The sequence below is a fragment of the Pavona decussata genome, unplaced genomic scaffold (assembly GCF_977016875.1).
Source record: "Pavona decussata unplaced genomic scaffold, jaPavDecu1.1 SCAFFOLD_361, whole genome shotgun sequence".
NCBI lineage: Eukaryota > Metazoa > Cnidaria > Anthozoa > Scleractinia > Agariciidae > Pavona > Pavona decussata.
This window is the reverse complement of record NW_028145740.1, coordinates 67,439-189,334: the sequence shown is the minus strand read 5'-3', so window position 1 is coordinate 189,334 and position 121,896 is coordinate 67,439. Positions and strand designations below refer to the sequence as shown.

The 121,896-nt window shown below is 38.4% G+C and overlaps 9 protein-coding genes, 1 long non-coding RNA gene and 1 pseudogene across 28 annotated transcripts in view; 7 read left to right on the top strand and 4 right to left on the bottom strand.

Annotated features, from left to right (window-relative positions):
* Window positions 1-268: 268 nt before the first annotated feature.
* Window positions 269-10,887, bottom strand: LOC146452947 (IST1 homolog). Of its 4 annotated transcripts, XM_085097190.1 has the most exons (11): window positions 10,809-10,887; window positions 10,624-10,698; window positions 10,329-10,405; window positions 9,373-9,476; window positions 8,840-8,927; window positions 6,587-6,670; window positions 6,211-6,324; window positions 5,559-5,594; window positions 3,921-4,115; window positions 2,402-2,516; window positions 269-1,690 (listed from the first exon to the last, which is right to left on the bottom strand). In XM_085097190.1, the coding sequence occupies exons 1-11, from the start codon at window positions 10,810-10,812 to the stop codon at window positions 1,491-1,493; spliced, it is 1,092 nt and encodes a 363-aa protein (XP_084953316.1). In that variant the 5' UTR covers window positions 10,813-10,887; the 3' UTR covers window positions 269-1,490. The 4 variants fall into 4 exon arrangements, with proteins under 4 accessions (XP_084953316.1, XP_084953318.1, XP_084953315.1 ...); XM_085097192.1 differs by lacking the exon at window positions 5,559-5,594; XM_085097189.1 differs by lacking the exon at window positions 10,809-10,887 and having other exon boundaries at window positions 10,624-10,711.
* Window positions 6,678-8,833, top strand: LOC146452948 (uncharacterized). Of its 8 annotated transcripts, none has more exons than XR_014859619.1 (4): window positions 6,678-7,617; window positions 7,684-8,112; window positions 8,148-8,161; window positions 8,299-8,833. It is a non-coding gene; the product is annotated as an uncharacterized LOC146452948 (long non-coding RNA). The 8 variants fall into 8 exon arrangements; XR_014859622.1 differs by having other exon boundaries at window positions 7,684-8,161; window positions 8,299-8,387; window positions 8,424-8,833; XR_014859625.1 differs by having other exon boundaries at window positions 7,684-8,161; window positions 8,299-8,540; window positions 8,618-8,833.
* Window positions 10,888-11,299: 412 nt separating the features above from the next.
* On the top strand, window positions 11,300-23,050 carry LOC146452946 (basal body-orientation factor 1-like). The gene is made up of 16 exons (XM_085097214.1): window positions 11,300-11,426; window positions 12,475-12,597; window positions 12,733-12,856; window positions 13,361-13,426; window positions 13,942-14,004; window positions 14,166-14,246; window positions 14,711-14,791; window positions 15,631-15,701; window positions 16,438-16,534; window positions 17,437-17,484; window positions 18,954-19,022; window positions 19,334-19,446; window positions 19,883-19,973; window positions 20,817-20,884; window positions 22,049-22,309; window positions 22,750-23,050. Exons 1-16 carry the CDS (start codon window positions 11,374-11,376, stop codon window positions 22,943-22,945), a joined length of 1,605 nt encoding a protein of 534 aa, XP_084953340.1. The 5' UTR covers window positions 11,300-11,373; the 3' UTR covers window positions 22,946-23,050.
* A 2,703-nt stretch (window positions 23,051-25,753) lies between these two features.
* LOC146452945 (dual specificity calcium/calmodulin-dependent 3',5'-cyclic nucleotide phosphodiesterase 1A-like) lies at window positions 25,754-49,321 on the top strand. 3 transcript variants are annotated; one of them, XM_085097211.1, is made up of 15 exons: window positions 25,754-25,980; window positions 29,446-29,608; window positions 37,074-37,202; window positions 38,261-38,461; window positions 39,789-39,855; window positions 41,349-41,465; window positions 42,105-42,245; window positions 42,735-42,835; window positions 43,107-43,188; window positions 43,889-43,932; window positions 44,275-44,376; window positions 45,055-45,178; window positions 46,102-46,183; window positions 46,649-46,843; window positions 48,634-49,321. In XM_085097211.1, exons 1-15 carry the CDS (start codon window positions 25,899-25,901, stop codon window positions 48,774-48,776), a joined length of 1,773 nt encoding a protein of 590 aa, XP_084953337.1. In that variant the 5' UTR covers window positions 25,754-25,898; the 3' UTR covers window positions 48,777-49,321. The 3 variants fall into 3 exon arrangements, with proteins under 3 accessions (XP_084953337.1, XP_084953338.1, XP_084953339.1); XM_085097212.1 differs by lacking the exon at window positions 25,754-25,980 and adding an exon at window positions 26,928-27,073 and having other exon boundaries at window positions 48,634-48,920; XM_085097213.1 differs by lacking the exons at window positions 25,754-25,980; window positions 29,446-29,608 and adding an exon at window positions 36,772-36,998.
* Window positions 49,322-51,259: 1,938 nt separating this feature from the next.
* On the bottom strand, window positions 51,260-65,025 carry LOC146452944 (cyclin-dependent kinase-like 4). Of its 6 annotated transcripts, XM_085097224.1 has the most exons (13): window positions 64,841-65,025; window positions 64,404-64,690; window positions 62,801-62,922; window positions 61,135-61,207; window positions 60,177-60,267; window positions 59,120-59,314; window positions 58,220-58,302; window positions 56,083-56,136; window positions 55,471-55,587; window positions 54,815-54,902; window positions 53,205-53,530; window positions 53,036-53,096; window positions 51,260-52,435 (listed from the first exon to the last, which is right to left on the bottom strand). In XM_085097224.1, exons 2-11 carry the CDS (start codon window positions 64,569-64,571, stop codon window positions 53,475-53,477), a joined length of 1,047 nt encoding a protein of 348 aa, XP_084953350.1. In that variant the 5' UTR covers window positions 64,572-64,690; window positions 64,841-65,025; the 3' UTR covers window positions 51,260-52,435; window positions 53,036-53,096; window positions 53,205-53,474. The 6 variants fall into 6 exon arrangements, with proteins under 6 accessions (XP_084953350.1, XP_084953346.1, XP_084953349.1 ...); XM_085097220.1 differs by having other exon boundaries at window positions 52,930-53,530; XM_085097223.1 differs by having other exon boundaries at window positions 53,036-53,530.
* A 2,741-nt stretch (window positions 65,026-67,766) lies between these two features.
* On the top strand, window positions 67,767-72,616 carry LOC146452942 (E3 ubiquitin-protein ligase NRDP1-like). The gene is made up of 2 exons (XM_085097194.1): window positions 67,767-68,495; window positions 71,751-72,616. The coding sequence occupies exons 1-2, from the start codon at window positions 67,767-67,769 to the stop codon at window positions 71,904-71,906; spliced, it is 885 nt and encodes a 294-aa protein (XP_084953320.1). The 3' UTR covers window positions 71,907-72,616.
* On the top strand, window positions 68,837-71,613 carry LOC146452943 (uncharacterized). The gene is made up of 2 exons (XM_085097193.1): window positions 68,837-69,255; window positions 69,385-71,613. The coding sequence occupies exons 1-2, from the start codon at window positions 69,072-69,074 to the stop codon at window positions 71,097-71,099; spliced, it is 1,899 nt and encodes a 632-aa protein (XP_084953319.1). The 5' UTR covers window positions 68,837-69,071; the 3' UTR covers window positions 71,100-71,613.
* A 2,892-nt stretch (window positions 72,617-75,508) lies between the features above and the next one.
* Window positions 75,509-94,958, top strand: LOC146452941 (alpha-1,6-mannosylglycoprotein 6-beta-N-acetylglucosaminyltransferase A-like). 2 transcript variants are annotated; one of them, XM_085097201.1, is made up of 18 exons: window positions 75,509-75,631; window positions 76,074-76,187; window positions 76,716-76,801; window positions 77,789-77,881; window positions 77,963-78,037; window positions 78,260-78,418; window positions 78,870-79,033; window positions 80,011-80,142; window positions 87,775-87,911; window positions 88,454-88,569; window positions 89,496-89,567; window positions 90,883-90,975; window positions 91,061-91,144; window positions 91,847-91,909; window positions 92,329-92,445; window positions 93,006-93,080; window positions 93,434-93,588; window positions 94,425-94,958. In XM_085097201.1, exons 3-18 carry the CDS (start codon window positions 76,742-76,744, stop codon window positions 94,618-94,620), a joined length of 1,791 nt encoding a protein of 596 aa, XP_084953327.1. In that variant the 5' UTR covers window positions 75,509-75,631; window positions 76,074-76,187; window positions 76,716-76,741; the 3' UTR covers window positions 94,621-94,958. The 2 variants fall into 2 exon arrangements, with proteins under 2 accessions (XP_084953327.1, XP_084953328.1); XM_085097202.1 differs by lacking the exon at window positions 75,509-75,631 and having other exon boundaries at window positions 76,007-76,187.
* An 8,449-nt stretch (window positions 94,959-103,407) lies between these two features.
* LOC146452940 (forkhead box protein G1-like) lies at window positions 103,408-107,195 on the bottom strand. Its single transcript, XM_085097210.1, has 2 exons — window positions 107,079-107,195; window positions 103,408-104,589 (listed from the first exon to the last, which is right to left on the bottom strand). The coding sequence occupies exon 2, from the start codon at window positions 104,517-104,519 to the stop codon at window positions 103,551-103,553; it is 969 nt and encodes a 322-aa protein (XP_084953336.1). The 5' UTR covers window positions 104,520-104,589; window positions 107,079-107,195; the 3' UTR covers window positions 103,408-103,550.
* An 8,227-nt stretch (window positions 107,196-115,422) lies between these two features.
* Window positions 115,423-121,896, top strand: part of LOC146452936 (alpha-1,6-mannosylglycoprotein 6-beta-N-acetylglucosaminyltransferase A-like) — a 26,437-nt gene continuing 19,963 nt past the window's right edge. The window contains exons 1-3 of the mRNA XM_085097230.1: window positions 115,423-115,588; window positions 117,508-117,603; window positions 119,133-119,212. Of these exons, the coding sequence (XP_084953356.1) occupies window positions 115,423-115,588; window positions 117,508-117,603; window positions 119,133-119,212 (342 nt within the window). The remainder of the gene's footprint in view (window positions 115,589-117,507; window positions 117,604-119,132; window positions 119,213-121,896) is intronic.
* Window positions 121,683-121,896, bottom strand: part of LOC146452939 (melanocortin receptor 5-like) — a 3,464-nt pseudogene continuing 3,250 nt past the window's right edge.

Below are 121,896 nucleotides of genomic sequence, written 5' to 3'. Positions count from 1 at the left end.
AGTGGTCGCCTACGGGAGGTTAAAAACAATTGAAAATTTTAAATAATCATCTCTAAAAGTGGTCGCTTACGAGAGGTGGTCGCTTACGGGAGGTGGTCGCCTAAGAGAGGTTCCATCTATAGTGATTTGACTTGAAAACTTTTGGTATTTTGGAAAAGTGGTCGCTAACGAGAGGTGGTTCGACTGTATTTTGAAATAGGAAGAAAGAAAGTACTTCTTAAGAGAGACCTTGTAGCCAGTATAATATTTCTTGACGCTCCAACGGTGCTAAAGTAAAAAGCAACTTTTATTTGCTACTTTGGCTGTACAGTGTGGTTTCGCCATGATACAAGTGTGATTGTGAAAAATTCCGCAAATCAACGAAATATGGATAGCCTACAGGTCGACTTCACCAACAAAAACTGATGGACTAAACCAGTTAATACAGGAATAAACCAGCTTATACACGGCCGAATAAGTTTATACAATGGGCTAAACGAGTTCATTGGTCTTTACACGTGGCTCAGCTAGTTCACTGAAACTCGGCTTGTTATAGGTTTGCTGATGTTAACTATATAGTCAGTACCAGCCTCGTTCCCAAGGCGTCTGGAAACGAGGTTGTGTCAGTGCCTGTTTTATTTTGCAATATAGGTAAACGAAAAGTGAGAAAACAGAAAAGGAAAAACAACTTAAAAATTTAACAGTTCAGTATTTCAAAAACTAACTAAAGGTTTTATTTACTCTGATCTTGTTTCCATTGAGAGCGATTAACCAAGTGTAAATCAACATGAAAGACGACAAATATTGTTTTTGTTGAGCATCAGTCGACGCATTTCGCGTATTTCAATTTTCCATGTTCTCATACCAAAACAAACTGAGGGTATTAGTGCAATGCCTCTACAAAAAGGGGCATTGCTATGGAGATTTTGCCGTATGCTGGTCAAAAGTCCTCTTTTTGACTAAGAACCTTTTCTCTAACAAGAAATTACTCTTAGAGCACCAAGAAGAAGATATGAAACAATTTCTCCGAGGAAAAATACACTATAATCGCTTTCTAGTCATTTTTCCAAGGTACATACTAGCGGGAACTTGACAAAAATTGCCAATTTTTTCAAGTTGCAATCCATTTCAATCCTAGCCATCTGCAGATAAAGATGAATGATACTACTTTCTGTGCACAAGTAGGGTTATTGTTAATAAAATGGAACCATTATTTTGACGTTTACATCCATACAAATATGTTTTTTGGCTATTCAAAGTGACACAAAAATGGGTGGCACTGCTCCTTTAACTCTCTTGGCCACTGAGTGTCAAAATACATTATCTAAATACTGGGGTATTGACTCAGTTGCTGATCAGTCTTGAGCCGGGCTTCTAATGGATTCCGGTAAAAAGAACGGCTGTAGGGTGACTTAACAAACAGAGAAAACTACAGCGCAAAAGCTGACTATATTAAAAGGCTATAATTTTACAAGGACAGTCGCAGATATATCAAGAAAATTGTGCTAAGACTACTTTTTCTTTTTGAGGTCCTCGAATCTTCTAGTAAGATCATCGAAGTCCACATCTTCACCGCCAGCACTATCTGCTCCAGGTACACTATCAGGTATATTTGGTAGATCTGTAGGTACCGCAGGGAGGTCCGGAAAACTGGGCCCTGTTGATGGGCGTGGTGCTGGTGCACTTGGGGCAGGGGGCCTTTGTTGGGGTCCTGAGAACAAAACACTTTATTTCAATAAACAGCACCACAACAAGAATTTACACACAAAAGGAAAAAAGAAATCGCTTAAGATTTTTTCAAAAATTAATGAGGTAAGGGTCACGTTTGCAATCAATAGACCCTTCTCTAAAATGACAGCCGAAAATTCAAATAAGCTACAATTAAAAACGTAAATCAGCACTATAAATGGTAACCCTGCAAAGTTTCAGCATATCAGGTGTAATATCAGCTTGAAAAATGAAAGATTCACAGACGTTTGTATGACTGGGGGTATGACGCTTACCCCCAGTCACACAAACTTCTGCAAATTTGTCAAATTTCATCTTACATTTCCTATGCTGATATAACACTTAATATGCTGAGACTTGCAAGGTTACTAAAGTAAAAGTGCTCTTTTCAGTGCTGGTATCAGTTTTTCATTTTGATTAATTTTAACTCATTCAAATCTGTTGCCGCCATTTTGAAGAAGGGTCTATTAAACTTCTAGTTTGGCCCAGTTCGGACTTGGTACCCTGCATGGAAACTACTACAATTAAAACAAATTCGGCCAGATCTCTGGTCATTATTGTCTTGGTGATAAATTAAGGTAGGGGCCTCCTCCCTAACTGAGATGAAAACCTCTGTTAGTTTATAATAGTTATTGTAGATTAGAGTTGATTGGCTAGATATAAAGGTAATAATACAATTTATACAAAAATTTACCTGGTGGTGGGGGTCCAGCATTGTGGCTGTTGAGAGGCCCTCCAGGGTAGGGAGGTAAAACCTTCTCTGGGTAGGATGGGGGCGCACCTGGGTTACCGTAGATTGGATTGCTTGCCTGGAGGCAGAGAAAAATAGTTACAATAGATGGTTTCATGTGCACACTTTCGAAAAATAAGTAATATTACAGTCAATCCAAGTCACGCATGACCGGTCTTTTTGAAATTTGAATGGAGTTTTGAAATTTACTTGTCAGTTTTGAACATCGCCAAAAAGATTTCAGAGTTCCCATAGAAATTTCCCTAGTTTATTGACGGTACATATAAAAGCTATGAATTTTTCTTTACATTACAACATTAAGTATTTCAAGAATAAAAAATTGTCTCCCAAGTATTTTGAATCTTTTTTTTTTTTTCAGTTAATGCGTCTTTTTCGAAAAGATTTCTAGATAAACGTTCTCCTTATTCCATTCCAGGTATGATCATATCACACCATCATTGATCAACCTGCACTGGCTTCCGGTTACCCACAGAATAGAATTCAAGATAGCAATGTTAGTTCACAAATGTATCTATGGCGTCGCACCACAGTATCTTTTAGACTTGATAAAAATCAATGACAGCTCGCGGTATCAGTTGAGATCACACTGGGGCATACTTCTAATGGATAATACCTATAGAACAAAAAAGACACGTGGGGATAGGGCGTTTGAAAATGTAGTGCCCAAAGTATGGAACCGACTCCCTTTGGAAATCAGACAATGCCAATCATTGAATACTTTTAAAGTTTTACTAAAGACACATCTTTCTAAGTTAGCTTTTTATTAGTTCTCTTATTAGTAAGTTTATTGTTTTTCCAGAGATTGTAAATTATTATTGTTGTTATTATTTAGATTAGCCATTCATTACTTTATATTAAGATTTTGTAATGCGCATTCGATCATATCTTTATAGCATGTTAGACTGCACAATATAAGAAATAAACATTATTATTATTATTATTAAAATATTTTTCTCTGAGTTTAGGAACACTTTTCACGTTAATTACTTTACCAGAGCAGAAAAGTAACATTTTCGGTAATGTCCTAAAATGTTGTTTCACTGTGTTTGTGGGAAAATTGAATGACTTTGTGTGGTTAGACCAAAATAGCAAAATTGCCATGATGGTGCCCCTTTAAGATGAGTTTTTTCCAATGAATATGCAGGGATTCTTAAATAAAATATTTTGCATCAATTGAAATATAATAATGTGTGTGTGGCCCTCACACCAGAAAGATAAGGCGTAAAATAAGGATGAATGTGCAGTTTCAGAAAATATCTATACTCCCCCCCCCCCCCCCCTATGGAAGGTTTTTCGTTTTACAACCCCTGTCCCCCCCTTCACACATTGCTTCTAAAATTGTGACTTTTAAGACCCCCCTCCTGTTAGGAATTTCCAATGACCTTTCATGGGGTGGGTAGGGATTATTTCTGGAACTGAACAATTAAACAGCAATCACTCTTGGCTATTGACCATGACTTACATGTGATGATGAAAAACTTAAATCTGTATATCGCTCGGTATCTTGGGACATTGGAGGCATACTCTTTGGACTGTAGCCTGGTGCATTAAACCCCTCAAAACCAATGTGACCACCACCACCACCCCCACCCTTGCCAGAACTGTTTCCTCCAGGTGGTGCAAAATTGACTTCATCATAAATTGGTAATTCACTTTCCTAAACAGAACAAACAATTATAATAATCAATAATTACTAATAATAATAATAATAATAATAATAATAATAATAATAATAATAATAATAATAATAATAACAACAATAATAATAATAATATTTGATTAGCAGGGATTTGCTGAAGCAAAGGCATATAAAAAAAAACACGGAACGTGCAAACGGATTCCATCCGCGCCAAGGTGTTTGTTTAGGCTGTTTATTGAATTTATGCTTATCTTGTACCTTTCCTTATTTGCATGCTATTTAATAACTAGTCTCTTGACAATGGAGTCACGATGACCCCGAAACGTCGAGCAGTTTGAACTTTTATTATTAATTATATCTACTTCCTCTTCTTTTATGTAAGGTTATAAAGTTACTTCTTTTTTTAGAATTTGTGATTGAATAGTATTTCAATGAATTAATTGGATTTTTTGTAACAGCAGGTTGATTGTAAATAGGATTTTAATTGAGGTTTTGTAATAAAGAATTTATTATTATCATTAATCTTTCCTGGTTTTTTAATAATAATAATAATAATAATAATAATAATAATAATAATAATAATAATAATAATTTTAACACCTGCATTGAGCAAATTTGCATGTACATATGATCAATTTAAAATGTATGTAACAAACTATTTAAAATAAATGTATCAAAGAAATATACGTGGCCTATTTTATATGGTATATTATATATAAAAATACTAAAAAAGTTCTGGTATAAACCATAAGCATTCTGAAACAAAAAAGTTTCAACTATAAGAGTCTTATAATTACACGTTAATCTTACAATGTAAGAATTCGTATCTTAAAGTATCTGATCTGTGACCTATAAGAAACCAAAAAGGTTCAATCTATGATTTGCATTGTCTTACAGTCTGACTAAAATCGTCCAGAAAGTGCCTGTTAGTTCATTTCTAATTTTCTAATTATGGATTCTACTTAACAATTAGACGGCAAGCTCGAGGTTTCATCTGCTGATAGTTGGCGAGGGGCGAAGCCCCGAGCCAACTATCAAAGGCGATAGAAACCGAGAGCGAGCCGTCTAATTGTTTTAGCATACCTCAGTGATCGATCTATGCAAAAAAATCTTTTTATTTCATAAATGTTGATATATTTGAGCAATGATGGATGCTAAATCACGCGCGCTCTGACAAACTGCCGTCTATTGATCGATAGACGGCACCTGTGTAGCCAATCAGATTGCCCCTTACGCGATAGTCGGTCACTGAGGTTTGCTAGTTCATGTTAGTTAGTCTTTTCTGTCATCAAAATATGGTGGCGTAAGGACTGGAAAAGTGTCAAAACTTCATATTAAATAGTTTGATGAAGTTTCAAAATCCTCCATTCGGTTCAAAAGAACAGTCACAAAGAGACAAGATCTTATGGATTACAAGACAGGATTATAAGAAGTATTATTTCATCAGTAAACCTTTCTGACCTCCAATTTATTTCGCAGATGATCTGCGTCTAGTTCCTGTGCAAAAATATAATATGTATGTCATCAGAATCTGTGTGACCTTCAACCTAAAAAGTAACGCTTCACTATCACAAGCGTAAATCATTCTACATGATTGTAAAAGGTTGTGATCTGTGGATTTTTGACTCATCTTTTTTTATTTTTTTACGATTTTTCAAAGTTGGTTGTAATTAAGTTTTGTATATTTTTTGTTTTAGTATTAATTTTTGTTTAAATTATTGCATTGTGATTTAAGAAAATGCACATATGTTCACCCGTATGAAGTAGCCTGCATGCATACTGTTAAAAGTGCACTGAGGCACTTGACTGTGTGACTGATGGAGGTGTGCATTAATTAGGACCAGTGTATTTCAATTCCTTAGCTAATGATATTAAAGATTCAATTTTTGTCTAATACCTTATTTAAGTAGCCAATGTTAAATCCACAAAAGTACCAGTGCTGTGATAATTATTATTTTATGTTCAGTGCTTTGAGTTCTAGATCTGGATGCCAGACAGGCACCACAGTTTTGTACATATTAAATTAAATGGAGCCTATCTAGAACCGACAAAGATGATAATGATGATGATGCTAATGACAAAAATAATAACAATAATGATAAATGCTACCTACCCCAATGACGGCCGGATCAGGTGTAAAGGCTACATTATGGCTTCGCGCTATCTCTACCAAGTAATTCTCCACTAATGTCTTTGGTGGTGGCTTTGGACTTAGTTTGAGAATAAGCTACAAAAAAAAAAAAAAAAAAATTAAAAAACCAAATTTGGTGCTGGACTGTCCTTACACATTAAATCTTTTTTTTTTCGATTTATCTTATCCTGGTCATGACAAGTAAAAGTTCACAAACTTACTCTAACTTTCATTTACAGTTGAATTGGAATTCACGGTAGCTTCAAATTTGGTACTGGACTGTCCTTACACATTAAATCTTTTTTTTTTTTCCATTTATCTTATCCTGGTCATGACAACTAAAAGTTCACAAACTTACTCTTTCATTTACAGTTGAATTGGAATTCACGGTAGCTTCATGACCAAACTTTTTGCCATACTTCAAGCCTAGCTGTTCAGCAACCTGTTACAAACAACAAACATTAGCAGTGGAAAACAATAATTTAATTCATTTTAATTTAAATTTAATTTAATTGTTAATTTATTAGCTTTGTCCAATATGGACAGGGATACCGCAACAGCTAAGGCCAATTAATGCGGACACGGGATATACGGAATATACCACAAAGACCAGACCACAACACCGGGAACTACGTCCCCTACTCTTTGTGAACAGTGAGTGGGTTTTTTAACGTCCCACAGAGTTATTTACAAACAAGGTTTGTGAGACGGGGCCTACAGTTTATCGTCCTTATCCGAGAAGACTAGAAAGTCTAACCATTTGCAGATGTCAGCACTTTTTCCTCAGTTATTTAAAGACCCAGAGTGGTGGTCCGGCCGGGGTTTCAACCCGCGACCTCCCGCACAGTGGTCCGGCACTCTACTAACTGAGCTAACCGGTCAGCGGTTATTTGACATATAGCATATGACATATAGCGGTTACTTAACATATAGCACGGTTTGCATTTTGGCTGAATCCGATTATTACACCACTGTAGGAAGATCCTGAACAATCTCACATGCATACAATAACCAGCGGAAGTTCCGGAGCTTGCTGAAATGTGCCCAGGCCCATGGGCACTTGTTCAGAGAATTAGTTCAAACACCAAGACATTTTATCTAAAGCGATCATTGTTTCCTTTCTTCACATGACTTGAATGTTTGATCAAGCAGTGATATTGTGAGGAGAAAGAAGATGTTGGTTGCTATTGGAATTAAAGGGTTAAAATATTATCATGACACTCTGGGTCTTATTTTTGAAAAACCAGAGAGAGGTACAGTCCCTTAATAGACACCGCAGGAGAGAGGTACAGTCCCTTAGAAGATGTGCCCCATGAGAGAGGTGCAGTCCCCTAATAGACACCGCAGGAGAGAGGTACAGTCCCTTAAAAGATGTGCCCCAGGAGAGAGGTACAGTCCCTAAATAGGCACCACAGGAGAGAGGTACAGTCCCTTAAAAGGCGTGCCCCATGAGAGGTGCAGTCCCCTAATAGACACTGCAGGAGAGAGGTACAGTCCCTTAAAAGACGTGCCCTAGGAGAGAGGTTCAGTCTCCTAATAGACACCGCAAGAGAGAGGTACAGTCCCTTAAAAGACGTGCCCTAGGAGAGAGGTACAGTCTCCTAATAGACACCGCAAGAGAGAGGTGCAGTCCCTTAAAAGACGTGCCCTAGGAGAGAGGTTCAGTCCCGTAATAGACGTGCCCCAGGAGAGAGGTGCAGTCCCCTAATAGACAGTCCGCAGGAGAGAGGTACAGTCCCTTAAAAGACGTGTCCCAGGAGAGAGGTGCAGTCCCCTAATAGATGTGTACTAGGAGAGAGGTGCAGTCCCTTAATAGAAACTGCAGGAGAGAGGTACAGTCCAGTAATAGACGTGCCCCAGGAGAGAGGTTCAGTCCTCTAATAGGTGTGCCCCAGGAGAGGGGTGCAGTCCCCTAATAGACACCGCAGGAGAGGTACAGTCGCTTAAAAGACGTGCCCCAGGAGAGAGGTGCAGTTCCCTAATAGATGTGCCCCAGGAGAGAAGTACAGTCCCTTAAAAGACATGCCCCAGGAGAGAGGTACAGTCCCTTAATGAGAGACCACAGAAAAGAGGTACAGTCCCTTAATAGATGTGCCCCAGGAGAGAGATGCAGTCCCCTAATAGACACTGCAGTAGAGAGGTACAGTCCCTTAATAGATGTGCCCCTGAGGAGAGAGGTACAGTCCCTTAATGAGACACCACAGGAGAGAGGTGCAGTCCCTTAATAGACGTGCTCCAGGAGAGAGGTACAGTCCCCTAATAGACACCGCAGGAGAGAGGTACAGTCCCTTAATAGACACCGCAGGAGAGAGGTACAGTCCCTTGATAGACGTGCCCCAGGAGAGGTAGAGTCCCTCTAGTTAATAGACAGTCCCCATCCCAAGGAGAGAGATGCAGTCTCCCGGTGGACCCCTCCCTTAGTTCTACCAATGATGGCTGAAAAGGAAAGAGGTGAATGACGTTCCTAACCAGCAATCTAGTGGGGGTACAATTGACCTGGTTCGACTGTAACTTGCATCCAAATAATTAAAAGCCTTTCAAGAAAGCGATAAATTTACAAGTTGTGATGTTTATTAGAGGACAGTTTGCATTCGTTCTGAGATTTCCTTACCACCCTTAATTCCTGGACGTCTGATTGAAGACGGGGTGCTGACCAGATTAACGATGTTACTGCCTCAATCATTCCTTCATCACAGTATCTACATTTCAACAGAAAATGATCCATGAATTGCTTACAAAATTCTTTATCTTTAACACGCTGCTTATTAATGGTCAACTATGACATTCATTAAAAATACATTCACATGCAAGTAATTAAATTTTAAATTAGCGCCACCATGAAACAACCCACAACCTTGGACATTAAGCTAAATATTGAGAAAAATTACTTGCGAAGTATGCACATAGATTTCAATCTCCCTTAAGGAAAACACAGTCCGAGGAGAATTAAATCTTCACTTCCCATCCCCTTCGCTCAATGTTGCTTTGAAGATTGGATCATTTCCCAGCCATTTTTTCAGCAGCAAACCAACACTGATAAGGGGGGAAGGGTTGAGCTGTTGATGTTACACTGTAGTTCCATTATTAGCAGGAATGTTTGAACTTTATTAATAAACTAAGATGGTTATAATGTTTAATACTCACTGCTGTGTTTCAATTAAACCAAATCTGGCCAACAGCAGATCACAGTAAAGTTCTAACATTTCCATAGCTTCCACAAGGTAGTCTTCGCGGATAATGTGTTCGACCTGATCACAAAATGATGAAGCAAACAAGAGAACATAATAAAATATTAAATAAATAATTGTAGATTAGTTTAAATTTCAATAATGTGATGGGATTTGGTTAACACTGCAAACAAGTTCATTATCACTTCTCTTGATATCTAGATCAATGATTCCTTCCTGGATAAGCAGGAACCAAGATCAACAAACAATCAGGTCTGAGGATTGCAGGTTACTTAATTAATGTTACTTATTGTAAGTATAATATATTGAATTTTGCTAGTGCAGTTGCTTTCCTTTACCATGCTTAAATTATCCAGGGAATATATTTATAGTCACCTCTGGAAATATGCCTTTTCTAAGGCTTTCATTTAATAATAATAATAATAATAATAATTTATTACTTATTATTATTTATTTATAGCGCACGAATCATAAACAGATGCTCTCGCGCACTTTACAATATAGATAGCCTAAATAAATATAATTTAAAATTACCATGGAATTACAAGGTCAATGGCTAAAATACAATGATCAACTTCATTCATTAGGAAATAACCTATGAATATTATTTTTTTGTTTAGGCTTTGGAGATGCCTGATGGAACACCAAATGCAGTTAAACCTATATAATTTTACTTATATATATGAGCATATAGAAGCAGTCACCATCACTTGATTTTCTGTGTTTTTTTTAATATTGCAATACTCAGCAAACAGTTGAGCATGGCGGCTTACCGAGAAGCAAACGTTCCCAAGGGAATTGAACTTTTCTTGGAATGATGTTACTTCATTGAAAATTCATGATCATTCGGTTTGCGATTTAATCAGTGCATGCTTTTGTAAAAGTAAATTCTACTTTAGTTAAATCACTCACTCTAATTCTCGCCCTATCTTCTTTCCCATTACTGATGTAGTCTGCTATTTCTCGTCTTGCCTTCTGCGCTAGTTCAGCTGTGTACAAAGACAGTGTAATATAAAGGTTTGCGACACCACATTTATTGTGCAAGTTTAGTTTAAACTCAAGCCAAATTTTCTCTCACAACAGCGACATTACGTTAGGCTCAATGGCATTAGATACACTTGACAAAAATTGTTTTAAGGATTAGAAAGGCGCAGAGACAGACAGAGTAATAAACTGCGAAATTACAAGAAATAAATAATGAACTTACTCTTTTTTTTCTCCAACAACTTTAGTCGGTTGATAGCCAACTTCAAATTCACCTTTAGTTTTTGTTTGTTAAACCCTGAACCAAGCATGTTGGGAGTAGAATATAAAAAGAACCTTTAGCTCACTTCCAAACGAAAAGAAACTGCGTAGTAAGGGCTCAGATCAGAGCTAAATTTATATACCAACCCATTTTGCACGATGTTCAATCCGCCATGTTCAATACGTAATGTTTCTGTTTATAGAAATTTTACCACAGGACTCTGGTGAAAAGACGCCAACTTTACCCTCCCAAGAGAGAACAAAATTTTAGTTCACGGGTGGGGTAGTTTTTCTTGGCTTTGACATTTCCTCCCATACCAGCCACAAACGATCTTGTTTAGAGCACGGAAATAAAACACATTTTGTCTAAAAATGAGGTAATACCTCAAAATAAGAGAAGACAAGAAGCAAAAGCCAACGGCATTTTGAAGCAGAAATTTACTGCCCCATCCAGAGAAGAAAAAGATTTTGTCACTTTATTTCGAGGCAAGATCTTCCCACTTCGAGGCCAAATATTTTGTATTGGGGGAGGGATGGTCAAGGTTCTGTAGCTTTTATTCAATAATCCTCACTGCCCCTGAAAGTACGATTGTCAAGTGAGGTCAAAGACATAAACAAACGTTGCTTGGAAACGAGACCACAGAGTCAATGTCAGCCATTTTGTAGAAGTTTTGTGTGTGTGTTTATTTCAAGCGAGAGTTTCTTGAGGAAAATGCCTAAAAAAGGGAAGAAAGGAAAAGGAGGAGGAAAAGGAAAGAAAGGAGGGTATGTTTAGATGGAATCGACCCACTTAGTTTGTGAAAAATGGAGCCTATTACGTTTGAAGTTTTAAATATTTTCCGACGATTTAAAAAAAATGCTCGGAAATGTACATGCATGGTATCTCATGTCTTACCGCTTCTCACCTTTTTAACAACGGTGTCTGTCTTGGACTGCTTGAAAACGCATTTCAACTTTGCACTGATATTTTCGCCGATGATCCGACTGTAAGCGAGGTAAAATCTTAGTCAAATGGTCCACGGCAGCATGCTTAATTTTAGCCGATATGATGATCGATTAAGTCAATCAGAGTCAATTTAGCAGAAAAACTAACGCGGAGAGATTTCGACGTTTCGATGACATCCTGTCATCATTATCAAGAAAATGTCGTAAATAAATTTTATGATATGTCAATCTCTTGATTTACTAACAAAGGTGAGTTCTGATCTTCAGAGCAGTTGAACTGTATGCGTAAAAAAAAAAATTCTGTAAGTGTTTTGAATTGTCCACAGGCAGTTACGTGGATGTGATATGTGATCGAGTTTTTAGTTGACTAATGACTGTATTCTGCAGTTTCAAGAGGGTTGAATAGGCCTTATCACGGTTTTCGACGCCATTTTGACGGTCAGGCAAACAGGCTTGAAATAACAGTGTTTGTATGGAAATCCGATGTCAAATAATTTTCATAAAACATCACTTCTGAAAAATTCATGAATTGGAAACTTTTGGCTCTAGGAAAAGGATTAATTAAGAAAAAAATTGGAGGGATGTAGCTGTGACAGAAAGCGTGCAGTCGTGTTTTGAACTTTCCATACATTTCCCGGTATTTTTTCCCGCGAACTATTTTTAGTAGCAGTTCACGGCTAGTTCGCTATACAGTTCGTGCCGGTTTTGAGACCTTCAACCCTCGCCCATGAAAAAAGCCTGATTAAGGGTTTGGGATCAGTCAGACCCATACAGCCTATGGCCAAATTTGATCAGGGATGAGTTCAATTATGCTACCTGAGTTATCCTACCCAATTTTAAAAAAATGATTTTGTTATATATTATGCAGGAAGAAGGGTAAAAAGGAAGGGAAAAAGGCCAAGAAGGAATCTGTTCTGAAAGATGCCATTGCTAATGCAAAGCTGTGGGAAACTAAATTGGATGCCTTGGAGAAATCTCGTCAGGAATACAGGTATCATTTATCTTGTTTGCAAAGTAGGCAATTATACATATGTAAGTGACTCCTAGGTTGACATGTTAGCCTGTATGTACTGTATTAAGTGGAAGGTTATTTACAGTGTATTTTGCCTCCTTGTTATTTTAACAGAGACAATGCTAAGCGTTTGGTTTATGAGAATGACATGCTGCAAATGCAAATGTCAAACACTGAAAAAGACACTCTTGATGTTATATCTTACTTGAAGCAAGAGGATGCCAAAAAGGATGATCAGGTATGCTTGTTTTTGAGAATTTTTTATTATGCAGGAAATTATTAGGTGGAATGAGCTGCGTTTAAATTAACCTTCTGCGAATTAGCGCCCAAATTTTTGTTCTAGACCCCTAACGAAGGAAACCTGCAAGTTCCCTAAGTCACTAAATACCAGTAGCTCTGAGTCACAAAGTGTATTGTTGTAGGTTAAAATGAATCCCAGGTTAAAACGATTTCTACCCACAGTAGGTTGATTTGTATTTTATCTTTGTTTCAGAATGATGTAAATTAATATTACCCAACCTAAACAAAGGAAAATACAAATCAACCTAGGTTAATCATTTTAGCCTGGATTCATTTTAACCTACAACATATTCAGATCCTGGTATGCCGTTGGGGCCATCTAGCACAAGGATTTGGGTGCTAATCTGCAGACCATATAACTGGCGGTTTATTCCGTCTGCAGGCTGCACAGATTAGAAATTATATGACATTATGTTTTATATTACCATTAATATATTACTAGGTGTCCAGGCTTCAGCAAGCTCTCAAAGAAGTGAAGAGAGAAGCTAGGAAGGAACGACAAGCACTTGTGAGTGTTCACCAGCCGTTTGTGATATATGACACTGCGTTAAATTTAACGTTTTACTTACATGGCAGCACATGAAATAAATAATGTTTGTGTTTGCTGTTTAATTTAATTGCATTTGATGTAGAAAGAACACCTCCTAATTCAGATTGGAGTTGAGATTGTATGGGAAAGTCGAGCGATCAACAAATGGATCTGGGGACACTCCACAGATTTTGCAGGGGTGGATGACATCATCACCAACTGGGCAAAGAGCCTGGGATCAAGATCAGCAAACGCACTCCCTAATCTTTGATTATTTCTAGTATAAGGACTAAATAAAAAAAAGTTATGTTGATCAGGTGGTTTTATGTTGGAAGATGGCATTCCATTTAAAATTATTCTGCAAAGAAAAAGTACCATTTACAGTGTATTTATATTGTATTTATTTAGTGCTGTTAGTACTGCATGTACAGGTATTAAACAAACAAAAATTAATTTATCTTTAGTTATTGAGTTGCTGTTATTTTTGTGTCAAGGTGGATGAATACTCACTGCAAATTCACCAACTTCAGGAATCCCTGGCTGAGAAAACCAATGAGGTGATTAATTATACATAAAATTCAAAATAAGTTATGCACATGCAAAGGCCTCCTCCCCTACCCCTCCCTAACTCTCAGACATTAAAATGGCCTGTCATTTATCATTTACATCGCATTTCTTCACAGCGTACCAAAGTGTTTTCAATGTGATATTCTTTCAGGTCAAACTGATGCAATCTGAGCTTAAGCTTGTCAAGGAATTCAGAAGAAAGAGAGCTCAAATGCAACGAGAGCTGGATGAGGTAATTATTTTTATCAACTGTAGAGCAGGCCGGGGGTTGGGAAACCCTGAAGAAACCAAGCTTCATCCCCTCACCAAAAATTCCAACTGAAGGAAAACCTCTTTTACCCATGGTGTAAAATTGTTTGTGTGGCACATTTTGTGTACTGCAATACCCAGCAGAGGTAAATTAAAACAGTTGAAACACTGTTTCAAGTAATCAATTTTGCCCTACATTTAAACAACAGGGAAATGATCACCATTTGAAGAGGTTTATGTTTATCAACACCCAGTTGTTCAAACCTTTCTCAGTGCTCAGTGCTAATGAGTTAGAACTTTATTTTAAGGTGATGAATTTTTAATGTCATTCTTAGATAATTGTGCACCAAATACTTATCAAATTAGCGACAAATTTTTCAAGGGCTGTGCAACATTCATTGCAAATTATAAATTTTCATTTTGCATTCTGTTTTCCTCTCATGACAGATAAAGGAAAACATGTTTTCCACTGAAAAACACCATAAAGATACCCTGCAGCAAATGGAACACAAGTTTTTTGAAGAAAAGGTATTTACAATGTTTTTTGTACTCTTAGTTGAATGTAAAGTGCAACTGATAATTAATTTATACCGTCTGAACATGCAGAAAGTATCAAACATGAAATTAAATGTAATTGCAGTAAAGTGCTTGAAATATTTTAATAGAATAGACAGGAAAAATACTCCAAGACCATCTTTTCAAACTTATAATTGGGTTTTAGTTTAAAACCATTTTCACCTTTACAGTGCGTAATCCAGAACATCTTAGAGACACTAACTACATGATTGTACATCTTTAGGAAAATACGGTCTTTCAAAAGCTTTTAGAGTTAACAATCAACATTTCGTTCTATATTACATACTACATTTTAATGTTACAGTAAAGAACTTGTTCCAAGTTTCAAGTTTCTTTACTTTCACACATACTAAATAAATTTAACTTGTTTTATTTACGATCAATTTATGAAAGTTGTTCACTGTTTATTCTATCATCTGTTATGAACTTTTAAAGCTTGCAATAATACTGATACATTGTACTTCTGTTTCGTTATCCAACCAACCCAAGCACTCGCTCTGACAAAGGGCTAACGCTCGAGACGTCAGCACTCGAATCTCTTTACGGTGGTCATTAATTTCCTTATAGTTATCAACTGTTGTTAAAACCAAACATTCGTTTCTAGAAAACAGAAGATTGTTGGTTATACATGTAAAGTGTTTTCATCCATCGTTTACCTTGAAAACAATTTATTTTTGTTAAGCAAGGGCTTATATACAACTTTTTTTTAACTAAGTATGAAACGTATTTTTTCGCTAGATAACAGCATGGAAAACTCCGCACTGTATTAATTTGTTTGGTACTTTTTTTAGGTTCGGCTACAGCAAGAAGCAAGTAAAAAGATTGCAGAGCTTGCAGAAAGAGCGCACTCCGAGGCAATTAGGTAAGATCTTTGGGAACAACGGAAGTACTGTCTATAAAATAAAGCGAGAAGACAATACAATAAGAATGTGTGTTGTTTCTTGATTGCCGTGCAAAGGGTTTTTTTCCCTCAGCGCTTGTGATTTCCTTATCACGATAAATTATCTTAAGCAACGACGACAGCGATGGCAACGAGGTTTCCGTGTTGTTCACTGTTAATTCTTGTACAAGTTGAATGAGTACAAATAATCCCGAAGTAGCACAAATAAAATGAAACTAATATTTTCAAGTGACGTTTTCGTTTCCGTCACCGTTATCGTTGCTAAAGTTCACATTTGCATAATCCCGTGAGCAGCTATTAGGCAAACGCGGTATCTGATTGTCGAACAAACAAACCAGCTTAACCATCTTTAAACCGAGGTCCTTGGGTTATGCTGAAACAATTACACCTCTCCCTCGGTTTGTATCAACTTTGATAGTTGGCTGATAGAAACCTTAAGCGTGTGGTCTATTAAATTGTAAATTGTTAGCCCACTTCTGTATAAGTTGTAAAGTTTGAGTTGTACGTTGTAGGCGCATGTCCATCAACTTGCCTTGAGGCTTGGCGGAAGTTTAGCCGTCTTAACTGATTCACAAGCAATTATTAAACACCAAAAACAATATTACGAAATTGGTCAACTTTGGTGGACAAAAATTTTTCCAGTACCTTTTTTGTTTTTAAACATTGTCTTATTTAATTCTTAACCTTACCTACGTAGCAACTTGGATGAGACAACAAGATCTGTTTACAAAGAGAACGTGAGATTAAATGCTGCGCTGGATTTCCACTTGAAAGAAGGACAGGAATTGAAAAAGGTTTGTTGAGTGACCGAACTAATTTGTTACAAATTTGTTACAAACGATGAAACGGCCATTTTAACAATCACCGTTTTGCAGTCAGAATCTATTTAGAAATAGCTTAAATTCGTTTTAGGGTTAGGGTTACAGTACAGTTAAAAAGACGTTTATTTCTTAGTTTCTGAGCTTGCCTTCATTTTAATGAAACGGCCAAACTAAGTCTAAAACTAAGTCTTAGTTTTCTGTGCGTCTGTTCATTCTGTGGATCTACCAGCTCATTTTGTCCTCCTTTATAGACAAAGTAAAAAAATTTATCGTATAGAACTGGCAGTGAACTTGTCATTGTAAGGAAGTAACAGTACTGTGAGGTGAAAATCAAAAAGCCGTCAAACACCCGCGGGTATCAGTAATGCCCGGCCACCGGGACCCAATTTCAGGGGGTGGGTGGTCACTGTTAGAATTGACTGATGTATTATCTGCGATCAAGCAAGCCATTTAACTACTGTACACTGAAAACTACCGCTAGCTGGTGGAAATAGGACTTGAAAATACTTCTCAAGCCCGAAAACTGTTTGGGAGCTTTGACAAACGCACCCTAGATTGCAGGTTGGCACGTTGTAATCAGTTGATTTACCTTTTCCCTCTGTTAGTACAAACGTGAACGTAGCCACTTGAAGCTCAATTACCCTTGTAGTTGTTGGCCCTTATAACATTAATTGAGAAAGTTACAAAAGGGAAAACAAAAGTTTTTGTTTTCTGTTCGTCTAAAACGCCGGGCCGATGGTATAACCATATCACGTAAAAATAAATCGTAAACCGCACATTTCATTGCATAAACTTCTTTTATGATTGAAGTGTTTGAATTTGTTTTAATTGCTATTATTAAAGTAGCATAACTATTTTGTTATTGCTCCTCAAAGGAAAGAGGAATATTGGATAAAAAGACGAATAGCCTATTGTCTGAAAAGGTAAGAGTTAACATTATTGTCATGATTACTAAATTGTCGTAGAGCCAGCAGGCAGGAAATATTTTTTATGAAGATTACGACATTTTTTAAAGTAAGTATGTTTCGGGTGAAACTTAGTCCATCTTCAGAACCTGGTAATGGGTGTGATATGTAAATGCAAGAAACATACAATATAGCTAATTACGGCGTGACGATAAATATAGAGCATATAGCTAATTGCGCAGTGACAAGAAAAGCAAAAACAAAGCTAATTACGGCGTGACGATAATAAAGGAACCTTTAATATCATCACGCCTTAATTAGCTATATTGTATACTTCTTTTATTTATATCACACCCACTAGCAGGTTCTGTAGGTTCACTGTAGGTTTTTTCATTGTTTTGCGTGGGTGTCCCATAGCATAAGCTCAAGCCAGCGACTCACCTGGCGATATCTGGCGATATCGCCAATATCTGGCATGTCAGAAATCCGCGATTTAATTCGCCGGCATTCGCCAAGTGTACCCATTCCCGCGATTTTCTACGCTCATCGCTGCGAATCGCCTGTAAAGACAGCCAATCAGGTTGGGTGATTTTATCACATGACTTTTCAAAACGCCCCTCGATAGAGCCCGGGAACAAGGTTGAAGTGCCACATCGCCGCGATCGGCGAAAAAAAAAAATCGCCAGGTGTACCCGCATCAATCGGTGACGAAAATCGCTTGCGATCAAATACGCTGCGATCGGCGTTTAAAATCGCCAGGTGTCGTGTGTCGCCGGCTTTAGGCTGACGCCTATTTGGGGTCTGTAACGGATCGGTCACCATAGCATGTTGCGTAATAATTTATGAACAACGCTCACTTACGCTCTTAACTTCAGCATTTAATACGCCAACAATACTTCCGTAAACAGTAAAATAACGGCTGTCGTTTTCTAGCCTAATATGAACAATCTATCAATTTTCTCAGCGCGCGAAACACACGAGCGCACACGAACATCGCCCCTTGCGCGTCGTGTCTCCGCGCGGGGGGAGATTTCTTCGCGCGCTCGAACTGCTGTTACTATTTCTGAGAAAAATAAGTGGCTACTCATAGCCTCGGCTACTCGTTTCCAGAAATAGCTTTGCAGACGTGCGTGTGGAGAGCAGGGGCGTATATACACTTTGCGGCGTCCTTTAAATCGCTGTTGCACCTGAAAGGGAATAGTATTAAAGGGGATTAAACATTGCAGTAACCTACAGGCCCCAGTTGTTCAAAGAGCGGATAACTCAATCCAGTGGATAAATCGCTATCCAGCGGATAAAATGTACCCCAACCAATACATTTTATCTGCTGGATAGCGACTTGTCCGCTGAATAGAGTTATCCGCTCTTTGAACAACTGAGGCCAGCAGTCTAAATTATCAGCTCAATCTGACAAACAGCTGATATCACCATTATTGAAGAGATGAACAACTAATTCCATCGCTGTTTGTTTCATTTCTCAACCACAGGAGCTAAACGGCATGATCGTACAGGAAAAGATCGTTGAGACTAAACATCAGAAAAAGAAAATCGCAGAGGTATGTTGTGTTTACTTTTAACGCAGAGGAAAAACAAGTAATATTAAGGGACTTCAGATCAGAATACGTGTACGAGATTGAGTACGAGTGCGACTTTCAAATTTCAAATTAAGCACATCCCAGAACTCTCGCCCCTTCCCGTTGTTTACCAGCAGATAAGGAGACCCTGGAAACAAGACTGGTGTGACAGTTGTAAGTTGTACTCGTACTCAATCACGTACTCGTTGTCAAATCTGGAGGTCGGTATTTTTTTACCGTTGAGAGCCGCTTCCTTTGTTCTTAACGTCGCACTGCTCTGCTTTGTTCCACAGCTTGAAGAAAAGGTCAAGACTTTAGAGAAATCTCTGAGTCACGTGGTGCGTGAATTCGAGACTGAACGAGCGGCCCTGGTACAGAAAGCTGACGATGAGACTTGGAGCAGCAGGTTAGAAAGCTTGTCGGTAATACTTTAGTTGACAAGTGAATAAAACGTAAACGGGAGTTTTTTTTTTTTTTTTTTTTTTTTAGAAGTTGTATGGTTAAACCTCTTAATTGCGGGAGAGGTTTCCAAATAAGCGTCATAAAACCAAAACCAAAGAAATTACTCTGGCCAATCACAACAGATGTAAGCAGATATGAACCAATCAGAGCTCCAGGGAAATACATGTAACCGGCGCCAAGCGCGGGAAAACGCGTGCGAGCAAGTCACGATTGATTTTGGTTTTCATTGGCTGAAAAAGTGGCGCGAGTGTTTCTAACCAATCACAGAGCGTAGTAAACAAATCAAAGAAAACACGAAATTACTTTCGACACTCAATTGAAAACCGCTCTATTATTGAATTGTTCTAATTCAAGCGCTTTGTTGTTTGAATTTGTTGCAGAGCTGAGATTGCGCGACTACAGAGAATAGTGGAACTGAAAACAAAGGAGATGAACCGTGTGAAAAGACTCGCAAAGACTATATTAGACCAGGTAACTACAGAGACAAATCAGCCTGGAATCGTCAGTGGATGTGAACTGCCTGTTACGCATCACACTGCGGCCAGTAGAGAGCTTTAGCAACAATGACGGTGACGGCAGGGTAAACGTCATTATTAAAATGAATTCGGGTTTTACCAAACGTCTTCGCGATTATTCCAACTCGCCTTAATTTTCAAATGTAGGTGAAATTCTCTGGAGTTGAGTTCTTGGAGACCGTACCCAAGTTTAGAAAGAGAAAGAAAAATTCGTCGTAGTGTCAGAGGGTTACGTCCTCCATAAAACGTCCCATTAGGAAGTTTCACGTCCTGGTCGTGCAGTGACGGCAAAGAAATGTACCAAAAAGTATAATGCACGTGCAGATTTGTTGTTTTGGTTATTAAGCCCATTGCTTTTTTGACGTTCTTGATGTCATCGCCGTCGTCGTTGCTAAAGCTCCCTAATGATAAATACGACTTCAACGAGCAATGGCCTCTTAACAGGGTTATGTGGGTGACCATATGGTACCTTACCATGAATTACTTGCCCTTTTTCCATACAGCTATTTCAATTAACGTTGTCGGATCAAAGTATAAAGCTGTAAGACATGACCTCAAGATTCTGTGGATTTTTTTATGAATAAGTTCATCAAAATCAGCTGTGCCTCGTCCGTCCAGTGAAGATATACGATTGTGAGCCATTTGGATGAAAGAAATGTTAGGATATCAGGTGGATGAGGTGGCAGACTCTTTGAAGACGTCTTTAAGCCTTTATCCGACAACATGTATTGAAATATAGCTGTATGTCTTGGTTGTGATTCATGTATGTTAACATTTGCGTTTCTATAAACGTTTTCAGAGAACAGAAGTGGAGCAGTTTTTCTTGGACTCACTGGAGTATGTCAAAAATGAGATTGTCAGAAATAGGTACTTTTGTTGTTTTGTTTGTACATTTGTTATGCTGTTTTCGTTTCTGTGAAGTTTTGAAAGAAGGGAATTATTTTTTTGTGTCAGATAACTTTTATTTGGGAAATCAGAAAATTAACTCTGCAGTGCAAAGTTAAGAATTGGAAGGAAACTTCTTCATTTCCTACTGAGTATTACCCTGGTAAAGGCGCTGTTACATTGGGCCATTTTTCTCGCAACTTGTCTCGCAATTTTGTTGTTCTACTTCGTGCAATGAGGATTGTAACAAAAACGTTGGGAGACAAGTTCATTTTAGGGCATGTTACACCAGGCAACGATTCGTGCAAATTCTGTCGCAACGGCGTAATGAAATTGCGAGAGAAGTTCCAAGACAAATTGCCTAGTATAACAGCGCCTTAACGAACTGTGGTGCACACGAGGTCAAGAAAAGATCCGTTACCTCAGTGGGATTTGAACCCAAGACTCCCGAATTTTGATTACTGCTGCTTTGTCGACTGAGTACTGGGAGCAAGTCGCGGGTACTTTTAGATTGTAATTCGCGGCATTGAAGATGTGAAGGGTACATGAAATGTGCCACGCAGCACTATAAATTGAGAAATCAGATAGTTAAAGGGGAAGTATCACGCGAATTTGATGTCATTTCAAAACCCAAAAATCTTTGTCAACAGAAACCAAAAAAAAAACCGTCTTTCTACTTTTGTTATAAATTATCGCCCCAGTGTAATAAAACTGCCGATTAGTGCCTCTGGTCAGAGACAGAGTAGGTCGGAATGGATTGAAACTTGAAAAATGTTAGGCTAATGTTTTTCAAGTTCTTGCATTTTTGTTTCCAAAATGCGCTAGAACAGATCACGAGTTGTTCCTTTCAAGTTGTGAGTTGATTTCTTTCCTCTCTTTGTTCTAGAATTATTTTGTAGCTAAGTGAAGGTCTTATTTCACCATTTGTACCAAAAGAGGTAAAAGAAAAAAAAAACCCCATGATACTTCCCCTTGAACACTCCAGTGTCAATTTAAGCCTGGAAGGAAACTCCTTAATGTTTTAAATCCGATGTTAACCAAGACAAAACTTTTTTTTTTTACATTAAACCACCTAACATTGCATTGATGAGTTATAAATCAAATACGTCTTTCGTTCCACTGAACGCTGGTACCTTTTTTCTATAGAATCCAGTATCGAAAAGACGCCCAACACGCTTACCAACAACGCATGCTCGAGGCGCACGGTGGCCATGGAGATTTCCCGCGCGTGCGAACCTTCCGCCAATTAGACAGCAGCACGAACAACGTGTTTGACGACCTGAAGGAGGCCGAGCGGTGGACTGGGATCCAAGGAAAAGTCGACATGGCTGAACTTACTTGGGAACAACGCGAGCGTATCCTAAGAATGATGTTCGCGAAAATGAACGGATTTAAAGAAAAGAGAAGGTATGGTAGAGTTGATAGTGTTAATAGTGCACTGCACCGGTATCGCAGAGGTCATTGGGTTCCGCTACGCCCATTCAAGCCTGAAAATTGTCATGCTTTCTTTGAATTCACAAATTTTCAAGTTGTGAACAAAACTGCGGTAGTCTTTCATGTATTTAAATCTTTCATTAGCGGTTCAAATATATGGTTTCATATACAATATATCACACTCATATCATCGTCATCCACACGTTTAGTACGAACTCACAAAATGGCCAGCTCCCGGTTGGCTTGATACCTCAGTTGGGACAGCACTGCTCTGGCCACGTTAATATAATCTTTATCTACCCTCGATCAATGTTAAAAACTCAAGGTACTGGTGGGGCCGACATTTAATTTCACAAACAGACGTATTTCAGCATCACTTCACGAATTTTTCACACTAAATGTTTTTCTTTCAGACCCAAACTGCAGGCTTTGGAACCCGTGCCTCCAGATTCGCAATCGAAAGTTCTGCCAAGTACAGACGATCAAACACCGGCGACCCTGGGAGACAATACCTTCCTTACACAACAAGATGTCAACGCACCCTCCCTCCCTACGGCACTTCCTCCTGTTACTAGCACCCAGGCCTCCACGGCTGGTGCGGTCAGTTGATTCGCTTTGTTGAAAAGTGAAAAAAGTCTTTAACTGAGACGCGATTTATCTGTACATAGTTAGATTCGTTTGTATATGGTGTGAATAAAAACATTTTTAAGTACAGTAGCAGCCTTTCTAATCTCTTTCGCTACGCTCCGCCGAATATAAAACATTTCTATTAAAAGTTATACGCAAGCAACACAATAGTATGTGGATGGAGCCGCCAGCGATCGAGTTTATTACAACAGTTACAGTTCAGCGATATATGCGTTTGATTACAGTGATATATGCGTATACTTTATTACAACAATTAAAGTTCAGAGATATATGCGAAAGCTAAATATGTGACAACGTAAATAGAGGCAGCGAAAAACGAAGCAAACAAAAGCATGTAGAAATTTCAACCACACCAAGCCAAAGTAAATGTGCTATCTCAGCAAATAAACAAGGAAAAATAGCCTCGAGTAAACTGGTCGGCGTCAAGTGGTGTGATATTCACAAGGAGTGGTTTATAAAGAGGCTGAATAACCCAGTGGGAATACATAACAATACAGGCTAATAAACAACTAAAAGAAATACATTTTAAATTTATTTTGCTGCACTTGCCCTGCCCCGTACCAGTTAGGGTCATTTTAAACAAGCGGAGGAGAAGTTGCATCTTTTAAGTGCTCATTTAGAGCTGTTTTCATTTGAGTGTCGAAAACCAAAACTAAAGTAATTACTTTGACCAATCACAACAGACGCAAACAGCGCAATGAACCAATCAAAATTCAAAGCAAATACATGTAACCGGCTGCAAGCGCGGGAAAACGCGTTAGTAGGCAAGATTTACGGATTTCCATCCTCGGGGACCCAGGGGCAGTGAGTCGGGAAGAAGTGATTTTTATGGGCGAAAGTTTTTAACAACAACGGGTAAACTTTCGCCCATAAAAAATCCCTTCTTCCCGACTAGCTGCCCCTGAGTCTCTGGGTGTGAAGGATTTCGTGTTGTTGCTAACTATAGTTGTGACTCCCGCAAATTGTGAAATTTTTGCAACCTGGTTGTTTAGGTAAACGCGTGCCTTCACAGGTTGGTTCTAGGCGGAGTTTTTACGTTAGCAATTCTACAGCAAGAATGAACAAGAAAGGACTCAGACGCACAGCCTTGCCTCACTCCTTTTGATACTTCAGAATAGTTGTTCATATATCCACCACTTATGACAGCTTTGAATACCGTTGTAAAGAATAGAGAGCCATTTTGTAAAGTCGGGGCGTGTTGTGGGAGCATGCATGCTGCGTGCGGGAGGACAATGTTTTACCACAGTAATGCCCTATGGTACATCCGGAACAAGAGCCTTAATTATGGTTTGACTGCGCAAGTCCCATAGGGAAGAGCTCTGGGGCCGGGAACGCTTTCGGTAGAAAAATTTGAAGGAAAGTTGCTTAAATCCTTCCTGTTTGATTTGAATACTCTGCATCAAGGCCCGCTGAATTAAAAAGTCGATGCAAAATATAATTAGGTGGGTGGAATAGATATAAAACATTCTAGATAGGCGAGATAAGTGATGCTTTGGTAATGAGGTACTTCTAAAGAGAAATTTTAAAGCTAAAAAGGTTGGATGACAGTCAAATTTTTCTCAGAGTCTCTCATCTCTCAATTGCTAAGTAAAGTCAATCGCTTGTTGTTCCCGATGGCTACTGAGTTGATCTTTTACCGCGATCTTTCCAAATTTTTCTGAGGCATGTTCAAAATATAAGCGTCAGACTTCTGAATGCCACAGTAAAATTGAAAAAAAAAAAAAAAAAAAAAAAAAAAAAAACAGTTGCTCTCCGGCATGTTAATGCAGAACTAGCCTCGGGTAAAATAAATAAAATTAAACAGGTTTAAAAATAGCACATTTTTTTTAGTAACACTACAAAATAAAATCAATACGACACATTTTACCAGCCTCCTTAACTTCCAATCCCATTTATTTCCGATTCCTTAAACGACATTATTTCATTTTAATGATGGCAGGTACTAAGAAGTCATTGTCACAAGTCATTGTAAAAACTCTAGGAAGCAATTAAAATTTGCATTCAATCAAAATCTTGTAATATCTAGAGGCGTTTTAAAATAATGATTGTCCTACAAAACAAATATAAAAACCCGCAGAAAATCCTACATGCACCGGCAAAATCGCATATGCTATTTTCTGTTTGCTAAAAAACCTCAGTGAAATATTTAGTTTATAATTACTAAAGTTTATTTAGCTGTACTTTGAAAACAAAAGAACCTGTACAAATTGCAAATTTTGTTCTATTCCTAGTGTTTTATGATGCTTAAAAAAACAATTTACCACACTTTTTGTGGTACCACCAATCTTCAAGTTATAATCTAGACCTTTTAGCTGCACATTATCGCGAAACGTTAATATGCACTTCATAGCGCGTCAATGTTATTTGGAAGTCCCCATAAATCAGTTACAAGCAAGTTTAACTTCAGTCGCTCGTTGCCTCAAGGCAAAAATAAAAAAGCATAACAAAAAACGTGTCATTTTATACGACAAAGAGCAATATCCAGCCTACCATTGAAATGTCGTTATAACAACTTAATTAACAATTCACCCTACGATCGTTATCCTTTGCGGGCAAAGCGCGCTGGTAGTGGGCAAAATATCACGTCGTGAATCTTATAGGACCCAAGTGGAAACCGGCTTACGCCAAAGCAAGAATGATAATCACTTCAAACCCGTTGCCTGGATTCCTAATTTAAAAAAAAAAACGTCGTAAATGAAAACTGCTGACCCATCCGTTTGGCAAAGAAATTTTGAAATCTTTTCGTTGCTCAGGTCAAGGAAGGGAACAATATTTCATTTGGGTAAACCACGCGCGTTTTTATCGTGTGGGCAGATGGTTGTGGAGTAAGATCTGCTAGGCGCTGAGTGGCTTGGAAGCATGTCAGCATTTCACTTGCGTGGTTGATCTCACGGTTCATTCACTGCTCTCCCCAATGGGATCTGCTTGTATAAAAACCCTGGATACGGAACACAACCACAAGTATAGTGTCGAGAAAGAGATCGATGATGCTTTGGGTAAGCGTATCTTTTAAATTTTCTTTCTCATTTTACAACGAACGATTGCGGGAAAGCTTGGCAGTCGACGTCTTTAAAATTCATGAACAATGTATTGTGTTTTAAACGAACGCATCAGTTTACAACTTCTCGCAGTCCCTTCCCTTTGAAGCAGCACCCAAGATGAAATTTTCTAAATAGCCTTTGAAATAAGGGTTCGAAAATTTTTAATAAGCCCCAAAAGTCGCACTTAAAATACTTAATATTCGATTCACATAAAATATTTTATTCAGCGAACTTTTCTTTTATTCATTAGTTTAGAATTTCACTCGTATTGTTTCACACTCCTGTCTGTTATCTATCTACAAGAGAACTAGGTATTATAAGCACTTTGAAATGAGATTTGTGCATGATCGAACTTGCGAGACTGTGAGCCCATGACAATTTCTATTTAACACTCGAATACACCTGTTCCTTCCGATTTCCTTTCGTCTGCCAAAATTGTCAAGTCGTACAAGCCCTCTTTATTGTGTTGTGACAGAAAAGCAATACAAAAAGGTCTGACATAGAATAAGAAAAGTGAATCAGATTGAAAGCCCGGCTAGCTTTTTTGTGACTTTAAAGTCGGATTGGCGTTTTTATCAACACAAGGAGTCCGTGATTTCACAAACGCGCGCCACGAAACCACGCTTAACTGGCGCGAAGAAGACGAAGCTAATTAGATCTGGATCGAGCAAATACTGTGCTAATTATTAGGACATAGTCATCACAGTTTCGACTGTTTTGGGCTATTTGATAGCAAGAATGATTATTTCCCTATAAGCGTATGTTGCCAAATCGTGCCGCGCCGGCATTGGCAGATAGGTTTGCTAGATGCGGGAACTGAGTCAGTAAAATAATTGGGAGAAAAATCAACTCTTCGGCGACCTGTGAGTGAACAGTGGACAAAATCGTTTTCCCGTATCGATAAATAGTCGACTGCGCTTGTGAGGATTTGTAACCGAAACAGCTAATGTTTATTTCCCGAGAGAAATGAGAGCTTCCATTGGTACAAGACGGCGGTATAGTCGTATGTTTGTGCGGCCAGCTGCCCCTAGCAGAAACATTAAGCATGGTAAGGAAAAGACAAATGACTGACGCATGAAGTAGCCGCTTGGCGATCAACTTTACCCCTGATAGATTAAATTGAAAACCAGTAAAATGTCGGTTAACCACGAGCGAAAATGGATTTCATGCGCTGATCAGGAAAGAAAGAATTTCCGTTTTTAAAAAGTAGAAAATATGATCGACATGTGTTGGCTTTAATTACTTACAGGTGTAGAGGAAGTCGTATTCCCGGGCTATCTATTCATGCAATTCAGTTTTTATTTTTTCAAAACGTGTTGGTTGTTTTCTTTATTGTTTAGACTTCTGCGTTGAAAGAAGACACGTAAATATATATAGCGGCTTTTACTCAGTTTTAACTTCCATCAAACGGCTTCATGTTTTTGCTTATTTAATGATCTGGAATGTCACCGACACAACAAAAGCAAAAAAGTTAAATATGTAATTTTCTTTTCAAACCTGAAGCAATTATTATTTTTTGTCATCTTCTTGAAGGAGGCTTATAATTTATGCTTTTTATGAACACTGTGGATCGTATTTTATTCTTTCTTAGATCTTGGCCGTTTGTTAATAAATGTAACGAGTTGCATTCAATTCTCGCGGCCAAGTAGTCACAAAAGGTTTAGCTATAAGCGTTTTAGACAAGTATGTATGACAATTACCGAAATTCTGGCTACCGGCTTTCATTTAATTATTGCGGTACTTTGGCTTTTCTCCAGGTTCTTCCTCATTATAACCTTAATTTGCATTAAGATATGTTTACTAGATTGCATTGCGAAATTTTTGGCTTTTGTAAAATTAGACGGTATAAATCAATAAAGGCTTTCCAGTGCAAGAGTTAACCGCCAAAGAAATCCATCAAAAGATAAAAAATACATTTTTAACTGTTTCACCCTTTCTGTACTAACTTCCAATGCACGATAACACGCATAAATTTATTATGGTAATATTCTCGTCAAAAATTACAAACAAGAGAAAAAAATACTGACAAATTAACGGGAATGAATACAAAATTTGGTCGTCTGTAAGAAATTCAGCGAAACTATCAGATGTTAGGCCATAACCAGCTTCTTTCCTTAAATTTTTTTGTCATCGAATCAAAATAGCAATTCTCCTAACTGATTGCAATGCATTTACCTAAAAGTCCGTTGGGAAGAATATACTGAAAAATCAGGGCTTCCCTTTTGGGCAAAACAATCTCTCTTTTTTGGTGACAAACAGTCTTTATATTAGTGCATTTCTTATAATTAACTCTGATAATGAATCAGAGTGTTCTGGAAATTACACACAAATTGATAGATAATTCACGTTGCCACCATAATTCCGCTCATTGAAAATCTCGTGTCAGATCTCGTATATTCAATCTGCGGCGGGCTCAGCATTGGTCAGTTCACGGTTGCTAGGAGACCAAATCCTCTGAGGTTTGCACGTATACGTACGACACAAGTAACAAAATTCCCAGTTTCTTGGCCAAATATCCCGTGATGAGCAGAACGCATGCGCGCAAACTTAAGGAGGCCCGACGACGGCGACGGCAACGAAACCGCCGCAAAACAATAGGTTTAATGAGCAAAAATAATCGCTCTGCACGTGCGTTTTACATTTTGGTTCATTTCTTTACCGTCCTTTGCTGGCAACAACGTGAAATGACCACATTTAAGGTTTTGTGGAGAACGTCAACGGACGACGGTGAATGTTTCATTTTCTTTCTTAAGTAACTTGTACGCCATTCCAACCAATTTGGTTCCTGGATAGTTCGCCATTTTTGTAAAAGTTGAGCGTGTTGAACTAATCGCGAAGTAGCACAAATGAAATAAAGATATATTTTCAGGTGACGTTTCCGTTGCCGTTGCGGTTGCCGTTGCCGTCGTCGTTGCTTAAGCTCTCTAATTTCTGGCCTGTTACGTTTAAGCTAAAAAAAAAACACGTACCTATATAACAAAGATTTGTTTCTTAATTTTCGCTTAATTACATCGAGGCTCCACTGTATATTTCTCCTTTTCAAATGACAGTGAAACTTGCACGTGACCTCTGAACTGTAACTTAAGTGTTTCGTTGGCTGGTTGCCGTCTGTGTGCTGACGGATCTGTCGATTGAATGATCACTTCACCAGTTGCTGATGATAACTGACTGAATGATCAATTTTAAAATTGATTGTCTGATTGATTGATCGATTGATGGATTGATTGATTGATTGATTGATTGATTGATTGATTGATTGACAAGACTCTCTGACTAACTGACTGATAAATTGGTTAGATTGACTAATTGTTCGATCGAACCAGGATCGAACTTTTGGCAATGACTTAATTGTCCATTAACTGCTTGCAATCTTGATTGATTGATTGATTGATTGATTGATTGATTGACCCTTTTTAACAGAGACATCAATTCAGCCCCATATTCACGTGACTAAAGTGCCTGTGGAATGCGCATGCGAATCCAATAAAAATGACAGCAAAGTGTGTAATATCTGTGATGATTACACGACGTACAATACCGCCAGTGGCTCTTCAGATAAGGCATCGGCTATGGCGGCATCAAGGTAAAATATCCTCAATTTATCTGTAAGATAATTTTATTTAGAAACTGAAAACCATACATAGCATTAAAATGTAAATTCCGTGTGAAGATCCAAAGAAGCAAAACACTTTCTAAATCTATAAACTTCCCTGGGGAGTTCTGGTGCAGGCGTGTACTCAATGGGACGGAGCCACTGCAAGATAAATTATGTTTTAGGCATTGCGTCTCCGTTCTTGGTTTTTGCATCGGAATGCCTTTATATCGTGCACAATTATATCCTATATAACTGTGATTTGATTTTTCTTTCTCCACTGAAGAGTAGGCATGTATTACAAAAAACGTATTCTAGTTTTATGCTGTTTCTTCTCTGCCTCAGTGTACGCTGTCATTATCCATGTTTGACACTTGGAATATCGGCCGAAGATTGGTGACTGTTTTCCCAAACCAGTTTCAGAATATTTCGAAACTGATTCGGACGGACTTATTTAGGTTAAAATGGCAAAAGCAAAAGCCTATCGACAAATGACGACTTGAGGTGGAAAGTTTAATCTTGTCGTTTGCGACTGCATCGATCGCAGGTATTTCGTGTCCTGTAATGACAACCTCGTTCCTTAGGGCATTTCCCTCGTAAATTGGAAGGGGAGGGGAACGGAGATTGCTGTAATAACCTTCAGGGTCCATATGATTGAGTAAAATGACTGATACGCAAATGTGAAACTAAAAAAAAAAAAAAGAAATAGGATGGTTTTGCAAATATTTTTAACGATTTCCCTATAAAATGAAGAAGAAGCCAATCCATAAAATCCGGATTTGGATTTGTTTATTGAAATTTATCCCGGGGGAAGAATTTCGGTGTGTCAAAATCTTTCTTTAGATTTAGCGTTTTACTGCCAATGCCAAAGAATTCATCTCTGATTTCGTAATGTACTGATTCAACCGATGACAAAATAATTGAAAAAATTACCACCAGCGATAGTCATGCGGTGCAATATGTCTGCAAACTTGGTCAAAATTAAAAAAAAATTCAGGCAATATAGATATGTTTGTAGAGAATTTATGCTCTTCAATTCCGTTGGGTTATAAATCATACTAATTTATCTTTCGGGCTGTAATTGTTGAATTGGGAAGAGAATGCAATTTCTATTGCTGGAACGTTGAAAATCAGCCCCGCTATAACGTACTGCGTCAAAACACCTAACTATATATATAAGGGCACAAAGTCGAGTCTTACTTGTTAGTTTTTACTTGCGGTCTGTCAACAATGAAAGTTAATCACCAATTCAATGAAGAGGAATTTCACTGAAAGGGCGAAAAAAGGTTAAATAAAAAATAAAATATAGTCGTAAAATTTGTGCTCAAAGCAAGACTATTCTGACTGAGCAACAACGAGAGAAAGAGAGCTTCGCGTACAACTGGTACATGTTCGTGATTCCAGACCGGGAAAATCTTACAGATTTTTTGTCAGGTAATGAAGCTGTTATTCCAATGTTAGAGATGAAAATAACTTACAGGATAGTTATGGAATGACTAAGCAAATATCAGGTTCGCTTTTAATTTAACCTCGCCATCGGCATTCTACGTCTCCGGTTATAACGTGCCGGCCTAAACGTGGCGCTAGAATATACTGAGGTAACGAGTTGACTTAGTGAAGAAGAGAGCGTTGGGGTTGGGAAACGGGACTATTTCAAAACAGCATAAATATGCATCTGGCGAACTTGAAACTATTCGGGTAGGTATCAAAAAATACGCAGTCTGGATGGACCCCTCTCCTCCGTCTTCCCCTATGGAAAAGTGGGAAATCCAATAGACCAAATGGCATTCAATGCTTTCAAACCTTTCGGTCCGGAACACTGAGCTAACATCATTGACATAATCAAATAGGCCTTATCACCGTTTTCGACGCCATTTTGACGAGTAGGCAAGCACATCTGAAATAACAGTATTTGTATGGAAATCCGATGTCAAATAATCTTTATAAAACATCGCTTCTGAAAAATTCATGAATTGGAAACTTTTGGCACTAGGAAAAGGATTTTAAGAAAAAAATTGGAGGGACGTAGCTGTGCCAGAAAGCGTCCAGTCGTGTTTTGAACTTTCCATACATTTCCCCGTATTTTTTCCCGCGAACTATTTTTAGTAGCAGTGTTCGGCTGGTTCGCTATACAGATAAATATATGGAAAGTTCGAAACACGACTGGACGCTTTCTGGCACAGCTACATCCCTCCAATTTTTTTTCTTAAAATCCTTTTCCTAGTGCCAAAAGATTCCAATTCATGAATTTTTCAGAAGCGATGTTTTGTGAAAATTTTTTGACATGGGATTTCCATACAAACACTGTTATTTCAAGACTGTTTGCCTACTTGTCAAAATGGCGTCTAAAACCGTGATAAGGCCTATTGCTGATTGAAATGCTCTATTTTGGTCTGTCGGGTTGTTTACTTTTGATAAGCCGAAAGACTTAACGACACTGACTGGGTTATCATCTGTTTATTAATGGCAAGATGGCTAGCATAAGAAACGGAGAAGAATTTTTCAGGCTACTCCAAAAAGACACATCAAAACAATGCAAAATTCACCACGTTTTACTGTTTCTCCATACTCCGGGGAGGTACTACATGTATGAGTTAACCAGAGTGTCCCTCCCGAAAAGCCTGGTACTCAGTTTAACAACAGCTTGCGTAGCTGGCGTAATTAGGGAGGGGAGGGGGAGCAAGAAGAATTGAGAAAAAAAAAAAAGAGGACTGAGGAGAGGAGAGTCCCCTCTCCCCTCTCCCCAGTTCTCCCTTTTCTCGCTCATCCTTGGCCTCCTCGATTACCCATGCACCATGCATGCTCAGCTAGAGGCAGGAGCTTATGGGTCATAAGCTCCCGTCAGAGGTTAGGTTAACAATGCGTCGGTTTGGATATTCCGTCTGTTTTTCATATTTTGCGACCATCACAACACTCACCTTTGTATATGACAAAATTACCAGCAAATTTAATTCCTGCGTTGTGTGGACCTCTGCATTCAAAAGTTTACTATCTATTTCAGACAAGTCGAGACAAGATTCGGTTTAAAAATAGGGCAAACCCCATAACTTGCTTGTTATTTTTGCAATCATTACTTACCTGCCAGCGTATTCACGAATCATACGTACATTATAGTTTTAACCGGGAACCAACAACACATGTAGAACGAAACGTGTCTAAAATGAGCTGTTTCATGATGCATGATTTGAAAAAAAAGTACCTGAACCAATTTTAAATATGATCAGTTTGAACACTGACAGTCTTGCTAAACTAAAAAGTGTTCAATGAATTTACCTGATGTGGTTCATATCATCGACTTTGATGATTTTGATTGCCCTACAGCAATTCTTATGTCAAGGGGCCCATTCAAGCTGGTGAGATAGCGTAAACGTACCATTCATAGACATAATCTGTGAAGTGCACAATATAACTTGTTTATTCCACGACCGAACACTGAGGCCCTCTAGAAAAGTTTTCGTTATAGGGGCGCAGTAACATGGAACAGTCTGTCAGCGGAGGCTAAGCAGGCCGCTACTTTGAATAGTTTCTATTCCGCTATTGTATTTTAGAATTTCTCTAACTTAGTTTTAGCACCTATTATAGGATTTTTCAATTTTGTTTGTTAATTTTAATGCCTTAGCTTTTTAGCACTAGGTTTAATGTTGACGGCTCTTTAGAAGACCACTTTTTAGTGATAAGGTTTCCGTGGATAAATAAAGTTGTTATTATATTATTATATAGGCAATCCGAAAATTGTTGACAACTAAGGGAACTCAAGTTTCAGTTACAAGAGGAGCCACCTCGTCTGGGTTGGGGGGGGGGGGGGGGTAGGGTATCGAAGACACCAGTCTCATAAAAATCGCCGACAACGTTTTATTCGCTTCAAAATTTGAGTTAACAAAGAAATATTAATATAGAAAGAGCCAGCATCGCAAGATAAACAAGAAAAGCAAGGTTTGAATCTGGGTGGCTATGCAATAAAGACACCATCTCTTGAGGTTGAGGAAGGAGGTGCAGGCAGAAAACACCATCTATTTTGTGGTCACGTGGTAGCCGATTTCGGCTGGGCCCAAATTCAGACATCCGTCCACGTCATAGCGCGTGACTTTGGTAGACCACCTGCATTTGGTAGATCACTCGACTCGCGTTGGTGTTCTACTTTTTTGCTGTGCTACACCGTGTTGACGAGAGCCAACCAGCTCGAAACAGCTGTCAACGGTTGCCGCATTCTGTTGATTCTCGGTTTGGTCTCTATCATGTCGCTGTCGTGTTAAGTTTTCTACGCAGTCCGATCAGCCTTGCAGAAAATTGAGTCATTAATATTTTTGGCTGATTAGGTCTTTTACAGATTTTCGTAGTGCGGTTCCCTGCTTATTGTTTACCAACCTAGTTCCCAGGGTCTCTCTTCTTCCCGCCCCTTGGAGAAGAAGAGAGACCCTGGGAACTAGGTTGATTGTTTACAACTAAGGAAGAAGGGGGTGGGGGTGCAGAAGGCGTATACGCTGACAATTAATGTTATACATTTCTAAATATATAAAATCTCCACCAAATTTCGCGATTTTTCCTAAGGATTTATCCAAGAACATTTTGGTATGACATGTCACTGTTCCAGTGACTTGATGCCAGTTCCTATGGCAACAAAACTTTGAAGAGCTGTTTTGCGAAATGTTTTTGTCTTTCTGATTAACAACTATAAGTTTATCGTTGTAACATTTTCACATTTTATCGTATTTTAGCGTTTTCTTTATTGCATTTTGTTTTTATTAAATTTGTTACTTCTGAATGGTTTTGGTTTGAAAATAAGAAATCCAAGATGGCGGATCCAAATCAGTTAAAGCGTAACTTCTATACTTTGCACGGACATCATAGACCAGTTTAAAGGAATCAAAGGATCAGTTTTCGACGTACTATAAACTGTTTGAGGTTTATTGTTATAGCTTATAATTAAAAGCCGCTTGAAGTCAGTTGTGGAGGGCCCCGGGGGGGTACTCGGGTATAAAAGTGACGGGGACGTGCGAAGACCTTTTTTGGGTTTGAAATTCTCGGCTTGGACTTTTTTTGGGTTTGAAATTTTCTGGTGGACTTTTTTTGCCCTTAAGATTTTGGCGAGGACTTTTTTTGGGGTTGATGAAAATCGTGCCTGCCTAAAGTTTTGTGACAGATGCACGAGGAATGAATAAAGTCGGACGCATGAAATATCTCGCATTCTCTTGGTGTTTTGTACTTTTATTGTTTTTGATGCTTAAAAAATTTGAACTTTTTTGGGTTACGTTTTTGGCTGCTGGACTTTTTGGGGGGTTTTCCTTAGCGTGACGGGACTTTTTTTGGATTTCAAAATTCGGCCTCATTCGCACCTCCCCGTAACTAATATTACCCGAGTACCCCCCCCCCCACCCCCTGGGGTGGAGGGTGGGAAGAGTAGATTCTCATCCCCTCCCCCTTCTTTCTTCGTGACTTTCATATAGTTTCCTTAAAAATCAAGACAGCTGCACAGTAATATCCGACTGACACGTTCTATCTATCAAATTCTCGGCTGTACGAGTGTCCTAGAGCTCAGCCGGTAGAGCATCCGAACGAGTGGTATAAATCGGAAGGCGGGATTAGCATGCGAAGCAAGCGTTTTCGTGGAGTTTTCTCAGTGCACTAACAAGCCAGTTTGGTTTTTTGGATGCGCGCGTGATGGGGCGAGAGCGCGCGGTCAAAAAGCGAAAAACGCACAAATGGAAACCCTTGCTGCGCAAGCTAGGTGGAAAGGTTCGACTCAGACTGTTGGGCGAATTCGGAGTTTTTTTTTGTTTTTTTTTCGTGTACGGATTGTACGTATGATTGCATTGTGTCATTGACTGAAAAAAATACATCTATCAAATTCCTCCACTGTTACAAAGGTCTTTGAGATTAAGACTAGACAAGGCGGAATATTAAAAATATCGTTAGAAAGAAGTTTATTCGCTGACAAAAGAGAAGGCGAACAACCCCTCAACGTCAACGTAAGGAATTCACTAGCTCTTTATTTCTAGATCTTTTTTCTTTGCAACTTTTAGTTTTTATCAAAAGGGATTTGCTGAAGCAAAGACATGCAAAAATTACAGAGAGATTTAGGGCTCGACGTTTAAATCGACTTGAAGACATCAAGCGTTAAGTAAATCCGCTATATGTTTATACATTTAAGAATTGGTTCATGCTTAGCGTGCGTATATCGAGTTATGGATGCACGCAGGAAGTTTGGAGAGCACGAGAAAAGCGTAAGAGTTGCTCGAGGCGTAGCCGAGAGCAACTCTAGCTTCTTGAGTGCTCTCCAAACTTCCCAAGTGCATGCATAACTCGATATACGCACAGCTAAAAGCATGAACCAATTCTTTTATAACATAGTGAAAATAAAGTTAATGATTCTTGGAAAACAGGTTGTGTTCCCGATTAATTGCACAATTCTCTGTACAAAAAAAAAAGGCGAAAATGGTTTCTCATATCGGTTTAATCTTAACGTTTCATCAAGCTTCAAGCTCTTATAAATATACATTTTTTATGCTGTTGTCTCTCTGTAAAAGTTTTTTAATAACACAGCGCGCGCATCCTTCGCCCATCTGACTTGCACACGTCATCGGATGGACGCACGGCCGTGCGTATGTTGAGAAATGTACCATGATGAAGCCAATAGGAATTAGACTAGGATGCACGCGCGCTATGTTATAATGTGAAATCTATCTTAATTGACCCGACCAGCTCTGTTGCGATAAACAACGATACAACATTAATTGATGTTGGCAACACAAATTATGTCATGACGTGATCACTGCGTCACGGACAGATATAATGGCAAAGCGCCATTTGTAGCACCTAAAAATAGTGACAGGCAATCAAGGCGCGTATCACTAACAGAATGCTGTGTGCTGCTTATGCGTTGAGCAATCAGAGTTTTTTTAAAAATACATGTAGATGGATTTCACGTGCGTGTGAAATTTTAAAACGTATAAAAAACAAAGACAAACAACAAAACAAAAAGACGAGATTGAATTCAATTCCCATAAGATTAATTTGAAAAAAATACGTGCTAATATTCTTTTAAAAAAAGTAGAGCAGTCAAACATGTGAGATTAAAATCAATTCCCTGAAGAGTGCATGTTAAAATGTACTGTTAATTGACCGTTTAGCTCTCCGCTTATTTGCATTCCAGAACACAGGCAGTCTTCTACTGGTTCAGAGAACGATTGGTTGTTTTTCAGCCATTAACCCGGGACATCAAAAATATCTTTTACGGCGAGGAGATATGAACCAGATGTCATTATTCGAGAACGATCAAGGGATGTAACTGGATCGGAATGGGATCTTCGTCTTCCCGTCTGACAACAGCACTTTCTGGTCCAATGGACCAAAGTCCTTCCGTGCAGTCTAACGAGAGAATAAGGTCTCAGAGAGCTTTAAGACATCAATCAGTCTAAAAAAGACAGGATGTTTATCAGGTATATTATTTTCATTCTAGATTGCGTCAAATTATGGACCAGCTGGACTCGGAAAACTCTTTGTCGCTAACAGACATGAAGCAAGAGCTAGGAAGGGCAGTCGCCATGTTGGACAAAGTGAACACGTCGTCTCCAGCAAGAGATTTTAGGTACGTAGCGTGAAATTTCTCATCATATTGGATGATTCAAGCAAAAAGAGGAAATTGGTTTACGGACGGAAAATCTTTGATTGCTTCATGTATTTGCGTGATTTATTTTGACCAGAAGCGTATCACTTATCATGGGTGATATCTGACAATCACTCGAGACCGACCTGAAGCGAGAGACTGGGGAGAGAACTAAGACTCGGCGTGCGTGACGGAGCGCTGTTTTCGAGCTTTCAGACTTCCTTGGGAAGCTTTAAAGAGGAACTGTCACGGCGATTTCTCGGTATTTTCGTCAACACTACTCAAATGCTTGAAATTATAGAACATTTTCTCTAATATAAAATTTCCCTTACAACACTGAGAGGAAATTATTAAGTGATTTCTCCGAGGAAGAACAAACTAAATTACACTAAGAATACGTGACACTGCGCCTTTAAGAGGAATAAACAAGTGTTTTGTGGTCTACTGAAAACTGAGTCGCTAAAACAAAACTCCTGATGGTAATGCTATCATGTTTAAAACTACTTACAATTTAAATACAGGGTGTCTAACCTGACTTCACAATCCATTGGTACTATAGAAAAACCCGGCAGAAAAACTTAAGCGGAGGAAATCAATCAAAATAAGAACGTTTAAATGATAGTTACTTGAGGGACTGGTTATGAAACCTTGCCATGAAAACAATGGTGCTGCAGTTTATGTCGGAAGGGCCGCAACCCTGCACAATCCTTTGTTTTAACGTTCACACTAAAGTTGAATATCGTAACAAAAACATTTCGATTGGTCATTTGCTCCAACACATTCCCAATTCTACTGTTGTTTGTGCAGGGTCAAGGCCAAAAAGGGAAACAAAAACATATATCAAAGAAGTTTGTCAGGTTTCACAACCATTGCCTTAAATTAACTATGTTTAAATGGCCTTTAGCGTAGGAAAACCTTAGAAATGCACATCCACCCGAGGTTGAGTCAAACTAGGGTGGCCAAGGGAATCCAAAACTTGAGTAGTAAAGCTAGGATTGCAAACACCGCCTCCTCACCTATAAAACTGTTTTTATTTCTAGAGGATCCACAGGAGCATTGAGTGATCTAGACGAGGAGCTAGAAAGTAGTCTGTACTCTGATGAAGTCAACGAAGAAGTCCGAGAGTGGATCGCTACTACATTTGCGCGGACTACCCCAGGCATGCGCAGAAAGAGCCTGGCTCGGAGGCACACGTTTCGAAGTGTAGTACAAGCTGTGAAAGCTAGTCTATACGTAAAAAGGTTAGTTAGAGCGGTTTTCAATTGAGTGTCGTAAGTAATTTCGCGTTTGCTTTGGTTTTGCATTACTACGCTCTGTGATTGGTTAACAAAACTCGTGCCACATTCTCAACCAATGGGAATCCAAACCAAAATCATTCGTGTTTTTGCCGCACGCGTTTTCCCGCGCTTGGCGCCAGTTATATGTATTTGCTTCCAATTATGATTGGCTCGTTGTGTTGTTTACATCTGTTGCAATCGGTCAGAGTAATTATTTTGGTTTTGGTTTTACGACACTCAACTGGAAAACGCTCTATCAGGTAGATTGATAACAGACTGCGTATGAAGTGATCACAGTCGGCTTTTACGTGTAAAGAATCAGTCGAATGAAATTGGCCAATGTTTCATAGAATTATACTGAAGATTTTAAAATTTAGAATATTTATTCAAAGCTAACAAAAATTGACTATTCTGTTAAGAAACATTTATCACCAAAGTCACTTATCGGGCCCGGTAATTGTATAAGTTACCGGGACTTTCGATAAACGTGTCCCAGCTTCCAATAAGTGGAATGACTGGCCCTTCAATCGAAAGGTCGTCACTACACTTAACCTTTTTCTCTTTAGGAAGCTGCCAATGCTGTTGACAACCAGGGGATATAACGCTCGGTCGACTATCCCAGCTCTTGAAGTTCTCATGTTTACTAAGTAACCTGTTCCCGGCATCAGCGATATCTTGTGTCATAAGCTTAGTATCACTGTACTCCTCATTTCTTCAAAGAGTCATCACTAAACTTAATGCTCCTTTCTTGTAGCCTAAACTGGTGCTGAATAAGATCGAAAAATGTACAGTTTAATTACGTCAAAAATGTTTCAGTCCTTAATGACTTACATTCCTCGTGTGTGGGAAGGAGGTTTGGGCAGTTTTCAATTGAGTGCATGTCAAAAATAATTTTGTGTTTGCTTTACTGCACTCAGTAATCGGTTGACAAAGCTCGCTCCACTCGTTTCTTAACATGCCAATGAGAAGCAAAACACAAACCAATCGTGACTTGCTCGCCCGTGTTTTCCCGCGCTTGGTGCCGGTTACATGCATTTACTTCGAGTTCTGATTGGTTTATCGCGGTGTTTACGTTCGCTGTGATTGGCCAGAGGAATCACTTTCATTGGTTTTGATTTTACCCGCACTCAATTGAAAACCGCTCTACAGCTCATCGATTAATTTTTGCGCTCTCTCATTGGACGGCGCCTGAAGGGGTTCATCTCCTCGAACGTTAACAAGAAAACAGTGCGATTACTTTCCAAATGCAAATGTATTTACTTATTTATACCATTTGTACTTTGTTTTCAAGAATTTATCAAAATATGGCCGAGAAATCCAGATTTCAAGTTCCCGAGGAAGTTCAAGTTTATTTAAAGGTACTGGTAACTTAAAAAAGCGATAACGTAGTATGTCAGTATACCGCAGAATACCTGGTTTATCACAATGAGATAACTCAACACTGTTAACTATGCTGTAGATCATTTGCTCTTATTACTAAGGGCCTCTTCATATGAGCCCGGTAGGCGGGACGAATTTTGTCTTAGAACTGTTCATATGGGAAATTTAATCCCGGTTACCAAAAGGGCCCCAAAATACCCGTGGAACCGCGTTCCGACTTGTCATTGACCTTGCAAGCCATGCGCAGTTGAAAATGTTTCGTCACGGAGAGTCCAGGTATCCGGGCTGGAGTGTTTATATGGGAAAAATTTCCAGGTCGGTTACCGAGATCTCTATCGCAAAAATCGAGATCTCGGTAACCCGGCCAGGCCGCCTTCTCATATGAACGTATCGAAATTTTTAGAAAGAAAAGAGCGGTGAGGAGAGATCTCGGAAACCGAGCCAGCCCGGTCGACGGACCGGGCTCATATGAAGAAGCCCTAAGACTAATAATTATATTGGCTCGTTTGACTTCCACTCCTTTCCACTGTTACGCTGAGTTGCATGCAAAATTTGGCCCATTTTGCGACGTTAGGCAGTTTATTTTAAGAATGTTTTAATTTTAGTCGTCGTAAGTGCTGCCTGAGCTGAGTTATCAGCCTCGGATCAAGGCTTGAGATTTTATCCGTCTAGTCGAGGGATTTAGGTGACGATGAGCTCTCACAGACACCAAAGAGTCGGGGCACGATTAAAGCAATCAGAATTGAAGACTAAAGGAGCTTTTAAATACTGAATAATCATCTTTAAAGCGGTTTTCAATTGAGTGTCGAAAGTAATTTCGTGTTTGCTTTGGTTTTGCCTTACTAGACTCTATGATTGATTGGAAAAATTCGCGCCATTTTCTCAACCAATAGGAAGCCAAACCAAAACCAATCGTGCTAGCTTGGTCGCACATGTTTTCCCGCGCTTGGCACCAGTTACATGTATTTGCTTTGAGTTCTGATTGGCTAGTTGTGTTGTTTACATCTGTTGTGATTGGCCAGAGAAATTACTTTGTTTGCTTTGGATTTGCATTACTACGTTCTGTGATTGGTTAACAAAACTCGCGCCAGTTTCTCAACCAATGGGAATCCAAACCAAAACCAATAGTGTTTTGGCCGCACGCGTTTCAGTCCCGCGCTTGACGCCGGTTACATGTAATTGCTTCGGATTCTGATTGGCTCGTTGTGTTGTTTACATTTGTTGCGATTGGCCAGAGTAATTACTTTGGTTTTGGTTTTACAACACTCAATTGAAAACCACTCTAGTAACCGACAACAAACAAATAACTAGTTTAACTATTTAAACCTAATTTGTATTGGCACCTGATGTTTTTCCAGTTGTTTTCTTGTTTTCCGCGTTTGTTTTTTTAGTTGTTGTTGTTGTTGTTGTCGTTTTTATTGTGTAACAGCGCCTTTTAAAGATATTTTCTCTTTTCATATTCTTTACTTAGAACTTGGACAACTGGACGTTCAACCCGTTCAAGTTTAACGACCTGACAGCTGGGCATCCCCTTCGGTACATTGGCCACGAACTCTTCACGCGCTATGATCTACTAGCAAAATTTAAGGTAATTTAGTGCATACTAGGCAATAGAGCGTTTTTCAGTCGAGTTTTCTAAAACCAAAAAGGAAAGGAATTACTCTAGCCAATCAGAACAAAATAGCGCAATGAAGCAATGAGAATTCTAAGCAAACACAAGTAAACGGCGTCAAGCGCGGGAAAACGCTACAATTGTGTTTTGGCTTTAATTCTCATTGGTTGAGAATGTGGCGCGAGTTTTGCTAACCAATCACAGAGCACAGAGATTACTCTAGCCAATCACAACAGACTAAATAGCGCAATGAACCAATGAGAATTAGAAGCAAGTACAAGCAACCGGCGTCAAGCGCGGGAAAACGCTACGATTGTTTTTAGGTTTTAATTTTCATTGGTCAAGAAAGTGGCACGAGTTTTGCTAACCAATCACAGAGCGTAGTAAAGAAAACCGACGCAAACGCGATTTATTTTCGACACTCATTTGAAAGCCGCTCTAAAACGGTGATTCATATACACCGTGAAGAGCGTAGGCCCGCCATCTTAGACTGCTCAACAATTAGAAATATGAGGCAACGTCGATTTTACCAGATTTAGTACTTCTTATCATTGACCTATTCCAACAAATTCGAGACGTCACCCCATATTGACGATTTTTTGTTTCCTCAAACAGATCACCACTGCAACATTGGACCGATTCTTAATAGCTGTTGAGGAGGGCTACAAGCAACCCCAGAATCCTTATCACAACGAGTTTCACGCAACCGATGTAACGCATTCTGTGCATTATTTTCTGTCACGCGTCGGTTTGATGGTAAGTGAAATCACGCATCCTCCATACTGCTTGTTCCTGCTTCCCTTTTCTCGAAAGCTCCGACAACCTGTCCTGTAATTTTTTATCGACTGGCGTAAATTTGTAGCATAAACTGACCAATGTGTGGTTTTCAAAATCAATAAAGTATGAATGTCGATTCAGGAACTTAAGACTTGAGTACAAGTTGAGCTCATTGCGAGACAAGTTCATTTCAGGGCATGTTACATTAGGCAACGACTTGCGCGACTTGTGCCGCAACGACGCAACGAAATTGCGGGACAAGGTGCAAGAAAAATTGCCTAGTGTAACAGCACCTTCACTCTAAAGTTTAAGTTCGGGGGACGGAAGTATGGACTCATAATGAGGTTACATTTTCATAAAAAGGAGGGAAAAAGATAAAATATTATGTACATACTGGAAGTCATCAATTCAACTTTATGCTGGTAGCTTATACTTGAAAGAAATAATACTTGTTGTTCTGTTTTACAGCATTCTATAAGTGACCTGGAAATTTTCGCTATTCTTCTATCCGCCATTATACACGATGTTAATCACACTGGAACTACAAATAACTTTCACGTCAATTCGAGGTAATCTGCAATTTTATCTTGTAAGGCTAAAGAACAATAATCACACCCAAAGAACAAAAGTCTCCTCAATTTAATTTCATTCCGTTAGAGGATCGTTGCCCGTGCCATACTTGTGTGACTGACATTGGAGTCTTCGTCAAACAGACAATCGTTGATTTCCAAAGAAAGGGAAGGGAAAAGGGCAAAGTAAACCATACTTAAGAAATTTAAAACAAGATGAACAGTATCCATGAGAAATATATTTAATCCAATTGCTTCTTTTTATTTTCAGATCAGATCTAGCTCTGTTGTATAATGATCGTTGCGTGCTGGAAAACCATCATTTATGCTCTGCATTTACGCTTTTGAAAAAGGTAAGTGTAACGTTGAACTTTACTGCAAGTCTCAACCGCAGATCTTTCTCACCTCCACAGTGATTATTTTTTTTGTAAGGTCATGCGCTTGAAACTTGAAAATTACTTCAGCTTATACCTTTAAAGTTACCTAATTCCTATCTAGACCGGGACGTTTATTCGTCTTCTGGCTATGACAATGATAATGATCATGAAACTTGGAGGATTAATAGCACGTCCAAAGATGCTTCCTTTGTGGTCCCCAACGAGATATGACGTCATATGACGTGATAATTGCGTCACGATTGCCAAATGACGGCCATCTTGGATTTCTGGATTTCCCCGAAACTTCAGGAAAGCGCCAAAATTGAACGAAAAGTAATCAAAACTAATAAAGGAACACCAATACAAACTAAAAATATAAATGTTACAGTAAGAAAAGAGACTATTCTTCATTTTTCAAAGCGATTTGCCATTTTCTAAAAAAAAAAACGTCTGTTAAAAATTGGTTGCCAAGGTTACAGCCAAGTCGAGGAACACCAACCGACCACATCAAATTCTTTCCAGACACATTTCTGGAAAAGTCATAAAGTTTTATGGCTGTTGCTCAAATGTTAAAAATGTTATTCAGGTTCAAAGTCACAGCGACTAGAATCCGCTTCCCACCCCCTCGGTCAATGAACATAGTGCAAAGACCAACATTTTCTATTTTATTTTACAGCGAGACCAAGACATACTTGCAAGCTTAACTCCCGAGCAATACAGGTTTGTATTCAAATTTTCACCATTTACTGAATCTTGGACAGTAATATTCAATTACCCGGCGGCGGAAGTAGACGCGATAACATATGATAAACTTTTCTTTTAACTTGATTAATTTTCGTTTTCTATTCTATTAGTCTTTCCTTCCAACAACACTAGAAACATTCTACTTGGTTTTGATTCGACAAAAAATATTTTAACCTGGAGCATATATAGTCATAGTTTACCGCTAAATTCTCAAAATATAGATCAATCCCAATCTACATTTTTTTCTGGTAATTTCAAAGATTTCCACAAAGGTGCTTAATAGAAAACTTATCTGTTATCTTTAATATTTTTCCGCAGTGATATACGTACGCTTGTGGTCGACATGGTCCTGGCAACAGATATGTCTTCACACTTTGAACAACTTCGAGCAATGAAGGCTGCTTTGACAGTTCTGGGAAGGTAAGAAAACTGGCGACATATCATACGTGTTACTCATCTATGTCAGCTAAAATCATCAAATTTAATGGTGGCTCCCTGTTTCTCCTATGTTTAGTAATCCTGAAATACAAAAAGGAAACCAAAAACACAAGTCCGACACCAACACCCTTTATCAATTCCTCTTCTTGGCAGTTTTTTATCTTTTGCTCAAACTGCCGCACATGATTAACGTCAGTGGGTCTTCCAAAGTCTGCGTTGAGTATCAACAGTGTGCACACTCGATCTATTTCCCTTGTTATAACATCTGTCTTCTTTAGTTCTCTGGCTGCTTTCCGAACCAGTGTGCCCAGGATATTCCAGGAACTTGAACACAAACTGACAAAAATTATTGAATGACTGATGGATTGACTAATTAATTGATTGATTGATTTATTGATTGATTGATTGATTGATTGATTGATTGATTGATGGATGGATGGATTGATCGATTGATGGATGGATGGATGGATGGATCGATTGATTGATTGATTGAAACACAAACAGGGTTCTTGTGTTTTAGTTTTACTTAGCTAAGACTTAATAATTTATCGACGCCACAAAGTCTCGAAAGAATACAGGCAATGTTTGAAATCAAGGAAGAAAAATTTTAGCTCTCATTTTTCAAGAATTAATAATCTACTTTTAATTTTTTCTTTAAAGTCAAGTAGAAAAGGGCCAAGCGCTAGAATTCATTCTTCACGTTTCTGATATCGCCAACCCTGCGAAAGACTGGGAACTACATCGTCAATGGACGTCTCGCATCATGGAAGAATTCTTTTGTCAGGTTAGCAAAGAATGCCAACTCTTTATAATAAACATCTTCCATGCTTGACTTTGAAGCCTGCACTGGCCTGTGTAGGAAGTGCATGAGTTAAGTTACAAGAGAAACACACCTCAATTAACTATCCTAAACGTGCTCATTAGCCGAGGGCTTTGTTATTGTTGCCATTTTCGGTATGCGTTTTTATTCTTTCCAAGTTAATGGATCCGTTACAAAAGATATCTCATTTTTTACATTGTAGGAAGCGGATGGGAGTCAACGAAATGAACATTTTTATTCGTTCAATTGGAAGTAACGAGGCCAAACTCCTGACTTTTCAAGCATAACATAACATGCACACCTATGAGAGATGTGAGATAAGCGAATAACGATACTTAATTGGTTTATTCGCGTCGACAGAGCCAGTGATCTCAACTGACTTTAGCAAAACTAAAGCGCAAAGTATCATTCACAGCAAATAACAACAAGAACGTCAAAACATTCACCAGAGTTCAAAGCAAACACACCCACAAGGCGTCAAACGGGGGAAAGCGCACGCGACGATCGAACACGCAATCCACTGTACGGAAAAAGACGGCGGCTGTACATTTTACCATAATACCTTGCGAACCTAACAGCCAGTAGGCACAGGGAAAGCCATATTTTTTGTGAAATTTATCCCTGTGCTAACAACATTATGTATGCTAGGTTTGACGTTTTCAGAACTTTTCTGTGTACGCCAAGAATTATGGTTTTTCCCGTTTCTCCTTGGTTGAGACAAGTTGACATGACGTCATCCTAATGTCTCGGTTCGAAAAGTGGTGCAAGAATTTAACCAATCATAGAGTGTGGTACTGATAAGTGCAACCAGAGAAAACGGGCATTACACGTAATTGCTTTCGACACTCGACTGAAAACTACTTTGGTGTCTCTTATTATACCTACAGGGAGACCGTGAATTGGAGCTGGGGTTACCTATATCACCGCTTTGTGATCGATCAGTGACCTGCATTCCTGAGAGTCAGTTAGGTCCGAAATACATGCAACATATATTTTCTAGATTCTTTAATTTACTGTTCTTGAGAAGATGTAGAACGACAACTACAGCAAAATCTGTGCTATTCTAGACCCCCTAGCATTGAAGCTCTGCATGGAGTACCTCAATTTGTTTTCAAGAAATTTTGGTTTGAAATTTCTCTAATCAAGAGGTAAGGTTGTAAGGTTGTAGTGTTGGATATTTGATGTATTCCCAGAAGTCATTAAATATCGGTTTGCTATTTTTAATTTAGCTTACTCAACCAACACAAAATCTATCCAAGGAAAATTAAAAAAAAGAAAAAAGAAAAAAAGACAAACAAACAAACGAGCTTTATCTGGTGCCAGAGCTCAAGCTCTCTCTTTCTCGATCGTTTATTTTAAACTGATTTAATTGGCAAGAACCATTTACGAATTTAAGATTGAATGAATTTGAAATTGCTTCTTTTCTTCCACCAGGTTTCATTGAATTTGTTGTGTTGCCAGCGTTTGATGTTTGTAGCGAAATGTTGGACATATTACTGGAAACGAAGACTTCAACAGCCGCGGTTGAACTTGGCCTAGAGGGGCATGGGGGCAAGGAAAGGGCCTGGGTAGCACCACTGGCTGATAACAGACGGAGATGGAAAGAACAGTGCCAGCCTCCTGGAAAAGGTAACTTCGATTCGTCTGTGACGTCAATACAGGAACGCTGGTCTCGCGAATTCTATATTCCTCAGTTGTTTTTCTTGTGTAGAAGAAGAAAATTGTGTGGATGAAAATATAAATGAAACAACTGAGGAATAGAGAAACTGCGAGACAAAGCGTTCCTGTATTGACGTCACAGCCCTACTATTCCCAGTCTCCCGTCTTGCGCGGTATTGTACTCAACCAGAAGTGAAATTTGATACTTTTATACGCCTTAAACGCGGGGCATAAAAATTGATAAAAGGGCCCAGTTGTTCAAAGCCCGATTAAGCTAATCCTGAATTAACGTGAACTTTGATTCGATTTTAATTACTAATCAATAAAGATTCTTCAAAATGACTTTTGGCTCTCAGTTTTGACTTAGAATTTTCTTTACCTTTAGCTTGAAATTAGGCTTTGAAATCACTTTTAAAGAGCGAGATGAAAACCGCGATTAGCTTTTAATCGTAGATTAGCGCTAATCGGCTTTCGAACAACCCGGCCAAGGATTTTTTTTATTTTCATACAAGAACAAGTTAACATTTGATCAAGTAAACAAAAAACTCTCTCAGTGATACACTTTAAGTTACAGATCAGAAGAAGCCAGAGCACCAAGAAAGCTTGGAAGATGATATATTATTCAGTGAATGACACAGGCATACTCGGAAAAATAGGAAATCCGAGTTCTCCCAACAGGGCCTTGCGATTACTAGTACGGATGCTCTACCACTGAGTTACAGGAGACTTGTGGGAGCTAAGGCCGTTAAAACTGATGTAAAATTGATATCAAAGTTGAAGTCTAACCCGGGTCAACCTTAAAGGGACTATGTCAGCTGGGGCACAGTTGAGACTAATTTGCATACAACTCGTCGCGGGACTTTTGCTTCTTTGCCATTGCAAAAACTTTCAAAAATATCGCAACAAACAGCTTCTGTAATTTACTGAAGAAATTTGCAATAAAAAAATTAGCAAACTTTCAGAAATTGAACGCGATTCAAACAGATGTAAGCACCTTCCTGAACTCGCCGACGGTATTTTAAAAAGTTGGGCCAACGATTTCAAAGTGCTTCTCATCAATGCGCGCATGCGCCTGGGGTGACATAGTCCCTCTAATTCTACAATGAGCAGTCGCACCCTGGTATCTTGAGCGTTTGCTACAATTCAACTCAGTTTACCAGCGCGTCTGTCACCCATACCCAAATTACATTCCCCAATAGGCCTTATCACGGTTTTCAACGCCATTTTGACGAGTAGGCAAACAGGCTTGAAATAACAGTGTTTGTATGGAAATCCGATGTTAAATTTTTTTCATCAAACATTGCTTCTGAAAAATTCATAAATTGGAAACTTTTGGAACTAGGAAAAATATTTTAAGAAAAAAATTGGAGGGATGTAGCTGTGCCAGAAAACGTCCAGTCGTGTTTTTAACTTTCCATACATTTGTCTGTATAGCGAACAAGCGGTGAACTGCTACTAAAAATAGTTCGCGGGAATAAAATACAGGGAAATGTATGGAAAGTTCTCGACTGAACGCTTTCTGGCACAACTACATCTCTTCGATTTTTTTTTCTGAAAATCCTTTTCCTATTGCCAAAGTTTCCAATTCATGAATTTTTCAGAAGCGATGTGTTATGAAAATTATTTGACATCTGATTTCCATACAAACACTGTTATTTCAAGACGTGTTTGCCTGCTCGTCAAAATGGCGTCGAAAACCGTGATAAGGCCTGTATAAATCATTTACTGAACGTACTTCTTTATTATTTTGTCATTTTTAGAGGTACTTGGTGAGGCGCGCACAAGCTCCAACATGAGTCTGTCAAGTCGAGCATCTGTTGGAGTGCCTGAGCCGGGTAGGGACGAGAACAGAAACAAAAGTCCAAGAAACAGCAAAGGTTTCCTGGCACCAATCATCTCCTAACAACCCTACCCAGGGGAGCGATGTGATCACAACAGTCGGCTCAGCTGCGCACGCGCGCACGAAGCTTGGCTGCTAAGCAAACAGTTCCTTAGACAATCAAGATAACATTCCATTGCAATTGTGGGCGTCGTCTACTTTCAGCGCATGGAACAACTTTATTTCCACAGTAACGTAACTTGATTTCGCAAGTGAGGCATCTTTCTCGGATTCCCTTGATGTAAATTTCTCGTGGGGCGTTATTAACCGTCACTCATTGAGCAAACAAAATGTCATCAATATGTTTTGCTTGCTTACACAACAACTGTGTTTTATCATCAAAACAATTGTCATAATTACTGTGCATGGAATGACCTGCCTCAATGACCATGCTTTCCTTTAATAGTTCAACTTCGGGACCACCATTTAATGGTTTTACAATCCCTTTTCGTAAAAGGAAACTAGGGATACAGGGAAATGTGAAATTTGATATTTTGTTAATAATATATTTATTCCAGTCACTTGATGGACTATTTATGAAGCTCGTGTAATAAAGTGACCTTTCTTCTGTAACTCTGCAACAATAATTTGCGACTAGGGCGCCATAACAGCTCCCTCGAACCCTCCATGAAATGCGAAGAAATTAAAGTGATTGGTTTTGTCCTTTATTACCCCCATTTTGAAATCACTGGTGATCCTTGCAATCTGATTGGCTCTCAACAGTGAGATTTATTCCCAAATTGCACTATTTTTTACTCTAAATCGCATCCTTTCTTTAGCCTATCAAAATGGAAATGAAGTAACAAAAATAGAATATTAAAATTGACCATTAAACTCTGTGATTTCAAAATAGGTGTAATAAAGTGTTAATTGAACTTTGTGTCGTGCAATTTTTGTCTGAAATCATACTTGTGATTTCAAATCAAACTCGCGCTGCGCGCTTGTTCGATTTTGAAATCACGCGTATGATTTCAGACCAAATTGCACTCCACTCAGTTCAATTACCATTATTAATCAACCGCGTTGACGTGATCCCCATTCTTCCTGGGAATGAGGCTAGCTCTTGATTGGTCAACAGACATGAATGGAGTTCAGCCAATGCAAAAAGAATTCAACAGTCGATCAAAAACACGCTTTGAAAATCAGTGATCACTCACCTCTCATTGGCTGGAGAGGCACAACGGAGTTCAGAGATGGGAAGAAACCAGGGCCGAGGTGAGCGCAGGCTCAAAAATCTGACCAAGCGGAAGATCCGCCCACGTTGTTGGAAAGTTGATTTTTGCCATTTTCGGCGCGCCAACAGCATTTAGCATTCCAGGCCTTCCAAATTTTCACGTGAGGAGCAACGTAAAAACCTAAATATGCCAGTAAGAAAAGGCGATGATATCGCACAACTCCTCACCATCTCAACGCGGCCAGTAGTCTCCTATGCAGCCGTTCCTATCATCGGAAATTGGCGTACGTTGGGTTAACATTCAACAGTCCTTCTCATTCTGCAGGAAAGAAAGGGCTTCCGTACAAACATCACCCGCTGCAGCTGCAGCTTTCAGCTGTCCGCAGTGAAAAAAGATTTGCGCTTCATGCATCATACTTCACAGCCTCCAGCAAGAATGCAAGAGCCAGATCTCTTGAACTATGTTTTGCTCCTTGCACGCGCGGAACTAGCCAACCCACCATGTTGGAAAACTACCGCCAGAGGTATTGAAAATTAAGATCTTCGCAAGGGCCGTTGGAATCCAAAAAAATAATGGGGTGTAACCCCGCAATTTTTCAGAGATAATTTAGCAACAATGTATGGATTTTTTTTCCAACTTGAAGCTTAACTTTTTCTGAAAAAAGAAAAAGTACGTGGACCCCCAATTCTCTTGCTTAAATCTGCCTTTCTCGCGTAGTCATAAACCATGCAAGAATACATCTGCATTGGTACGCACCCCAAGAAACCCTCGTTTCTCGGCCCATTTCGAGATGCACAGAACGTATGCTCAGTAACAAACGGAAGCACTGACGTTCGAACAACAGCCGACATACGATTGGTTGGCACATGACATACAGCGGTTTCCAATTGAGTGTCGTAAAACCAAAACCAAAGTAATTACACTGGCCAATCGAAACAGATGTAACACCACAACGAGCCAATCAGAATTCGAAGCAAATACATGTAACTGGCACCAAGCGCAGGAAAACGCGTGCGGCCAAAACACGATTGGTTTTGGTTTGGATTCCCATTGGTTGAGAAAATGGCGCGAGTTTTGTTAACCAATCACAGAGCGTAGTTATGCAAAACCAAAGCAAACGCGAAATTACTTTCGACACTCAATTGAAAACTGCTCTAACGCGAAACATCACTATATAATCCTAAACTAAACCTTGTAAACACTTGGTCAAAAAAAAATTGATGAGGTATTAACCATCGAAATATTTCGTAAGAAAAGACTTCGTATTTTTGATCATCGGGTAAGGTAAGTAAACGCTTTCTGCAACCAATATTCAAAGAAGACTCAATCCAGTTTAAAGGTCATAGTATCTTATAGTATTTTATTATATTTCCCCGTGAACACTACAATGTATAATACAAAAACTTTCGCCCAACAGTTATTTTACCTATACTTTAAAAAGATTCAAAGGGAAAGTTTCACGCAATATTGGAAAAGAAAAGGAACGTTACTTTCAGTCCTAGTTCAAAACACATTTTTAACTTACGCTGTTAGAACTTAAAGGGGACTCATTACAAATATTTGACGAGGTAACATCATAAGAGCACCGAGAAGATAATAGTAACTGATTTATTCAAAGGAGAACCGACTCAACAGAATAACACAAAATCCAGAATCCGCAGCTACAGATAATATTTGTTTCTGGTTATTCTTAACAAAAATAAAGTATTAATTGAACGTTTCCATCGATGCAAATAAGTATTCAAAGTGACAATACCCCTTTAAGTCACAGATTGTTAACTACTGCTTCACAATATTCCCCAATACCATTTCTGAGTACATTACGATAGGACAAGATTTTATGTCAAAGATAGTCGAGAGAAAAGCGCGCGTTCGTGCGAGGACAGCATACCACGCGCACCTTCGCATTTTTCAAAATAAGCGGGATCATACTATACGCTTTTAAAGCTATACACAGTTGGGTGTAGACACGTACATGTACAATTGCTAATAATAAGTTAAAAGACAAACGCTTACTTTGAAACATAAATACAGCATTACTCCATTGACATAATGTTAAAATATTAATTGTATAGCGTAATCGCATTGCATGCCGCACTCATAAAGCTGCATCTCTCTTTACTTGGCAAGTAAGTTCATTAGCTTTAATATTTCTCGGCAGAATATTTTAGACAATACTTTTAGATGATCTTACCTATAACCCTTTTTCTCCCAGAATCATTCCTTCAGCGAAATAAAAAGTAACATTTTACACTCTATGGATAAAATGTAGCCTTCTGAGAACACATTTTCGAGGCCATCAAACATGCTTCCCTATAAAGGAAAGGATATTATATAGCCTGGCTGACAGGACCGCAGAAATTTCGGTCGCACGATCGCAAGCCATTGGTTTGCGTATGACAAGTTCTCGGGGAGGGGGTGGGGAGGGGCGTGTCCTTCTCCTCCCCCCCCCCCAAGAGTTTGCTTGCAGGCTAAAGATAGAACATGGTTATCAAAGTTATGTTTTATCTTCTTCGCTCGTTTGCAATCGTCTGCGATCAAGAAATCTTACAGAAGGGCGGACGATTGTTGCAATCGCAGAAGTATGTTTCCATGTGATTACAAAGCTTCTGGAGACTGGCTTTGTGATTTTTAACGCTCGCTTGTGTTTTGGTGTGCTATTATGCAGTGCAGTGTGGTTCTAACTTCTGAATCTGTGGAGGGAAGCTTTTGAACAGTACCTTCCTGTGGTAATGGTTAAGTTTTTGAGTCAGTGGATGAAATCTTGAATACTGATAAAAACTACTGAGCAGTACTTTCCTGTGGTACTGTTTATTATGCTGTACAAGGTGGTTCTAACTTTTGAGTCTGTGGATGAAATCCTAAAGTGTGACCATTCAAATGAAAGCTACTGAGCAGTACTTTCCTGTGGTGCTGTTTATTATGCTGTACAAGGTGGTTCTGGCCCTATGCGCCACCTTGGCACCAGGGGACAAGTAAAAAAGTAACAAGGTGGTTCTAACTTTTGAGTCTGTGGATGAAATCCTAAAGTGTGACCATTCAAATGAAAGCTACCGAGCAGTACTTTCCTGCGGTGCTGTTTATTATGCTGTACAAGGTGGTCCTAACTTTTGAGTAAGTGGATGAAATCCTTAAGTGTGACCATTCAAATGAAAGCTACTGAGCAGTACTTTCCTGTGGTGCTGTTTATTATGCTGTGCAAGGTGATTTCTAACTTTTGAGACTGTGGATGAAATCGTAAAGTGTGTCCATTCAAATGAAAGTTACTGAGCAGTACTTTTTTTGCGGTGCTGTTTATTATGCTGCATGAAGCCTTTTTGAGTCTGTAGATCAAACCTTGAAATGTGACCATTCAAAAAATACTGCTCAGCAGTAATTTCCTGTGCTGGTCTTGGGAGTGATAGGGTTAAGGTTTATCAGCGAAACAAACTACTAAATATCATTCAGAAAATTTCAGTTCCATGATACCCCCATGCATGCACGCATCTGCTACATACATAGTGTAGATACATAACAATACTATTTATCATATTAAAGCTCCTGACAGTTAAATGGATGGTAAATGGTCCAGCTTGCTAAGTTTCGTTTTGTCCTTGTTTTTGTCTGCAAAGAGAAAAGAAACAACTAATAAAAAAACTCCTTACTCCTTGCAGGTATACACTTAGGACGGATTTTTCTGGGACATATTCTGTGTATTCTGAAAAAGGAATACACTGAAAAATCTATATTGTATCTCAATTCAATATTGTATCTGTCAGGGGCATCCAACGGATCGTTTCGGTAAATTATCTGTTCGGAAGGCCATTAGTAATCCCCTACAATTTTCTAAAGAGAATTTTCACCACGAACTTTCCTGATATGGGAAATTTAAGGCCTAGTGTTTTCGGATTTATAAAAATGTTGTTTCGGGAAATAAGACCTAAGGTTTTTGGGAAATGGACAAAAATGCCCTACTAATTTCGAAAAGACTCAAGTTCCCCTAGAATGACCGAACAGATAAAAATATTATAGTGCTACCTAAAATGAACCTATAGAGCTTCAAAGCCACTCCAGATCGCCTAAAATAACGTTTCAAAGGATCTGAGAGAAAATTGTCGCTGGGTGCCCCTGATCTGTTGCCCCGTAACGAAAATTACTACTAACGTTTTGGATTACGAACATTTTGGATTATTATTCAACACATTGTTACACTGCCCAAATATGGTTATGGTGCACCTAATATTCATCGTCCTTAGTCAACAGATGTCCACCGACATACGTAATTTCGTATGTTGGGGAGAAAAGTGGCAAAACAAAGATTGTCTTCAGCTTTTCTTCAATAAAACTGTGCTTTGTTGTCAATGTGTTGAATAATAAAGCAATTATCCTGTACAATATTGCAGAATATCCCCTGATTTTAGCCAATTCATCCCGCTGCCTTGTATCAGGTGATGTTCTGCGCAACTTGACAATATTAAGAGGGTTTTAAAATAAATAAACTTCTTTCTGGCGGCTGGTATATCAAATGATAATGCCCTCGGCGTGAAGACTGTCCTCAAAATTTCATTTGTCAGACAATCCGTCTGCCTCGGTCATTAACCTCTAATAAACCAGCCGCCAAAAGGGGTTTATTTACTAAACAACTTGTAATGAGCATTTTTTTTTTCTAAAAAAAAAAAAAAAAAACTGGATAGTAGCCATGACACAGCCCCTTTAAGTGTGTGCTATACATGTATGGCACAAATTTCAAGCAACTGTACAGGCAACTTCTTTTCATCATCAATTTCAAAACAGTTGCAGTCACAGAAAGTTTATCAACTCAATTCTAATTTTGATGAATGCAAACGTTACTTTTGTAATGCTAAAAATGGACCTACAAGGAGAATTTACATGTTGATTATGACCCACCTGTTCTGTCAGGTGCCGGAGAATCATTAGCGAGTTGAGGTAAGTGATGTGAGGGTGGTTCGTTATCCAATTGAGGTTTGGCTCGGGGCTAAACAAACGTAGAGAAAAAAGAACATACATGTAGTTCATCTTCATCTAAACGAAATAAAAACATTAACCTTGCAACTGTAAACTCTTAAGTTAAAAATTAAGTATACAAAATAAAGCACTTTATTTAGATGCCAATGTAAATTGCCAACATGTTCTTTGGTTTCAGAAAATAGCTGCATCCAACAGTTCATGTTTTCAATTAATTTCAAAACCTCATTAATAATTCATAAGCCCACTGACCTATCAAATGGTCAATAAAACATCACGTGCAGTGGTTTTAAAACCCGGAAAACCTCCTCCTTATAAGTATGCGGTGTTTATTGTTTTTCTTATATGCTTATTTCCAACGTTCACAAAAGCATCATTGTTATGAACTCTCTTGACACACGCTTTTCCAGGTTTTTTTTTTGAAGCCCTTAAAAAAAACTTGCAGCACGTGTGTTATCGGGTCTAAAATCACTCAGCTGCGCCTCGTGGTTTTAAATCCCGATAAAACACTGCTGCTTGTGTTTAAACATTACATTAATATCTGTTTTGAAGGTTAATTAAAATCACTTGTCACTCACCCTTGTTTTTCTCGTTTTAACAGCTGGCGCTCTCATTGGTTCATAATCATCAAAATATGCATGTGCCAGGAGCTCTGCACAAGTTAGTCGCTGACTAGGCTCCATTTGAAAACAACCCTAAAATAACACAATACACCGTGTTTAGCACTTTGTTTTAGAGCGCTTCCCATTTGTCAGAACTGGCCGGCGACACTGGACAGTTGTAAACGGAATGTATCAATTTGAAGGATAAGTTTTATCCTAGTCCTTTGAATTTCTTCAAAATAGCATGTACAATTTTGGAGTGATTATTTTTCAAGATTTTTCAGCACCATCCCTTCAAAATGAGGCATTCGATTTTATATAGACGGGCTGGCCAGCCGGCCTGTTCTGGCAAGTGGGAAGCACTTTAAGGGTGCATTTCTTTGGGAAAATCCGGATTTTTGAATCCTAAAATGGATTTTGCATTTCTTTACTAAAATCCAAAAATGGATTTTGAATCCGTACTTGAACCCGTAAACCGTAAGTATCCGTACTTGAGGTACTCATAAGGTACGTTGCACATGTGCTGGGCAAAAATGCTCCTTCCCTTTCCCCTCCCCTGTCTACAGAGTTCCTGCAATACATGCTTACCTTCATGAAGCTCATAGCCTGCCCTTGAATTTTGAATTTAGATTCTAAAGGATCCTGAAAGAAAATGTCAACAATGAAATGATATCAGTATAAAGTTGCCAACCATTCAACAAAATGATTACCATGAGATAAGAATCAAATTCCAGCTCAGAATTCAACAAGCCATTTTACCAAGTAGTTTTTACTAATAGTATTATTTTTGCAATTTTTTTCCTATTTTTCTTTCTTTCTATTGTCAAACACATACTCTTGTTTAACCCTTTAAGCCCTAACAGTGATCAGCATCAATCTTCTCCTTGTAATATCAATGCTTATTCAAGCCCCGAGGTCATGAGAATTAAGGATATAATCACCCACAGTGATTTTTCTTGATATTTTGATAACTTCTCCCAAGCACTTTTATAAGAAATGTATGGGGACAAGATAGGGGAATTTGTTCTTTGATATTAGGGGTACAAGGATTAATCAATTTCCTACTCTCTTTTCCCTCACCCCATCCTTCCCCTCCGATAATACGAACAGCAGCTAAATCCCCGGCAAAAATAAATTACAGATGTTTGAATGAAATAAATTCCTGCTATTACAGACTGTCGCTATTAAGGACAGTAACTCATGCAGGGCTTCTGATATTACGCGATGGTGCGATTTCGCGTAATCAGCCTCAAATCGCATCCGATCGCATAATTCCGAAAAAATCGCATAATGCATGAAAAATCGCACAATTTGAACAAAACAGACTATAAATTATTGCTTTAGCTTAAAAAAAATCCGAAGATACACGTCATTTCAAGGTGATTTTACCTTTCAAAAACTTCAGAAACCTTTCAACCTTCGATGTTGTTAAGATCAATCTCCAAGGCGTTATTTGCGTGTTTACGCGGTCGGGCCCTGGTACTAAATTATATTCTAAAGCCATTGCCTATTGGTACGGCAAAAACAATCCTTTGCCTTAGAAATCCTTCTACATTATGGCAGAAACCAGTATCACTACTGACGGTTTTTTAGAAACCACAGCCATGGATCCTCTCCATGAGGATTCGCCTATGGAAACGGGAGATTTGAGCAAAGAGGAAGAAGCAGCTCTCTTGTGCAGAAACCCCGGTGAAGACGAAGATCCAGAGAACGAGATTCCCAGCGCTCAGGTCAACCAGGACCGTACGAAGAACACAAACAATCAGCAGATCGAGACACGAAAAGTCAAACAGCCTGTGCGTTCAGTTGTATCGAGCAAAAACAACCAGAGGGACAGGAAACGTCCCCGAGACGAGCGCGAAAAGTCCGCCAAAACGGCCGCTAACTCCGATGCAAAGAAAGCCCGCCAAGATGAAGAGCAGAGCTCCTCCATCCAAGAAAAGATAGACAGCTCCAATCAAAGCACTGATCGGCAAGCTGAAAAGTCATCTTGAGAAGGGCACATGCCCTAAGATTTTAAGATATAGCGCAAGGGCTAATATTACGCCCGATGAAGACTTAAAGAACGAGATAGGCTCGATCAGAAAGAAAGCAGAACAGGCTCTCCTAGGAGCGCTGGTGAAATATCACCATAGGCGCGTAGAACGTTTAACTAGCAAGTTTCGTAAGCTCGAACAGTATAAATCTCGCAGAAATACTGTAACTAAGCTGACGTCTCACCAGAAAACGCAATCACCGGCTAGAAAGAAAACTGTCAACAAAGGTGACAATGTAAACGAGCTAGCCGCAGAGTTGAAAGCTGGGAGGTAAATAGCAAATTCTACAAATACATGTAGAGTTTAACCAGGAAATCAGCGCGTGCAAAAAACACTTATACTAACCTGTTTTACTCCAATTTACAAGTATGCATATACGTAGATGCTAAATTATTGTTCCTTTATGTTCTAATTGTCGTTTGAACAGCATAAAAGTGGTTTTCTTCCTCTGAAACCTAGTAAAACATGCATAAAAAAGCTCCAGAAAAAATCGCATAATTTGCATAATTTTCCGCATAATAGTCCCTATTTATCGCATAATTTGCCATGAAAAAATCGCATAATTTCCATTTTTTTATCGCACTCTATCAGAAGCCCTGCTCATGGTCCCAAGGGTGTCTGCAATAAAGGGAGTTGACTGTACCAGAATTCCTAAAATTTACATGCAAACCAACAAGCCCTTGACTAACCATTTCTCGAGGTTCTGGAATACTTAATCCACGATAAAACTGATTTTCCATGAAGATCTTCTTTTGCTTATCAGTAAGATCACCTGAGGGTTAGATCACAAATTATTAATGAATAATAATAATAATAATAATAATAATAATATTATTATTATTATTATTATTGCTTCTTAATCAGTTTTAGGTTTTCTGCAATTTGTAAAAATTAAGGTAACAATCCAATTGTTTTGATTGAAGATTGTAAAGAAAACCTTAGTAATTATTAGGTAACCAGACATCTGATTGGAAGGAACTTACCTACAACCTTGGAAAATACTAGTTGGGAAAATTCAAATTTTGTGCTTAATTTATAATCTTTCTTAAGGAGAACACTGTCTAGAGAGTAGCAACACCCCCCCCCCCCTCCCCTTCCCCCAATATTGCTTTGAAGGCTGAACAATAATAATTATTATGACACTGATAAGAGGGAGGGGAGGTCCGAGGGGGGCTGAGATGCTGATGAACCACTGATGTGGTGGAATTAGCAGATTGAAAAATAAGTTTCTTAACATTTTGTCCAAGATTGTAGAACATTTCATATGAAAATTCATGTGTAATAAAAAATAATAATTTCAGGTCTGAAAGTGACAGGTTGCACGCAACTGTAGAAGAAACGAAGAAAATTAAAAACCAAAAAAAAATTAAAGATTCCCACTCGGATAAAACTTATTGCACATTGGGAAGCCTGTCACATTGTCGAGCCTAAAGCCATGCGTTAATCCAGTGAAATTTTGTCTGTTGGATCAAGTTTTGCATTCTTCATTTTAGCAGCAGAAATGACTATCTAACAATAAAATATATTGCACTTCTCAACTTTAAATGGTATTTGTGACCTGACTTCACTGTAACAGAGCTAATCAATACCTAATGTTTTTCTGATCAAGTACAACTGATCAAGATCGGATTTTCCTGGCCACAATGGCTGCCCAGTAATAAGCTCTGCAAATACACAGCCAATCGCCCACACGTCGACAGGAAAGCCATATGTGGTGTCACCTACAAGTAGCTCTGGTGCACGGTACCACCGTGTTGCAACATAGTCTGTATATTCATCATTATCTGCAAATTTAAGGAAACCCATGTTATCAAAAAGTGGATGCTCAGCACTATCAACTGTCTTTATTGCGGACACCCTCTGGACCGCAAGTTACTGCCCTTAATAGCAAGAGTAAATAATAGTGTGAATTTGTTTCAGTCAAACGTCTGTAGTTTATTTTTGCTGGGGATTTAGCTGTTATCTGTATTATTGGGGCGTCAGTAATAGCAAGGAGTCCACAAGGGGAGAGTTGACTGTAGTAATTCTTAGTCCATTAGACTTGAGCAGACTTCCATTGAAAGATTGGAAGAACATCCCATCCAGGGGGGAGTGGTAATACTCCAAGTCACTTCATGCTGGGTATCCTGTGATAGATTAGCATCCCATCCAGGGGGGAGGAGTAATACTCCTAGTCACTTCATGCTGGGTATCCTGTGATAGATTAGCATCCCATCCAGGGGGGAGTAGTAATACTCCTAGTCACTTCATGCTGGGTATCCTGTGATGGACTAGCATCCCATTTACGGGGGAGTAACTTGGTAATACCTCTAAAAACTTCCTGCTGGGAAGGTGGGAGTGGGGATAGTAATACTCTTATTCACTGTCTGCTAACTACCATGTGACACTTTATTATCACAGTGTATAATTATGCACTTGGTTTGGGTTATTACATGAACGTGTTTGATTACACATTTCAATGATATTGACCAAGCTACCCATTTTACAACCAAAATGTTAGTGATGGTCAGTTTCTTTTCATCAAATCAATTTCAATTTATTTACATCTTTCCAAGTTCCCTTTTAATTTTAGTTCAAAAAAGAGGCTAACTGTACAATGTACATTACAGTGTTATTGACAAATCTATCAAATTCATTCACACTTACTCAATATTCTGGCAAATCCAAAGTCACACAGCTTAATGACACCATCTTTAGTTATAAGAATGTTCTCTGGTTTAACATCCCTATGAACACACTAAAAAGATACATAAATAATACGTAATAGCAAAGATTCAGTAAAAATAGAGACAATCCTGGGAGGTAGGGTGTCAAGTGGAATGGAAATTCACAAAAGTTCTCCTCCCTTCTCATGCCACATTCTTGTTTCACTGTTCTTATAAATAATTTAAAATTGCCACCATGTTGGTGGACAAAACAAAAGAAAATTTGGTCAGTCATATAGTTAGCATAAAAATGGCAGTTAACTCCCCGAGGAGAAATTTTTTTGTTCCTGTCCACCAACATGGCCGCCATGACAACACACGCAAACCATCAATTTCTAAAATTGATGGGTTGAGTGCCAAAAAGTGGACCTCTACAACAGTAGCTGTTTTTACAGTTGAGTCTGCCATCAAATATTCTTTTGTTTAAAATGGCAAGCAAACAAGTCAAAAAAGTCAATATATGCATGTTCTGTATTTGCCAAATGGCTCAGCCGTTTCATTTTGTATGTCAAACCAGTAATAACTGTCACTGTTGGGAAGAACAGCTACATGTATTTTAATTACCAGTACTGCGACAATGTATTCTTTCTACTTCCCATGGCAAAAAGAAAAAACGTCATAACTTTACCCAGTCAATCTTGAAATCATTTGCATGTATCAATTTACACAGCGTACTTTCTATAAAAATATTCAACTGAGCCTGAATCACCTGAGACTGTTTTCTTTTTATGTTCTTCAGCTCTAGCCTATTTAAATATCCGCGTTCACAAACTGATTTTTTCTCTTGATAAGTGAGTCAAGATGACTCCGAACCGTCGAACCTTAAATCTCTCTGTAATTTTTACATACACTATACTAAATAAACCACCTATGGTTAGCAAGGTAAATTATCAATCTACCTTATGCTGATGACAAAAGTTGACTGCTTGTAGAGTCTGGTGGATTATGCTCTTTACCATTTTTTCTTCAACACTAATACATGGAAAAACAATAAGAACATTGCTGAAAACTGCAAGAAAAGAGGCAATTTATACATGCGGCTGTTTCAACCAAGAAATCATTATTTTTTCAATAATTCTGGGAATGTGTCTACACTCTGAAAGCCACATGTATTTTTAGGAGTCTTGGAATTATTTTGGGGTGGGAATTTTCCATGCAATGAAATAAACAGGTTTTATTTTCTGAGTTTCCCCTTTTCCATAGCCTTTAATGATAAAAAATAAGTGAAAGAAGTTTTACACTACGTTTCAATGACTCCATGTCATCATTTTCAAGTGAAAAGAAAAGAAATTGACAACTTAATATATACCGTGCAAGGCGATAAAATGTAAAATATACATGTAAAGGTGACAAATTAAATAAATAGTTTTGCGCGTATGGAGTCTGATTGTGTGTTCAAGCATGGCCTTTTCTTCTTTATGAATAACATTTCATAAATACTTAAGACACTCCAGTGTAAAACTTCTTTCGCTTATTTTTATCATTAGATGTTTAACTAAATGTAATCTAACTTATTCCATAGCCTTTGTCAATATATCACCTGAAAGTACAATGTACAGACTGTATAATTTGTATACTTCTAGAATTAGTAATACTCATCTGAAAATATTAGGTATCATCATAAGCTTTTATATGCCCCAATTGCTGGGAAGAAAAATTGATAAGGCAAGACACGAGCCCAGTAGCCTGGGGCGCCCAAGAAATCCTCTGGGCACCTAAATTTTTTGCAGTAGTACCTAACACTTCACATGTCAGGCTACTAACTTCTCAGCTTTTGGCCTTGGGGGCTCCTTGAAATTTTTCTTAGGCAACAGCCTTGTAAGGATTTTTTTATATTTTTACATGTATAAGAGAACAACAAGACATTAGTTATGAAGATTTGATCAAGCAAATGATAAAAAGTACCTATACATGTACAATGTAAACTTTAAGCACTTGTTGCAGCGTTTCGAACAAAACTCCGTACTTTTTTCCCGACTCTGAATGAACCCTCATTCTACAAATTCTTCAGAAGGGCAACTTCTCCTAAAGATTGGAAAATGACCAGTCCTGCAAAAAGACCCTTCTCCAAAATGGCGGCAACAGATTTGAATGAGTTAAAATTGAACTGAATGAAAAACTGATACCAGCACTGGAAAGAGCACCTTTACTTAAGTAACCTTGCAAAGTTTCCGCATATTAGGTGTTATATCAGCTTAGGAAATGTAAGATGAAATTTGACAAATTTACAGACGTTTGTATGACAGGGGGTATACGCCATACTTCCAGTCATACAAACGTCTGTAAATTTTTCATTTTTCAACTTACATTTTCTCAGCTGATGTTACACCTGATATGCTGAAACTTTGCAGGGTTACTAAAGTAAAAGTGCTCTTTCTAGTGCTGGTACAGGTGTTTTTAATTTTAACTTATTTGAATTTTCCTCCGCCATTTTAGAGAAGGGTATATTGGTCCATCCCATTCACAAAATGGTCAGGTGTGCTAAATAGTTTTGACAATATAATGGAAAGCACCCTCAGACTTAAACAAGTCAGTGCATTTCAAACCAGAGTAGCATCAACATACCCTCGTGGATGGGCTTCAAGTTCATTCAACACCGTGTGGTCACAATACTCGAAGACCATATGAATCTTGTGTTTTCTCCTGAACACTTCCAGTAAGTTAACGAGGTTATGGTGCCGTAAACTCTAAATAAGCAAGGCAAAGTTTCAATTCAGTAATGAATATGAGTATTATTCTTGTCACAGCAGAACAACATTATATAGCACTAAAAATAGTTTACAACTGCCCCCACTGTTTAAGGTTAATCAGTGTTATAAATCACTTGTATGCGATCTGATATGACAAGAATAATATCATTAGATTTTGGAAAATGATGTGACTGGCATTTCGCACCTTTACATCCAATAAATAAACATTGGTTTGAAAACAGAGAAAATCTGGAGAGTACAAATGACTAATTAGCCGGCAAAAAGACAAAGATTACAAAACAGTGCCAATGACTTGTAATTTACCTGAATGTAAACATATGAAACATACATTGTATATTTTGAACTGCGGATGAAAGATCAAATAGCAGAAAGATCCTCACAGTTAGTATGCAACTTAAGCAGTTGCGAAAAGAAAGTCTGAAAAAAATTCAGGCTTGAACGGAATTTGAACCCATGACCTCTGCGATGCCGGTGCAGTGCTCTACCAACTGAGCTATCAAGCCAACTGGGAGCTGGTCATATTGTGAGAACTCACAATGGCAAATCCCTCTTCGCTTTGCTTTCATAAACCCATCAAAAAAGTCCTTGGGGCATCCTTGAAGGATGATGTCTCCGCTTTCACATCCTGAATTTAGCCATTTCTCTTGCATTTTGGGAATGTAAAATAGCAAGCAAAAAATTGATTCCCGCTCCGCTCGGACCCCCACTATGTGTATAATTTGCCTCTTTCCCGCCTGAGAGTGCTACGTCATCATTACCCATTTATTCTGTGCGCACCCTGTTTAGGCAACATCGAGATTGTTTCTGGTATAAGAACTTATATTTTAACCATAGGTATACTAAATTTAACTGTAATTAATCACTATTACGCGGGGACTCCAAGGATGCCTCCTCGGTGGCGGCAAAGGTCCCAATAACTGAAACCCGATGGAACACTGTGCAGTTCCAGAAAATATCCATATACCCCTACATCATCAAGAGTTGTCATCGCTTAGATTAGAATGAACAAAACTGGGGGGGGGTCACTATGCTTGTTTAGGAAAAAATGACTATGAGGCAGGCTTAGTCTCAAGGCAAAACTGCTGCGTTCTACAGATATGCAGGTGCTTGATAGCGACACAAGAAATTACATTCATTTAGGATGCATAATACAATTCAATGGAACCACCTGAAAATGGATTTTACTAGGTGTTCTAAGTCCAAAAGAGTGAGAAGATCTGGGTACGAGATAAACCTTGCAAAGTGCCCGGAGCATTAATCCGACTTAAATTCACATTCCTTTCTTGTCAAAGATTAAAAGTTCTTAGGGGTTGCGACAGTAATCACAAGAAAAAATCTGGCTACAAAAACACAGAGACAACGCTTTGGATCGAAACCTATACATAATTAAAGATGTGTCGCACTAAACATGTAAACAAACATTACCAGAACACCAGATACGCTTCATATTACTGTACCTTGAGCATGCGAATTTCGCGCATGGCGATTTTCTTTATCAATGGATCATCTTCAGACTCTACAAATTTCTTGATCGCAACGATCTGTCCAGTTTCTTTGTTTCTGCATTTAAATACCACTCCATAGGAACCTTCGCCGATTTTCCCCAGCTTTTCAAACTTATCCATATGTGAAACTTCCGTCTGTACTTTTGGCGAGCTGTCACTAATAACGATCCCGTAGCATCGATCGACCAAACGAAGTCATAAAGATAAGAACTTTACGAGGAGGCAGAAGGCATTATGCCCTATATTAAAACCAAAAACATAAAATCGTTTCATTCAATGTCAACATTATAAGCAATGAGGCCCTTTGCCACGTTTCTAGGCAGCACAATACAAAAACATGTTGAGAACACATTGTGCCATCTTTCGTCACATTATATTTAAGAACTTACCTTTTCTGTGAAACCCACTCATCAAGTCGAAGAGAATAACGCCTCCTCAACCAACACTTTCCATAATTCGACGGACAAAAACAGCGGAACCGTTACTAAGACGAGATCACAACAGAATATTTAGTGGAAAATTAAATATCGTCAACTTGCTGCGGTGCTCAAACACAACCAAGTGTCGTGACGCAAGGCGCTCCAAACCACGGTTCCTTATTAGGAAGTCACCATGACAGCTGGTCATGTGACTACAATTTAAAGGTCCGCACAAGATTTTGCACAAATGGATTTTTGCCTAGCGGCTAGTAAAGAGGTTTAATTTCTGTTTTTTTTTGTGTTTTGTTTTCTTCTTGCATTTTTGAGAAAAACAGAAGCGGCAAAAAATATGAGAAAGAAGCATAAAGGACAAAAGAGAAAACTCTGCTAGCAGGGTAAAACTATTTTTACAGGTAAAACCAGTGATTAACTCAGTTTGCAAAGACCACCGTGACGAAATAAAAGTACGGGATCCTTAAGCGAAGGATCTAATCAGCAAAAAAATTGTCGAACAAATAATAATAAAAAAAGAGCAAGGCTGATTTCACGGTCAGAGAGGTATATTTATCCAATATTTCGAAAGGTACGGCCTTTGTTTGAGACAAACTTACCCTGAAGAAGAAAGGTCGTGCCTTTCGAAACATCGAATAAATATACTTCCCTGACCGTGAAATCAACCTTACTCTTTTTTAGATTACATATCTTATAGCCATCAGCGATAAAGTCATTGTGATAAAGCTATATCATGTACGCTAGTTAATCATTAACTACTTTATAAGAACCGTTGAGTTTCCCTCATCGTAACTTTGACCCTGAAGAAGATTAGTGGTCATAGTTGAAATAAAAATTGCCCTTTTCCCTAGAGTCAGCAGCCCTGTAATCAGTTTGGTTTGTTTTCTTACATAGTTCTACAGAAACGAAACGGAATCGCAGTTTGCGTAGTTCACATTTCCGGTCCGTGATGATGTTTGCTCACTTTAATCGTGGATCAAATTAACCTTAATTTCCTGAGGTTTTAAAAAAATACGCTACTGCACTAAGGCCGGTCAACTCAGCCCACTCATATGCTTGGATTTTTCAACTTAAAACATCAGAAAATCTATGAATATTCAGATATCACATTGGCAACTGTTTAGAATAAGTTCGAAATGCGATTTCCTACTCCGGTCATGGCCACTTGAAATTTTTGGCGATGTTCTCAAATTGAACTAAACTTAAAATATTAACTCGTTTTATCTGTAATGTAGTTGTTTTGTTTTTTTTTTATCTTATTTGTAATAGGTCATTCCATTCCTGCTTATATATTGAAAAGTTGAGAAAAACTGATGTGATTGTAAGCAACATACTTTTTTTAATTTTGTTAAGGAAAACACAAGAACACAAACTTTTGTACCACTAGTGTTTTAATTTAACTGATTTGGTGTGTGACCGCAAGGACTTATGGGACCACGAGCCGTCGAACACGTTTTTCTTGTTTTTTCTTGTTGAATTCTGTAAATCGCTGTTATTGGAGCGAAATGAAGTTGGCATTGCATTGTTACATGGAGTCGAATGTTTTGAAGTATAAAATTAAAATTTGGAACACGACTGGCTTGCTTTAGGCGAATGGATTTGCCACTGTGCTCAGTTTTATTAAAAACTGGATCATTGTATAATGCAATGCCGGGGATTTGATAGCTTAGCCGCCATAGTATATGAGCGATCATGTATACCACACCGAGAAAAAGCGGTGTTCTTGCAAAGGGGAATCAGCAAGATCTAGCAATATTTTTGTTTGTTTTTGATAAAAAAATAAAATTATTCCACTGGCGTTTGTTGGATATCAGTTGATTATCAGCCAAACGAGGAGCGTAGCGCCGATCGAGTTGGCTCAGTCTATGATCTCACATCCAGCACGCGCTCGTGGGAACATTGTTAAAGACTCTCAGGGGACACTTTGAACAGATAACTCCATTTTAAAGCAAAGGTTTTCTCACTAGCGATCGGAAAAAGGAAAGTAACTGCCATCCGCTCAACAGCTTCTTGCATTTTTTTTTACCAGTTGCTAAGATTTCTCCAATCATACCTCTTCGATTCAGCTGCCTTACTCTCACTTGTTAAGACTGCTGTTAGCCCCTGCTGATCATACACAAACGGTAACCAATTTTCTGCCGTCAGGAATTCATTTCAGTAATAGCTTGAAATATTACTGCGGGGCCGCGGAGCGCTGTGAACACGACAGGACTACTATACCGCAGTGAGAGACGATAGTGGGCTTGCTTTTTGTGCGTACGAGACAGACGCAGACGAATTTAATTTGTCTGTGGAAAATAAAGGTCTCAGAGGCGAATGATCTCAATAGGTACTGAGAAACATTCTCGACTTTTCATGACCATTCTAGACTAAATAACGCTGATTGCGCTAGCTTGACTAACGGGACTCGCCACATGCCTCTTTATATGAAACTAATAACAACCAACTGGCCAAATAACGGGAAACCACCACGGGCTCAGTCAATTGCTGGAACCGTACAAAACTGTGAATGAAATGACAATAATCTTTATTGAGGGTGCCAATGTATATGTGATGTATATATCTCATTGACCAATTACCCTTCTTGATGAAGATTTTCTACTGATATATATTGTAATTATATTTTATTTCTGTCCTTGAAAGACATTTCAAAATCACCAGCTTTCGCTGTGAATGGGCGACCTGCTGTGTTCAGTAATGAACCACAAGCTGGGCTATTTGTAATCATTATCATGGCTACCTTTGTAAAAAATCAGTAATTGCTTTCAAGAACGCGTTGGATATTGATACAAATCGCGTTAATAACGTTGAACGGCTTGTCGCGTATGCGTCAGTAAGTTCTTGTAGGCGGCCAAACCACGTAACGTAATTCGCGCCTCCTAAAATGGGTTACAGCACGACGATGTTTGTGTCTCGAATAGATCGTAACCTCCTCTGTGGGATATGCGCAGGAGTATTCAAGAAACCTCTAGTGACGCGTTGCGGGCATACGTACTGCGAAGAGTGTTTGGAGCAGTGGTTGAACGCTGAGTGCCACGGAGACAAAACGTGTCCAGAATGTCGCCGCGAAGTGACCATGTGTAAGACGGCACCGGTTTTGGCTTTAAGAGGAGTGATTGATGAACTGTCTGTTGAGTGCGAGAATTCCACAAGTGGTTGTGGGATGGTTTTAAAACTAGGAGATTTAGAGAACCATTTGAAGAACTGTGGATATACACTTGTAGAGTGTTGCGGTTGCGATGGAATGGTTCTACAAAGCGAAATCTGCCAGCATCAAAGCAAATGCGCCAAACTAAATAATCAGGACATTTTTAAAGGCCATGTTAACACGGAGATAGAGGCGCTACAGAACGAACTGAGACAAGCTAAGAAGTCTCTGCAGATTTCCGAAGAAACGATTCGAAGACTACAGCGCAGTCTGCGCGAGTTGAGAGTGCGAACGCGAATCCGGTCAAACCAGTCAAATGAAGATTTTGATCCGGCTTGGGATCCAGATTACGGATATGGTTACTCTCCCAGAAGCGTCGTCAAACTATCCTGTTTCATATCTCGTTTTCTTATTGATAGACCTCGATATGTTGACCCAGAGCGCGTCTTCACTTGTCTTAAGGGGGCCCTCTGGTTGAAATTTCGAAAATTTGAAAAATTTTTGAGAATTTTTTTTTTTTTTTAGAGTAATATCTACTAAATCTATTTAGATTTGGAATATGCTTTTTATTTTTACATAAATTCTCTTGCGGAGTAAAAAACGCAGTTGTTTTGAAGTTTGTTTTTCCGTTGCCATGGTAACCTATTGTAAACAATAGCTTTTTCCCCAATCTTCTAGTCTTAAAATGTAAAAGCAACATTCAATTCCATAGTCCTGAGGTCCCCTACATCCTGTAGTTCATTCCAGATTCCTGGATGTCATTTTGGAGGCCTGGATGCAAAGCACTAGCAATCTCAAACAAGGTCGCCACTTTCCACTCGCGTGTGTCAGTTTACAGTTTATATACAGTATTTTATGTCGTTCAAAACAAGGTAAATTCTGCCGAAGCTAGGGAAAAAACAGTCTGTTTTGAAGAAAGGTAAACCAAAGAGGCGAAAAGGATTTAAAGGTGTTCAAAAACAAGCAAAAACAGCGAGAAACGCTACGAGAGAGCGAAATGTGAACATCACGTTTGTTGGTGAAGATGATGTGGTGAGCGAAATGATTCCACCACCAACAGTGCCGGCTTCTTCTCTAAAACTTGGCGCTTGTGTAGCTGATGCCTCTTCCTCGGATGAAAGTATACTGGAGGACTTAGAAACTGCTCAAGGATATCGCCTGGTATCGATGGAAAGTTTAAGAAAATTTGTGAAGAGAATTCACACTCATACACCATGTGCCTCAGGTGAGCTTTTAGAAATTTCTACATAATGTTATAGTTAGGAAGCAAAACGTGAAAATGAATTTGTAATCCACTAATTATGAAGGTTTAAACAAGAAAATGATAAATTATCTCCTTTAATTTACCTTGTAGGTGAAATTGAAGTATTAGATAGCACAGTGAACAGAATGGGGATGAGCAGCTCAATCTTTGTCAAGTGTGACTGTGGCATGACAGAGTTCCTCGGCACTGGTGATCATCCCTCCAACGACACCATCCCAAGGACAATTCAAGGCAAAGATTTGAATAGGCGGATAGTTTATGGTGCTTTTGAGATGGGAGTTGGAAAAGAAGGTATTTCTAAACTGTGTGAAATGCTCAACATGCCATTCAGTATGTCACTTTCAACCTGGTATGACCATGAAGAGGCACTAAGCAAGGCTCACGAGGAGGTAGTACAGGAACAATTAGCGCTAAACAAAGCTGAGGCAAGAAAGCAGGCAATAGAAGAAGAAGGCATCACTGATGCTGATGACCAAACAGTAATTAGTATTCCAGTAAGTATTGATGGCTCATGGTCAAAACGAGGTTACACTGCCAATCATTGTGTTGGATTTGTTATTTCGGCTGCAACTGGCAAGGTACTTGACCTGGAAGTTATTTCCAAAACCTGTGGCTTGTGTGTACAAAAGAAAGCAAGTTTGACTGAAGAGCAATTTGAAGATTGGTTCCAGACCCATCAGTGTAAAGGCTCTTACAAAGGATCCAGCCCAAGTATGGAGATGGAATGTGCGAAAAGGCTGTGGGGAAGAAGTGAGTGTGATTTCATCAGATACACATGGATGATTTCGGATGGAGACTCAAAGGCCTATAATGCAGTTTGGAGCATTTATGGTGCCTGTGACACTTGCCACCATTATGAAAACCTCCAAAGTACTGACAAAGAATATGTCAACTGGAAAAGTTCAGAGAATTTCAAGAAGTGGGAAGAGGATCATCTGGCTGGAACTGCAGGTTGTGACAGGGTCATGAAACTTGACTGTATTGGCCATGTCCAAAAGAGGCTTGGAAAAGCTCTGTATGAGTTTCAAAAATCCTCAGTCAAATTAGATGATGGAAAGCCAATGAAGGGGAGGAATGGAAGACTGACAAAGGCTGCCATAGAAAAACTGAAAAAGTATTATGGCAAGGCAATTCGCAACAATGTAAAGAAAGACATCACAACTACTGAAGAGAGGGACCAGGCTGTGCAACTTATGAAGACTGCAATTCTTGCAGGATTGTTTCACTGCCTAAAACTGCCAGATAAAGAAAGACACAAGTATTGTCCATCAAATTCATGGTGTAAATACAAGAAAGGGCTACCTTGCCCCGACAAGCCATACCATCTTGACAGCGTGTTCAAGGAACATCTCATCAAGATTTATGACCGGCTTACAGATTCTGCTCTGCTTGCCAGATGTTTGCCTGGATATACCCAGAATGCTAATGAGTCCATCAACTCACTGGTCTGGAACAAATGTCCAAAACACAAGTGGCATGGGAATAGGAGAGTGCAGTTGGCTGCTTCTTCAGCTGCCTTACATTTCAGTGGTGGTGCCTCCGCAAAGCATGCTATCATGGGCAAGGTTGGGCTAAGTGTGGGTGAGAGTGCCAAGAAAGAAGCAAGGAGAAGGGATTCAGACAGAGTTAAGCAGACAGAGAAGAGAGTGCAAGATTTGCACAAGAAATACAGAGTTGCTCGGAGACAAGCCAAACAGCGTGATGAAGACCTAAGGATCCATCGCGAGGATGTTACGTATGCAGCTGGGGCTTTCAATGAACTTGGACCCTGCAATGAACTCAAAAGGAAGAAAAAGGCAAAGTAGAACAAGACAAGACTTTGAACATATCCATTTGAACACATTTTTGCCAACATATTGTGTTTTGTTGTGGAAAACTAACTTGAAGTCATGTTTCTAGGCATTAATTACTTTAAATTGCATTTTCTGAAAATATGCATTTTTCGTGCATTTTTGGCTGCCCCCTTAAATTTTTCAAGTTGTATTTGTGCAGACATCACCAAATTTGGCACAAATATTTTTGACATGACATACTATAAACCTATTGAGCCAAATTCCATTTCACTAAAAATAACTGGAGATTTGACAAGTTGATTTTTATTTCAAGTGCTTTGGTTGCCATGGTGACACAAATAGTCGAAACCCGATTTCGCTCAATAGGTTTGTAGTGTTTCTTAATTAGATCAATGAGGCTTAAAACCAGCTCAATTAGATGTATTTTGTTCTTTTTATTTGAGGGGGCAGAAGACAGCTTGAAAATTGATATAATCTTTGTTGTTGTTAATAATTAACTAAGAATACACAAATATGGTCAAGTTCACTCACAAGTTGGTACATAGAGTCAAACACTTGCTTCATACCAAATTTCAGCAGTCTACCACAAATGGGGGGGATGCTATGACTATTTTAGTAATGACCTATTTTATTGATGGTTTTCAACCAGAGGGCCCCCTTAAGCGTTGTTTTGATTACTACCACAATTGTGCTGCATATTGGCAGGATGTTCATATGCTTCTTGCCACAGCGGCCGCCAGTGATTGGTTCACAGAGCCACAGCGGGAAAAGCTTGTCTCATGGCTAAGAAGCCTTGCGAAGGATAAACTTTTAAACTAATCGCAGTCGCTTCGATTCGCCTACAGTTCAATTTATAAGTTTTGTTCTATATATATTTTCGACTAGGAACAAATTAATTTCTGGGTAAAGTGATTGGATGCTAAAATCATATTACTGAATTTATCAGTTCGTCAATGGGAAAATGCATCACAGTTGGACCACCCGTCAGTCCAAAGACAAACACAGGCTGTTACCTGGCAACGCCTCTGACCATGAACATGGCAGTCTGCATGCTCAGAGTAGGTTTATTCGGGAAGAAAGAGACCGTTGGCATGGCATTCAAATAAGACCCGCTGAGCGTTTCGGCTTTGATAAACGACTCACATTTCACGATTTCTCCTGAAATTAACTGGCTACATAGGTAAGCAAGAAACCAAAACTCAGCCGTAGTATTCATCGTTTTTAAGGGAGCCGGCCTTTTCGCTCGTAACGAACTATTCTGGCAAACACAAACCAGGCTCTGGGGACTTAGGATAATAATATTTATACAGGATAGCCCCGTCATTGTAAAAACAAAGGGAGTCCTATTACTAAAATAAAAGGAATGATAAAAATAAAAATAAGTTCGAAATATATATTAAATTATTTACATGAGCTATCCGGCTACTGGTAAAAGTTAGCATTAAGAAAGATCTCTGTGGCTCCTTTTACAAACTCAACAAATTATTTCTTAGACTTATATGACAAAGTAGGCTGTTAAATGTCATTATAGCTCCAGCATGAAATAAAATGATCGTTTTGCAACTTCTAAGTTGATCTTCATTACAGCGTCTGGTTGCGTGCACGAAATTATCTAAAATAAATGACCATTATTCGTTACTTGCGCAGGGCGGAGTTAAGCCTTCAAGGAATTTCCTAAGTAATACAACAGTGGAAAGAAGATCTAGAGAATTGTTCAGCACTTTAGTGTCAAGATCAGAATTTGGAATACTACCTTCATCTTAGCAGCCCTATGCTATATTTTTCCAAATTCTGGTCTTGATATTAAAGTACTGTATGAGTCTCTTGCAAAATACAAAGCAATGTATGGCGCTTTTTTTCCAAATTGAAGCTTTGTTATGTCTGAAAAATGCATGGTTACCCCCCCCCCCCCCCCAATTTTCTTTATGGATACCAAGAGCACTTGCTAAGTTCTGCTTTCTCCGCGCAGTTTTAACAAACCGCGCAAAAAATATCCCTGTATTAGTAGGCACCACCCATAGGAAACCTGAGTATCTAGAGATGCGCAGAACGTATGCGCAGTAACAATAATGGGCACCGTCCTTAATAGGGAGACTCCGTGATAGGGGGAATTTTAGTCAAACGGATCTGTAATCTATTCTTGCCGGAGACTTAGCTGCTGTCCGTATCATCGGGGTGTCCGTAATAGCGAGGTGTTCGCAAGGCGAGAGTTGACTGTAGCGGGAATTTATTTCAGTCAAACGTCCGTAATCCATTTTCGCCGGGGACTCAGCTGCCTGACGGTCCGTATTTTCGGGGGTGTCCGTAATAGCGAAGTGCCCGCAAGGCGAGAGTTGACTGTATCTACTGAAACAAAAGAATTCATGGCCGCTAACTCTCGGCCGTTGATAGAAATTCCACTAGGGATAAATGAGTCACGTTGAGACGGAAGAGGGAAAACGGACGCGCGATTATTTAAAAAAACGCAAAAAAAAACCCATCTGTGGCAAATGTTGAAGCGTTCATTTTGTAGTTAAACATGGGATAACCGATGTGTCTAGTTTCATACACTACACATATCTTTCATTAAAAAAGAAGAAGTTAGCCAGTCAGTAGAGGTCGACCGAGTGATCAATCGTATCGTCACCAGTCCAACAAGCATAGTAGACTTATTCAGTAATGCCTTTTAAGATCTCTTACCGCAAAACGGGCTTATGACATTTTGTGAAACGAAACGAAACCAAACCAGAAGAAATAAAACAAAAAGTTGAAAAACAAGGGCTGGTTATATCAGAAATACCGTTTTCACTTAACATGAAGGCCAATTACCGCAATACTTTTTTCGCTGCGACAAAATTAAATCTCTGATTTCGCAAAATAGTAAAACGTCGTAAAAATGCTATTTTGCGAAATACGCTGCTTTAGCCTGATGAGTTAATTTTCTGATTGTTCTTATGGCGAAAACTTGATGCATGCTTCCCGATAAAACTTATTGTTGTGAGAGGTGATTGCCATTCGTTTTAACGTATAACAACCCGTTTCGCAACATAGCAATTATGGAAAAATTACTATTTTTCGAAATATGCTGGTTTAGCCTGATCAGCTAACTTTTATCTGTTCTGGTTGTTGCTGTGGAGAAAACACGTTTCCCGATAAAATTTCGCAAAATAGCAATTTTGGAAAAAATTACTTTTTGCGAAATATCACCTTGTTTCTCAACTTTTCGTTTCGTTTCGTTTCGCAAAATAGCCTTAGCCCCGCAAACGTTATTAAATGAAATTGACCAGAAGAAATTAATCGAGTTATGGCTTCGGAGTTTACATAGGCGTCGTTACTGTATACGCTGATGATTATTAACTTTTTTAAGAGTGTAAATCACAGTGAAAAACTGATTAACTTATGCCTTTCCAATGACAGCAACACAATCTTTCTAAGGAAATAAAATTAATCGGTGATATAAATGACAATTAAGTCAAACGAAATGCCGCAATTTAATCTTGAAGTACCTATTGTACTACCAAATTACGAAACTACATAAAGCGCTAAAAACGATATTACGAATGGCCCAGATTTGCACACTGTTACACAGGGCTAAAAAAAATTAAATTTGATGAGAATTCCGGCTAAATTTATCGGGAAATTGCAGCTTTAATCGAGTTTAATGTCAACAAGCTCGACATGGCTGGAATTCCCGGTGATTCTCATCAAATTTGACTCCTTTGAGCCCTGTGACTTCTTCCAATCCCGTTCCTCGCCGTACCAACCGCTGACCAAACAGCTGGAGCATTCTAGTGTGAGACTGTATTTTTTTTAATAGGCCTTTTCGACGCCATTTTGACGAGTAGGCAAACAGGCTTGAAATAACAGTGTTTGTATGGAAATCCGATGTCAAATAATTTTCATAAAACATCGCTTCTGAAAAATTCATGAATTGGAAACTTTCGGCACTAGGAAGAGGATTTTAAGGAAACTAGAATTGGAGGGATGTAGCTGTGACAGAAAGCGTCCAGTCGTGTTTTGAACTTTCCATACATTTCCCTGTATTTTTTCCCGCGAACTATTTTTAGTAGCAGTTCACGGCTGGTTCGCTATACAGACAAATGTATGGAAAGTTCAAAACACGACTGGACGCTTTCTGTCACAGCTACATCCCTCCAATTTTGTTTTTAAAATCCTTTTCCTAGTGCCAAAAGTTTCTAATTCATGAATTTTTCAGAAGCCATGTTTTATAAAAATTATTTGACATTGGATTTCCATACAAACACTGTTATTTGCCTACCCGTCAAAATGGCGTCGAAAACCGTGATAAGGCCTATTTCGTGAAAGCCCTTACACTTTTTTGACACTGTTGGTGAGCTGTTTGTCGAGTAACCACTGGTGACAAGGCGACTGAAGACTCAATTGTTAAGTTAGTGAATAAAAGTGACAGCTATTCTGGGGTCGTTGTTTTGTCTTTAAAATCACTGGATAAAGTGATGAACTAAAAGCGCTGAACTGGCGCGCTGCGTTGGTGGGAGGTGAAAACGGCGAATATTTGGTTTATTAACTGAGAGTTGATAAAGCAGGTAATTGCTGCCGTAAAAAGATTTGAGAACCCACATAGAATTTCTTCGAAATATTGTCTTAGCCTGAGAACTGGCCGTTTACAGACGGACCTATTACGAGTGTCCAATGGCCGAATGTTAACAAGAATTGTGGTGTTAAGAAACCAAGCTTTCCTCAATTTGATTTGATATGTCATAAACTGGAGCCGCCAATAGTAGACATCAACGCATTCATTAAATTTCGTTGACGGCCTAAAGGTGAGATGGCAGAAACACCTTCGAGGAAATTAACAACGTAACCATAGGAATTTAACCTCATTTAGAATTATTTTATTTGCCTGCTAAGAATAACCAAGCTCATCGGTAGATCTCAGGTTGTTTAAACGAACGAGAACAATGCGTCTGTTTACGAGCAAAAAAGTTATTTTGATGTGGTCTGGATTTGGGTTTCTTTTCTTCACAGTTCAAATCGGCATTTTGAAAATAACTTCGCGTGTTGATGAGAGGAGTCTACCATTTATCCCTGCGAAGAGGACGGCACTGAAAATTCTTCTCGAAGCACGAGTTCTTCCCGAAGGTTAGTATATCTTGGAGGAATATCATGCCGTTTGTCCTTGCGGGAGTACCACATAATGTTAAAGTAATAACCTTTCATGAATACGTGGGATACTTTGGCATTTCTCACTTTTCCTGAATTGATATAAATGTGCTGCTTTAGTATGTAAAAACGAGACTCGAGTGACTAAGGCTACTAGTGCAGTTAGCAGTTTTAGCGCTGAAAAATCTTAAGCTCTGTAAGCTGTTGGCCTTTAAACTAAAGTTTTTGGATAGATCGATTATAACTCTTTCTTTTTGTCCGCAATGGGAGGCAATTTAATGGCTTCTTTTAGATGGACTTGCATCAGCAATATTCTGTTGGGTAGTTGTTTCCCCATATGATTGCCCGTTCAATTTGATCTATTTTAATTTTTTTTTGTAATGTTCAATCATCTCATATTTCATCGAAAGATCAAAGACTTTACAACCACATTTGACTATTATATTTTGCCTAGTCACTTGTTGCAATTGGTTATTTTTATTATTAATTAATTTTGTTTAAACACAGCTACACCTCATAATGTCAGTGATAACATGATCCAATGCCGTATTCCAGAAGACCCTGTTTTTCCGCTATGTGATTTTAAAATCAAGGTGGGTAACTCACGTTTTCGGCCATGTTCTAAGTAAAGCTCAAAAAGTTAAAGTTTTGATATTAAATATCTGCATACGATAACACAAGTTTAACAATTATTTCGCGAGCGCGCGTTGGATATGAGATGATAGATAGCCAACGAGGCGCGTAGCGCCGAGTTAGCTATAATCATCTCATATTCAACAAGCGCGAGTGGAATAATTGTTTTATTAAAAACAATCCGGAAATATTGCTTGATCGTGCTGGTTGCGCCTTGCAAGAACAACCAGAAGACAATTTAATGGTCCCTGTTTCTCGGGCATGGTATAATGGCTCATATACCATGGCCGCTAAGCCAATCAGATCCCTGGAATTGCATTATACAATGATCCAGTTTTTAATAAAATGAAATAGTGATTATTGAATAATAATGCTCATCAGGGCTAGTATAATATGATACTAGACAAGTACTGATTATCATCACCAACATCCATTGTCGTCATCATTTAGCCATCATCATCATCATCATCATCATCATCATCATCATAAAATGATTAGTCCAGTTGCTTCCCAAGCTACTTTATATTCGCTTTCAATTAAGTTACATTCCTCAACAGCAATGCAGCATACTGATGTTTGACAATATTTGCTATCGCCGTCACCATTTCCCTGATCATAATCGTAATCGTCATCATCATTATCATCATCATCATCGTCATCGTAAAACCATTAGTCCAGTTGCTGCCCAAATTACTTTTACACTTCGCTTTCATTCAAGTAAAGTTCCTGAACAGTAATACAGCTTACTGATGATTGACAGCATTTTGCTATTGTCGTCACCACTAACTGATATTAATCGTCGTCATCATCATCATTATCAATATCATGCAATTGGCTCAGTTACTACTTATACCACTTTTACCCTCAGTTTTCATTCAAGTTAAGTTCCTGAACAGTAATTTAGTATAATACAATACTGATAACATTTTTACTATAAACGTCTACAGGAGTTTAGCAAGAAATGGAACGAAAAATGCCATGGAGAGAAACACAGGGTTGATCCAAAGAATACTTGTTCCGTGATTCAATATTTAAGCGAGGTAAGGGTCATCACTGAGATGAATCGTTTAAAATGTGTCTCTGTTCAGGCCAGCTTAAATGTGATACTGATTTCCCAACAGAAAGAGGCCTGGTGCCCAGTCTTGCCATGGAGACAACACAAAAGCCCTTTCGTAATTTCAACGGAGCGACAGAAGGTAATAGATACTGATAACATATACGTACATTTATAGGCCAACAAAACCGGTTTAGTAATGCAGTACACTTTTTGTATTTAACTCCTTGTTAGCCTGCGAGAGTAGTCGCGAGATAATTGTTATATATTCCATCAGCTTATTCTATAGGAAAGCATTCATGGTTTTTATTTATTTACTTATTTTTTGTATTTGAACTTATCAAGATGCGTCGTCTTCTCGTAGGCCACTCTTCAAACCAATCTTTCTGCGCTTCTTGACAAGTTTAAGGGCGAGAGATACAATTGGATAAGAAAGCGTATTATGGGTACCTGGCCACACTGGATGAAAGCCATTGAAGAAATACGACTGACGCGAAATGTGTACAATAAAAAAAGAAAAAAGGTTTAGTTTGTTAATGGTTATTATTTCTTGTTGTTGTTGTCATTTTTTCGCAATACCATCTATTTTTGCCATTCCAAAGAACACAGGGCTTTTCAGAGGTCTTCAAGGGCATAAATAGGGTTTTACAGGGGTACTCAAGGGAATACAGGGGTTTAAAGGGGTGTTCGAGGGCATACCGGGGTTTACAGGGATGCTCAAGGGAATACAGGGGCTTACAGGGTATTCAAGGGCATACAGGCGTTTTATTGGGGTATTCGAGGGCACTGACACTGGGTTCAAAGCAGCATATAGGGGTATGAAGGGGTATAGAAGTCATTAAGGAGATATTGTGATGGGGAACAGGGGAAACCGTATGGTACCTTATATAAACATGGATTAATTACCCCCAGGCTTATTGGCATTTTCATTTCATAACAGTGTGTCGTGCTAAGATCTGTGTCTGTCTGTGTAGATCCTGTTGTACTTGGCTGGAATGGGAGAGCACAAGTTCTTCTTAGACAACGCTTTTATGGGAGGGCCATTAGGTGAGCTGACCCAGTGGTGCGATCTGATAAGTGCCCTTTACATATTAGGACATGATTTGATCGTCGGCTTTCAAATGGAGGATATTCCAAGGTAAACTAAGGCAAAAAAATTAGCTAATAATACCTGTAACGGAATCATCATCAACAACTACAACACTTTTGAAAAAAATAATATATAATACTCATGGTTTAAAGGGAGGGGTTCACGGTTCTGCGCATGTCCATGAATCAAAACACTTTTTCGCCTTTACTCGCTATGACCCAAGCCTGTCACTTTAAGGACGGTGCCTACTAATATCGAAGTATTTTTGTGCGGTTTATGACTTTGCGGGAAAAGCAGATCTTAGCAAGGGCTATTGGAATCCAAAAAGAAAATTGGGGGTAGCCACGCATTTTTCAGAGATAATTAAACATTAATATCTCTAAAAAATGCCAAAATATAAAGCAATGTATGGGATCTTTTCCTAAATTGAAGCTTAAGTATCTCTGAAAAATGCATGGTTAGCCCAATTTTTTTTGAGATACCAAAAGCATTTGGTAAGCTCTGCTTCCTCCGTATAGTTTTAAACCGCGCAAAAATATTCCTGTATTAGTAGGCACCACCCATAGGAAACCCGAGTATCTCGCGATGCGCAGAACGTATGCGCAGTAACAATAGTAGGCACCGTCCTTAATTCGTTGTTTATGAACCATTTGGAAGGGAATAGGAAACTCGGGTGGTAATTTTTTTCATGTGATTTCGTTTATTCGCATGCAAATAACTGTAAACACATCAGCCGTGGAATAAATCCTACGGGTCAATGCTAAATTCAATATCGACTATATTAGTACAATCCACTAGCATTTTCTGTGAATTTTGGTCATCAGTCATTTTGCTTAGACTAATTATAGAATTGATTACTGAAGTACACTTGACTGCAATTTTTAAGACCATAAAGTTGATAAGAAAGAGAAAAAAGCATTTAGATTCATGCACATGAGTGGGCTGAGACGTGAACCCCTTCCTTTAATATAAAAACGCTGCTTAACACAGTTCTTAGAAATTTCTTTTCTTTGTTTCGTCAACAGTTCTCTAGTTAATCCTGCTCCAGATGGTTGCGTTCGTGATACGTTAACAGACGAACTTGATTTGATTTTCACTGATATCATGGGGGTATTGATAGTGGCGTCAAAAAGTGGCCCTGATTATTCGCTACACAAGTTGGTATTTTTTTCTTTACCACTTCATATCCAACTACCATTACAGTCAATTTTAATCTATCATACCCTATTAAATGACCACAAAACAAGCTGTTTTTGGTTTCAACACAAACATGCATCGACATATATATGGAAAAGGCTGTCACGAATAAAATAATCTTCGCACCATAGAAAAGACATACATCACTCACCCGATACCTTCAGCTCAAATTAGTTGTACAATTTACCAAAAACACAAAGGAAAAGTCGTTTCCATTCATCCATTCACTTATTCATTCATTCATTCATTCATTCATTCATTCATTCATTCATTCATTCATTCATTCATTCATTCATTCATTCATTCATTCATTCATGCATCCATTCATTCATTCATCCATCCATCCATCCATCCATCCATCCATCCATCCATCCATTCATTCATTCATTCATTCATTCATTCATTCATTCATTCATTCATTCATTCATCCATCCATCCATCCATCCATCCATCCATCCATCCATCCATTCATTCATTCATTCATTCATCCATCCATCCATCCATCCATCCATTCATTCATTCATCCATCCATCCATCCATCCATCCATCCATCCATCCATTCATTCATTCATTCATTCATTCATCCATCCATCCATCCATCCATCCATCCATCCATCCATCCATCCATCCATCCTTAGATTCATGGTGGGTCCCTGTGGTAACCAAACTTTCAACAGTAGCCTTATGAATCACTTTTAATGATTTTGTACTTTTAAGAGTTTTATCATAGACATTAAAGGTAATTTTGTTAGTCTTCACAATATTTTCTCGCAAATACGTCATTTTCTTGGTTTTATGGCAAGGCACTTGTGAAAATGTTACAATAAGGAACACTGCTGTGGTTTCTGTCAGTTTTTGAGTAATTAAAAAAAATCCGTCGACGTTTATGCGGATAGAAAGTCCTCTGTACATGCATCCCTTCCCGTGGAACAACCACAGGCTTTTTGTTTCGCGTTAAATTCAGCGAAACAAATTTCATGATAAAATGCTTGGAACTTTCATGTCGATGAGAGTTTTGGGATTCGGGAAAAGTGCTCACATTTGAAGTCTTAAGTTAAACAGTGATAACTTTGTTTTATTTTAACCAATTCCCTTCAAATTTTGCTCAGAAGTACAAAAGGATGTGTTTAACGTGTGTGCAAAACATTATATTATTTCAAAGCCTTCCAAGTGGGAAATTTATCTTGTAAAGGACAGAGGCCATGTTCACACAACGTTAGTGCTTGTTACACTTTAATATACATGATTTACAGCGTAATAACTCTTCCTGAAAAGGCTTTGGAATAGGAATTCCACTCGGGCCTTATAAATTAGTTATTGAACTCAGTGCTGAGTGCAAAAAAACTTCAATGTTATATCGTTTCACTTCTAAATTTTAGAGAATGGTTAGAGTAAAAAGTTGATCAACCATGTTACGAAAAGGACCCACTATTTTCATTAATTGCCGAGTCACAAGTAAAAGATATATTAAGTTACCTCCGTTACATGCAGACCTTAGAACAATCTATCATGCAGTATGGTTAATTTTCTATCCGACAAAAAAGTGCTTGTGAAAAACACAACTAAAGAGTTTGATCCGTAGGCACTAGTTCGTTACAATAAGGACCATTTTGTAAAAAACCTATAAATATAAAAACTAATTGTTACTTTAGTTAGCGAAATGTTGTCTGCAATATGAACCTTACTATATCTTATTTTTTCTACGCTGTAACACCTATAAATAAGTCGATACAGCCAAAATTATCAACAAAAGCCATATAGATTTGACAGTTTTTACTGGAAAATGCTGTAACTCAAGTATGCTAAAGCTCAAAGTCATCCTTAAGCAAAGCTTGTCGAAAAAAAAAGTGTGTTTATCTATAGACAGAAAAGCATCAGTGGTAGATTCAATTGCCCGGTTACAAAAAGGACCTTTTAGAAAGCATGTGATGTTTAAGTCAAAGGTAAGTTTCCTCTAAAATTGGTTCAGTTATCGTATCGTTCTAATCTCATAACGAAAACATAAGAATTTTGTTTTCTATAATCTGTAATTAATAGGTCAAAAGAGAGATAACGCGAAGTACTAGTAGCGCAATAATATCGTCACAAGGAAAAAAATTGTTTCCGTGTATTTGTTTCTTGTGTTCTTTAAGCTTGTAATTATAAAGTGACAGTACCTAACAGTAATAATATTATAAAGGACACGACGGTGCAGAAGTTTGTTTACGGATTGATGATCTCTCAAGCTCAATGCGTGGTGGTGCTTTTGATGTGCAGTTTGATGTGCGAGATATTGTTTTGGCTGTTGATTATCTTTTGTTGTTAGTCCCTTAGATATTTTGCTAAAGCACAATCCAGTGTTAGGTAACTGTTAAATATTTTGAGGATTCAATTTTGAGCATTTTTTTTCTTTGGTGGATCGGCGGATTTTCTAGTTCAAAATTAGATCATTCGCTCTCGATTTCTATCGCGTGATAGTTATTGAGGGCGAGGCCCGAATCAACTATCATGCATAGCAATCGAGAGCGAATAATCTCATTGTTTTAGTATAAATCTACTAGTCGTTCAAAACTTAATAACAAGACAGATTCACATTTAAAGGGACAGTATCACGCTATTTTTAGTAACACGTTGAAAATCGGAAAGACGCTATTCGGTTGATAGCAGCCAAGATATAATGACAAAATTCCGTTAAAAGACTCAGAATGCAAAGAAACTATCCACGGATATTTTTGCCGGAGATGACCAAGATAGAGAGGGGTTCAAAATTTAAAACGTCTGGCGGACGTTTTCAAATTTCGCTGTTGTAACACACTAAAAATCGCCGGTTGTACTATATTTTGGTTCAACCTTTCGTCTTAGAATCACTATTAATATTTCTTTAAATTAGCGATTGAGAAATTAATTAACACAGTGTTCAAAGTTTAAATTTAGTGAATTTTGGCCAAAAATCATGATATCTCCCATCGATTTCCCATGATACTGCCCCTTTAAATGATACAAATAGTTCACATTGCATTGGCTTGAACTACTAAATGATATAAAAAGTTCACATTGCATTGGCTTCTGTGTAAGCGCCTTTGCGTCATTCGCTCGAAACTGAAACGAGTAGCCGTGTTTTTTATTGTAAAATGACAATCAAAGATATACTAACGTAAACGTGCCCTTTGGAAGCTTTTACAAAATGTGTTAGTGAAACGCAACCTATTATAAAATTTACGAGTTTTAAAAGTGTAAATGAAGAATAAAGTCATTCAGTCTCTTGTTTCGATTCCTTTTCTTACCGTGAAAAATCGTCACTCCATATCTCGTTGCAATTTTTGTCTTCTCTGGAATCGCCTTGACTAGTAATTATCCAAAATCCTCTTCACAGACACTTCAAAAACGCGAAGAAGTGGCCGCCATTTTGTTGACAACCGCACATTGTAAGGCTACTCACTCTACTCACTATCTTCAACAGAATAGATAGTAAGTAGCGTGGCCAATAAGACAACAGCAATTATGATAGAATGCTAGTAGATTTATACTAATCTATAATCTAACAAAATTATTCTAGGCGTGTCGCGCGAGCGTGAGGCAAAGAGAGTAGCTCCAGGCGCGCGTGCTGCTCACGGCTTTGCCCCACGCACGCGCGACCCGCCTCGATTTTTCTTCCCTGTTGGTTTTCGAGCAGAGGAGAGATTGCTCACAGTCTATTGTAGTGTCAGTCTTACTTGGGTGAAAAACTAGAAAAACGATGATAGCGTTATCGCTGCGTGACTGGTAAAAAATATATATTAATAAAATTAAAACTACATAAGACAAATTTTCCTTGGAAGGTGATAATTAACAATATAAGCATGCATTTTTTGAAAAAAAAAAAAAAAATAGAAAATCAATCCGCCATCCGCAGTCCGCATCCCCCTGTGTGTATCCTCGTTTTACAAAGACCCATTTAATTCAGTGCATGGCGTTTGGCGTTGTGCAAAAAGACCTCTGTTGAAGTTAAGCCATTTAAGAATGACATTGTACAAAAAGACTTGTTAATAAAAAACAAGTGACATGCCATATTATATATTTAAATAATATTTTCGAGGAAACAGTTTCATGTAGTGTTGCTTTTCTGAGTCAGTTAACCTTGGATAAAGAGGGGGAAACATTTTGAAAGTGCACGTTTTTCTTTCGTAAATTATTGCCAACTGCAGAACAGTTGCACCGCGTCTTACGTAGTATCCCTTCGGATACTGGTTCAAACGAAGAGAAGGAAATTGTGTCCACCAGCCCAAGACACAAGTGGAATCAGACAGAGGTAACTGAGGTAGCCACACTGTTTAAAGGGCAGATTGAAAGTGGTACAATAAGTACCGAAGAAGTGAAAGCCACTATCACAGGCAATACAATTTTGTTCAAGATTCCTCCAGGTAGTGTACGCGACAAAGTGAGAAGCTTAATCAAAGAAAACAAAAACAGAAACACTGCAGAACCCCCAACTTTAATGGAAAGTCCAGAAGAGAGGTTAAGACGCATCGGATTATGGAAAGAAAGAAGCGCTCGATTAATGGACATTGACTTTGTCGATGACAAGTCTGTTGTTTCAAATACAACAGTCAATTCTGGCATTGCTTTTAATGATGAACAAACTGACCTGATGTATGAGATTTTCAAAGAGCTTATTGAGTCAAATGCTCCAGTAAAACGCGATGAGATTCTTAAAGCTATCCAGGATCACGACAGAGGGCGAGTCAGCTTGCAAGGATTCACTGCATTGCAATTATGTGACAAAATTCGCACAGAGAGGCGAAGATTAGCCCGAATTAATTCAAAGAAGTGACCATTGTCTTAATAACTATTCCGTTTGAGGAGCAAGCAGGTTGTTCTTCTACCACATTTCAGAATTTGACGGGAAGATAAGACAATTCTTTGAATACGGAATACACAATATCCTGTAACTTGCTCTACCAGACCTAAAAGGGGTGCCTTTTAGTTGCCCATTGAGTAATCTAGCCGGTCCGTTCACGGTAGATAGAAAGAAGTCTTTGTTTAACTTCATTTGAGTGTCTCTGTTCATTTTAACCAAAAGCCTAAGTGGTTACATTTACATTATCTAGTTGAGTTTCAAAGTGCAACATTTAATCAGGGGCAGACGAAATACGTTGTAGTTTAGTAATGATGAGTCACCTTCGTGTGAGGCAATTTGTCATGGAATCTCGTTGGAGTTTGAGGCCTCTAGTTTGTTATCTAAGTCAAATGAAAACGTTTTGTTGGAGAATATGTTATCATATTTCTTCTAGAGTAACTGCAATGGATGCCGTTAGTTTAACAGAGAAAAGTCAAACAAAAATAATAAGAAAAAAAAAAGCGTAGATGACAGATGAAGAGGGCAGAAAACAGTGACGTAGTATATGGCCCAAGCTCGAAGTTGTTGTTCTCACTACTTGGGGGTATAACACGAAGGAACGTTTATTTTTCTGCTTTACTTTCGTTTTTAATCAGTGCACGACATTTAACCAACTCCTTTAACAAGAACAAGGTAGAATCGCAATGAAGGATTTGCTCTCGTTACTTTTATAACGTTCAGGCGGGAACTCTAAAATCATCTACCGTAATTTTAGGATAACGTGATGCCTTGCACGGTAATTCGTGGGCGATATTGCACTTGCGCACAGTAATAATTAGCATATCTTTCTTTGAGAGAGTTACAGTAGTTGAAATTATTTTGTTCTTAAATCTTCAATGTGATTCCCAAACGATCTGGACGAAACAAAGTAAGGAGAGCAATATTGAATTTGCAAAGACCATGTCTATCCATTGAAAATGAATGCTTTAAAACTGACTGCAAGAGAAATTCTGAGTTAAGTGAAATAATATAACAACACATTACTGTCTATCATGAAATCGGTTTGAAACTCGTGAAAATAAACCAGAAATGGCCAAAAAAAACAAAGAAAGGTTGTTTCTAGAAATTTCCTGTGAGTTAATGAACTTTAGTAAAAAAAAAAAAAGTCACCGAAAAAAGCGAGTTGCCGCGATGACATAAAAACACCTGTTTCGCACCGAATTCATAATAAGAGAAAGTATACGTTGATTTCAGCTATAAACGATCAAAATACAAAAAAGTAAATTAACTATGAACTTAAGCAAAACTATCTTCAAAACATGTAAGTTATAACCTGTTAATTTTCTAAAACAGCGAAAGCAGATTTATCTTCTAACAGAGTGTTAATTGAGCCATCCGTCCTGTGACCTGTGCAGTCAGTAATGCGACTTATGCAGGACTTGTTCGCGATAATTGGGTTCAGTCTATTAGAGAAGTATAGAAGACCTGGCAAGTGTAAAGCATACTACAAAGTAGAATTACTCGTATCAGTTGTATTTATAAACAGTGCAACACTTTAAGGGTAGTTTGTTGCAAAATTCCGTTGAAGTTTAAAGTTTCTATTATGTTACCTAAACATTGTAAGCAAAATAAAAACTTTGTGTTTGTTACTTTGGAGAATATGTTAAAATTCCAATAAAGTAATGTAATCGATGATTTTAGCTTTAGGAGAGAAATTTCCAACAACGATAAGAAAAAAGAAAATGAGAAATGATCCTTAAGAAAAGAAAAAAAAAAAAAAACAAGGAGTATCGAACTTTGTTACAAAAAGGAACAAACAGGGTTACGAAAAGGAAAATTTAAGGTTACTGAAAGGACCACAAATTATTGACGGTTACAAAAAGTACCATGTAAAGTTACCAAAAGTAACATGATTTCCTTTTGGTAACCTCACATGTGACAAAAGGGACCAAGTTACAAAAAGGAATGTTACAAAAGGGAAAAATGTTACAGAAAGGACCTCGCATCGTTACGATAGGGCCCGATAAATCTAACCATCCATCCATCCATCCATCCATCCATCCATCCATCCATCCATCCATCCATCCATCCATCCATCCATCCATTCATTCATTCATTTATTCATTCATTCATTCATTCATTCATTCATTCATTCATTCATTCATTCATTCATTCATTCATTCATTCATTCATTCATTCATTCATTCATTCATTCATTCATTCATTCATTCATCCATCCGTCCATCTATTCATCCATCCATCCATTCATTCATTCATTCATTCATTCATTCATTCATTCATTCATTCATTCATTCATTCATTCATTCATTCATTCATTCATTCATTCATTCATTCATTCATTCATTCATTCCTTCCTTCATTCATTCATCCATCCATCCATCTATCCATCCATTCATTCATTCATTCATTCATTCATTCATTCATTCATTCATTCATTCATTCATTCATTCATTCATTCATTCATTCATTCATTCATTCATTCATTCCTTCCTTCCTTCCTTCCTTCCTTCCTTCCTTCCTTCCTTCACTCACTCACTCACTCACTCACTCACTCACTCACTCACCCGTTCGTTCGTTCGTTCGTACATTCTTTCGTTCATATCAGCCATTCAATTATTTGTTCGTTCTTTCTTTCGCTCATTTATTTATCCAGTTGGTTTGTTCCTCCATCCGGGGACCTTTTCTTTGCTTGCTGTAATTTTTTAGTTTTCTTTTTTCTGCTTTTCATCTTATTTTGTACACATAAGAGTAATTTAGATCTTTTTTTTTTCACTAGGTGCAAGTTGCGTGTGTTAGACTCATTTGGAACAGATGCAGAATTCAACTACAAGCATTACAAGGAGAAGATTCCTGGAGGCAGATCACCTTGGGGAGACCTCGACCTTCACTTGCCACAGTTCATGACAATGTATCGTAAGTACGGCAAGTTTTTTTTCCCTTGAAAATTTCGTGCTGTTAATAACAACATTGTTACTCGTTGAATACCGAAATTTGTTAAGCTGCTAATTTTTGGTACTGGATAAAAACACTCATGCAATGGGAAACATGTTGTAAAAACCAAAGTCTATTTTTCCGCTATTAACACGCGAACGCTTACTTCGAGTAATTGGCGTATTTCATCTCCACTTCTGATCGGCCAGACAACACTGCTGTCATTGTTGCTTAAATGATGACAAACAATCGACGCATTCTACGAACGTAAACACAATCAGAGTTTTCTCAGCCATGGGCGACAAGCAGAATGTTGTTCCTCTTGTTCGCTTGTTTTTGCTTCTAGCCAAGGCTGGGTAAACTCATATTCTGGTTTCCACAACAGATCCAATAGCATCCAAATGCTATAAAAAGGGAACATTCAACTCCCGAAGGTGGTCTGAGGCCCACTAATGTGTGCGCTTTAGTTAGACCTGGGCGCCTTCCGTTCCAAAATATTTTTTCTTTGCTATTTTCTTTTCCAGCTCACAGCCCTGACAACTCCTTCCTCGGGTTTGCTGTTCCACAAAGAAAAGGAAACAATGGAATAAAGACGAGAAAGGCAGCTTTAGTTTATGGCAAGGATCCAGGCTTTTGGAAGGTGAGGAAAAAAATAAAACCGGAATGAAGAACAAGTGATCAACGAACAACGAAATTGTGATCGAATTACAAAGCTCACACCTACAAATTACCCCTTTGGCTAAATTATAGAATGTAATATTTCTTAACTTGTTTTTTTTATCACCAAGGGTGAAAATTTTTGCAGTACTGTACGCTGTTAATTTAAAAGATTTATTCAGCGTTAAGTGCTTATTTAATCATGATGCCTGTGCCAAGAATGAGAGTTAGCGAAGCCTTGTAGAATTATAATTTAGGGAAAAACGGGAAAAGCAAAACAACGACAGTCTAACATGTTACTCAGCCCTTGGGTACATATCGTATCCCCTATAATTAGACTAGACTATTAAGAATTCTATTTTTCCGTGGGATTTTCGAGACTAGACGCTTTGATCGAAATAATACCACCATCTTGGTTTGTAGCGGCGAGCGCAACCTGGGGGAGCGTCTAAACTACACCATGTACCCTGACTAGGGGCCCCCTCGGTAGTTTAGACTGTCCCCAGGTTGCGCTCGCCGTTACAAACCAAGATGGCGGCAGATCGAAGCGTAAAGCGTCTCGAAAATCCTACGGAAAAAATAGGGACTGTGAAAACTCTTCAATTGAACTGACTATATTTTAGCCAAAATAGGAGTAACAAAATTAACCCATAAAATAGTGCTGTATAATTTTGGCGAGCAAAACATCTTCCATTTTCGGGGACTTTATTAAAACCGAACTTTTTACATCATGTATTGACCTGAAAGTAATTAAAGAAATACACTCAGTTTTAACAAAGCAAATTATTTTCATCCAAAATCCTTCACATACAACTTTATTCTTTTAACGCGTCTTCGAAAACGAATGGGTCTCGGACAACTTAGACGAAAATCGTTTTAACTAACTATATTTTTTAAACTGATTTCCAGGGCTATGGTGACTACATTGGCACGGTGAAAAAGCACTTCAACGAGGTGCACGCCACACTGGGTGGTACTATTGTAAGTAATAAGCTATTTCACTCAGCGAGAACATTTAGTTTCCTCGCGAAGGCCCGAGCGTAGCGAGTTTAATAAATTTGTCGGGCCGGGCCGGCCTGAGCAGAGCTAAGCCGCGCGAATTTGAGCGAAAAATATATTTATATATATATATGTTTATATCTTTGAAGGTGTCCGCACTGTTGCCTAGCAACAGTGAAAAACAAAGTATTAATAACGTCAGACTGTCTGGCGTCGTCTGGAGCAAAATTTGCATACATTGGAAAAAATATGCGTGCATGATCAAATTTCAACTGCAATGTTCATTAATATTCACTGGATACAGAACTATCTCTCCAGAATCTTTTCCCTTTCTTTTAGAAATCTTTTTTGTGAAATATTGCATTGAAGAAATTACACGTTTTGTGGCCGCGGTAAAATAATTTTCCGTGGGAAATAAATTCATCGAACACGACAGCGCTGCACATCTGTTGTACATTACATCGCGTCAGAAATAGATTTTCAACCGCAAACTAGCCTGTGGAACTGTGAAAAGACCATGCTCATCAAAAAAAAATCCTATGCCCCTTTTAATCTCCTCATTTGATGCTACAATACAAGTAAAGAGGGCTTTCCACCCAGCCCCAGCTTCGCGAGGTTTTGCGAGTCACGTATTTCTAGTTAAAGCAAAGTACTGAAAAGTTGCTGAAAGCGTTTTGGATCAGGAGTCGGTTGCACAAATGGGAGTTTTCTGTCGTCATTCTGTGCCTTAGGAAAGATTTTGTTGCGTTCTCTTTCAGTTGTCTCCCCTATCCTCAACAAACTGCCTTTCTTTTTCTTTCTTTCTTTTATTTTTTTGAAAAGACTTTATTTACTTCTTCACAAAGCACTACAACGCTATCTTACATCTCATTTCTCGAAAGCTAGCTGGTATCATTTCTTACTTTAAGAGACATAGCCCTCCCCCCCCCCCCCCCCGACGACAAAAGGAATAAGTTTTCGAGAGTTGCAAAAGTTTGAGGTGACAATTCGCCAAAGAAAGTTATAGTTTTTCATCAAAATTTAATCCGAATTTCCAAGGTGGCTGCGAGTCCTTTCAAACAGGTATTACATCGCGTATCCAATATGGAAAGTAAAAAACTTTTAAGTTGACTTTTAGTCGAGGAAAATTTGCTAAAAATTTTTTTTCCAACTAAAGATCGAAATCTACGTTTTAGGACTCGACATGTTGAACGAGCGCATTATTTTAGTTTTTTTCCTATATATGCTTTTAAGCAGGCACAACTATAAGGAAAATCGAAATAATGTTGTATTTCTTTATTTATATTTTTTAATTTAGGAGAATCAACGAAAGAACGGCGTCCCTGAATATGTTATAAATCATGGAATTGTAAATATAACGACACTTATTGATCTGTTGGAATCTAGTAAGGTACGTGCAGTGGGTGGCTAAGTAACTGGCTATTTTAACAATGCGCTTTGAATTTCAAAACTTGATAAACTGGTTTCCTGTTCAGGTTTTCGTGGGTCTGGGCCAGCCATATGAAGGACCAGCAGCCCTTGAGGCCTTGGCTAATGGATGTTTCTTTCTAAATCCCAAGGTATTGTTAGTTGTACTTTTAACTATTATGATGTAACTAAAGGAGAACTGCAAGATTTCAATTTTTATCTTTTACAAGGTATTGATTTTGAGGATCAAAGATTTGTTTTCATATCAATATGTAAGTGTGTTTTTCACAGTAACATTCACACACTGAATCTCTCATGCACTGTTCATAATACATTTGAGCTACGGGTTGTATTTTGCAGCGAGTCCGGCAGTACCTAGAAGCTTTGTCTTGCCTAACTAAGTGAAATCCGTCGGAAAAAACTGATTCACGCATCTTACCACCGCTCAACAACTGCCTGCTACTTGGCGCGGTGTATGAGAAACAACTTGCTATAAATTTGGTAACCTAAGCGGCAGGCATCGAAGAGACAACTAATATGTAGTATCGTGAATTAGCCCAGACAACGCATATGGCCGCTTTACATTATCCGAGGGAATGATGACAATCTTTAATGACAACGCCAACTGAACTTCAATGTATAAAAGATCGTACAAACTATCAAGCTAAAAGATAATTCAACATTACTACAACAAACGTTAAAAACCTAAGATATTACAGTGAAAAGAATAATTAAATATCTGCTCTGAGGGCATAATATCAGGCGTTAGCACATATAAGGCGCCGGCTAGCAAGTTAGGAATTAAGAAGTTGTTTTTAACCCGAATGCATCCCCCTTTTTATTCTCTGAAACAGTACGTACGACCACTGGATCGCACAAATTCGGACTTCTTTGCTGGCAAACCCTTCAACAGAAAGGTAAACAAACAAACAAGCAAAGATTGACAGGATCTTCCCCTTAATTTTATACGCGCGATACCATGACGACAAGGGATAGCTCCGTTTCAATGCTGGATTTTCTGGTACACCTTTGTTTTAATGATAATGTAGAATCAATCATAGAAGATAACATGGTAACTAGGTGACCGTAATTTTTTGGTTGTTTATCATGTAGTTTAACGGATCAAAGTTTCAGATTGCTATAACAGGTTGTTTCGCAAGCCAAAATGTATAGCGTCGCTGAAAGTTCCCTGTGTCTTGAGGACAGTTTAAACTGACTCAACAAAAATTGGCTGACAAACAATCACAGACAATTGACTCATTTATTATGTCTCAAAGTGAATAGTGTAATATTGCTAATAATGAATGATACTGATTTTTTCTGTATTTGTACGTAGATCACTTCTCAAAATCCGTACGCGGAAGTGTTTGTTGGGAAACCTTTCGTTCAGACTGTGGATATACATAACTTAACTGAAGTGGAAGAAGCCCTCAGGGAAATAATCAACACTAAGGTAGGAAACTTTTCACAGTTATTTCAGTTAACGTTATTGGATACGTCACAAGATGAGGACAAACTTTAAACTTCGTAGTTGTCAGTGAAAGCAATGAGATGTGACAAGAGTAACGCAGAATTGAACCCCTACCTGGTCGAGTAGGCTTATATGGAAGCTTTCTTCCTACAATTAAGCTATATACAATTCGCTTTTGGCATCGATTCTCTTCGGAATAAATGGACAAGGGGGGTGGTGTTGCGTGGTGTTGCGTGGGAGAGGGATGATAGAAACTGATGTTTGGTAATTTATCAATCAAGTTGATAACTGAAGGTAACTTAGCCACCGTAAAGAGATTCGAGTGCTGGCGTTTTGAGCGTTAGCCCTTCGTCCGAGCCCATCGTCTATTCGCTCTGATGAAGGTCTAAAATTTTATAAAGCTCGAAACGTCAGCACTCGAATCTCTTTACGGTAGCCAAATGAATTTACCTTTATTTATCAACTCTGTCGGTATCTTCAGAATAAAACGGCAAAAAACAGGAAAATTCCCAATAATGTTCTCTTTTGTTTATTTCATACAGGAAGAGCCTCATCTGCCTTATGAATTCACTCATGTTGGAATGCTAGAAAGAGTCAACGCTTATGTCGAAAATCAGGTATGGGTGACGCTCACAGTGGTGTTTGAGTTGGTAATATCTTTCAAATTAGTTTCATGTCTGCTTCTGTGATGCTTCTGAGACTGCCAGTAATGATGATCTCGCCGGAGTGCTGTACCGAGATTTGAACCTGGAACCAGAGGTTCTTTGTTTACTGAGTTCCAATTGTTTTTTTCTGTGATGTATAGTCAGTAGGTCACCCTAGCCATGTGCGTAATTTAAGCTGATACCTCCCAGTTTTGATTTGAGCCTCATGCCCTTAAGATGACGTCACAGTTAAGTCCCACGCGCGTGAAAAGACTACAGATTACCTGCGAGTTACGAAAGTTATAAATTTTATTCTCAACATACAGGACTTCTGCAAACCATCTAACTGGCCGCCACTTAGTGAGCTAAGGATGATCCTGGGAGGGGAGGGTGAGGCGTGCCTTGAGGTGTGCCACAAGAAACAGCTGACATGTGAACCCAAGTATTTTGTCTCTTTAAATACAAAGGAAACCCTTGAAAGGTAAGCTAACAATTTAGTTGGACTCTTAGCGTTTTAAGGTTGGACAAGAGATCCAGTTCATGTCTGTCAGTTCTGATTATCGGAGAAATATACACAAGATTATTGAATGTGTTTCCTTCTGCCTTGTGCGTTTTTAAGGTTGTTTGTGGTCTAGTCTTTCAACCAAAGTTTTGTTTGGACGGTGCCGATATTAAGAAACTTGCGGTTATTTAAATTGAACCGGTGCCGGCCGTGTGAACAATTTTTTTGCATGGTTATGCATTCGGTATCAACGCCAATTTTAGAAAGTATTTACATTATTTGTCCTGGCACGGACGGAATTTGGACAGATACAGATCGAAAATCTTGCAAGATTTTATAAACGTATCTAGACGTGTATTTTCCACCTGTTAGCATTGCTTAATGCTGCTTTTTGTTTGTTTTGCTGCCGCTTTGACTAATTATTATTTGATGTAAATTTTCAATTCAATGTTATTTCGAAGTGAGCCCTCTCGATGGGTTTTTTTTTCTCTTAGGGCAAACTTCGACAATAAAATATGTTAAAAAAAATCACGTCCATGTTTCTAGGTAGATAACGTGTTCAGATAGAAAGATCGTAATTCGTGCAGATAGTGGTGTATACTAGAAAACCTTTTGAGCACAGAAATCAGTGTACCGAATCTAGAGTGGAAATTATAAGATGTAGCTTGTAGCTATACCAGGACAAATATTCTAAAAAAGAGCGAGGCTGATTTCACGGTCAGGGAAGTATATTTTCCAACATTTCGAAAGGCACGGCCTTCGTTCTTCAGGGTATGTTTGAGACAATACTGACTACAATACACTACAATTTCCAGGGCGAATTTCCAGTGTAAATCTACTGTGTTCCTTGAGAGTCTTGTTGCGCCTGCGTTTAACACAACAAACAAGGCCTGTCTGCTGCAAAGCCAACCGCTGCTCTTTAGCTGCCGAGCAGCCAAGCCTGGTATGGTCCGCGCCTGTCCATGCCGCTCGTATCGCAAAGAACAAGTGGCTTTGTGTGAATCATGCTGATCGATCCAAGGCGTGTGTGCTTTGATTTAGTTCCTTGTGTTTGGTATCAAGGATGTAACGCGAGAGAAAAGGAACTTAGTGGAATTTTATACAGTCAGGAATTAACACAAAGGCGGCCAAATAAGTGCTATGCGCCTTAAACTTTGACAAATATGAACATTAAACTGATAAACAACAACGGAGCATAGAACGCGCCTTTACAGTTTAGAATGCAAAATAATGAAATTATCAACCAGCAAATTACACTCATTTTCTCCTTGCAGTTCACAGCGCCACGTACCAACTGAATGTGTTGTCAAGTTTTATATGCAACATCGAGAGGATTAAACTTTGAATAACTTAAAGGCCTATAACACAAGCCAATACAACACAATAAATTTTATTAGATGATCTCAAATTGTCAGGATTATATTCAGACCTAATTTAGAACTAAGTCCATCGACAATGGTGAAAGAAAGTCTAGCTACAATCCTCGGCACTTTCTGTTGGGAAAGTAGCCCGGTATGGCAATAAACGGGTAAAGATTCACGGTTAAAATTCCGCTATTGTATTTTAGAATTTTTCTAACTTAGTTTTAGCACCTATTACAGGATTTTTCAATTGTGTTTGTTAATTTTAATGCTTTAGCTTTTTAGCACTAGGTTTAATGCGCACGGGTCTTTAGAAGACCACTTTTTAGTGATAAGGATTCCGTGGATAAATAAAGTTGTTATTATTATTTATGTTATTATTTATTTGACATTAGCACGGAGGGGGTGGGAGGGGAGGGGGAGAGGGGTTGGGGAGAGAGGAAAATAAAAGCAAGACAAAACTTCCCAAGAGTTTTGGCGACGATGTTAGATTTAAGCATTATCGTTTCGCTAAGTGAAAAGAGGAAACATTTCCTTCAATCTTGTAATTCCAACAGCCTTTCCTCCCCAATCACCGGCTTCTTTCCCTCATTAAGAGATCGAAGAAAGCCATGTTTGAGTACCGCAGGGCAAGATTGAGCGGCTTAAAATGAGAGCCAATGACAACTAGCCAACTCTTTTTCACAACTAACCACTCTAGCCAATCACAACAGACCTAGACAACACAATGAACCGATCAAATTATTAGCCTAAATAGCACATGCATGTAACAGTGGCCGCTAAGAGTGGAAATAAGTGTATCGAACCTCTGATATCAAACAGACGTCGCTGACGTTAACTGTGTTGTTAGCAGAGAAGTTTAGATTACAAATACGAGATTGGACTTCAAGTTTTTAGCTAGTGAAGTACTTCAATAAGAGATCCATCCTAGAAAGTTTCATTTTACTGTTTGTGAGCGACTAACTTGAGGCAGTTGTTTTGAGTGATGATATAGTCAAACCCAAAATCACAAGATGACCTACGTTTCGATAACTTGTTCTCTCCACTTCGACGTTCTCACAAAAACTCGTAGTAAGATGACGACGGCTATCTCGTTTTCCCGCCAAAAATGATGGTTCACGCGCGCGCACACTATTTGGCTATTGCAAAATCTCATAGTCATACTCGTACTAGAATATAAAGATGTTTATTGCCTTTCCGGATATTTTCCTCAGCCATTTGGCGAGTGGGAAGCAAGCAATGTAAAAGAAATAATTAAAAATAACCAAATAAATTGATAGAATTTTTTTCCATTCAAGACTTGTCTTGCTCTGTTTCGTCTTAGTTTGTAATGCTATTGAAAATGTGTAATATGTCTTAGTACATTCACCAGCAAATGCAATCTCCACACTTCAACAGGTTTCATTCTAAAGATATGGCTAAATATACACCTATTCGTCACTGACATTTAATAAGGGTTGTCATAAAACAAGAGAATTACTGTCAGTGTCAATAAGTGAGGGTGAAAAACACGAGATAGACATTATTAAAAAATAATGACCACCTTTGGTTTCACCACCAAGAAGAACGACCTGTAAGCGGAACTAACTAAACTGAGCTAAAGATAAGGTAATTGTGTCTCACTGGGTTGAGTACCATGAAATTTCGAAAATATATTCTCCTAGTCTGTTCACAGCCACCCGCTCTCCTAAAAAAATCGGAGCAGCGAACAGCAGGGCACCGAAACACGTTTATCAATGGTAACCCATAGATGGCACTCTCTCGGTTTATTTTTTTCTGGAGCTAGAGAATTCGGCTAGCCCTCTCGAGTTCCCCTCCTGCGAATTCGAATATAGGCTCCTAGCAAATATAAATCCTCAATCTCGGCCAAAGCGGTGTGGCCGAGTGATTCGTAATCTGGAGGCCCCAGGTTTTAGTCCCTTCTCTAACCTGTCCACTTAAGCTCGATTTGTTTTCATGAAAGCCCCCTGTTCAAATCCCGGGCCACACTTTGTAAATAACCAACTGGTAAGGCTCCTTTCCAGTTGGAATTTTAAAGGAGCTTCTTTTGTTTAAAGTATTTTTGTTTGATTACACGGTCCCACAAGCTTGTAGCTTTATAAATTTGCATTACTTTACTTTACTTTTTCCTTACTCTAAAATCGTTTCGACAATAAGCCCACCCCTGTCATTTATAAGCTTATGGAGTTTTACCGGTTAGCTGTTTTAAACTGTTAGATTAAGGTGTTTTCCATAACTATCAGAACCGGCCAGTTTGTAAACCAAAGGCCTCATTTTTAAGGGATGGTGCTGCCGTGAAATCTTGAAAATTATCACTCCCAAAATGGTACGCGCTATTTTGAAGAAATTCGATGAACTATGATAAAATGTATTCTTCAAATTGGTACCTCCCGTACGTTTACAAATTGACCGGTCTGCCGTCTTGCTCTGAGAAATGTTTCTCAGTCAAACCCAAGCAACATGTCAGGGGCACCCAACAGATCGTTTAGGTAAATTTTCTGTCCGCGGAAGGCCCTAATAATCCCCTACAATTTCCTAAACGGAATTTTCACCTCGAACGTTCGTGATATGGCAAATTTAAGGCCTAGTGTTTTCGGATTGATAAACATTTGGTTTCGGGTACTGAAGAAAGGTCAGCTAAGATTTTCGGAAAGGAAATAAGAACTAAGGTTTTCGAGAAATGGACAAAAATGCCTAATAATTTCGAAAAGACTCAAGTTCCCCTAGAATGACCGAACAGATAAAAATATCATAGCGCGGCCTGAAATGACCCTACAGAGTTAAAGGCACTCCAGATAGCCTAAATGAGCATTTCAAAAGGATTTGAGAGAAAACTGTCGTTGGGTGTCCCTGACATGTTTCGAACGTCAAATTCTCTCACGTAAAATATTTAACTTCTTTGAACGAAATAAACCCAGGGCTTAGTTACAATTTGGAATTTTACGGTAGGGTTAAATTATGATTCACTGAGAACACGCAGTACAGTGACTTATTGTTGCAATTGTCACTGAAGATTGGTTAATTTTGGGTAGCGTCGACAGAATCTCTTGTTATCATACCAAATCATTTATATTTGTACGAACTGTCATAACTTTTCAAACTCAAGCACCAGACATTTTCAGAAAGCATTCTCTGTGATGCCTCCACTCATGATATTACCGATTTCTTTATTTATTTTTTTTTTTTTGCAAACCAAGTCAAATATTCATTCGAAGCCATGGCGGCCAGTGTTGAATATAAGGTTCTTATGCAGTCTCATTTCAACTTGGAAACGCACCGGTTCATTTCTGTATAGGATTTAGTTTTAAAGAAAACCTAAAGTTTTCTTCAGTAAAATTTCAGCTCAAACTTTAATTTCGTAGCACTGGAAAACTAATTCCTTTTGTTTTCGGAGAGGCAAACATATCAATAAAATGCCAAACAAGATCAGCCGACAACAGCTCGTAAATTGGGGAAACAAGATTTCGTTTGCTAAAACTTTCTGCAAGTTAGATTTTCAGCTGCCAAAGCATATGAACAGATCATTCTGTATTTGCCGACACAGAGTATTTCGCTTGAATGTTATCTTTGGGTGACTCTGATTTCAAGCAAACTCTACTGACTTTGTCGGTATGCTTCAAATCTTTTTAGATCAATGCAGTGGCGAAAATCCACTATTTCGGATTGTTTGGCCTCCGGTTCGGGAGTTCGCGCTGTTAAATGGTAACTCTCGTCTTCTTCTACGAAGTTTTACGAGAAGAAAACAATTGTATTGTTGTTGATAATAGGGTGCTCCAATTAACAGGTTTTCTGGTAAGAAATTGAATGATTATACAAGAAAAAAGCGTTCGTGATAAATTGCGAGAAAGTTGTATCATCGTGGTGATCGTAAGACAATGTAGTTCCTATCAAGGAGCTAGAGCACGTCTTTTATAGCAAAGGTTTGTGAAGATACCCATCATCCCGAGAGCCATTTTTGGGAGGCATTGGGAGTGATCCGGAGACAGTACGCAAAAATTGTAAACTTTGAGATCATGGCAATGATATCCTTGCTAGAAGGATTTCGCCCGACTGGCTTGATGGCTGTTAAAATATATTTTAAAAAATGTCACCCCTTAATTTAACATGTGCGTTCCGGAATTAACCACGGTTGATTTTTCCCTTAACGTCAAGCCAAGGGTTGATATTAAAAAAAAAAAAAAAAAAAAAAAAAAAGAAGTCATTGAACGCAATTGTCTAAAAATAACGCCCACGGCAGAAGTTAGGATAATGGGATAGTTTCGTTGGCGTGTATCTCATTGTTATGGCAATTTTTCAATGCGGAAAAATCTGTCTTCACGTTGACTGACGCGAAGATAACTGAAAAATAAGCAAACACAACTAAAGAGGACGGTGAAGAAAGCTTTAAAGGAACGACCAATGGCTTACGAGAGGCGGATTATGTACGTTTTCCTTGTACTACTGTGAATTACAAAAAGGATTCAAGAATTACTTCATGCTTTGGTGATTGTGAAAGGTATGTGTACCGAAATTATTCATCCCTTTCAAGTTAACCACCAAAACCTAACAATAAATTAATTTCCCGTCTGCTTTACATAAGGATAGGATATGACGACAGACCAATTCTCCAGAAAATTACGTTTTCCTTTAGAAATAATATTCGTAATAAAGGATTTGACAAAACAGAAAATGCAAATAATGTAGATGAGTTAGCAATTTTTTCTATCTTTCCTAGTCTTATCCTGTTTTCCGTTTAAACCGGCACACACGCTGACAACATTGCTCTGTTTAAGTAAACGAACTAACCCCATAAATGTTTTTTCCCGGTGCTTTGTCAGAGGAAACTTTATTCGACTCATCACTGGAGAAATAGCCGTTAACGCAAGGGCGTTAATTTAGTTTTTATTTTGTTAGGCAATTTGCTCTGGTTAAATTGCGTTTTTCCGTTTACGAAAAACAATACAGCCTTATGAAATAGCTGCATTTTTCCTATTTACCAAAAACAAAGAGATTATAGACGGATCTAGACACTCTTGATAGCTTTCCATTCTTTTCTATTTCAGGTCAGACCACTGGTACATAACGTGATCGATCACGATGATTTGGCACGCGCGTGTTTCATGTGTTCAAGTTCGATTGTGTTTGCGTTAGAGGTAAAAACGACGTTGGAGCATCTATTTGAAAACTTTTTATCTCTGCCTCAAATATATTCTGATTTTGTGTTGAGTAAAAGCTAAAGCTTTCTTAAATGCATGCTGAAATAACGTTGCTTAGTACTTTTGTAACTGAACACAAGAAATTATATCCTCTTGTTTCACTGGATTAACATTTACATAAATGATTCGCGCGCAGTAATTAGTAAACGAAATAAGACAAGTTGCCTTCTTTAAAATATTCAGGTAACGGATTCAGACTGAGCAAACTATGTCAGTTAGCTTACAAAATTTATCTTTTAAAGACCAGGAAAATATCTGGGAAAGCAGATAGTGGCATTTTTTTTTTATCATTTGCGCAGATTTTCTTGTTTAGTAACCTTACTCTATTTCAAACGCGGTTTGTTTTCAGGCAAATTTAGAGGCGATGATTAACAGCATAAAACAGCTACTGCTTTAGATTAAAAAAATCTAACTCGAGGCAACTTGAATCGAACTTGAATAAAATTCTAACTAGAGCTCTAAATCGTAACTCAAACTGATAATATTAATAATTTTATAATGAGTTCACTTTTAAGTTATGGCGGCCTAGTCATAAATGACCCACACCTAAACTTCTGACGTTTCTTTGCATGTTCGCTCACATTCAGGTCACTTTCCCGCTTTTAAACCTGGCTTTTCAAAGACGCAGTGTAAGCTGAGTTCTCCTTATGAACTGCCTCAGTATTTACTACGTTTACTTTTAATAACCAAGTGAATTAACGCTAGGAATGTAAGTTTTGAAAATTATATATAGCCGTGCCTTAACTTCATGCTAGAATTTGCCATCGGAGTCTCGATTCAACCCCATTTGTCATAATTGTGTTTGCAACTTTTAAGAGGGTTGTAATGAAACAGACTATAAAGAGTTTTCTGCACATATTTATACTTTTTTCTCTTATAAATTGGTCTCCTGTTATGGATGGAGTAGTTATGTGTGGGTAAACTCAACTAACAAAAGTTAGGACGAACGCTGAAAAAGTATGCAGGTGACTGACCCGGGAGAGAAATAGTGATGAATCGAAGACTAAAAATGTAAACGCTTTCTTTTTCCTTTAAAAAAAAAAAAAAAAAAAAAAGGTCTTCGGCATTAAGTAACATGAAGCAAAAATGACAGTCTACGAGAATTCATGAAAGTTCCAACTCAAGAACCGCTGACGCTTTTAAAGATGCGCTAGCTACTTGCTTATGTTTACTCAAGAACACACACAGCTGATAGCCAACGTCAGTTGAACTATCTCTCGCTCGCTCTCATTCACCATTGTCTACTCTCATCGCATTTAACTGACTCGTGTCATCTTTAGTTTTCTCTCGTTCCTACTTTATTTCGGATAAACACCTGATGAAGAGGGAAGAAAGTAGCGTAATACAGCTTAGCTTGGGGAAATCACTTGTAATCCAAATTAATATCTCATCTGTTCCGAAACTCCAATGTAACAAGAGCACCGCGGCGTACCGATCGAGAAAATTTAAGCAAACTAGTTATATCCCAAATGTCGTTTTCTGTTTTCCAAGCTGCTTTTAATTTGCGGGCCTTAAAAGAGAGAATTTTCTGCACGGACTCATTTTGATCTCTCCAGTCCTTAGATTAATTTTTAAGTCACTGAAAATTCTAGGGAGCCAATCCCCCCCAAACAAGACGCTATTTGCAATTCAGAAATCCTAACTAGCCTTATTTCACACCCTAAAAATACATTTCTTGTCCCTTCCTTTGAAAAGAAAAGGTATAAATTTAATCGTCCCACATTGCGAAATCTTAGGTGACATTAGGAGGCGATTGAAAGCCCTCCGAACCGATATCCCACTGAGAAACCAACAACCGTCAGGTGTACCTGGTTTTAAGGGTGTTGTTCACCTGCTGTTAAACTGTTACTAGTAATGCTCCTTTACCGAAAATTACTTATTGAATCAACCTTGTAGAAATATTCTTTCAAGAAGTAATGAAATTTGATTTAGGAGTAGACGGGTTTGATTAAAAAAGGGAGCTCTAGACTGCTACATCTGCAAATTAAACTGACTATTGTGAGAATTGGGAAAATGTCAACAAGTTTCATGGATTTGTTCCAAATTGTTTTTCGCTACAAGATTCCTTTTGTTTATTCTTGAAACTGCTGACAGTAGCTTTACCAAAGTCTTAGGGTAGGGTATATAACAAATAAATGTTTGGTTTAATCAACAGAGTTGATAATTAAAAGTAATTTGGCCACCGTAAAGAGATTCGAGTGCTGTCGTTTCGAGCTTTTATTAGCCCTTCGTCAAAGCCCTTTTCCAGCTTACGGGCTAAGGCTCGAAACGTCAGCCGACTCGAATCTCTTTACGGTGGCCAAAAAATACCTTATCAACTCTGTTGATAAAACCACTAACATTTGTTAATTCCGTTCCCCACCGGCGCAGCACCAAGAAACTAGTTCCCTTAATTATATGACAAATTAAATAGGCATAGCATTTTCATGTTAATTTCGACGAAACAAGGCAACAAATGTAACTCGAGCGAAATGCCATTATTTTTCCTTGGGCTTAAATATTTCAACTTATTTTGCTTAGTCTTTGATTGGGGTTAAAAAGATCTACCTGTCCAAGAAATATTTATAACAAGGTGTCAGCACGTAAAGAGGTACTAACAGTAAGATTCGGTGGTAAAAATACAAAAGATGATGTTTTAATTTGGAGTGTGCCGAATAGGTCCTTGAAAACCAAGAAGGATGAATATGGTCTAAAACTAGACCATTGCACCCTCTCCAAAGTTTCTTCTTTTTTTCTCAGAACTGAAGTGGTCGAGGGAAGGTTTATTGGCAATTAGCAGCACCTAGTTATATTTTATCTAGAAAAAGTCTGAGGCATCGTTTCGAGGAACAAAAGTCTTTTTAATAAAATAATTTACAGCCTCAAAGACTTTGAGCAGGACTCACAAGACTAGTGCACATCATACTTATTTTCAGGCAAACAAATAAAACTAAACAAAAAGCGAAAAACAAATTGATATACAAAAGTGATACAACAATAACATATCCGTGTTTTCACCGACGCTCTGATTATAGGTTAGAAAGTAGAACTATCTGAGCCATAGTTACCGTAGAGAACCGATGATACAAAAGATATTGCTTCAATGGTTTGTTATAATGTCAATTCTTCGAGTTTCAATGACTTTAGTCGTCTTCAAACTATATACAGTTTATTCAACAAACTGTAACTAGTCAGTTTTTTCCACTGAGACCTTCTTGCTGTGTGCGTCTGTTATTAAGATATATTTACTCCGAGTCACATGATGTGGCCATTGACTCCTCGCCCGCCAATTCGCGTCGCGTCGTCTTTGAGCTTCAACCTAATATTGTTTCTACAAACTGTCTTGTGTGCTTTTTGTTTCACTTAATTACTAGTTCAAAACTGTTTGAAACTGTTTGTGCCAGAGCTAGTGGGAGGAGCAAGAAAAGCTGTCCGCCGCGCGAAGGCTCTTCTCTGTCTTTTCTCTCTGGTGTGAAGTTAGCGGAGCATTTACCGCGGGTGAAAACAGATAGTAATACGGATAAGGTTTGTATTCTCGTAGCCATTCTGTGGACGAGTGGGCGGTTGTACTACAACGGGACGTCAGTGCAGAATCCGACGGTGCCGGATACAGCGCTTGTGAAGAAGACGGATATGGAAGCATAGCATTAGTTCCTCCAAACGCATAAGGCATGGTGAACGGTTGCGTTCTGTCAAATCCAACGCGTGAAACGCCTGTGTGTTCGTCCATACAGAGTTCCCTGGACGGGCGTTTACGGAAATCCCCCTTACTGAATCTTGATATGTAAGCGGGATGAATGTGCCAATAGCAACTTTTACCGTTGGCGGCCATTTCTCCCTTCACGAAGCATTCGTGTAGAGACAGATTATGGCGGACGGTATTCTTCCAGCCAGCTCGGGAGACGGTGAACTCCGGAAACATTTTCTCGATAACTTGGTAGATTTGCGAGAGGGTCAGCCTCTTTTCGGGAAATCGCAGAATTGCGCTGGCGATTAGCGCGATGTAGGTCATTGAAAATCGCCTCGACTTTGGTCGGCTTGAAGGAATGGCGGAGAAGTAGTTGAAATTGTGCCCTTCACATTTCTTGGTCTCTTGGTCTTTAAACGTGTGCTGGATGCATGGGCTAGCTACAAAGTTGGGAAGCTTTGTTGAACTGGCCTTCATGAACGAAGAATGTTCTCCGAAAGTGTCTGCACCCAGTGTGAAAGCCCTATTCCGCGGCCAAGGGCATTGGTGATGATCTTCTTTTACACCGGCGATGCTATGGAAAGTTTTGTAACAAAAGGCAGGCTTCATTTCAAATGCCTTGTTTGAGTTTTCGAGGCTTGAAAGGTTCAAAGGTAATGTGAACTTGAAATAACCAGCACACTGCATACAATCGATGAAATGGAGGCTCGCTGCAACATTTATTGGCCATGCCACTTAAAGGCGCCGCGGGGGAAAGCTGGAAACCAACCAAATAAAGCCAATCAATTGAACCCAACTTGAAAGCAATTAAATGGGTTACCTGTCCATGATTGTTTGCCCACCTCTTTATGACTGACATCTTTGTTAGGCCAAAATTAACTGCGCGGAAAATGACGACAAATTGGTCAATACTTTAGTAGAAATATTTTATCTGCAGTTTGTTATCCTAACGCTAACATTTTGTTAGCAAAATTGTGATTAGTTATAAAAACTTAATTGTTTGTTAAATAAAGCATATAATGATTTCCTGCGTCCCATTTTGTTATCACCTTGTAGTTTATTCGATAAACATTTCACTGAAATATCTCCTGGTTGGTCAGTCCAAGTTTATTTCAAAAGTACAAATTGTTTTCAAATGATAATTTTTGGGGATTTCTTTCTAAGGTCAAGTAGTTTTTATAGAAAGCACTGAATTCAAGTTTTGAGAGGTGTTGAAAGGCAAGTACCGTCAGAAATCTCCACAAGCACCGTTAATGAGATGAGGCGTGGTAACCTATTTATTATTTAGGGAAGGGTACCACCCGTCGAATCGCTTTATTCCATGTGAAACAGAACGGCAAAGTTTCATCAATTCAAACCGGAAAATTTCCAACCCTTTGTTTTGGTTGTCTCTTTGCGTTGAAATGAAAAGCCTTGAATTTTTCTCTCCCCAAAGGAAGGTACATTTTTCTCAAGAAATTAACTCCCTAAAAAGGTCAATTAAATCTAGAAGCTATGAACGATAACTTATTTCAGTACCTCTCAGTTCAAGACATAACAAATTTGTTGAATTAAGTATCCAATCGGAAATTAACTTTAACGCGAAGAACGATGCAAGAGAACAGCTCCGATCGGTACCTTGAAAGGCAAACTCGTAAAATTAATTGAATTAGGATAGAAACCAGTCTTCGTTTTAAAATTATTCGTTAAAACAGCGGTGCAAATAATGGAGGTTTAACTGATTTTTAAAAGTCTTTAACCGGCGGATAATAACCGTATTGTAAATTTGGCAGCGACAAGAAAACAGGTGTGAAGTATGCAAACAAATAAAGCTAAATATAAATATTCACGAGAAATGTTTGTTGAAATAAAACTAACTTGTGTCTGGTGAAAAAAAGGGGACTGAAATTCTTATAATTTACAATAATTTTGCCTTTTAATATTTTCATCCCCTTATTCAGAACCTTAACTAATGTATTATCTAATGGAGCTTGTTAATTTTCCGCTTAAAGGGCGCATGGACTCTTTAACAAAGGAGCATTTCATTCGAGTGCGGAGTATTTAGATTTCAGAAAATCAGTGTTGAGTGAACAGACCAACAACAGAAAGTACACTAACCTTTTTTCGTAGTAAATTTTACTTAAGTCTATTAGAAATAGGAGAAATGGTTATACAAATTTTCTGTTTTTGAATCATCATCAGATCGACTAGATGAAATATTACTTTTAGATTTTCGTCGCGGGCTCTAAGCAATGTTTAGTATATCGAGTGACAAAATCAGTCAGCATGTTATGTAAGGCTTAACGTTAGGGGCAAGAGTGAGCGAGTAGTAACTCTTATTTCATGTTTCCGTGATCAGTTTTAATGTCTACAGCACGTGGCTTTCACATTGTCCTAGTATCAGAGCCAATCAAAGCCTGATTCGCGCAAACAAGCTAAGTACAGTATACTTGAGGCTATATTGCCGAGTCGAGTTTTTGCGCTTCCCGTATAAGTGCCAGAATCCCTTATTGCCTTACTGGAAATATAATGTCCAAACATCGGAACCTAATATTTTAAAAGCAGCGGGTTTGCGTGGTGAGACCGGTAAAGGCATGGCGACGTTTCTTATTGCAACAAATTTGGCAGATTATTACAGTTAATGATCGATAAAGTCGGTCTCTAACGAGAAGAAAATTAGCACGACGCTATAATATACTGCATGAGCTGTGGAAATAATCGGAACTAATCCACTTTATCTCGGTTGGAGAAATATGAACCCACTGACCTCCACACGAGTAAAGTTAATAATTGATAACCTGCGACGCTTTGTTGGGTGAAAATTATTTTCCGTCAGTGACTTGTTTAAGTTCGGGCTTGAACATCGCAAGTACGCATTTTAAAAGTGTTTGAATTTTGACTTCAAACCGAATCTTGTCATTCGACAATTCTAGCCTTTATTTTAAATGTTGATTGTAAACAAATAAAACAAAACAAATGAAAAACATAAAAAACAAAACTTATGTCGGAATGTTTTGATGGGGATTAATTAGCCCGAGGAAAACTATATCTACGCAGGATGAATGAAAAAGGCACGTTATATGTCATAATTATTTTGCGCTTTGTTTTGCCTTCTGGTGATCGGGAAAAAAACTAGTCATGAGGGTTTTTGGGAAGTGTAAGAGACGTTGATTGTTTAAGTTTGCAAATTTAGGGGCGACATCTAACGACCAACATTAGGTTTAACTGTAAATACATTCACGGAGTAAACGGGTTTGGGGTACTCACAAAAAAGTATGGCTTGTATCATCTCCTCGCAAACCATTCTCCAAGTAAAAAACACAATATGCTATTGATTTCAATCTGTACTACCTTCAAAAACGCTGCAAAGCGAATGACACAATTTGTTTACACGTAATAAAGTTTATGCTCTGATTAAGTAACTGCAACTTGTTCGAAACTAAAAAACCAAACAAACACCCGCCTGGTTAAATGAAACACCCTTAACAAATACGTTGAAAATCGATGAAAGTGAAAATGTCAAAATTTTACATATGTCTAATCCGAAATAGTTATAATGAGTCTAATCGAAAAGCTACTTCTAGTCAAAACAACAAATAAGCCATTTTGCAGTTTCGTCGGGCAATATCAATAGACAACCTGCTCACTCGATCTCTATTGTGCAATACGTTTCCGCGCACATTTTTCAAGTCAACTTTGGCATCACCTGTGTTGTTTATTTTGAAGTAGCTTTTGTTTTTAAACTTAACAAACGAAGTGCATTTATGTTCATTTGAAAACGTCGCAATTCGTCCCCAAGTTAGCCTTTACTTTTGACCGGGTTTTTCTGAGTGGGTATGTCAGTCACGAGTTTAAATTTAAAACTTCCTCTGTGTCAAAATAAATGGTGCAAATATCAATTCCAAATTACTGTAGCTGGAATCGACAAACTCAGGCAGCTGAGTTTTAATTTGAAAAAGGCGCAGTGTAATTTAGATGCTAAAAATAAAGAATTTTTAGGGTGTGAAACTTAACGGAAGATTTGTTCATTGTAGAGAGTATATCAATCACTTTAGTTATCACGCATGTAGAGAAAACGACATGAATACCGCAAAATCTGTTTTGAGAACTTCGCAGGAAAATGTGCATAACCTTTACCTTAATGACATGTCTGAAACGTTTGTTAACTATTGAAAAAGATTCAGTTGTGGTTTCATTCGGACCTTGACTTACCCGAGACAGGCTTTTCCTTGTTTAAATTAAATCACGGTTAGAAAAGTATGATTGCAGGAATATGGTAATCTACACAACATTTGATGAAGATTCTGTCATTGCCACTAAACGCTTAATAAACCCATCGGTTTAACAAAATCATGTTAGTGAGTATTTTGGTTTCAAAATGTCACAGAAAACTCAGTGATCCTAATATCGGCTTCACCATGCTTTGAGCCAGGATTAATACCTGAGTCTTAACTGATCCAAAAAATAACCAGACGCCAACACGTTTTGTAATTTGCAAAAACTTAACTTTTAGAATATCGTCGCATAATCCGCCCTCAATTTTGCTTTTCGTGATTTCACCCCAGCAAAAATTTCTACATGTCCGCGACTTGCCATTGTTTCAAGACCTCATTATCATAAGAACCCGCGCGCGTGAGCGTCATTGTAGGGCATGACCGGAAAGAGTCCCACGCATTGACGTGCGCCACAACGTGTAATACGCGCGCGGGTATGTTTTGCAATTGAATAAACCCGTTCCCCATTCAGACGTGTGGTATATTGGACTGGAGGATTATTCACTAGGCTGAAAGATTGTACGTAAAATAAAATCAGAATAAAATAACAATAGCCGAGAGCCGAAGCTTCGCTTCGTGAACAATCTTTCTGCCGCGGATATTTCCCTCCGAGAGCCAATTTAAAAATATTTTATAAGCCTTTGACTTTTCTGTGAAACGAGCAGGGAAGACAAATTAAACGGCCGATTATGGTCACGGGGCGTGATTGGCGGTCTACCTACCACCCCACTAGTTTCCTTGGATTTTTATATACTGCGCTTAATAAATTGAGGCAGTAAAGGCCTACAAATCTAACTTCCTTTCTTTATGTTTCTCTTGTCGAAAAAAATCAGCCGGTTACAGATTTCAAATTGGTGCGACAACTATTGTCTGATTACCGGCGTGCATGAACGTTCTTATTATTGTTGGGAATTTGAGCCTGAAAAGTTCTTAAGATGTTCTTAAGTTATCTTTTATAGTATTTCAATAAATCTATGCGAACGTGTCACCAAGACACCAATTATTTGGGTTAATTGGACAATATAGACTAATTTTTTCATGTATTATTTTATCCTTATTTATATGTTCATTTTAAGATTATTTGGCTGGAATAAAAATTTCTTAACTGACTTTCAGCCTGGGTAATGTTTTTAGTATGTTCTTAAATTTTAGTTAACCTCAGCCTCAACGTTCTTATAAAAAAAGTTCTTATATGAAAAGATAAAGAGTGCATGTAGATGAGATTATGCAAGTAGCCACACGGCTAAATTGTGTTATCATTTGTGCCCATTTCAGACGCCGTACTTCACATGAGCCAAATCGAATTCAATGAGTTAAGTTCAAGTAAAGTACGGCGTCTGAATTAATTTCGAACGGCCGATCTAGTTCTGATCGTCTCAGCCATTTGTCACGCCTGGCTCAGCCGGGAATAACGGCTGTGGACCGACTTTGATTCAGACACCTTACTTCACATGAGCCCAATCAAATGCAGCAATTATTACAAATCTGCAATTTTCTTCAGTCATAATATGCTTTAGTGTATGAATTCGGCTGAATTAAGTTCGGCGTCTGAATCAATTCAACCGGGATTAATAATTTGGGTCGGTCTAAATTCGAATTCGATTCGGCTCATGTGAAGTACGGCGTCTGAACCGGGCCTTAGTACTCCGCTATCTCGAACTCCCCGCTTATTTGAAATGAGCACTGCTGAAACGAACTCGGTTAATTCGAACAAAAAATACTTCGAGTTAGCAGGTGTTCAATTATATGTTAGCGGGGAAGAGTTCGAGTTAATTAATTACTTCTACCGGTATTGTGTCTGATTTAACAATTATTCCACGAGCGCGCGTTGGATATGAGATGATAGGTAGCCAACGAGGCGCGTAGCGCCGAGTCGGCTATAATCATCTCATATCCAACAAGCGCAAGTAGAATAATTGTTTTCTTAAAAACAATAAACAAATATTGCTAGATCTTGCTGATTTCGCTTTCGGAAAACTACCAGAAGACAATTTAATGGCCGCTATTCCTCGGGCATGGTATAATGGATCATATACCATGGTTGCTAAGCCAATCAAATCCCTGGAATTGCATTATTAATACAATGATGCAGTTTTTAATAATGTAAAATATACTAGAATTAAAATATGGTCTATAACTGATGCATGATGACTGTAATACTCCGGGTGAAATACAAAAGTTTAAATTTATCGAAATTTAAGACAGAGGTATAAAAACCTAGTTAGATTAAGAAGGTAAAGTAACGTAAAACAGTATGATATATACAAGAAGTTTGTATTTGAGGAAATTAAACAGGATGAATATAACAGCACGTGACGAAAACAAACGAATTTTTTGCTCTGTTGATTTGAGCGAGTGGCTATTAATTAAATTTTATTGCGTTTCGAACTTTGGAGGAAGCAAGTTGTGGATCTTCAGACTTGGATCAAATTTACATACTTTAGTTTCAAATAGTTTTCCATATAGGTGTATAGGTGTAGTGATATCCTCTAGTGTATGAAATAGTTTAGGTACTTCCCTATGGGAAGCAGAAATCTAGTAACCGTATTTATAAATAAGCACGGTTTGTCTAAAGCCATGCCTATAACTACTTCTTTAGTTATCCATAGTTGTAAATTTTAGTTGTTAGAGTTTATTATCATATCTTTAATGTGTACACTATATCTTTGTATTTAAGCTTTTCCTATTTTGAGGCCCCTTCTAGATCTGTAATCCAATTCTTGTGATGAGGTATCCTAAGTAAAGATCGTTATTGACTGATTCAGTACTGGTCGAATGCCTTGCCTGACAAAAGACCTGCTAAAATGATTGTGCGAGCCAGCTCGTTTTTGAGATATTATGCATAGGGGAAAATGGCAGAAAACTGGCACTTTGTATAAATCGACAACTGATCGAACACGAGACGTGTACACAACGCCAAGTCTTGAGGTAGTGGCACTTTATAGTATAACCTCTTACAGCGGTTACCAATAACACACGAACTACCCCTTTCAAAAGTCAGCCGGGTTTGTGTGCAGGAACTTGAAAGAAAGTCAACGAAAGTAAAAATGTTAACCTTTTAATAATAGGTCTAAACCAAAATACGTATAAGATTGACTTTTGTTATTAAATTTAGCAGAAAAACTATTGATTTCAGTTTAGTTTTGTCTACTTACTTATGTAAATTTTCTTCATTTTCTTGATAATGATGACAGGATGTCATCGAAACGTCGAAATCTCTCCGCGTTAGTTTTTCTGCTAAATTTAAACCAAAATACATAGTTATAATGAGTCTAATTAAAAAACTCCTACCCGTTAAAGCAACAAATAAGCCATTTTGCAGTTTCGTCTGGTAATATCAATGGACAACCTGCGCACTCTCGGTCTCTATTGTGACTATTGTGCAGTAGATTTAATTTCTGCGCACATTTTTCAAGTCAACTTTGGCCTCACCTGTGTTGTTTATTTTGAAGTAGCTTTTGTTTTTAAACTTAACAAACGAAGTGCATTTATCTTCATTTGAAAATGTCACAATTTTTTCCCAAGTGTAGTCTTTAGTTTTGAGGGGTTTCAAGTGCGCATTTCTGGTATCAGGCGCGCGGGTTTTTTTTTTTTAATTCTTCCGTAGAGAATAAATGGTGCAATGTTAACTCTAGATTAGCTGGAAACGATAAACTCTGGCAGCTGTAAGACGTTGTTTGTCGAAAAAAAATTTACAAGCTTCACTTAATTTAAAAAAAGCACAGTGCAATTTAGATGCCAAAGTAAAGAATTTCAAGGGTCGCAAAACGATTGCCGGTGCAAAACTTAACCGACAAGTATTCATTGTAGCGTGATATGTCACTCATTTATAACGCATAGAGCGAAAACTGCATGAATATAACGAAATAAAAACTGTTTTCAGAACTTCGCAGGAAAACGTGCATGGCCTTTACCTATGAAATGTCTCAAACATTTGTTAACTATTGAAAAAGATTCAGTTGTGGCTTCCTTCCTTCACTTGACCTCGACTTGTCTGACACAGGCTTCAAATCATGATTAGTAAATCACGGTTAGAAAAGTCGTTACGGTATTGCAAGTAATCTACATCACGTTTGATCAAAATTCTGTCATTGCCACTACAGCGCTAAGGTCTTCGGCTACTAAGTCATGTTAGTGAATATGTTGGTTTCAAAATGTCACAGAAAACTCAAAGATTGGTTTCATGATGCTTATAGCCTGGATTAATACCTGAGGGTTAATTGGTTTCAAAATTTGTAATTTGTAAAAGTTTAACTTTTAGAAAATTGTTGCGTGATAACCTCAATTTTGCTTTCGTTTTTCCCGCCCCAGTGAGAATTTCTACATGTCCGCGACGTGCCATTGTTACAAGACCTCGTTATCATAACACCCGCGCGCGTGAACGTCATTGTATGTAGGCGTAGCCGGAAAGAGTCCCACTCATTGACGTGCGCCACCACGGGTAGTGCGCGCGCGGGTATTTTGTGAATAAACCCCACTCTAGCGTCTGTAATATAACAGAGGATCCGCATGTCCTCTCAAGTTGGAGATTTCTTTTTGTCACAGTATGCTACACGTGACGCGTATCTATCATGCCCCAGTGGCCAATGGGATTTTTTGTAACGCGTGATCTTACTTCTCGCTTCATCCGCGCTGTCACTCTTCACTTTGAATTCGAATTAGTGAAATCAAACGCAACAGATAAAACTTTGTTAGTTTTGAGAAATATTACTTTTAGCAGGTCTTAATTAAAGAGGCACGGGAAAAGAAAAACATAATCCGCTTATTCATTGATTTTTACCTTGTTTAATGCTCTGGCGCAATTTACGCTCAAGTGAAAAGTGGTTGTCCGACGTTTTAACTAACAGTAGAGAATTCAACCTGACAAATCAGAGCATCTGCCAAACGAAAAACCATGGAAGCAGTGTATTCATGTCAAAAATGTTTAACTGCTTAAAAAATAATGTTCTCGTGTTGATTCTATAGTTCTTTAGTATGAAAGCCACGCGCTGGGGATTTAAAAAACGTTTCTTGGTCATTTGGGTTGGTTTTCTCGGAATTATTATTCTTCTTCAAAACAGCCTTCTTATTTTAATATCAATTGGTAACAAGGAAAGATGTTGTTTACACATCGTAGAAGACAACAGAAAACTGGGAAAACTTGGTAAGTGCTTCTTACAGTGTATGACTTTTCTTTTTCACAGAAAAGCAGATATCGATTTAATAAATTAAAATAGCAAACAGATAGTAAAGTTTCAAAGCAAAGTATAAATGATCGAGTTAAAACTGTAGAAAAGAGGGCGGCCAAAGCTAAATACAACATGAACCACGGTCGGTAAATACAATCGAAATAGTTTGTCATGTTGAACTTCGATTTTCAAAGTCGGGTCTTGGGGGTTGGTTCCCTCTAGGGGTCCAGATCCCCTTTCAAACAACCTAAAGTTTCTTTAAAAAATTAAAAACAACCAAATGCATTCACCGATTGTAAAGAACACAACAAAGGTCGCTTTTCTGTATAGCTCGGGTAGCAAGGGTTTCGGCTCTGCGTTCTTCTGGGCATCAAACGTATCAAATTAGGAACAAAATGGAACAAAGGTCGGCCTAGCTTAATCGAACTTAACCCTTTCATCGCTAAAGGCGACTAATCTCGCCGTTTTAGAGGCTACCACTTTCAAGATTGGCCACGTTCTCAAATCCAGAAATCTGGTTATTATGGTCTACTAATAGTGTTAATTAGTAAGTGTTTTAGGCTTTAAGAGCAAACAAACTGAGTTTATCCTCAGTTTGCCGTCCCATATCAACATTTATTTTCAAGCAAAACCAAAAATGCCCGTTTTCTGCGGCATCGAGGAAAGCTGAAAAACACACATCTTTGCTTCCATTTTTTTAATTCAAAATCTCATTTTAAAACCAAAATTCCTTCATGACAGCAAACCTTAATCTCACAACTAAGCATTTAACTCCAATTTTGCCTCTCACGCGCACAGCTGTTCGAACATCAGCCATTTGATTCTAGCCACTTTTCAAAGCCCGTGATTTCCCCTTTGCCGTCCGAGTTGCATTCTGGGTAATTTCGATACAACGACGAAATGGAGGTCCCGCCATCTTAATTCAGTAATTCAGTGTCGAGCCACCCGGTCCTACTGGCAAAATATCGCACACATCGTTTTCTTTGGAAGTGAAATCTCCCCCAACTTGCCTTGGCAGGTCCGAGAATCCACCAACAGAACGGCCAGAGAGACAACTTCACTCGTGAGCCACCATGACTCGATACGAACACTTTTGGCGTCCCAGTCGCTATGAAATGATCTCTCACCTCTGGATTCTTTCAGAGGATTGCCTCTACTCTCCATTACAGTTTTATGATGCCAGCCTGGGAGCTTCTGCAGTGGAAAATGGCCCGAAAGTACACTTATAAACCGACAACTTACCGATTAGAATGTGTTTGTGCTCGCGAGCAAAACAACAACGGTTCAAATAGGTGACGTCACAAAAAAACTTGAGTCCTCGTTATTGCAGAGCAGCGAACATTTCAAAGGAGATCTTCATATAGGACAACTAAATCCGTTTTGGTCATCTACATCGAGATAATTGTCCATAGAGTCCAAGAAATTTGGCAGTGAAAGGGTTAATTCAATTCAATTCAATTCAGTTCAATCTTTATTTACACATGGTTAAAAAAATACATCAGGGCTGAGTTGCTCGAAGCATGGTTAGCGCTAACCATTGGTTAAGAGGTATTAAAATCTATAGGTTGTCATGGCATTTAACCCGGGTTAGCGCTAACCATGCTTCGAGCAACTGGGCCCAGGTAGGTAGAATATAGAACTACGAGACAAACTATCGATATCAAAATCGGTAAAAATATCTAAATATCCTAAACAATAAGGATGCGTTTGATTGATCGTATTCCGGAACTGAAGAATAAGCGGAATAGCTGTTAGATTTCAATTCGGGCATGGTATAATGGCTCATATACCATGGCCGCTAAGCCCACCAAAACTCCGGCATCGCATTATACAATGAATCCAGTTTTTAACAATTAACAGTGCAGAGAAAACACAGGTACAGATCAGACAACTTTTTGAGACAGTAAAACTCCTTAAAAAAATCCTAGGTTTTGCCTATGTTTTGTGAGGATTACAAGTGAAAAAGGATTTTTTTTTTCAGAAATGTATTCACAAATTTAAAATAAATAGCTGCTGTGAGGGTTACTTAAACCGAAAGTTCATTGACACTTGACGCGGTATCATTATGAAAACCATAGAAACAACATGTTCTCGTTAACAATGCTCGCAAGTTTCCCGAAGAACACGCATATTCTGATCTCATTAATTAGTGTGGTCTAGCATTGTAAAATGAAGGTTAAGAGTTTATTATCGACTCGCTGTTGTCTGGTGTTGTGTGCTGGACTCATAGCATTTACCGTGTTACTTCAATATGGCATTGTAATATTTATATCAGTTTATAAAAGGGAAAACTGTTTCAAGATAGTACGAGGAATCGGAAACCAACCAAAACTTGGTAAGTACTGTGACTTGGTCGGCTTCCGGCGTTTGTTGCCGGCTATTCGGAATCGCTTTCGTCCCCCCGAAATTTTCATTGCGCTCCAGGCGGTGTGCGTTTCTTTAAGCTCCCAAAAATCTTTCGGGCCCGAAAAGTAATTTCACCTTATCTCTTTCCAACAGACTGTCGGTTGTTTTTCATACAATCTTGGTAAGCTCAAAATGTTTGCACTTTCAGAAATATCCAAAATTGAATTTATTTTAGTATTTAAAATTTTGGATATGTAAAATAATTTTTGGGGTTTGGAATATTTTCGGAAGTTTGAGAAACGCACGGCAGGCCGATTAGGTTCATCCGTTGGAGGGTACGGGAATTCATCAACTGGAAACGCCAAAGCTATATAACAACAAATTAAGAAAGAACTTTCTTTCAGTCTTCGTTTTTTTGCCGTGTAAGGGTAATGTGAGCGAGGATTTTTAACATTTTCTTTAATTTAGCGAGTGTTGAAACGAATTTGAACGCATCAAATTTGAAACGAATGTTTGGTTTATCAACAGAGTTGATAACTAAAGATAAATTGGCCACTGTAAAGATATATTTGAGTTTCTGACGTTTCCGAGAGCGTTAACTCTTCGTCAGAGCGAGTCGATCCGAAATGAAATGACAAGATCCTTACACTTTTTCCCATTAAGCCTCATGTTTAGTATTAGAAGCAGACCAGCAAGAAATTGCGTCAAGGTCCTCCTGAGTTGGCGCGGAGCAATCTACCGTACAGAATAAAGATGACAGTTATAATTTCGCTACAGTACCTTCGGAACCTAACACAGACGCATAGAAATTCGTCCCTATACTAACAACATTGTGGATGCTAGTTTTGAAGTTTTTAGAACTTTTCTGTGCGTTTTAACGAGTCAATGTTTTGGGTGTTTTTTACGCTAGCCGGCAAACTTTATCTCGCCTTGTTCTACGACACTCTTTTCCCCACCCTCGATCCCCAGGGCTTTAGCATGTCACACACCAAAGTACATAGAATGGTTGTAAACGAATAATGACACACAGTATTTCATGTATTCATGTGGACCTTTGGCACCCATATCAAGAGATCAGCTCTTAGCTACTTTGATCATGCGTTGTCCATGTACATGTACCTATATTGTTTGAGTATCCGACATGGGGTACTGGGATCCCCTTGTATAATATGTTACATACAATTACAATACAGTTAGCAGCGATGCTATTTGGACTTATGCAGTTGATTTGCATTAAAGACACTTTATGAGCTGATTAGCCCAGTCTAATTTCAAGGATTACATATTTAAAATAAGGAGTTAATCTTAGGTTCAGATTTGTTCTTTCTGAAATTTTGTTCGAATTGAAATATAAAAATAAACTTTGGGTTGAGATGAAGTGCTCCCATACAGGTCACTATTGGCCGCATAGACTCATAGAATGGATGGGTTACCATGGTAACCATGAGTCTAAACTCCCTAAGGACTAAGCACTCCCTGGGAGGAGTAAGGGATTATGATCCACTGACTAAGGACCTCTTTCAGGGGTTTTGTACCCCTAGAAAACAGACAAACAAAAACAAAAAACAAAAACCAACAACAAAAAAACAGTTAACCAAAAATCATTGTAGTGTTGTTGTTTCTCATTAATGTTTGTAAGTTATGGTTGTTAGTATAGTTATAAAATGCTGTAAATGTTTGTACCTAGCTTGCATTGAAAAAACTATTTTAAAATAAAAATTACTTTTGAAAGGCACCAAGGTTTGTATCAAAACAATGTCAACTCCAGCCTTGCTTCAACTCGAAGGCCAGGTTACCCAGCATATAACTGTAGAATGGGCTATTGTTACTCAATAGAAAATTCATTGAGCTTTTTATCATTTATTTTTGTCAAACATTGTTCTTCTTTTTTACCTTATTTCCCCACAGAAAATGTACAAGAAGCTAGGAGTTTTCCCAGAGAATTTCACCGCTCGCAAAGAGAGGTTCCACCAGACACAGTTGCCTCATCACGAGAGAAAATATGTGAGTACCGAAACAATTGAGCTTTTTAACGACAAAGTTTCTCGCGATGTCAAAATCAATGTTTATGACGTGGAAAATATTATAATGAGCCCACTCGTAATTTCGGCTGGGAGGGTAAACTCCTAAGGCATTTCAAATGGTATGATACCTAATTAATATCTCGTTACTGAGAAAATGATGTATAGCTAGGTTCATTAGATATGAAGTAGGTTGGGAACTCTCCAAGGCCTGATGATTTCGTCTCATTTTCTACCTGTCGTGGCTCTTAATTAACCCTATTAACATGTAACATTACGAGAGTGTCTTTTAGTTCTTTCTTGGAAATACCTACCATGCATAGTACATAAATCTCGTCATTCAACATTGCCTACACCTACGATTGTCGTAGGATTTTAAAACATGTTTAAAACTCTGGGGGTATGACGTATACCGCCAGTCATACAAACGTCTGTATAAATTTGTCAAATTTCATCTTACATTTCCTAAGCTGATATAACACCTAATATGCTGAAACTTTGCAAGGTTACTAAAGTAAAGGTGCTCTTTCCAGTGCTGGTATCAGTTTTTCATTTAGTTCAATTTTAACCCATTCAAATTTGTTGCCGCCATTTTGGAGAAGGGTCTATTCGTATCGTAAGCTTGTCGTCAACATATCGCATACACCAAACTCGAACCGTCTAAACTTGGCGTTTAGTGAGACCTTCGTGATCAGTGCGTTTGGGGATTGAATGAATTTTGGACCTTAAAAGACCATTATCTCAAGGGGGGTCTTCAGTGGATGATCAGTATCCAAGGAGAGTGTTCAACGCAGTTCGTAATTAGGCGAATCGATGAAAACAGACCTCAGCGTTATTTGGGAAACAATAGTTTGTAGTTGTAATGCTTTTTCCAGCATTTTTGAACTATAATTGTTCAGTTTTAACGCCCGATAGATTGCAAAGTTTTACGTGATAACCCTTTTCTCGATGCCCTAAAATGATCTTAACCCTATCCAGACCGAGGGGAGGGAAGGATTCTTTCCGCCGTGACTTAGAACCCGAATGACTTTTTTAACATTTGAGCAAACGCCCAGAAACTACAGGAATTTTTCAGAAATTTAGCTGGAAAAAATTTGATGTGGTCGGTTAGTCTTCGTTGACTTTGATGTTACCATGGCAACCGATTTTTGACAGGCTGTTTTATCCTAAAATAGAAAATTCCTTTTCAAAATGAAGAAAAATTGCTTTTCTTTCGGCAACTTGTGCTTTGCTCATATAAGTGTTCCTTAATTGGTTTCTATTACTTTTCGCTCGATTTTGGCGCTTTACTGAAGTTTTGGGACATCCAGAAAACCAGGATGGCCGCCATCGGGCAATAATGACGTCATATGACGTCCTAAATCCGCGTTCCGGACCTCAAAGGAAACATCTTTTGACGTACCATCTTTCCTCCAAGTCTCTCTGTCGTAGCTTTTATACTGACCCAAGAAGCCAAAAAAGGCCTGGTGTAGATAGGGTTTACTGTTTGCTATTTCTCTTACGTCTTTACAGCTGAAGAAATCAAGACGGAAACAAGAACATGCAATATTCCTGAAGATCCTATTTTTCCTTTGTGCTCAATGAAAGTTAAGGTGGGAGTGATTAATTTCTAGATTCTCCTTTGACATTTAATTCACTGCCAAGGAGGCAGTTCAGACATCTTTAGAGTTGATAAAACATTTCACAATTAAAACAAAAATTTGAGGGAGTTTTCGTCTCGGTGCTACCGCTGACATCATCATCAAGACGAAGGTCAATAATGTTGAGATGAAAATTAATATGAATAAGATTAAGAATTTAAGGACGGCGCCTACTTTTGTTACTGCGCATATGTTCTACGGATCTCGAGATACTCGGGTTTCCTATCGGTGGTGCCTACTAATACAGGGATATTTTTGCGCGGTTTAAAACTATGCGGAGAAAGCAGGACGTAGCAAATGCTCTTGATATCCAAAAAGAAAATTTGGGAAAACCATGCATTTTTCAAACGCCATACATTGCTTTGTATTTTACCGTTTTTTAGAATAATTGTTTCTTAATTATCTCTGAAAAAAGCGTGGTTACCCCCAATTTTCTTTTTGGATTTCAATAGCTCTTGTGAAGATCTGCTTTGCCCGCAGAGTCATAAACCAAACAAAAGTACTTCGGTATTAGTAGGCACCGTCCTTAAAAGCTGTATTCCTGTGGCAGTCCCAGGGATACTGCAAAGGAAACCAGTCACTCAAGAAAATTAAGGCATGGGTTTCTAGTTATTAACTGGAAAAAGCAAGAGGGTGGTCTATCTTCTGAAGATTTAACCAGAACATCGTGAGACTTCAAAAGCGTAATATGCTTCTAAATGTCATCACATTGACATGCCCGATGTATGTAAATTAGGTCACGTGATCTGTTTCGGCCGCAACATTCATGAAAACGTTTCAGCAAAAATGGCACCACTTTTTATTGCATCCTGGAGGCTGCCCGTAGTTTTAAAACTTTGCGAGTATTAGACACTTCATTTCTGTGCCCGGGCCTTTTAAAAATTCCTTTAATTTTGAAAATAAACGACTATTTTCACTAGTTCTCAGTCCCTTCAAAGTGAAATTATCCGTTTATTTTTAAAACTGAGAGAATATTTAAAAAGGCCCGGGCACAGAAATTAAGTGCCTAATAGCTGCAAAATTATGAAACTATAGGCAGCCTCCAGGAGGCAATGAAGAGTGGTGCCATTTTTGCTCAAAAGTTTTCTGGAATGTTGTGGCCGTAACAGGTCACGTGACCTAATTTACATACGTTTTGCATGTCAATATGTTGACATTTGCAACCATATTATGCCGTTAAAGTCTCACGATGTTACGACTTAATCTTCAGATGATAGACCACCCCCTTGTTTTTTCGAGTAAATAACTAGAAACCCTTCCCTTAATTTTCTTGAGCAGCTTGAAATTTTTAGCTGTTCTAAGGTTGAGGATGATAAGACGATCTATACCTGATGCTTGACATTTCTCCTTTTCTTTTCTTGATTATTCTCTTGATAATTTTCCAGCTTTCCAAATTATAGTACTGCTACAGCCAAAGCCCGTTATTTTGGACACAGTTTAAAACCAGAGAAAGGGTCCGTAAACTTTAAAGAAAATATAATTATGAGGTATTTTTTTGGGTCTAAAATTTTCAACTCCTGTATTTTTGGGGGTTGAAGATTTAACCGTGTATTTTGTTGGGTCTAAAAGTGCTGCGCGTATTTTTTTGGGTTCGAATTTCTGCCAGGCTAATGGTTGCGATCATAGTCTCTTGTTGCGATATATAAACCACGAAAAAAAAAATATTTCCTCATCCTGTGTTCCAAGACTAGTCAACCTTGACCACGAAACTTTGTTTCTTTTTCAGCAGAAAGCCAGCATTTATACTGTTCTTAAAATTGCATTTTTAGGGTGTAATAGTCATGTATTTTTTTGGGTGCAAAATATTAGGCTCCGTCGGACCCCCCCGGTCACGTTTATATCCGAGTACCTCCCCCCCCCCCCCCTGGGAATCCATATACAGTCTCTATAAGCTTCTACATTCTTCCGATTTTTGAAAGTTTTCTCAGCGGTTGCATTCTAACAACAAAAGTTCAACTTGGTAAACTGACTAATTTTAATGTCATCTTTCTTGTGATGGACTCCGATTTCTGATAAATGAAGAAAAACGGTTCAGGCGCTGGCTTTGTTGATACAGGGGCTAGCTATGAATTAAAAGGATTTTGTCCTCCCAGGCTCATGCGCGCGTTGATGTCAGAAGCATTTTGAAATCGTTGGCCCAACTTTTTCAAATACCGTCAGAGAGTTCTTTCCTCATCTGTTTGAATCGCGTTCATCTTGGGAAAGTTAAATGAATGTTTCATTTACAAGCGTTCTTTAGTAATTACAGAAGCAGTTTGTTGCGACATTTTGAAAGCTTTTGCAATGACGGAAAAGCAAAAATCCCGCGACGAGTTGTATGCAAATTAGTCTCAAGTGGACTCTACTGCGCCTAGCATCTAGCCCTTCATATGATCGAGAATCCATGCATTATTCTACGTTATATTTCGTTTGCAACTCTTCAGAAGTCTGTAGTCGTGTATTAGAGCTATATAAGGATAGACAACATGCGAACGTGCCGAAAGTTAAATTGAGGAAGTTGCTGACTTGCTGTTATAAAAATTAAGCGAATTGCTATTTGCTAAGTAAAATTGTTCTGAAATAAGGCCGCAATTTCGATCGAACGCAAACTTGAAAATGAGTGATGAACAGTGATGAACATTTTTTATTATTTAATG

Bases quoted from the DNA above. Each gene is read 5' to 3' on its own strand.
- LOC146452947 (XM_085097189.1), bottom strand. From the start codon at position 10,711: ATGCTTGGTTCAGGGTTTAACAAACAAAAACTAAAGGTGAATTTGAAG. The intron at 8,928-9,372 runs GTGAGTATTAAA...GTTGAAATGTAG, and splicing joins GGTTTAATTGAAACACAGCA to ATACTGTGATGAAGGAATGA. The intron at 1,691-2,401 runs GTAAATTTTTGT...TTTTGTTCTCAG, and splicing joins TGCTGGACCCCCACCACCAG to GACCCCAACAAAGGCCCCCT.
- LOC146452946 (XM_085097214.1), top strand. From the start codon at position 11,374: ATGCCTAAAAAAGGGAAGAAAGGAAAAGGAGGAGGAAAAGGAAAGAAA. The intron at 12,857-13,360 runs GTATGCTTGTTT...ATATATTACTAG, and splicing joins ATGCCAAAAAGGATGATCAG to GTGTCCAGGCTTCAGCAAGC. The intron at 13,427-13,941 runs GTGAGTGTTCAC...TTTTGTGTCAAG, and splicing joins GGAAGGAACGACAAGCACTT to GTGGATGAATACTCACTGCA.
- LOC146452945 (XM_085097211.1), top strand. From the start codon at position 25,899: ATGGGATCTGCTTGTATAAAAACCCTGGATACGGAACACAACCACAAG. The intron at 37,203-38,260 runs GTACGTAGCGTG...TTTTATTTCTAG, and splicing joins TCTCCAGCAAGAGATTTTAG to AGGATCCACAGGAGCATTGA. The intron at 44,377-45,054 runs GTAAGAAAACTG...TTTTCTTTAAAG, and splicing joins GCTTTGACAGTTCTGGGAAG to TCAAGTAGAAAAGGGCCAAG.
- LOC146452944 (XM_085097220.1), bottom strand. From the start codon at position 64,571: ATGGATAAGTTTGAAAAGCTGGGGAAAATCGGCGAAGGTTCCTATGGA. The intron at 61,208-62,800 runs GTATGTTGATGC...TCCATGTATTAG, and splicing joins CTTGAAGCCCATCCACGAGG to TGTTGAAGAAAAAATGGTAA. The intron at 54,903-55,470 runs GTGAGTGACAAG...ACGTTTGTTTAG, and splicing joins TTAAAACGAGAAAAACAAGG to CCCCGAGCCAAACCTCAATT.
- LOC146452942 (XM_085097194.1), top strand. From the start codon at position 67,767: ATGGGTTACAGCACGACGATGTTTGTGTCTCGAATAGATCGTAACCTC. The intron at 68,496-71,750 runs GCCCTCTGGTTG...GGCCCCCTTAAG, and splicing joins TCTTCACTTGTCTTAAGGGG to CGTTGTTTTGATTACTACCA.
- LOC146452943 (XM_085097193.1), top strand. From the start codon at position 69,072: ATGATTCCACCACCAACAGTGCCGGCTTCTTCTCTAAAACTTGGCGCT. The intron at 69,256-69,384 runs GTGAGCTTTTAG...TTTACCTTGTAG, and splicing joins TCATACACCATGTGCCTCAG to GTGAAATTGAAGTATTAGAT.
- LOC146452941 (XM_085097202.1), top strand. From the start codon at position 76,007: ATGCGTCTGTTTACGAGCAAAAAAGTTATTTTGATGTGGTCTGGATTT. The intron at 76,188-76,715 runs GTTAGTATATCT...GTTTAAACACAG, and splicing joins AGCACGAGTTCTTCCCGAAG to CTACACCTCATAATGTCAGT. The intron at 87,912-88,453 runs GTAAGTACGGCA...TTTCTTTTCCAG, and splicing joins ACAGTTCATGACAATGTATC to CTCACAGCCCTGACAACTCC.
- LOC146452940 (XM_085097210.1), bottom strand. From the start codon at position 104,519: ATGCAGTGTGCTGGTTATTTCAAGTTCACATTACCTTTGAACCTTTCA.